The sequence below is a fragment of the Pelodiscus sinensis genome, chromosome 2 (genome assembly GCF_052426305.1).
Source record: "Pelodiscus sinensis isolate ZL-2025 chromosome 2, ASM5242630v1, whole genome shotgun sequence".
Classification (NCBI taxonomy): Eukaryota; Metazoa; Chordata; order Testudines; family Trionychidae; genus Pelodiscus; species Pelodiscus sinensis.
In genome coordinates, this window is record NC_143053.1 from 152,442,725 (window position 1) to 152,585,212 (window position 142,488).

A 142,488-nucleotide genomic window follows, 5' to 3' on the forward strand; every position below is an offset into this window, starting at 1 on the left:
CCCCCCCGCCCGGAAAGAGCAGCGCGGAGCGGGGAGACGCCCGGGGCCGCCTCCTGGGGCCGCTTTGCTCCAGCCCGGCGTGTTCCCCGGCGCGCGTCGAAAGCGTTTCTCTGTTTCCCGGCCAGGCTGCAGCGCCGCCCCCTGCTCCTTGGAAAGGCTCGCCTGAGAGCGCTTCGACGGGAGCTCCGGTGAGAGAGTGTGTAGGGGGTGGGGCGCGTGGGCGGTGTCCCCAATAGGCTGGGCAAGGTATCTGCTAGTCTCAGTGTCTGGGTATCTTCCTTCACTGGTGCCGGTTGCACAGACTGTCTGGCCAGGCTTTGAGCAGTTTGAACTGTGTGTAACGGGAGTGCTTTGTTACAGCTGAATGTACGAGGGGCCATAGATTGGGAGGCAAGGCTTTGAGCTGGGCCTGCTTCTTGCACCACCACCCTTACAGGAAAGGCAGAGGAAAAACTGAGGGAGCAGCCAATGGGGTTGCTTTTGAGAGCTCTGATGGAAGTTTGGGTAATTGAGGCAGTGCTGGGAAAGGGTTGGACGGTGGCTTGTGTCATGAACTGGCTGATGAATTCTCCAAAAGTCTGTATGTCTGGTGATGTTCCCTCACTGGGGATGGCTTCACACAGGCTTGAGCTGTGTGTTGAGCAGTTGGAATTGTCTCTAATGGGAGTGCTTTGTTACATGTGGATGGACAGGGGCAATAGATATGGAGGCAAGGCTGTGAGCTGGGCCTCCTTTTTAGAGCCACCATCCTTGTAGGAAAGGCAGACAGAGAGCAAATGCAAGGAGCAGCCAATTGAGGAGCTTGCCAAAGATCTGGTGGGAGTTTCGGTAAGTGTGGTCATTTTGGGGGCAAGGCGGTCTGTGTGTTTAGTTGGCTGCACTCAGTATCCACTAGTCTCTGTGTATGGTGATTTTATATCACTGGTGCCGGTTGCACAGACTGTCTAGACATGGTTTGAACAGTTGAATTGTGCCTAATGGGACTGCTTTGTTTCAGGTGGATGGACAAGGGGCAATAGAATTGGAGGCAAGGCTGTGAGCTGGGCCTCCTTTTTAGGGCCACCATCTTGGCAGAGAGAAAAGTGAAGGAGCATCCAACTGAGGAGTTTCCCAAAGATTTGATGGGAGCTTGGGTGAGTGTGGTCATTTGGGGGGCAAGACGGTCTGAGTCTTTAGTTGGCTGCACTCAGGATCCACTAGTCTCAGTGTCTGGTGATTTTATATCAGTGGTACCGGTTGCACAGACTGTCTAGACATGGTTTGAACAGTTGAATTGTGCCTAATGGGACTGCTTTGTTTCAGGTGGATGGACAAGGGGCAATAGAATTGGAGGCAAGGCTGTGAGCTGGGCCTCCTTTTTAGAACCACCATCTTTGCAGACAGAAAAGTGAAGGAGCAGCCAAGTGAGGAATTTCCCAAATATCTCATGGGAGCTTGGGTGAGTGTTGTCATTTTGAGGGCAAGGCGGTCTGTGTTTTTAGTTGGCTGCACTCAGGATCCCCTAGTCTCAGTATCTGGTGATTTTATGTCACTGGAGCCGGTTGCACAGACTGTGTGGACATGGTTTGAACAGTTGAATTTTGCTTAATGGGAGTGCTTTGTTACAGGTGTATCGACAAGTGGCAATAGATTTGGAGGCAAGGCTGTGAGCTGGGCCTCCTTTTTAGAGCCACCATCTTTGCAGAGAGAAAAGTGAAGGAGCAGCCAACTGAGTAGTTTCCCAAAGATCTGATGGGAGTTTGGGTGAGTGTGGCCTTTTAGGGGCCAAGGCGGTCTGTGTTTTTAGTTGGCTGCACTCAGTATCCACTAGTCTCAGTGTCTGGTGATTTTATGTCATGGGTGCCGGTTGCACAGACTGTCGGGACATGGTTTGAACAGTTGAATTGTGCCTAATGGGAGTGCTTTGTTTCAGGTGGATCGACAAGGGGCAATAGAATTGGAGGCAAGGCTGTGAGCTGGGCCTCCTTTTTAGAGCCGACAACTTTGCAGACAGAAAAGTGAAGGAGCAGCCAATTGAGGAGCTTGCCAAAGATCTGGTGGGAGTTTTGGTAAGTGTGGTCATTTCGGGGGCAAGGCGGTCTGTGTTTTTAGTTAGCTGCACTAAGTATCCACTAGTCACAGTGTTTGGTGATTTTATGTCACTGTTGCCGGTTGCACAGACTGTCGGGACATGGTTTGAACAGTTGAATTGTGCCTAATGGGACTGCTTTGTTACAGGTGTATCAACAATTGGCAATAGATTTGGAGGCAAGGCTGTGAGCTGGGCCTCCTTTTTAGAGCCACCATCCTTGTAGGAAAGACAGGCAGAGAGCAAACGGAAGGAGCAGCCAGCTGAGGAGCTTGCCTAAGAGCTGATGGGAGCTTGGGTGAGTGTGGTCATTTTGGGAGCAAGGCGGTCTGTGTTGTTAGTTGGCTGGACTAAGTATCCACTAGTCTCTGTGTCTGGTGATTTTTATGTCACTGGTGCCGGTTGCACAGCCTGTCTGGACATGCTTTGAGCAGTTGGAATTGAATGAACTGGGAGTGCTTTGTTACAGGTGGATCGACAAGTGGCAATAGATATGGAGGCAAGGCTGTGAGCTGGGCCTCCTTTTTAGAGCCAACATCTTTGCAGACAGAAAAGTGAAGGAGCAGCCGACTGAAGAATTTCCCAAAGATCTGATCGGAGCTTGGGTGAGTGTGGTCATTTTGGGGGCAAGACGGTCTGTCGTTAGTTGGCTGCACTTAGTATCCACTAGTCACAGTGTCTGGTGATTTTATGTCACTGGTGCCGGTTGCACAGACTGTCTGGACATGGTTTGAACAGTTGAATTGTGCCTAATGGGACTGCTTTGTTTCAGGTGGATGGACAAGGGGCAATAGAATTGGAGGCAAGGCTGTGAGCTGGGCCTCCTTTTTAGAGCCACCATCCTTGTAGGAAAGGCAGGCAGAGAGCAAACGCAAGGAGCAGCCAATTGAGGAGCTTGCCAAAGATCTGGTGGGAGTTTCGGTAAGTGTGGTCATTTCGGGGGCAAGGCGGTCTGTGTCGTTAGTTGGTTGCACTCAGTATCCACTAGTCTCAGTGTCTGGTGATTTTATGTCAGTGGTGCCGGTTGCACAGACTGTCGAGACGCGGTTTGAACAGTTGAATTGTGCCTAATGGGACTGCTTTGTTTCAGGTGGATGGACAAGGGGCAATAGAATTGGAGGCAAGGCTGTGAGCTGGGCCTCCTTTTTAGAACCACCATCCTTGTAGGAAAGGCAGGCAGAGAGCAAACGCAAGGAGCAGCCAATTGAGGAGCTTGCCAAAGATCTGGTGGGAGTTTCGGTAAGTGTGGTCATTTCGGGGGCAAGGTGGTCTGTGTCGTTAGTTGGCTGCACTCAGTATCCACTAGTCTCAGTGTCTGGTGATTTTATGTCACTGGTGCCGGTTGCACAGACTGTCGAGACGTGGTTTGAACAGTTGAATTGTGCCTAATGGGACTGCTTTGTTTCAGGTGGATGGACAAGGGGCAATAGAATTGGAGGCAAAGCTGTGAGCTGGGCCTCCTTTTTAGGGCCACCATCTTTGCAGAGAGAAAAGTGAAGGAGCAGCCAACTGAGTAGTTGCCCAAAGGTCTGATGGGAGCTTGGGTGAGTGTGGCCATTTGGGGGGCAAGGCGGTCTGTGTTTTTAGTTGGCTGCACTCAGTATCCACTAGTCTCAGTGTCTGGTGATTTTATGTCACTGGTGCCGGTTGCACAGACTGTGTGGACATGGTTTGAACAGTTGAATTTTGCCTAATGGGAGTGCTTTGTTACAGGTGTATCGACAAGTGGCAATAGATTTGGAGGCAAGGCTGTGAGCTGGGCCTCCTTTTTAGGGCCACCATCTTTGCAGAGAGAAAAGTGAAGGAGCATCCAACTGAGGAGTTTGCCAAAGATCTGATGGGAGCTTGGGTGAGTGTGGTCTTTTTGGGGGCAAGGCGGTCTGTGTCGTTAGTTAGCTGCACTAAGTATCCACTAGTCACAGTGTTTGGTGATTTTATGTCACTGGTGCCGGTTGCACAGACTGTCGAGACATGGTTTGAACAGTTGAATTGTGCCTAATGGGACTGCTTTGTTTCAGGTGGATGGACAAAGGGCAATAGAATTGGGGGCAAGGCTGTGAGCTGGGCCTCCTTTTTAGAACCACCATCCTTGTAGGAAAGGCAGGCAGAGAGCAAACGCAAGGAGCAGCCAATTGAGGAGCTTGCCAAAGATCTGGTGGGAGTTTCGGTAAGTGTGGTCATTTCGGGGGCAAGGTGGTCTGTGTCGTTAGTTGGCTGCACTCAGTATCCACTAGTCTCAGTGTCTGGTGATTTTATGTCACTGGTGCCGGTTGCACAGACTGTCGAGACGTGGTTTGAACAGTTGAATTGTGCCTAATGGGACTGCTTTGTTTCAGGTGGATGGACAAGGGGCAATAGAATTGGAGGCAAAGCTGTGAGCTGGGCCTCCTTTTTAGAGCCACCATCCTTGCCTGAGAGAAAGCTATAGGAGCAGTCAAGAGGGGTGCTTACCAAAGACCTGACTGGAGCTCAGGTACGTGTGGTGTTTGGGCGGGAGGGTTTGGGCTGTGGGTTGTCGTGAACTGTGTGGGTTAACTGGTCAGTAGTCTGTCTGGTCATTTTCTTTTACTGGTTCCCATTCCTGGACTATTTTCTCATATGTTGAGCCATTTGAATTGTGCCTAATGGGACTTCTTTGTTTCAGGTGGATGGACAAGGGGCAATAGATTTGGAGGCAAGGCTGTGAGCTGGGCCTCCTTTTTAGAGCCACCATCCTTGTAGGAAAGGCAGACAGAGAGCAAACACAAGGAGCAGCCAATTGAGGAGTTTGCCAAAGATCTGATGGGAGCTTGGGTGAGTGTGGCCATTTTGGGGGCAAGGCGGTCTGTGTCGTTAGTTGGCTGCACTCAGTATCCACTAGTCGCAGTGTCTGGTGATTTTATGTCACTGGTGCCGGTTGCACAGACTGTCGAGACGTGGTTTGAACAGTTGAATTGTGCCTAATGGGACTGCTTTGTTTCAGGTGGATGGACAAGGGGCAATAGAATTGGAGGCAAGGCTGTGAGCTGGGCCTCCTTTTTAGAGCCACCATCCTTGTAGGAAAGGCAGGCAGAGAGCAAATGCAAGGAGCAGCCAATTAAGGAGCTTGCCAAAGATCTGGTGGGAGTTTTGGTAAGTGTGGTCATTTCGGGGGCAAGGCGGTCTGTGTCGTTAGTTGGCTGCACTCAGTATCCACTAGTCGCAGTGTCTGGTGATTTTATGTCACTGGTGCCGGTTGCACAGACTGTCGAGACATGGTTTGAACAGTTGAATTGTGCCTAATGGGACTGCTTTGTTTCAGGTGGATGGACAAGGGCAATAGAATTGGAGGCAAGGCTGTGAGCTGGGCCTCCTTTTTAGAGCCACCATCTTTGCAGAGAGAAAAGTGAAGGAGCAGCCAACTGAATAGTTTCCCAAAGATCTGATGGGAGTTTGGGTGAGTGTGGCCTTTTAGGGGCCAAGGCTGTCTGTGTTTTTAGTTGGCTGCACTCAGTATCCACTAGTCTCAGTGTCTGGTGATTTTATGTCACGGGTGCCAGTTGCACAGACTGTCTGGACATGGTTTGAACAGTTGAATTGTGCCTAATGGGAGTGCTTTGTTTCAGGTGGATCGACAAGGGGCAATAGAATTGGAGGCAAGGCTGTGAGCTGGGCCTCCTTTTTAGAGCCACCATCCTTGTAGGAAAGGCAGGCAGAGAGCAAATGCAAGGAGCAGCCAATTAAGGAGCTTGCCAAAGATCTGGTGGGAGTTTTGGTAAGTGTGGTCATTTCGGGGGCAAGGCGGTCTGTGTCGTTAGTTAGCTGCACTCAGTATCCACTAGTCGCAGTGTCTGGTGATTTTATGTCACTGGTGCCGGTTGCACAGACTGTCGAGACATGGTTTGAACAGTTGAATTGTGCCTAATGGGACTGCTTTGTTTCAGGTGGATGGACAAGGGGCAATAGAATTGGAGGCAAGGCTGTGAGCTGGGCCTCCTTTTTAGGGCCACCATCTTTGCAGAGAGAAAAGTGAAGGAGCATCCAACTGAGGAGTTTGCCAAAGATCTGATGGGAGCTTGGGTGAGTGTGGTCATTTTGGGGACAAGGCGGTCTGTGTCGTTAGTTAGCTGCACTAAGTATCCACTAGTCACAGTGTTTGGTGATTTTATGTCACTGGTGCCGGTTGCACAGACTGTCGAGACATGGTTTGAACAGTTGAATTGTGCCTAATGGGACTGCTTTGTTTCAGGTGGATCGACAAGGGCAATAGAATTGGAGGCAAGGCTGTGAGCTGGGCCTCCTTTTTAGAGCCACCATCCTTGTAGGAGAGGCAGACAGAGAGCAAACACAAGGAGCAGCCAATTGAGGAGCTTGCCAAAGATCTGGTGGGAGTTTCGGTAAGTGTGGTCATTTTGGGGGCAAGGCGGTCTGTGTGTTTAGTTGGCTGCACTCAGTATCCACTAGTCTCTGTGTATGGTGATTTTATATCACTGGTGCCGGTTGCACAGACTGTCGAGACATGGTTTGAACAGTTGAATTGTGCCTAATGAGAGTGCTTTGTTTCAGGTGGATGGACAAGGGGCAATAGAATTGGAGGCAAGGCTGTGAGCTGGGCCTCCTTTTTAGAGCCACCATCCTTGCCTGAGAGAAAGCTATAGGAGCAGTCAAGAGGGGTGCTTACCAAAGACCTGACTGGAGCTCAGGTAAGTGTGGTGTTTGGGCGGGAGGGTTTGGGCTGTGGGTTGTTGTGAACTGTGTGGGTTAACTGGTCAGTAGTCTGTCTGGTCATTTTCTTTTACTGGTGCCCATTCCTGGACTATTTTCTCATATGTTGAGCCATTTGAATTGTGTATAATGGGAGTGCTTTGTTACAGTTGGGTGTACAAGGGATAGATTTTTGAGGCAAGGCTTTGAGCTGGGCCTCCTTCTTAGAGCCACCAGCCTTATGCCAACGGCAGAGCAAAAGCGGAGGGAACAGCCAACAGGGTTGTTTTCGAAAGATCTGATGGGAGCTTGAAGTAAGTATGGTGTTCGTGGGGCCTTTGTCGTTTGGTGGCTGGGCTAGGTATCCAAGAGTCTTAGTGTTTGGTGGTGATCCTTCACTGGTGCTGGTTGCACAGACTGTTTGGTGGTATGTTGAGTAGTATGAATTGTTTCTATTGGGAGTGGTTTGTTACAGGTGAGTCTGCAAGGGGCGATATAATTGGAGGAAAGGCTTTGAGATGGGCCTCCTTCTTAGATCCTCCATCCTTGCACCAAAGGCCAGCAGAGAGAAAACTGAATGAGCAGCCAAGTGAGGCACTTGCAAAATATCTGATGGGAGTTTGGGTAAGTGTGGCAATTTTGGGGGTGAGGGTGCTGTGTCGTAGTTGGTGGGCTAAGTATCCACGAATCTTCGTGTCAAGTGATTTTTCTTCGTTGGTGCTGGTTGCGCAGTCTGGCCATGCTTTGAGCAGTTTTATTGTGCCTAATGAGAGTGCTCTGTTACAGGTGGGTCTACAAGGGGTGAGATTTTTTTCAGGCAAGTCTTTGGGCTGGGCCTCCTTTTTAGAGCCACCAGTCTTACACCAAGAGCAGAGGAAAAACGGAGGAAGCAGCCAACAGGGTCACTTTGGAGAGATCTGCTGGGAGCTTGGGTAAGTGTGGTCTTTGTGGGGGCTTTGTCGCTTGGCTGGGCTAGGAATCCAAGACGCTTAGTGTCTGCTTATGTTCCTTCACTGGTGCTGGTTGCACAGACTGTTGGGCTGAGTTTTGAGCCGTTTGAATTGTGTGTAAAGGGCGATAAGATAGGACAAAGGGCCTTTAGCTGGGCTTCCTTCTGAAAGGGACCAGCCAAAGTATGGTCTCTAGAGCCCTTTTAAAAATATGGGCATTTCTGAGTGGTTACAGCTAAATTAATCCCCATGGTTTTGTATTTCTAGTCGGGAATTTTTTTCCTCCCGTCTGCAAACTTACATTCAATGACATGTTATCAATCCATTTGAGGGTTCTCCCTCTTATACCATGACAACCTACTTGACGGGAGAGCTTTTGATGAGGGATCTTGCCAAAGTCTTCCTGGAAATTGTTGTAGTCCAATAAAGAGGCTGGCTTCCCCCTTCTCCACAGGTCTGTTAACCCTTTCCCACTCAAAGAACTCTCCAGGAGGGCATGACTTGGCTTTACAGAAACTGTTCTCCTCTACCCCAACAAATTACATCTCGCACAATTTTGTGCTTGACCATGGTTCCAAGTAAATTACCCAGTAAATTACAATTGCTTCTTTTGCTTGGGGGTTCTCCTAGTATGGTTTTTACTATGGAGGACACATATAAGTTCGGCCTCTTTCAGTGCCTTTGAAAATCATCCGGGGTTATACTTCTCTCACTGTACCTTTTTGATTTCTGTTTAAGCAACTTACTCATTTCTGTGTAGTTCCCCTTTCCGAAATTAAGTGCTACAGAGAGGTTAGCGGGGTACCGTATTAGTTTAGATGGAGCCCATCCTTCCTGTATAGGCTCCCCCTTTCCCCAAAGCTCCCCCCTGCCTGATAAAGCTAAATCCCTCCTGTCAACACCACCGTCTCCTCCACGCATGGAGACTGAAGTGCTGCCTGCCTACCTGGTCCTGCGTGTGGAAGCGGAAGCCTGGGAAAGGTCCGAGAGGAGCGCTCGGGTAAGTGTGGCTCTTTTTGGGGAGGTGGTCGGGGCGGAGGGTTTGTTGAGGGGAGGTGGGATGAGTATCGAGTGTCTGTGTAGCCAGACAGGAAACCCCCTTGTAACATCCATCTTTGCTTGCCTGGAAGCATGCAGGCAACACAGAGCAGTAAAACAGCATAGTCTTTGAAAGCCTGGACAGGAGGCCCAGATATGCCAGCTCATAAGTGACCCTGGATGGCTGTAGACAGAGATAGGCCAATTGTTGACCTTGAGGCTGCGAAAACTGCCTTGGCTGGCACCTATATTGATATGAACACACAGCTGTCCGTGGGGGGAGGAATCTCTCGCCCAGTAAAGAATGTCCAGTACTCACAATTTAGTTCTCTCTCTTACAAGTGTAAATTAAGTTGAAACTCCTTTGTAAGAACTGGCGTCACAGACAGACCAGCACAATTTGGAATCTTAGATAAGAAAGAGGATACGGGCCCCTATGGGTATAAAGATGGGTCCAGCACCACATTTACTCTGAGTGTCAATCTACCATCTATCTGCAGGTCGGGTTAGGTGTTTGACCTCCCGAGGTTCCACGGAGATGCCCACCTCGTATTCGTCTTTCCTAGGAATTGAGGGACTGGCTCTGGCCTGATACGCTGGAGTAGAGAGGCACAGAAGGGGGTAAAAATTGTACCTGGATGTGGTCCTTTGTCTGTCTTAAGTGTACACGTAGACTTACAGCTCTCTAAAGATTAAGCTGTTACTTGGTACCATTATTTCTATTTTCTATCTTAATTTTCTTTGTAACCATTTTTAAGATCTATATTTGCTAGCAGTTAAGAAATAGAGCAATAGCCATTATAACCATATGATTTATAAGCTTCTTTAATAAACCTGTAACTGTTTAAGCATAAACCTGACTCCTTCAGTTGCTGTAACAGAACCAAGCACAATTTAAAAGAACTCCAGCCGGTCATAAGGGACAGGTATAGGGAGAGCTTGGGCATTTGGATCGTGTCGCTTCCAGAGGACAGATCCGTAGGGGCATCTCTCAGTCTTCCCTAGGCTGCCCGCTGCGAAGGGATCCTGTATCCTAGCAGTCAAAGTCTGAGATGTAATAAGCTCTCCCTGTAAACTCTGGGGCGTCTGTCGGCCTCTTGGCTGCCCTCCGCGAAGGGATCCCGATCCTAGCGGACAAAGACACGGACGTTAAACTCCTTGGGGCGCCCTTCAGCCTCCCAGGCTGCCCACTGTGATGGGACCTTGCGTCTCAGCAGTTAAAGACTTGGGTGTAACACACAAACACACACTGCCCTGACCATCGGCTGAGAGCATTGGCGTAGTCGGCAGGATTGTGTTATTGGTTCAAATACAGCAACGTGAAGCCAGTCACGATTGATGTGGATTTTAGCTATATAGAGAAAATGTTTGCCCTAACTGGTGCTAGTTGCAGGGAGTGAGACGTCATGTGTTTGGCAGTTGAGAGTGCTCTGTTGCAGGTGGGGACCTTGAGGGGAAATTGGGCTTGGAGGGAAGGCTTGAAGCCAGCAGCCGGAGGGAACTGAGTGAGCAGCCAAGAGGGGAGTTTCCCGTAGGAAGGTCCAAGTGGAGCTCAGGTAAGCGTGGCTTTTGGGGGCTTGCGTTAAGAACGGCCATAGTGGGTCAGACCAGATACCCATGTAGCCCAGTATCCTGTCTTCCAACAGTGGAGGATAATAGTTCCCTAGGGCTATCCTCTTCTTCTTCTTGGAGCAGGAGATGGCTACCCACAAATATTGCGTGGCATATTTAGGTTCATTTAAGGTGTTTACTTGACTCGATTCTGCATTTTCTTTCACGGATAGTGCTGCTCCCCCACCAGCACGACCTGTTGTGTCCTTCGCATCCCTGCCCGGGGTATGGCTGTGTCCCATTGATCGTCCTCATTCCACCAAGTTTCCGTGGTGCCTATTGTATCGCTATCCTTCTTTGATACAAGGCATCTGGTTCACCCGCTGAATATTTAGACGTCTAGCGTTTGTGTAGAAGCACTTGAAAAGTGTCCCTCCTGATCTGTCTGCCACTTGCAGAGGTGTTAGCCTCTGTTTTGTTTCTCATCTGCTCTTACCCATACCCTCTCATCTTCCATCCTGTCTTTCTTACTAGACCGTAGAGACTCTGCATGAATAGAGCCTCCCCTAAGAGATGTCTGTGTAGGATCCAAGTGCTCCTCCGCACCCGTGGGCTTTCCCTTAGCCCTTAGTTTCAAACCTGCTCTACGACCTTTTTAATGTGAAGTGCCGGCAGCGGGGTACCATTTTGGTTTAGGTGGAACCCATCCTTCCTGTATAGGCTCTCCCTTTCCCCAAGGCTCCTCTTCTCCCCCCCCCCCCCCCACTGTTCCTGATAAAGCTTAAATCCCTCCAGTCTACACCATGGTCTCGTCCACGCTTGGAGACTGAAGTGCTGCCTGCCTACCTGGTCCTGCGTGTGGAAGCGGAAGCCTGGGAAAGGTCCGAGAGGAGCGCTCGGGTAAGTGTGGCTCTTTTTGGGGAGGTGGTCGGGGCGGAGGGTTTGTTGAGGGGAGGTGGGATGAGTATCGAGTGTCTGTGTAGCCAGACAGGAAACCCCCTTGTAACATCCATCTTTGCTTGCCTGGAAGCATGCAGGCAACACAGAGCAGTAAAACAGCATAGTCTTTGAAAGCCTGGACAGGAGGCCCAGATATGCCAGCTCATAAGTGACCCTGGATGGCTGTAGACAGAGATAGGCCAATTGTTGACCTTGAGGCTGCGAAAACTGCCTTGGCTGGCACCTATATTGATATGAACACACAGCTGTCCGTGGGGGGAGGAATCTCTCGCCCAGTAAAGAATGTCCAGTACTCACAATTTAGTTCTCTCTCTTACAAGTGTAAATTAAGTTGAAACTCCTTTGTAAGAACTGGCGTCACAAAGACAGACCAGCACAATTTGGAATCTTAGATAAGAAAGAGGATACGGGCCCCTATGGGTATAAAGATGGGTCCAGCACCACATTTACTCTGAGTGTCAATCTACCATCTATCTGCAGGTCGGGTTAGGTGTTTGACCTCCCGAGGTTCCACGGAGATGCCCACCTCGTATTCGTCTTTCCTAGGAATTGAGGGACTGGCTCTGGCCTGATACGCTGGAGTAGAGAGGCACAGAAGGGGGTAAAAATTGTACCTGGATGTGGTCCTTTGTCTGTCTTAAGTGTACACGTAGACTTACAGCTCTCTAAAGATTAAGCTGTTACTTGGTACCATTATTTCTATTTTCTATCTTAATTTTCTTTGTAACCATTTTTAAGATCTATATTTGCTAGCAGTTAAGAAATAGAGCAATAGCCATTATAACCATATGATTTATAAGCTTCTTTAATAAACCTGTAACTGTTTAAGCTTAAACCTGACTCCTTCAGTTGCTGTAACAGAACCAAGCACAATTTAAAAGAACTCCAGCCGGTCATAAGGGACAGGTATAGGGAGAGCTTGGGCATTTGGATCGTGTCGCTTCCAGAGGACAGATCCGTAGGGGCATCTCTCAGTCTTCCCTAGGCTGCCCGCTGCGAAGGGATCCTGTATCCTAGCAGTCAAAGTCTGAGATGTAATAAGCTCTCCCTGTAAACTCTGGGGCGTCTGTCGGCCTCTTGGCTGCCCTCCGCGAAGGGATCCCGATCCTAGCGGACAAAGACACGGACGTTAAACTCCTTGGGGCGCCCTTCAGCCTCCCAGGCTGCCCACTGTGATGGGACCTTGTGTCTCAGCAGTTAAAGACTTGGGTGTAACACACAAACACACACTGCCCTGACCATCGGCTGAGAGCATTGGCGTAGTCGGCAGGATTGTGTTATTGGTTCAAATACAGCAACGTGAAGCCAGTCACGATTGATGTGGATTTTAGCTATATAGAGAAAATGTTTGCCCTAACTGGTGCTAGTTGCAGGGAGTGAGACGTCATGTGTTTGGCAGTTGAGAGTGCTCTGTTGCAGGTGGGGACCTTGAGGGGAGATAGGGCTTGGAGGGAAGGCTTGAAGCCAGCAGCCGGAGGGAACTGAGTGAGCAGCCAAGAGGGGAGTTTCCCGTAGGAAGGTCCAAGTGGAGCTCAGGTAAGCGTGGCTTTTGGGGGCTTGCGTTAAGAACGGCCATAGTGGGTCAGACCAGATACCCATGTAGCCCAGTATCCTGTCTTCCAACAGTGGAGGATAATAGTTCCCTAGGGCTATCCTCTTCTTCTTCTTGGAGCAGGAGATGGCTACCCACAAATATTGCGTGGCATATTTAGGTTCATTTAAGGTGTTTACTTGACTCGATTCTGCATTTTCTTTCACGGATAGTGCTTCTCCCCCACCAGCACGACCTGTTGTGTCCTTCGCATCCCTGCCCGGGGTATGGCTGTGTCCCATTGATCGTCCTCATTCCACCAAGTTTCCGTGGTGCCTATTGTATCGCTATCCTTCTTTGATACAAGGCATCTGGTTCACCCGCTGAATATTTAGACGTCTAGCGTTTGTGTAGAAGCACTTGAAAAGTGTCCCTCCTGATCTGTCTGCCACTTGCAGAGGTGTTAGCCTCTGTTTTGTTTCTCATCTGCTCTTACCCATACCCTCTCATCTTCCATCCTGTCTTTCTTACTAGACCGTAGAGACTCTGCATGAATAGAGCCTCCCCTAAGAGATGTCTGTGTAGGATCCAAGTGCTCCTCCGCACCCGTGGGCTTTCCCTTAGCCCTTAGTTTCAAACCTGCTCTACGACCTTTTTAATGTGAAGTGCCGGCAGCGGGGTACCATTTTGGTTTAGGTGGAACCCATCCTTCCTGTATAGGCTCTCCCTTTCCCCAAGGCTCCTCTTCTCCCCCCCCCCCCCCCCCCCCACTGTTCCTGATAAAGCTTAAATCCCTCCAGTCTACACCATGGTCTCGTCCACGCTTGGAGACTGAAGTGCTGCCTGCCTACCTGGTCCTGCGTGTGGAAGCGGAAGCCTGGGAAAGGTCCGAGAGGAGCGCTCGGGTAAGTGTGGCTCTTTTTGGGGAGGTGGTCGGGGCGGAGGGTTTGTTGAGGGGAGGTGGGATGAGTATCGAGTGTCTGTGTAGCCAGACAGGAAACCCCCTTGTAACATCCATCTTTGCTTGCCTGGAAGCATGCAGGCAACACAGAGCAGTAAAACAGCATAGTCTTTGAAAGCCTGGACAGGAGGCCCAGATATGCCAGCTCATAAGTGACCCTGGATGGCTGTAGACAGAGATAGGCCAATTGTTGACCTTGAGGCTGCGAAAACTGCCTTGGCTGGCACCTATATTGATATGAACACACAGCTGTCCGTGGGGGGAGGAATCTCTCGCCCAGTAAAGAATGTCCAGTACTCACAATTTAGTTCTCTCTCTTACAAGTGTAAATTAAGTTGAAACTCCTTTGTAAGAACTGGCGTCACAAAGACAGACCAGCACAATTTGGAATCTTAGATAAGAAAGAGGATACGGGCCCCTATGGGTATAAAGATGGGTCCAGCACCACATTTACTCTGAGTGTCAATCTACCATCTATCTGCAGGTCGGGTTAGGTGTTTGACCTCCCGAGGTTCCACGGAGATGCCCACCTCGTATTCGTCTTTCCTAGGAATTGAGGGACTGGCTCTGGCCTGATACGCTGGAGTAGAGAGGCACAGAAGGGGGTAAAAATTGTACCTGGATGTGGTCCTTTGTCTGTCTTAAGTGTACACGTAGACTTACAGCTCTCTAAAGATTAAGCTGTTACTTGGTACCATTATTTCTATTTTCTATCTTAATTTTCTTTGTAACCATTTTTAAGATCTATATTTGCTAGCAGTTAAGAAATAGAGCAATAGCCATTATAACCATATGATTTATAAGCTTCTTTAATAAACCTGTAACTGTTTAAGCTTAAACCTGACTCCTTCAGTTGCTGTAACAGAACCAAGCACAATTTAAAAGAACTCCAGCCGGTCATAAGGGACAGGTATAGGGAGAGCTTGGGCATTTGGATCGTGTCGCTTCCAGAGGACAGATCCGTAGGGGCATCTCTCAGTCTTCCCTAGGCTGCCCGCTGCGAAGGGATCCTGTATCCTAGCAGTCAAAGTCTGAGATGTAATAAGCTCTCCCTGTAAACTCTGGGGCGTCTGTCGGCCTCTTGGCTGCCCTCCGCGAAGGGATCCCGATCCTAGCGGACAAAGACACGGACGTTAAACTCCTTGGGGCGCCCTTCAGCCTCCCAGGCTGCCCACTGTGATGGGACCTTGTGTCTCAGCAGTTAAAGACTTGGGTGTAACACACAAACACACACTGCCCTGACCATCGGCTGAGAGCATTGGCGTAGTCGGCAGGATTGTGTTATTGGTTCAAATACAGCAACGTGAAGCCAGTCACGATTGATGTGGATTTTAGCTATATAGAGAAAATGTTTGCCCTAACTGGTGCTAGTTGCAGGGAGTGAGACGTCATGTGTTTGGCAGTTGAGAGTGCTCTGTTGCAGGTGGGGACCTTGAGGGGAGATAGGGCTTGGAGGGAAGGCTTGAAGCCAGCAGCCGGAGGGAACTGAGTGAGCAGCCAAGAGGGGAGTTTCCCGTAGGAAGGTCCAAGTGGAGCTCAGGTAAGCGTGGCTTTTGGGGGCTTGCGTTAAGAACGGCCATAGTGGGTCAGACCAGATACCCATGTAGCCCAGTATCCTGTCTTCCAACAGTGGAGGATAATAGTTCCCTAGGGCTATCCTCTTCTTCTTCTTGGAGCAGGAGATGGCTACCCACAAATATTGCGTGGCATATTTAGGTTCATTTAAGGTGTTTACTTGACTCGATTCTGCATTTTCTTTCACGGATAGTGCTTCTCCCCCACCAGCACGACCTGTTGTGTCCTTCGCATCCCTGCCCGGGGTATGGCTGTGTCCCATTGATCGTCCTCATTCCACCAAGTTTCCGTGGTGCCTATTGTATCGCTATCCTTCTTTGATACAAGGCATCTGGTTCACCCGCTGAATATTTAGACGTCTAGCGTTTGTGTAGAAGCACTTGAAAAGTGTCCCTCCTGATCTGTCTGCCACTTGCAGAGGTGTTAGCCTCTGTTTTGTTTCTCATCTGCTCTTACCCATACCCTCTCATCTTCCATCCTGTCTTTCTTACTAGACCGTAGAGACTCTGCATGAATAGAGCCTCCCCTAAGAGATGTCTGTGTAGGATCCAAGTGCTCCTCCGCACCCGTGGGCTTTCCCTTAGCCCTTAGTTTCAAACCTGCTCTACGACCTTTTTAATGTGAAGTGCCGGCAGCGGGGTACCATTTTGGTTTAGGTGGAACCCAGCCTTCCTGTATAGGCTCTCCCTTTCCCCAAGGCTCCTCTTCTCCCCCCCCCCCACTGTTCCTGATAAAGCTTAAATCCCTCCAGTCTACACCATGGTCTCGTCCACGCTTGGAGACTGAAGTGCTGCCTGCCTACCTGGTCCTGCGTGTGGAAGCGGAAGCGTTTCAGAGTTAGCCTGGGAAAGGTCCGAGAGGAGCTCTCGGGTAAGTGTGGCTCTTTTTGGGGAGGTGGTCGGGGCGGAGGGTTTGTTGAGGGGAGGTGGGATGAGTATCGAGTGTCTGTCTGATTTCTCTAACTGGTGCCTGTTGCAGGGAGTGAGACACCATGTGTTTAGCAGTTGAGAGTGCTTGGTTGCAGGTGGGGACCTTGAGGGGGGGATTGGGCTCGGAGGGAAGGCTTGAAGCCGGCAGCCGGAGCGAACGGAGTGAGCAGCCAAGAGGGGAGTTTCCCTTGGGAAGGTCCAAGTGGAGCTCGGGTAAGCGTGGCTTTTGGGGGGTTGCGTTAAGAACGGCCATAGTGGGTCAGACCAGATGCCCGTGTAGCCCAGTATCCTGTCTTCCAACAGTGGCCGGTGCCAGCTGCCCCAGAGGGAGTGACCAGACGGGAACGAAGCGATCCCTCTCCTGTCGTCGGTTTCCAGAGGCTAGGGACGCCATAGATGGACCTGACCTTCATGAATGGATCTAGTTCCTTTTTTGGAGCCCTATTCAAGTCCTGGTCTTCTCAAGCTCCTGTGGCAAGGAGTTCCGCGGGTTGACTGCGCGCTGCGTGAAGGAACAACTTCCTTTTTTGTGTTCAACCTGCTACCTATTAATTTTATTTGGCGACCCCTCGTTCTTATGGGAAGAAGTAAATCACTTGTCCTTATTCACCTTTTCCGCCCCAGTCACGATTGTATAGACCTCTGTCGTCTCCCCCTCTTTTTCTAAGCTGTGAAAAGTCCCAGTCTTTTTAATCTCTCTTCACACGGGACCCGTTGCGAAGCCCTCGTCGTTTTGGTGGCCCTTCTCTGAACCTTTTTTCAATACCTGGTGTATCTGTTTGGAGATGAGGCACCGACGTCTGTACGCCGGATGCAAGGTGTGGGCGTACCGTGTCTTCAGAGAGGGGCGATAAGAGATTCTCGGTTGTCTTCTCTCTCTCTCTCCTTTTGAAAGGATTCCTCAGGTTGTGTGTGCTTTTTGACTGCTGCTTCGCATTGAGTGGATGAATGTTTTCAGAGAACTCCCCCAATGACTCCAAGAGCGAGTGCTCTGTCTCTCTCCTGAGTGGTTAGAGCTAAATTAGTCCCCATGGTTGTGTACTTGTACTCGGGGATTCTCTTTTCCTCATGTCCGTTCCTTTCCATTCAACGATGTGAACTTTCCTTTGCCACTTTGCTGCTCACTGACTTAGTTGTGTGTGATCTTTTTCAAGCTCTTTGCAGTCTGCTTGGTTCTTAGCTATCTTGAGCAGTTGAGCATCACCTGCAAATTTTGCCAGCTCACTGTTGACCCCTTTTCTCCAGACCTTTTATAAATAGGTTGAATTGGATCGGTCCCGGTGCGGACCCTTGGGGGGTGGGGAGGAAACGGGACACCTCTCTCCATTCTGAAAACTGACCATGGATTCCTTCCCTTTGTTTCCTGTCTGTTTTTAACCATGATCTTTGTGGGCACAGCCCACGAAAGCTCACGAGACCATCTACGTATTTGAGTAGTCTTTCAAGTGCTTCCGGACTATTGGTTGTTTTTAAGGTTTTCCTGGTACAGACTAACTCGGCTACCCCTCTGAATTTTTTTTTTCCCCCCCAGTTATCAATCCACGAGAGGATCTTCCCTCTTATCCTATGATAACATACTTGACGGGAGAGCCTTTGGCGAGGGACCTTGTCAAAGGCTTTCTGGAAATCCTTCTAGTACACTAAAGCGGCTGGCTTCCCCCTCTTGTCCGCATGTCTGTTGACCCCTCCCCCTGAAAGAACTCTCCAGCAAGGCATGACTTCCCTTTCCAGAAACCATGTTGATTTCCACTCGGCCCTCCCCCCAGAACAAATTCTGTTCATCTGACAATTTTATGCTTGAGCATGGGTCCAAGTAATTTGCCCGGTACCGACGTTAGACTTACCGTGTGTCATTGCCAGAATGCCCTCTAGAGCCCTTTTAAAACTAGGGGTGGGTCCCGTTGGCTGTCTTCCCAGTCATTAGGTACAGAAGCTTGATTTAAAGGCTAGGTTACCAACCCCAGTGAAGACTTGCGCAGTTTCACATTAGACTTCTTCTTCTTTGGGAACTCTTGGGTGAATGGCGTCTGGTCCCGCTGACTTGTTACCGTGAAGTTTGATCAGCTTGAGGTGTCACTAGAGGAGGTTTCGGAACAGTCAGGGACAATGGCTCAGATTTGTCAGCTCGAAAGATTTGCTCGGCTTTGGGAATCTCCCTCACTCTATCCTCAGCTGTGAAGACGAAAGCGAAGAATTCCTTTAGTTTCTCTGAGCACCTCATGGTCTCGGAGTGCTCCTTCAGCATTTGGATGGTCAAATGGCCCCGCTGGCTGGCTGGCTGTTTAGCAGGCTTCCTGCTTCTGATGTACTTAGCCAAATGTGTGAGTTGGTGTTTTTTTTTTTTTCCCAATTTCTTTCTTTGGCTGCTTGGCTAGCTGTTGTTCAAACTCCTTTTGGCTTTTCGTCTTCTATTTTTACACGTAATTGGACCATTTATGCTCCTTTCTGCTTTGCTCAGTAGGATTGAACTTGCACTTCTTTTTGGAACGATGCCTCTTTCTCTCGCTGCTGCTTTTTCTTGGTGGTTCTGCTAGAGTGGTTTTTAATGTGGCGGACGCATTTAAGTTGTTGGGCCCCTCTTCCAGCGTCTTTGAAAAGTGTCCGGGCAGCTTGCAGGGATTTTACTTTTGTCACCGTACCGGTTTGATTTCTGCTTAAGCAACTTCCTCATTTCTGTGTAGTTCCCCTTTCCGAAATTCAGTGCCACTGGGATGTCAAACTGGATGACATTATGGTCACCACTTGCAAGCAGTCGGTTTCTATTGAGCTCTCGGATCAGATCCTGTGCTCCACTTGGGACCAAGTCAAGAATTGCCTCTCCCCTTGTGGATTCCGGAACCAGGTAGCCCAAGGATCAATCTTTTTAAGGTATGAAGAAATGTTCTCTGTGCATCCCGTCCTGAGGTGAGGTGTAGCCAGTCAATATGGGGATAGCGGGGCATTTCAACTATTATTACTGAGGTTTTTATGGTGATAGCCTCGCTAATCTCCCTTAGCGTTTCGTAGTCACTGTCGCTGTCCTTATCAGGTGGAGGATAATAGTTCCCTAGGGCTATCCTCTTCTTCTTCTTGGAGCAGGAGATGGCTACCCACAAATATTGCGTGGCATATTTAGGTTCATTTAAGGTGTTTACTTGACTCGATTCTGCATTTTCTTTCACGGATAGTGCCGCTCCCCCACCAGCACGACCTGTTGTGTCCTTCGCATCCCTGCCCGGGGTATGGCTGTGTCCCATTGATCGTCCTCATTCCACCAAGTTTCCGTGGTGCCTATTGTATCGCTATCCTTCTTTGATACAAGGCATCTGGTTCACCCGCTGAATATTTAGACGTCTAGCGTTTGTGTAGAAGCACTTGAAAAGTGTCCCTCCTGATCTGTCTGCCACTTGCAGAGGTGTTAGCCTCTGTTTTGTTTCTCATCTGCTCTTACCCATACCCTCTCATCTTCCATCCTGTCTTTCTTACTAGACCGTAGAGACTCTGCATGAATAGAGCCTCCCCTAAGAGATGTCTGTGTAGGATCCAAGTGCTCCTCCGCACCCGTGGGCTTTCCCTTAGCCCTTAGTTTCAAACCTGCTCTACGACCTTTTTAATGTGAAGTGCCGGCAGCGGGGTACCATTTTGGTTTAGGTGGAACCCATCCTTCCTGTATAGGCTCTCCCTTTCCCCAAGGCTCCTCTTCTCCCCTCCCCCCCCCCCCCCACTGTTCCTGATAAAGCTTAAATCCCTCCAGTCTACACCATGGTCTCGTCCACGCTTGGAGACTGAAGTGCTGCCTGCCTACCTGGTCCTGCGTGTGGAAGCGGAAGCCTGGGAAAGGTCCGAGAGGAGCGCTCGGGTAAGTGTGGCTCTTTTTGGGGAGGTGGTCGGGGCGGAGGGTTTGTTGAGGGGAGGTGGGATGAGTATCGAGTGTCTGTGTAGCCAGACAGGAAACCCCCTTGTAACATCCATCTTTGCTTGCCTGGAAGCATGCAGGCAACACAGAGCAGTAAAACAGCATAGTCTTTGAAAGCCTGGACAGGAGGCCCAGATATGCCAGCTCATAAGTGACCCTGGATGGCTGTAGACAGAGATAGGCCAATTGTTGACCTTGAGGCTGCGAAAACTGCCTTGGCTGGCACCTATATTGATATGAACACACAGCTGTCCGTGGGGGGAGGAATCTCTCGCCCAGTAAAGAATGTCCAGTACTCACAATTTAGTTCTCTCTCTTACAAGTGTAAATTAAGTTGAAACTCCTTTGTAAGAACTGGCGTCACAAAGACAGACCAGCACAATTTGGAATCTTAGATAAGAAAGAGGATACGGGCCCCTATGGGTATAAAGATGGGTCCAGCACCACATTTACTCTGAGTGTCAATCTACCATCTATCTGCAGGTCGGGTTAGGTGTTTGACCTCCCGAGGTTCCACGGAGATGCCCACCTCGTATTCGTCTTTCCTAGGAATTGAGGGACTGGCTCTGGCCTGATACGCTGGAGTAGAGAGGCACAGAAGGGGGTAAAAATTGTACCTGGATGTGGTCCTTTGTCTGTCTTAAGTGTACACGTAGACTTACAGCTCTCTAAAGATTAAGCTGTTACTTGGTACCATTATTTCTATTTTCTATCTTAATTTTCTTTGTAACCATTTTTAAGATCTATATTTGCTAGCAGTTAAGAAATAGAGCAATAGCCATTATAACCATATGATTTATAAGCTTCTTTAATAAACCTGTAACTGTTTAAGCTTAAACCTGACTCCTTCAGTTGCTGTAACAGAACCAAGCACAATTTAAAAGAACTCCAGCCGGTCATAAGGGACAGGTATAGGGAGAGCTTGGGCATTTGGATCGTGTCGCTTCCAGAGGACAGATCCGTAGGGGCATCTCTCAGTCTTCCCTAGGCTGCCCGCTGCGAAGGGATCCTGTATCCTAGCAGTCAAAGTCTGAGATGTAATAAGCTCTCCCTGTAAACTCTGGGGCGTCTGTCGGCCTCTTGGCTGCCCTCCGCGAAGGGATCCCGATCCTAGCGGACAAAGACACGGACGTTAAACTCCTTGGGGCGCCCTTCAGCCTCCCAGGCTGCCCACTGTGATGGGACCTTGTGTCTCAGCAGTTAAAGACTTGGGTGTAACACACAAACACACACTGCCCTGACCATCGGCTGAGAGCATTGGCGTAGTCGGCAGGATTGTGTTATTGGTTCAAATACAGCAACGTGAAGCCAGTCACGATTGATGTGGATTTTAGCTATATAGAGAAAATGTTTGCCCTAACTGGTGCTAGTTGCAGGGAGTGAGACGTCATGTGTTTGGCAGTTGAGAGTGCTCTGTTGCAGGTGGGGACCTTGAGGGGAGATAGGGCTTGGAGGGAAGGCTTGAAGCCAGCAGCCGGAGGGAACTGAGTGAGCAGCCAAGAGGGGAGTTTCCCGTAGGAAGGTCCAAGTGGAGCTCAGGTAAGCGTGGCTTTTGGGGGCTTGCGTTAAGAACGGCCATAGTGGGTCAGACCAGATACCCATGTAGCCCAGTATCCTGTCTTCCAACAGTGGAGGATAATAGTTCCCTAGGGCTATCCTCTTCTTCTTCTTGGAGCAGGAGATGGCTACCCACAAATATTGCGTGGCATATTTAGGTTCATTTAAGGTGTTTACTTGACTCGATTCTGCATTTTCTTTCACGGATAGTGCCGCTCCCCCACCAGCACGACCTGTTGTGTCCTTCGCATCCCTGCCCGGGGTATGGCTGTGTCCCATTGATCGTCCTCATTCCACCAAGTTTCCGTGGTGCCTATTGTATCGCTATCCTTCTTTGATACAAGGCATCTGGTTCACCCGCTGAATATTTAGACGTCTAGCGTTTGTGTAGAAGCACTTGAAAAGTGTCCCTCCTGATCTGTCTGCCACTTGCAGAGGTGTTAGCCTCTGTTTTGTTTCTCATCTGCTCTTACCCATACCCTCTCATCTTCCATCCTGTCTTTCTTACTAGACCGTAGAGACTCTGCATGAATAGAGCCTCCCCTAAGAGATGTCTGTGTAGGATCCAAGTGCTCCTCCGCACCCGTGGGCTTTCCCTTAGCCCTTAGTTTCAAACCTGCTCTACGACCTTTTTAATGTGAAGTGCCGGCAGCGGGGTACCATTTTGGTTTAGGTGGAACCCAGCCTTCCTGTATAGGCTCTCCCTTTCCCCAAGGCTCCTCTTCTCCCCCCCCCCCACTGTTCCTGATAAAGCTTAAATCCCTCCAGTCTACACCATGGTCTCGTCCACGCTTGGAGACTGAAGTGCTGCCTGCCTACCTGGTCCTGCGTGTGGAAGCGGAAGCGTTTCAGAGTTAGCCTGGGAAAGGTCCGAGAGGAGCTCTCGGGTAAGTGTGGCTCTTTTTGGGGAGGTGGTCGGGGCGGAGGGTTTGTTGAGGGGAGGTGGGATGAGTATCGAGTGTCTGTCTGATTTCTCTAACTGGTGCCTGTTGCAGGGAGTGAGACACCATGTGTTTGGCAGTTGAGAGTGCTTGGTTGCAGGTGGGGACCTTGAGGGGGGGATTGGGCTCGGAGGGAAGGCTTGAAGCCGGCAGCCGGAGCGAACGGAGTGAGCAGCCAAGAGGGGAGTTTCCCTTGGGAAGGTCCAAGTGGAGCTCGGGTAAGCGTGGCTTTTGGGGGGTTGCGTTAAGAACGGCCATAGTGGGTCAGACCAGATGCCCGTGTAGCCCAGTATCCTGTCTTCCAACAGTGGCCGGTGCCAGCTGCCCCAGAGGGAGTGACCAGACGGGAACGAAGCGATCCCTCTCCTGTCGTCGGTTTCCATAGATGGACCTGACCTTCATGAATGGATCTAGTTCCTTTTTTGGAGCCCTATTCAAGTCCTGGTCTTCTCAAGCTCCTGTGGCAAGGAGTTCCGCGGGTTGACTGCGCGCTGCGTGAAGGAACAACTTCCTTTTTTGTGTTCAACCTGCTACCTATTAATTTTATTTGGCGACCCCTCGTTCTTATGGGAAGAAGTAAATCACTTGTCCTTATTCACCTTTTCCGCCCCAGTCACGATTGTATAGACCTCTGTCGTCTCCCCCTCTTTTTCTAAGCTGTGAAAAGTCCCAGTCTTTTTAATCTCTCTTCACACGGGACCCGTTGCGAAGCCCTCGTCGTTTTGGTGGCCCTTCTCTGAACCTTTTTCAATACCTGGTGTATCTGTTTGGAGATGAGGCACCGACGTCTGTACGCCGGATGCAAGGTGTGGGCGTACCGTGTCTTCAGAGAGGGGCGATAAGAGATTCTCGGTTGTCTTCTCTCTCTCTCTCTCTCCTTTTGAAAGGATTCCTCAGGTTGTGTGTGCTTTTTGACTGCTGCTTCGCATTGAGTGGATGAATGTTTTCAGAGAACTCCCCCAATGACTCCAAGAGCGAGTGCTCTGTCTCTCTCCTGAGTGGTTAGAGCTAAATTAGTCCCCATGGTTGTGTACTTGTACTCGGGGATTCTCTTTTCCTCATGTCCGTTCCTTTCCATTCAACGATGTGAACTTTCCTTTGCCACTTTGCTGCTCACTGACTTAGTTGTGTGTGATCTTTTTCAAGCTCTTTGCAGTCTGCTTGGTTCTTAGCTATCTTGAGCAGTTGAGCATCACCTGCAAATTTTGCCAGCTCACTGTTGACCCCTTTTCTCCAGACCTTTTATAAATAGGTTGAATTGGATCGGTCCCGGTGCGGACCCTTGGGGGGTGGGGAGGAAACGGGACACCTCTCTCCATTCTGAAAACTGACCATGGATTCCTTCCCTTTGTTTCCTGTCTGATTTTAACCATGATCTTTGTGGGCACAGCCCACGAAAGCTCACGAGACCATCTACGTATTTGAGTAGTCTTTCAAGTGCTTCCGGACTATTGGTTGTTTTTAAGGTTTTCCTGGTACAGACTAACTCGGCTACCCCTCTGAATTTTTTTTTCCCCCCAGTTATCAATCCACGAGAGGATCTTCCCTCTTATCCTATGATAACATACTTGATGGGAGAGCCTTTGGCGAGGGACCTTGTCAAAGGCTTTCTGGAAATCCTTCTAGTACACTAAAGCGGCTGGCTTCCCCCTCTTGTCCGCATGTCTGTTGACCCCTCCCCCTGAAAGAACTCTCCAGCAAGGCATGACTTCCCTTTCCAGAAACCATGTTGATTTCCACTCGGCCCTCCCCCCAGAACAAATTCTGTTCATCTGACAATTTTATGCTTGAGCATGGGTCCAAGTAATTTGCCCGGTACCGACGTTAGACTTACCGTGTGTAATTGCCAGAATGCCCTCTAGAGCCCTTTTAAAACTAGGGGTGGGTCCCGTTGGCTGTCTTCCCAGTCATTAGGTACAGAAGCTTGATTTAAAGGCTAGGTTACCAACCCCAGTGAAGACTTGCGCAGTTTCACATTAGACTTCTTCTTCTTTGGGAACTCTTGGGTGAATGGCGTCTGGTCCCGCTGACTTGTTACCGTGAAGTTTGATCAGCTTGAGGTGTCACTAGAGGAGGTTTCGGAACAGTCAGGGACAATGGCTCAGATTTGTCAGCTCGAAAGACTTGCTCGGCTTTGGGAATCTCCCTCACTCTATCCTCAGCTGTGAAGACGAAAGCGAAGAATTCCTTTAGTTTCTCTGAGCACCTCATGGTCTCGGAGTGCTCCTTCAGCATTTGGATGGTCAAATGGCCCCGCTGGCTGGCTGGCTGTTTAGCAGGCTTCCTGCTTCTGATGTACTTAGCCAAATGTGTGAGTTGGTTTTTTTTTTTTTTTTTTTTTTCCCAATTTCTTTCTTTGGCTGCTTGGCTAGCTGTTGTTCAAACTCCTTTTGGCTTTTCGTCTTCTATTTTTACACGTAATTGGACCATTTATGCTCCTTTCTGCTTTGCTCAGTAGCATTGAACTTGCACTTCTTTTTGGAACGATGCCTCTTTCTCTCGCTGCTGCTTTTTCTTGGTGGTTCTGCTAGAGTGGTTTTTAATGTGGCGGACGCATTTAAGTTGTTGGGCCTCTCTTCCAGCGTCTTTGAAAAGTGTCCGGGCAGCTTGCAGGGATTTTACTTTTGTCACCGTACCGGTTTGATTTCTGCTTAAGCAACTTCCTCATTTCTGTGTAGTTCCCCTTTCCGAAATTCAGTGCCACTGGGATGTCAAACTGGATGACATTATGGTCACCACTTCCAAGCAGTCGGTTTCTATTGAGCTCTCGGATCAGATCCTGTGCTCCACTTGGGACCAAGTCAAGAATTGCCTCTCCCCTTGTGGATTCCGGAACCAGGTAGCCCAAGGATCAATCTTTTTAAGGTATGAAGAAATGTTCTCTGTGCATCCCGTCCTGAGGTGAGGTGTAGCCAGTCAATATGGGGATAGCGGGGCATTTCAACTATTATTACTGAGGTTTTTATGGTGATAGCCTCGCTAATCTCCCTTAGCGTTTCGTAGTCACTGTCGCTGTCCTTGTCAGGTGGAGGATAATAGTTCCCTAGGGCTATCCTCTTCTTCTTCTTGGAGCAGGAGATGGCTACCCACAAATATTGCGTGGCATATTTAGGTTCATTTAAGGTGTTTACTTGACTCGGTTCTGCATTTTCTTTCACGGATAGTGCCGCTCCCCCACCAGCACGACCTGTTGTGTCCTTCGCGTCCCTGCCCGGGGTATGGCTGTGTCCCATTGATCGTCCTCATTCCACTAAGTTTCCGTGGTGCCTATTGTATCGTTATCCTTCTTTGATACGAGGCAGTCTGGTTCACCCGCTGAATATTTAGACGTCTAGCGTTTGTGTAGAAGCACTTGAAAAGTGTCCCTCCTGATCTGTCTGCCACTTGCAGAGGTGTTAGCCTCTGTTTTGTTTCTCATCTGCTCTTACCCATACCCTCTCATCTTCCATCCTGTCTTTCTTACTAGACCGTAGAGACTCTGCATGAATAGAGCCTCCCCTAAGAGATGTCTGTGTAGGATCCAAGTGCTCCTCCGCACCCGTGGGCTTTCCCTTAGCCCTTAGTTTCAAACCTGCTCTACGACCTTTTTAATGTGAAGTGCCGGCAGCGGGGTACCATTTTGGTTTAGGTGGAACCCATCCTTCCTGTATAGGCTCTCCCTTTCCCCAAGGCTCCTCTTCTCCCCTCCCCCCCCCCCCCCCCACTGTTCCTGATAAAGCTTAAATCCCTCCAGTCTACACCATGGTCTCGTCCACGCTTGGAGACTGAAGTGCTGCCTGCCTACCTGGTCCTGCGTGTGGAAGCGGAAGCGTTTCAGAGTTAGCCTGGGAAAGGTCCGAGAGGAGCTCTCGGGTAAGTGTGGCTCTTTTTGGGGAGGTGGTCGGGGCGGAGGGTTTGTTGAGGGGAGGTGGGATGAGTATCGAGTGTCTGTCTGATTTCTCTAACTGGTGCCTGTTGCAGGGAGTGAGACACCATGTGTTTGGCAGTTGAGAGTGCTTGGTTGCAGGTGGGGACCTTGAGGGGGGGATTGGGCTCGGAGGGAAGGCTTGAAGCCGGCAGCCGGAGCGAACGGAGTGAGCAGCCAAGAGGGGAGTTTCCCTTGGGAAGGTCCAAGTGGAGCTCGGGTAAGCGTGGCTTTTGGGGGGTTGCGTTAAGAACGGCCATAGTGGGTCAGACCAGATGCCCGTGTAGCCCAGTATCCTGTCTTCCAACAGTGGCCGGTGCCAGCTGCCCCAGAGGGAGTGACCAGACGGGAACGAAGCGATCCCTCTCCTGTCGTCGGTTTCCAGAGGCTAGGGACGCCATAGATGGACCTGACCTTCATGAATGGATCTAGTTCCTTTTTTGGAGCCCTATTCAAGTCCTGGTCTTCTCAAGCTCCTGTGGCAAGGAGTTCCGCGGGTTGACTGCGCGCTGCGTGAAGGAACAACTTCCTTTTTTGTGTTCAACCTGCTACCTATTAATTTTATTTGGCGACCCCTCGTTCTTATGGGAAGAAGTAAATCACTTGTCCTTATTCACCTTTTCCGCCCCAGTCACGATTGTATAGACCTCTGTCGTCTCCCCCTCTTTTTCTAAGCTGTGAAAAGTCCCAGTCTTTTTAATCTCTCTTCACACGGGACCCGTTGCGAAGCCCTCGTCGTTTTGGTGGCCCTTCTCTGAACCTTTTTTCAATACCTGGTGTATCTGTTTGGAGATGAGGCACCGACGTCTGTACGCCGGATGCAAGGTGTGGGCGTACCGTGTCTTCAGAGAGGGGCGATAAGAGATTCTCGGTTGTCTTCTCTCTCTCTCTCCTTTTGAAAGGATTCCTCAGGTTGTGTGTGCTTTTTGACTGCTGCTTCGCATTGAGTGGATGAATGTTTTCAGAGAACTCCCCCAATGACTCCAAGAGCGAGTGCTCTGTCTCTCTCCTGAGTGGTTAGAGCTAAATTAGTCCCCATGGTTGTGTACTTGTACTCGGGGATTCTCTTTTCCTCATGTCCGTTCCTTTCCATTCAACGATGTGAACTTTCCTTTGCCACTTTGCTGCTCACTGACTTAGTTGTGTGTGATCTTTTTCAAGCTCTTTGCAGTCTGCTTGGTTCTTAGCTATCTTGAGCAGTTGAGCATCACCTGCAAATTTTGCCAGCTCACTGTTGACCCCTTTTCTCCAGACCTTTTATAAATAGGTTGAATTGGATCGGTCCCGGTGCGGACCCTTGGGGGGTGGGGAGGAAACGGGACACCTCTCTCCATTCTGAAAACTGACCATGGATTCCTTCCCTTTGTTTCCTGTCTGTTTTTAACCATGATCTTTGTGGGCACAGCCCACGAAAGCTCACGAGACCATCTACGTATTTGAGTAGTCTTTCAAGTGCTTCCGGACTATTGGTTGTTTTTAAGGTTTTCCTGGTACAGACTAACTCGGCTACCCCTCTGAATTTTTTTTTCCCCCCAGTTATCAATCCACGAGAGGATCTTCCCTCTTATCCTATGATAACATACTTGATGGGAGAGCCTTTGGCGAGGGACCTTGTCAAAGGCTTTCTGGAAATCCTTCTAGTACACTAAAGCGGCTGGCTTCCCCCTCTTGTCCGCATGTCTGTTGACCCCTCCCCCTGAAAGAACTCTCCAGCAAGGCATGACTTCCCTTTCCAGAAAACATGTTGATTTCCACTCGGCCCTCCCCCCAGAATAAATTCTGTTCATCTGACAATTTTATGCTTGAGCATGGGTCCAAGTAATTTGCCCGGTACCGACGTTAGACTTACCGTGTGTAATTGCCAGAATGCCCTCTAGAGCCCTTTTAAAACTAGGGGTGGGTCCCGTTGGCTGTCTTCCCAGTCATTAGGTACAGAAGCTTGATTTAAAGGCTAGGTTACCAACCCCAGTGAAGACTTGCGCAGTTTCACATTAGACTTCTTCTTCTTTGGGAACTCTTGGGTGAATGGCGTCTGGTCCCGCTGACTTGTTACCGTGAAGTTTGATCAGCTTGAGGTGTCACTAGAGGAGGTTTCGGAACAGTCAGGGACAATGGCTCAGATTTGTCAGCTCAAAAGATTTGCTCGGCTTTGGGAATCTCCCTCACTCTATCCTCAGCTGTGAAGACGAAAGCGAAGAATTACTTTAGTTTCTCTGAGCACCTCATAGTCTCGGAGTGCTCCTTCAGCATTTGGATGGTCAAATGGCCCCGCTGGCTGGCTGGCTGGCTGTTTAGCAGGCTTCCTGCTTCTGATGTACTTAGCCAAATGTGTGAGTTGGTTTTTTTTTTTTTTTTTTTTTCCCAATTTCTTTCTTTGGCTGCTTGGCTAGCTGTTGTTCAAACTCCTTTTGGCTTTTCGTCTTCTATTTTTACACGTAATTGGACCATTTATGCTCCTTTCTGCTTTGCTCAGTAGGATTGAACTTGCACTTCTTTTTGGAACGATGCCTCTTTCTCTCGCTGCTGCTTTTTCTTGGTGGTTCTGCTAGAGTGGTTTTTAATGTGGCGGACGCATTTAAGTTGTTGGGCCCCTCTTCCAGCGTCTTTGAAAAGTGTCCGGGCAGCTTGCAGGGATTTTACTTTTGTCACCGTACCGGTTTGATTTCTGCTTAAGCAACTTCCTCATTTCTGTGTAGTTCCCCTTTCCGAAATTCAGTGCCACTGGGATGTTAAACTGGATGACATTATGGTCACCACTTCCAAGCAGTCGGTTTCTATTGAGCTCTCGGATCAGATCCTGTGCTCCACTTGGGACCAAGTCAAGAATTGCCTCTCCCCTTGTGGATTCCGGAACCAGGTAGCCCAAGGATCAATCTTTTTAAGGTATGAAGAAATGTTCTCTGTGCATCCCGTCCTGAGGTGAGGTGTAGCCAGTCAATATGGGGATAGCGGGGCATTTCAACTATTATTACTGAGGTTTTTATGGTGATAGCCTCGCTAATCTCCCTTAGCGTTTCGTAGTCACTGTCGCTGTCCTTGTCAGGTGGAGGATAATAGTTCCCTAGGGCTATCCTCTTCTTCTTCTTGGAGCAGGAGATGGCTACCCACAAATATTGCGTGGCATATTTAGGTTCATTTAAGGTGTTTACTTGACTCGATTCTGCATTTTCTTTCACGGATAGTGCCGCTCCCCCACCAGCACGACCTGTTGTGTCCTTCGCCTCCCTGCCCGGGGTATGGCTGTGTCCCATTGATCGTCCTCATTCCACCAAGTTTCCGTGGTGCCTATTGTATCGCTATCCTTCTTTGATACGAGGCAGTCTGGTTCACCCGCTGAATATTTAGACGTCTAGCGTTTGTGTAGAAGCACTTGAAAAGTGTCCCTCCTGATCTGTCTGCCACTTGCAGAGGTGTTAGCCTCTGTTTTGTTTCTCATCTGCTCTTACCCATACCCTCTCATCTTCCATCCTGTCTTTCTTACTAGACCGTAGAGACTCTGCATGAATAGAGCCTCCCCTAAGAGATGTCTGTGTAGGATCCAAGTGCTCCTCCGCACCCGTGGGCTTTCCCTTAGCCCTTAGTTTCAAACCTGCTCTACGACCTTTTTAATGTGAAGTGCCGGCAGCGGGGTACCATTTTGGTTTAGGTGGAACCCATCCTTCCTGTATAGGCTCTCCCTTTCCCCAAGGCTCCTCTTCTCTCCGCCCCCCCCCCCCACTGTTCCTGATAAAGCTTAAATCCCTCCAGTCTACACCATGGTCTCGTCCACGCTTGGAGACTGAAGTGCTGCCTGCCTACCTGGTCCTGCGTGTGGAAGCGGAAGCGTTTCAGAGTTAGCCTGGGAAAGGTCCGAGAGGAGCTCTCGGGTAAGTGTGGCTCTTTTTGGGGAGGTGGTCGGGGCGGAGGGTTTGTTGAGGGGAGGTGGGATGAGTATCGAGTGTCTGTCTGATTTCTCTAACTGGTGCCTGTTGCAGGGAGTGAGACACCATGTGTTTGGCAGTTGAGAGTGCTTGGTTGCAGGTGGGGACCTTGAGGGGGGGATTGGGCTCGGAGGGAAGGCTTGAAGCCGGCAGCCGGAGCGAACGGAGTGAGCAGCCAAGAGGGGAGTTTCCCTTGGGAAGGTCCAAGTGGAGCTCGGGTAAGCGTGGCTTTTGGGGGGTTGCGTTATGAACGGCCATAGTGGGTCAGACCAGATGCCCGTGTAGCCCAGTATCCTGTCTTCCAACAGTGGCCGGTGCCAGCTGCCCCAGAGGGAGTGACCAGACGGGAACGAAGCGATCCCTCTCCTGTCGTCGGTTTCCAGAGGCTAGGGACGCCATAGATGGACCTGACCTTCATGAATGGATCTAGTTCCTTTTTTGGAGCCCTATTCAAGTCCTGGTCTTCTCAAGCTCCTGTGGCAAGGGGTTCCGCGGGTTGACTGCGCGCTGCGTGAAGGAACAACTTCCTTTTTTGTGTTCAACCTGCTACCTATTAATTTTATTTGGCGACCCCTCGTTCTTATGGGAAGAAGTAAATCACTTGTCCTTATTCACCTTTTCCGCCCCAGTCACGATTGTATAGACCTCTGTCGTCTCCCCCTCTTTTTCTAAGCTGTGAAAAGTCCCAGTCTTTTTAATCTCTCTTCACACGGGACCCGTTGCGAAGCCCTCGTCGTTTTGGTGGCCCTTCTCTGAACCTTTTTCAATACCTGGTGTATCTGTTTGGAGATGAGGCACCGACGTCTGTACGCCGGATGCAAGGTGTGGGCGTACCGTGTCTTCAGAGAGGGGCGATAAGAGATTCTCGGTTGTCTTTTCTCCCTCTCCCTCTCTCTCTTTTTGAAAGGATTCCTCAGGTTGTGTGTGCTTTTTGACTGCTGCTTCGCATTGAGTGGATGAATGTTTTCAGAGAACTCCCCCAATGACTCCAAGAGCGAGTGCTCTGTCTCTCTCCTGAGTGGTTAGAGCTAAATTAGTCCCCATGGTTGTGTACTTGTACTCGGGGATTCTCTTTTCCTCATGTCCGTTCCTTTCCATTCAACGATGTGAACTTTCCTTTGCCACTTTGCTGCTCACTGACTTAGTTGTGTGTGATCTTTTTCAAGCTCTTTGCAGTCTGCTTGGTTCTTAGCTATCTTGAGCAGTTGAGCATCACCTGCAAATTTTGCCAGCTCACTGTTGACCCCTTTTCTCCAGACCTTTTATAAATAGGTTGAATTGGATCGGTCCCGGTGCGGAACCTTGGGGGGTGGGGAGGAAACGGGACACCTCTCTCCATTCTGAAAACTGACCATGGATTCCTTCCCTTTGTTTCCTGTCTGATTTTAACCATGATCTTTGTGGGCACAGCCCACGAAAGCTCACAAGACCATCTACGTATTTGAGTAGTCTTTCAAGTGCTTCCGGACTATTGGTTGTTTTTAAGGTTTTCCTGGTACAGACTAACTCGGCTACCCCTCTGAATTTTTTTTTCCCCCCAGTTATCAATCCACGAGAGGATCTTCCCTCTTATCCTATGATAACATACTTGATGGGAGAGCCTTTGGCGAGGGACCTTGTCAAAGGCTTTCTGGAAATCCTTCTAGTACACTAAAGCGGCTGGCTTCCCCCTCTTGTCCGCATGTCTGTTGACCCCTCCCCCTGAAAGAACTCTCCAGCAAGGCATGACTTCCCTTTCCAGAAACCATGTTGATTTCCACTCGGCCCTCCCCCCAGAACAAATTCTGTTCATCTGACAATTTTATGCTTGAGCATGGGTCCAAGTAATTTGCCCGGTACCGACGTTAGACTTACCGTGTGTAATTGCCAGAATGCCCTCTAGAGCCCTTTTAAAACTAGGGGTGGGTCCCGTTGGCTGTCTTCCCAGTCATTAGGTACAGAAGCTTGATTTAAAGGCTAGGTTACCAACCCCAGTGAAGACTTGCGCAGTTTCACATTAGACTTCTTCTTCTTTGGGAACTCTTGGGTGAATGGCGTCTGGTCCCGCTGACTTGTTACCGTGAAGTTTGATCAGCTTGAGGTGTCACTAGAGGAGGTTTCGGAACAGTCAGGGACAATGGCTCAGATTTGTCAGCTCAAAAGATTTGCTCGGCTTTGGGAATCTCCCTCACTCTATCCTCAGCTGTGAAGACGAAAGCGAAGAATTCCTTTAGTTTCTCTGAGCACCTCATGGTCTCGGAGTGCTCCTTCAGCATTTGGATGGTCAAATGGCCCCGCTGGCTGGCTGTTTAGCAGGCTTCCTGCTTCTGATGTACTTAGCCAAATGTGTGAGTTGGTTTTTTTTTTTTTTTTTTTTTTTTTTTTTCCCAATTTCTTTCTTTGGCTGCTTGGCTAGCTGTTGTTCAAACTCCTTTTGGCTTTTCGTCTTCTATTTTTACACGTAATTGGACCATTTATGCTCCTTTCTGCTTTGCTCAGTAGGATTGAACTTGCACTTCTTTTTGGAACGATGCCTCTTTCTCTCGCTGCTGCTTTTTCTTGGTGGTTCTGCTAGAGTGGTTTTTAATGTGGCGGACGCATTTAAGTTGTTGGGCCCCTCTTCCAGCGTCTTTGAAAAGTGTCCGGGCAGCTTGCAGGGATTTTACTTTTGTCACCGTACCGGTTTGATTTCTGCTTAAGCAACTTCCTCATTTCTGTGTAGTTCCCCTTTCCGAAATTCAGTGCCACTGGGATGTTAAACTGGATGACATTATGGTCACCACTTCCAAGCAGTCGGTTTCTATTGAGCTCTCGGATCAGATCCTGTGCTCCACTTGGGACCAAGTCAAGAATTGCCTCTCCCCTTGTGGATTCCGGAACCAGGTAGCCCAAGGATCAATCTTTTTAAGGTATGAAGAAATGTTCTCTGTGCATCCCGTCCTGAGGTGAGGTGTAGCCAGTCAATATGGGGATAGCGGGGCATTTCAACTATTATTACTGAGGTTTTTATGGTGATAGCCTCGCTAATCTCCCTTAGCGTTTCGTAGTCACTGTCGCTGTCCTTGTCAGGTGGAGGATAATAGTTCCCTAGGGCTATCCTCTTCTTCTTCTTGGAGCAGGAGATGGCTACCCACAAATATTGCGTGGCATATTTAGGTTCATTTAAGGTGTTTACTTGACTCGATTCTGCATTTTCTTTCACGGATAGTGCCGCTCCCCCACCAGCACGGCCTGTTGTGTCCTTCGCATCCCTGCCCGGGGTATGGCTGTGTCCCATTGATCGTCCTCATTCCACCAAGTTTCCGTGGTGCCTATTGTATCGCTATCCTTCTTTGATACGAGGCAGTCTGGTTCACCCGCTGAATATTTAGACGTCTAGCGTTTGTGTAGAAGCACTTGAAAAGTGTCCCTCCTGATCTGTCTGCCACTTGCAGAGGTGTTAGCCTCTGTTTTGTTTCTCATCTGCTCTTACCCATACCCTCTCATCTTCCATCCTGTCTTTCTTACTAGACCGTAGAGACTCTGCATGAATAGAGCCTCCCCTAAGAGATGTCTGTGTAGGATCCAAGTGCTCCTCCGCACCCGTGGGCTTTCCCTTAGCCCTTAGTTTCAAACCTGCTCTACGACCTTTTTAATGTGAAGTGCCGGCAGCGGGGTACCATTTTGGTTTAGGTGGAACCCATCCTTCCTGTATAGGCTCTCCCTTTCCCCAAGGCTCCTCTTCTCCTCCCCCCCCCCCAACTGTTCCTGATAAAGCTTAAATCCCTCCAGTCTACACCATGGTCTCGTCCACGCTTGGAGACTGAAGTGCTGCCTGCCTACCTGGTCCTGCGTGTGGAAGCGGAAGCGTTTCAGAGTTAGCCTGGGAAAGGTCCGAGAGGAGCTCTCGGGTAAGTGTGGCTCTTTTTGGGGAGGTGGTCGGGGCGGAGGGTTTGTTGAGGGGAGGTGGGATGAGTATCGAGTGTCTGTCTGATTTCTCTAACTGGTGCCTGTTGCAGGGAGTGAGACACCATGTGTTTGGCAGTTGAGAGTGCTTGGTTGCAGGTGGGGACCTTGAGGGGGGGATTGGGCTCGGAGGGAAGGCTTGAAGCCGGCAGCCGGAGCGAACGGAGTGAGCAGCCAAGAGGGGAGTTTCCCTTGGGAAGGTCCAAGTGGAGCTCGGGTAAGCGTGGCTTTTGGGGGGTTGCGTTAAGAACGGCCATAGTGGGTCAGACCAGATGCCCGTGTAGCCCAGTATCCTGTCTTCCAACAGTGGCCGGTGCCAGCTGCCCCAGAGGGAGTGACCAGACGGGAACGAAGCGATCCCTCTCCTGTCGTCGGTTTCCAGAGGCTAGGGACGCCATAGATGGACCTGACCTTCATGAATGGATCTAGTTCCTTTTTTGGAGCCCTATTCAAGTCCTGGTCTTCTCAAGCTCCTGTGGCAAGGGGTTCCGCGGGTTGACTGCGCGCTGCGTGAAGGAACAACTTCCTTTTTTGTGTTCAACCTGCTACCTATTAATTTTATTTGGCGACCCCTCGTTCTTATGGGAAGAAGTAAATCACTTGTCCTTATTCACCTTTTCCGCCCCAGTCACGATTGTATAGACCTCTGTCGTCTCCCCCTCTTTTTCTAAGCTGTGAAAAGTCCCAGTCTTTTTAATCTCTCTTCACACGGGACCCGTTGCGAAGCCCTCGTCGTTTTGGTGGCCCTTCTCTGAACCTTTTTCAATACCTGGTGTATCTGTTTGGAGATGAGGCACCGACGTCTGTACGCCGGATGCAAGGTGTGGGCGTACCGTGTCTTCAGAGAGGGGCGATAAGAGATTCTCGGTTGTCTTCTCTCTCTCTCTCCTTTTGAAAGGATTCCTCAGGTTGTGTGTGCTTTTTGACTGCTGCTTCGCATTGAGTGGATGAATGTTTTCAGAGAACTCCCCCAATGACTCCAAGAGCGAGTGCTCTGTCTCTCTCCTGAGTGGTTAGAGCTAAATTAGTCCCCATGGTTGTGTACTTGTACTCGGGGATTCTCTTTTCCTCATGTCCGTTCCTTTCCATTCAACGATGTGAACTTTCCTTTGCCACTTTGCTGCTCACTGACTTAGTTGTGTGTGATCTTTTTCAAGCTCTTTGCAGTCTGCTTGGTTCTTAGCTATCTTGAGCAGTTGAGCATCACCTGCAAATTTTGTCAGCTCACTGTTGACCCCTTTTCTCCAGACCTTTTATAAATAGGTTGAATTGGATCGGTCCCGGTGCGGAACCTTGGGGGGTGGGGAGGAAACGGGACACCTCTCTCCATTCTGAAAACTTACCATGGATTCCTTCCCTTTGTTTCCTGTCTGATTTTAACCGTGATCTTTGTGGGCACAGCCCACGAAAGCTCACGAGACCATCTACGTATTTGAGTAGTCTTTCAAGTGCTTCCGGACTATTGGTTGTTTTTAAGGTTTTCCTGGTACAGACTAACTCGGCTACCCCTCTGAATTTTTTTTCCCCCCCAGTTATCAATCCACGAGAGGATCTTCCCTCTTATCCTATGATAACATACTTGATGGGAGAGCCTTTGGCGAGGGACCTTGTCAAAGGCTTTCTGGAAATCCTTCTAGTACACTAAAGCGGCTGGCTTCCCCCTCTTGTCCGCATGTCTGTTGACCCCTCCCCCTGAAAGAACTCTCCAGCAAGGCATGACTTCCCTTTCCAGAAACCATGTTGATTTCCACTTGGCGCTCCCCCCAGAACAAATTCTGTTCATCTGACAATTTTATGCTTGAGCATGGGTCCAAGTAATTTGCCCGGTACCGACGTTAGACTTACCGTGTGTAATTGCCAGAATGCCCTCTAGAGCCCTTTTAAAACTAGGGGTGGGTCCCGTTGGCTGTCTTCCCAGTCATTAGGTACAGAAGCTTGATTTAAAGGCTAGGTTACCAACCCCAGTGAAGACTTGCGCAGTTTCACATTAGACTTCTTCTTCTTTGGGAACTCTTGGGTGAATGGCGTCTGGTCCCGCTGACTTGTTACCGTGAAGTTTGATCAGCTTGAGGTGTCACTAGAGGAGGTTTCGGAACAGTCAGGGACAATGGCTCAGATTTGTCAGCTCAAAAGATTTGCTCGGCTTTGGGAATCTCCCTCACTCTATCCTCAGCTGTGAAGACGAAAGCGAAGAATTCCTTTAGTTTCTCTGAGCACCTCATGGTCTCGGAGTGCTCCTTCAGCATTTGGATGGTCAAATGGCCCCGCTGGCTGGCTGGCTGTTTAGCAGGCTTCCTGCTTCTGATGTACTTAGCCAAATGTGTGAGTTGGTTTTTTTTTTTTTTTTCCCAATTTCTTTCTTTGGCTGCTTGGCTAGCTGTTGTTCAAACTCCTTTTGGCTTTTCGTCTTCTATTTTTACACGTAATTGGACCATTTATGCTCCTTTCTGCTTTGCTCAGTAGGATTGAACTTGCACTTCTTTTTGGAACGATGCCTCTTTCTCTCGCTGCTGCTTTTTCTTGGTGGTTCTGCTAGAGTGGTTTTTAATGTGGCGGACGCATTTAAGTTGTTGGGCCCCTCTTCCAGCGTCTTTGAAAAGTGTCCGGGCAGCTTGCAGGGATTTTACTTTTGTCACCGTACCGGTTTGATTTCTGCTTAAGCAACTTCCTCATTTCTGTGTAGTTCCCCTTTCCGAAATTCAGTGCCACTGGGATGTTAAACTGGATGACATTATGGTCACCACTTCCAAGCAGTCGGTTTCTATTGAGCTCTCGGATCAGATCCTGTGCTCCACTTGGGACCAAGTCAAGAATTGCCTCTCCCCTTGTGGATTCCGGAACCAGGTAGCCCAAGGATCAATCTTTTTAAGGTATGAAGAAATGTTCTCTGTGCATCCCGTCCTGAGGTGAGGTGTAGCCAGTCAATATGGGGATAGCGGGGCATTTCAACTATTATTACTGAGGTTTTTATGGTGATAGCCTCGCTAATCTCCCTTAGCGTTTCGTAGTCACTGTCGCTGTCCTTGTCAGGTGGAGGATAATAGTTCCCTAGGGCTATCCTCTTCTTCTTCTTGGAGCAGGAGATGGCTACCCACAAATATTGCGTGGCATATTTAGGTTCATTTAAGGTGTTTACTTGACTCGATTCTGCATTTTCTTTCACGGATAGTGCCGCTCCCCCACCAGCACGACCTGTTGTGTCCTTCGCATCCCTGCCCGGGGTATGGCTGTGTCCCATTGATCGTCCTCATTCCACCAAGTTTCCGTGGTGCCTATTGTATCGTTATCCTTCTTTGATACGAGGCAGTCTGGTTCACCCGCTGAATATTTAGACGTCTAGCGTTTGTGTAGAAGCACTTGAAAAGTGTCCCTCCTGATCTGTCTGCCACTTGCAGAGGTGTTAGCCTCTGTTTTGTTTCTCATCTGCTCTTACCCATACCCTCTCATCTTCCATCCTGTCTTTCTTACTAGACCGTAGAGACTCTGCATGAATAGAGCCTCCCCTAAGAGATGTCTGTGTAGGATCCAAGTGCTCCTCCGCACCCGTGGGCTTTCCCTTAGCCCTTAGTTTCAAACCTGCTCTACGACCTTTTTAATGTGAAGTGCCGGCAGCGGGGTACCATTTTGGTTTAGGTGGAACCCATCCTTCCTGTATAGGCTCTCCCTTTCCCCAAGGCTCCTCTTCTCCCCCCCCCCCCCCCAACTGTTCCTGATAAAGCTTAAATCCCTCCAGTCTACACCATGGTCTCGTCCACGCTTGGAGACTGAAGTGCTGCCTGCCTACCTGGTCCTGCGTGTGGAAGCGGAAGCGTTTCAGAGTTAGCCTGGGAAAGGTCCGAGAGGAGCTCTCGGGTAAGTGTGGCTCTTTTTGGGGAGGTGGTCGGGGCGGAGGGTTTGTTGAGGGGAGGTGGGATGAGTATCGAGTGTCTGTCTGATTTCTCTAACTGGTGCCTGTTGCAGGGAGTGAGACACCATGTGTTTGGCAGTTGAGAGTGCTTGGTTGCAGGTGGGGACCTTGAGGGGGGGATTGGGCTCGGAGGGAAGGCTTGAAGCCGGCAGCCGGAGCGAACGGAGTGAGCAGCCAAGAGGGGAGTTTCCCTTGGGAAGGTCCAAGTGGAGCTCGGGTAAGCGTGGCTTTTGGGGGGTTGCGTTAAGAACGGCCATAGTGGGTCAGACCAGATGCCCGTGTAGCCCAGTATCCTGTCTTCCAACAGTGGCCGGTGCCAGCTGCCCCAGAGGGAGTGACCAGACGGGAACGAAGCGATCCCTCTCCTGTCGTCGGTTTCCAGAGGCTAGGGATTCCATAGATGGACCTGACCTTCATGAATGGATCTAGTTCCTTTTTTGGAGCCCTATTCAAGTCCTGGTCTTCTCAAGCTCCTGTGGCAAGGAGTTCCGCGGGTTGACTGCGCGCTGCGTGAAGGAACAACTTCCTTTTTTGTGTTCAACCTGCTACCTATTAATTTTATTTGGCGACCCCTCGTTCTTATGGGAAGAAGTAAATCACTTGTCCTTATTCACCTTTTCCGCCCCAGTCACGATTGTATAGACCTCTGTCGTCTCCCCCTCTTTTTCTAAGCTGTGAAAAGTCCCAGTCTTTTTAATCTCTCTTCACACGGGACCCGTTGCGAAGCCCTCGTCGTTTTGGTGGCCCTTCTCTGAACCTTTTTCAATACCTGGTGTATCTGTTTGGAGATGAGGCACCGACGTCTGTACGCCGGATGCAAGGTGTGGGCGTACCGTGTCTTCAGAGAGGGGCGATAAGAGATTCTCGGTTGTCTTCTCTCTCTCTCTCTCCTTTTGAAAGGATTCCTCAGGTTGTGTGTGCTTTTTGACTGCTGCTTCGCATTGAGTGGATGAATGTTTTCAGAGAACTCCCCCAATGACTCCAAGAGCGAGTGCTCTGTCTCTCTCCTGAGTGGTTAGAGCTAAATTAGTCCCCATGGTTGTGTACTTGTACTCGGGGATTCTCTTTTCCTCATGTCCGTTCCTTTCCATTCAACGATGTGAACTTTCCTTTGCCACTTTGCTGCTCACTGACTTAGTTGTGTGTGATCTTTTTCAAGCTCTTTGCAGTCTGCTTGGTTCTTAGCTATCTTGAGCAGTTGAGCATCACCTGCAAATTTTGTCAGCTCACTGTTGACCCCTTTTCTCCAGACCTTTTATAAATAGGTTGAATTGGATCGGTCCCGGTGCGGAACCTTGGGGGGTGGGGAGGAAACGGGACACCTCTCTCCATTCTGAAAACTGACCATGGATTCCTTCCCTTTGTTTCCTGTCTGATTTTAACCGTGATCTTTGTGGGCACAGCCCACGAAAGCTCACGAGACCATCTACGTATTTGAGTAGTCTTTCAAGTGCTTCCGGACTATTGGTTGTTTTTAAGGTTTTCCTGGTACAGACTAACTCGGCTACCCCTCTGAATTTTTTTTCCCCCCCAGTTATCAATCCACGAGAGGATCTTCCCTCTTATCCTATGATAACATACTTGATGGGAGAGCCTTTGGCGAGGGACCTTGTCAAAGGCTTTCTGGAAATCCTTCTAGTACACTAAAGCGGCTGGCTTCCCCCTCTTGTCCGCATGTCTGTTGACCCCTCCCCCTGAAAGAACTCTCCAGCAAGGCATGACTTCCCTTTCCAGAAACCATGTTGATTTCCACTTGGCGCTCCCCCCAGAACAAATTCTGTTCATCTGACAATTTTATGCTTGAGCATGGGTCCAAGTAATTTGCCCGGTACCGACGTTAGACTTACCGTGTGTAATTGCCAGAATGCCCTCTAGAGCCCTTTTAAAACTAGGGGTGGGTCCCGTTGGCTGTCTTCCCAGTCATTAGGTACAGAAGCTTGATTTAAAGGCTAGGTTACCAACCCCAGTGAAGACTTGCGCAGTTTCACATTAGACTTCTTCTTCTTTGGGAACTCTTGGGTGAATGGCGTCTGGTCCCGCTGACTTGTTACCGTGAAGTTTGATCAGCTTGAGGTGTCACTAGAGGAGGTTTCGGAACAGTCAGGGACAATGGCTCAGATTTGTCAGCTCAAAAGATTTGCTCAGCTTTGGGAATCTCCCTCACTCTATCCTCAGCTGTGAAGACGAAAGCGAAGAATTCCTTTAGTTTCTCTGAGCACCTCATGGTCTCGGAGTGCTCCTTCAGCATTTGGATGGTCAAATGGCCCCGCTGGCTGGCTGGCTGTTTAGCAGGCTTCCTGCTTCTGATGTACTTAGCCAAATGTGTGAGTTGGTTTTTTTTTTTTTTTTTTTTTTTTTTCCCAATTTCTTTCTTTGGCTGCTTGGCTAGCTGTTGTTCAAACTCCTTTTGGCTTTTCGTCTTCTATTTTTACACGTAATTGGACCATTTATGCTCCTTTCTGCTTTGCTCAGTAGGATTGAACTTGCACTTCTTTTTGGAACGATGCCTCTTTCTCTCGCTGCTGCTTTTTCTTGGTGGTTCTGCTAGAGTGGTTTTTAATGTGGCGGACGCATTTAAGTTGTTGGGCCCCTCTTCCAGCGTCTTTGAAAAGTGTCCGGGCAGCTTGCAGGGATTTTACTTTTGTCACCGTACCGGTTTGATTTCTGCTTAAGCAACTTCCTCATTTCTGTGTAGTTCCCCTTTCCGAAATTCAGTGCCACTGGGATGTCAAACTGGATGACATTATGGTCACCACTTCCAAGCAGTCGGTTTCTATTGAGCTCTCGGATCAGATCCTGTGCTCCACTTGGGACCAAGTCAAGAATTGCCTCTCCCCTTGTGGATTCCGGAACCAGGTAGCCCAAGGATCAATCTTTTTAAGGTATGAAGAAATGTTCTCTGTGCATCCCGTCCTGAGGTGAGGTGTAGCCAGTCAATATGGGGATAGCGGGGCATTTCAACTATTATTACTGAGGTTTTTATGGTGATAGCCTCGCTAATCTCCCTTAGCGTTTCGTAGTCACTGTCGCTGTCCTTGTCAGGTGGAGGATAATAGTTCCCTAGGGCTATCCTCTTCTTCTTCTTGGAGCAGGAGATGGCTACCCACAAATATTGCGTGGCATATTTAGGTTCATTTAAGGTGTTTACTTGACTCGATTCTGCATTTTCTTTCACGGATAGTGCCGCTCCCCCACCAGCACGACCTGTTGTGTCCTTCGCATCCCTGCCCGGGGTATGGCTGTGTCCCATTGATCGTCCTCATTCCACCAAGTTTCCGTGGTGCCTATTGTATCCTTATCCTTCTTTGATACGAGGCAGTCTGGTTCACCCGCTGAATATTTAGACGTCTAGCGTTTGTGTAGAAGCACTTGAAAAGTGTCCCTCCTGATCTGTCTGCCACTTGCAGAGGTGTTAGCCTCTGTTTTGTTTCTCATCTGCTCTTACCCATACCCTCTCATCTTCCATCCTGTCTTTCTTACTAGACCGTAGAGACTCTGCATGAATAGAGCCTCCCCTAAGAGATGTCTGTGTAGGATCCAAGTGCTCCTCCGCACCCGTGGGCTTTCCCTTAGCCCTTAGTTTCAAACCTGCTCTACGACCTTTTTAATGTGAAGTGCCGGCAGCGGGGTACCATTTTGGTTTAGGTGGAACCCATCCTTCCTGTATAGGCTCTCCCTTTCCCCAAGGCTCCTCTTCTCTCCCCCCCCCCCCCCCCCACTGTTCCTGATAAAGCTTAAATCCCTCCAGTCTACACCATGGTCTCGTCCACGCTTGGAGACTGAAGTGCTGCCTGCCTACCTGGTCCTGCGTGTGGAAGCGGAAGCGTTTCAGAGTTAGCCTGGGAAAGGTCCGAGAGGAGCTCTCGGGTAAGTGTGGCTCTTTTTGGGGAGGTGGTCGGGGCGGAGGGTTTGTTGAGGGGAGGTGGGATGAGTATCGAGTGTCTGTCTGATTTCTCTAACTGGTGCCTGTTGCAGGGAGTGAGACACCATGTGTTTGGCAGTTGAGAGTGCTTGGTTGCAGGTGGGGACCTTGAGGGGGGGATTGGGCTCGGAGGGAAGGCTTGAAGCCGGCAGCCGGAGCGAACGGAGTGAGCAGCCAAGAGGGGAGTTTCCCTTGGGAAGGTTCAAGTGGAGCTCGGGTAAGCGTGGCTTTTGGGGGGTTGCGTTAAGAACGGCCATAGTGGGTCAGACCAGATGCCCGTGTAGCCCAGTATCCTGTCTTCCAACAGTGGCCGGTGCCAGCTGCCCCAGAGGGAGTGACCAGACGGGAACGAAGCGATCCCTCTCCTGTCGTCGGTTTCCAGAGGCTAGGGACGCCATAGATGGACCTGACCTTCATGAATGGATCTAGTTCCTTTTTTGGAGCCCTATTCAAGTCCTGGTCTTCTCAAGCTCCTGTGGCAAGGGGTTCCGCGGGTTGACTGCGCGCTGCGTGAAGGAACAACTTCCTTTTTTGTGTTCAACCTGCTACCTATTAATTTTATTTGGCGACCCCTCGTTCTTATGGGAAGAAGTAAATCACTTGTCCTTATTCACCTTTTCCGCCCCAGTCACGATTGTATAGACCTCTGTCGTCTCCCCCTCTTTTTCTAAGCTGTGAAAAGTCCCAGTCTTTTTAATCTCTCTTCACACGGGACCCGTTGCGAAGCCCTCGTCGTTTTGGTGGCCCTTCTCTGAACCTTTTTCAATACCTGGTGTATCTGTTTGGAGATGAGGCACCGACGTCTGTACGCCGGATGCAAGGTGTGGGCGTACCGTGTCTTCAGAGAGGGGCGATAAGAGATTCTCGGTTGTCTTCTCTCTCTCTCTCTCTCTCTCTCCTTTTGAAAGGATTCCTCAGGTTGTGTGTGCTTTTTGACTGCTGCTTCGCATTGAGTGGATGAATGTTTTCAGAGAACTCCCCCAATGACTCCAAGAGCGAGTGCTCTGTCTCTCTCCTGAGTGGTTAGAGCTAAATTAGTCCCCATGGTTGTGTACTTGTACTCGGGGATTCTCTTTTCCTCATGTCCGTTCCTTTCCATTCAACGATGTGAACTTTCCTTTGCCACTTTGCTGCTCACTGACTTAGTTGTGTGTGATCTTTTTCAAGCTCTTTGCAGTCTGCTTGGTTCTTAGCTATCTTGAGCAGTTGAGCATCACCTGCAAATTTTGTCAGCTCACTGTTGACCCCTTTTCTCCAGACCTTTTATAAATAGGTTGAATTGGATCGGTCCCGGTGCGGAACCTTGGGGGGTGGGGAGGAAACGGGACACCTCTCTCCATTCTGAAAACTGACCATGGATTCCTTCCCTTTGTTTCCTGTCTGATTTTAACCGTGATCTTTGTGGGCACAGCCCACGAAAGCTCACGAGACCATCTACGTATTTGAGTAGTCTTTCAAGTGCTTCCGGACTATTGGTTGTTTTTAAGGTTTTCCTGGTACAGACTAACTCGGCTACCCCTCTGAATTTTTTTTCCCCCCCAGTTATCAATCCACGAGAGGATCTTCCCTCTTATCCTATGATAACATACTTGATGGGAGAGCCTTTGGCGAGGGACCTTGTCAAAGGCTTTCTGGAAATCCTTCTAGTACACTAAAGCGGCTGGCTTCCCCCTCTTGTCCGCATGTCTGTTGACCCCTCCCCCTGAAAGAACTCTCCAGCAAGGCATGACTTCCCTTTCCAGAAACCATGTTGATTTCCACTCGGCGCTCCCCCCAGAACAAATTCTGTTCATCTGACAATTTTATGCTTGAGCATGGGTCCAAGTAATTTGCCCGGTACCGACGTTAGACTTACCGTGTGTAATTGCCAGAATGCCCTCTAGAGCCCTTTTAAAACTAGGGGTGGGTCCCGTTGGCTGTCTTCCCAGTCATTAGGTACAGAAGCTTGATTTAAAGGCTAGGTTACCAACCCCAGTGAAGACTTGCGCAGTTTCACATTAGACTTCTTCTTCTTTGGGAACTCTTGGGTGAATGGCGTCTGGTCCCGCTGACTTGTTACCGTGAAGTTTGATCAGCTTGAGGTGTCACTAGAGGAGGTTTCGGAACAGTCAGGGACAATGGCTCAGATTTGTCAGCTCAAAAGATTTGCTCTGCTTTGGGAATCTCCCTCACTCTATCCTCAGCTGTGAAGACGAAAGCGAAGAATTCCTTTAGTTTCTCTGAGCACCTCATGGTCTCGGAGTGCTCCTTCAGCATTTGGATGGTCAAATGGCCCCGCTGGCTGGCTGGCTGTTTAGCAGGCTTCCTGCTTCTGATGTACTTAGCCAAATGTGTGAGTTGGTTTTTTTTTTTTTTTTTTTTTTTTTTTCCCAATTTCTTTCTTTGGCTGCTTGGCTAGCTGTTGTTCAAACTCCTTTTGGCTTTTCGTCTTCTATTTTTACACGTAATTGGACCATTTATGCTCCTTTCTGCTTTGCTCAGTAGGATTGAACTTGCACTTCTTTTTGGAACGATGCCTCTTTCTCTCGCTGCTGCTTTTTCTTGGTGGTTCTGCTAGAGTGGTTTTTAATGTGGCGGACGCATTTAAGTTGTTGGGCCCCTCTTCCAGCGTCTTTGAAAAGTGTCCGGGCAGCTTGCAGGGATTTTACTTTTGTCACGGTACCGGTTTGATTTCTGCTTAAGCAACTTCCTCATTTCTGTGTAGTTCCCCTTTCCGAAATTCAGTGCCACTGGGATGTCAAACTGGATGACATTATGGTCACCACTTCCAAGCAGTCGGTTTCTATTGAGCTCTCGGATCAGATCCTGTGCTCCACTTGGGACCAAGTCAAGAATTGCCTCTCCCCTTGTGGATTCCGGAACCAGGTAGCCCAAGGATCAATCTTTTTAAGGTATGAAGAAATGTTCTCTGTGCATCCCGTCCTGAGGTGAGGTGTAGCCAGTCAATATGGGGATAGCGGGGCATTTCAACTATTATTACTGAGGTTTTTATGGTGATAGCCTCGCTAATCTCCCTTAGCGTTTCGTAGTCACTGTCGCTGTCCTTGTCAGGTGGAGGATAATAGTTCCCTAGGGCTATCCTCTTCTTCTTCTTGGAGCAGGAGATGGCTACCCACAAATATTGCGTGGCATATTTAGGTTCATTTAAGGTGTTTACTTGACTCGATTCTGCATTTTCTTTCACGGATAGTGCCGCTCCCCCACCAGCACGACCTGTTGTGTCCTTCGCATCCCTGCCCGGGGTATGGCTGTGTCCCATTGATCGTCCTCATTCCACCAAGTTTCCGTGGTGCCTATTGTATCGTTATCCTTCTTTGCTACGAGGCAGTCTGGTTCACCCGCTGAATATTTAGACGTCTAGCGTTTGTGTAGAAGCACTTGAAAAGTGTCCCTCCTGATCTGTCTGCCACTTGCAGAGGTGTTAGCCTCTGTTTTGTTTCTCATCTGCTCTTACCCATACCCTCTCATCTTCCATCCTGTCTTTCTTACTAGACCGTAGAGACTCTGCATGAATAGAGCCTCCCCTAAGAGATGTCTGTGTAGGATCCAAGTGCTCCTCCGCACCCGTGGGCTTTCCCTTAGCCCTTAGGATGTACGGTTGGTGTATTGTGGGAGAAGAGGAAGAAAAGCATCCATTACAGCATGTCCCTGGAGAGGGATTGTTCATTGGGGAAGGAGAGGATTTGAGCCCAGGATTTGGAGTTTTAGTCCTTTAGCCCTGCCTGCCATTGAGCATGGCCCTTCTGCTTGATCAGTGATTTTCAGATAGTTATGTATAAGATGTGTGCTGGGTATCAAAAGTAAAGGAGCATTTCATAACTTTAGTAGATTTTTCATGCAAATATATGTAACTCAACAATATTAAATTAAATATTCATTTGATATCTCTCCTCCCTTAGCATGCAAGAAGTATTGTGCACAAATGAAATTACGTAATGTGTGCTATTCATTTTACACTGCTTTGTCAGCAGTGTATGTCCTGTAACAATGTTAAGCTTGGATGAATCCTGTTTTATAAATCTGATTTATTTCTTGGAAGGAAAAGGAAGAAAACATCCTTTTTTGTGAACTCTCTAATTTATCCATTCTCATCAGGAACATGGTAGACTACAGGAGTAATCTGTAAGCCTTTAAATATTTCTAACAGTTTTGAGTTGAGTAAGAAAATGTTGAGTTTCTTTAATCTTTGATTTTTACTACAAGGCATACTTGCTCTTTGGGTAAAGATCCTCCACCTAGTGTTCAAGTAAATAAAAGCCTATTGTACACTAATGAAACATCGTAATTGATGCTTTAAGTCTTAGATCTAGAAACTCAAAGCTACACTTCCCACAGTAACTATAATACAATATAAGTAAGTAATGATTAATAGGGCACAGTTCCTGTTCTGGAAGCTTAACTTTAAATCTCATAACTTTAAATCTCATCCCCCAATCACAAAATACATGTCTCAAACAGCACATTACAGATGACCATTTCTGTTTCATTTTAAGAAAAACAGATTACACATTCAAAATAAGTGCATTGAGTTTATTTCCATGAGAGAGGCTCCACAACGAAGAAAAACAAGAGATCACAAAAGCTAAATACTGTAACAAATAGGGCTGGTTTAGATTTTATTTTGGCATTAGTTTTGTATCGTCGCTTCAAATGTTTTGAGAGGCACGGAAGAGAACCAGTGTGCACTTTGCTCAATGGCCAGCATATCCCTATTATATCAGTGACAAATGCCATCATTAATATGACAGTAGCTTTCTCAATGAGAATACTTATGTTTACATATATCATTAAGATCTGGCAGACATACATTATTACATGATTTACATAGCTAACCATTATTAGTAGGAACGAATAGCAGGTGGAACTGTTGCGCAGTCTTCTTCATTTAAAGTTTTGTCAATTACAGGTCTGTATTTTAAAGTAACCTAAAGATACAAAAGACAGTATTAACTAAAGCAAACAAGAGCAAGAAATCACAAATTATGTCATAGAAAATACTGGCAACTACTGCTCCATCACAATATTCAGAACTAGAAAATTGACAAAAAAAAACTTGCAAAAAGCAACATTAAGTCAAAAGCATCTCAAATGGGAAAAAAAACCCACCTCTTTCCAGATCTAAGTAAGATTTATTTCTAAGTTCCTTCTTGCTTCCCTACCAGTAACATCTTGGAGCATTTGAAGGCACAGTCTGTATTCAAGGGAATAAAATGCCTCATGTCACTCAACAAATCACCCTTCTGGCACTTAAGGAGGTTAATCACCTGGAAGGGGAGGTGATCCTGAGTACTTCGTATTAGAGCTGTACTGTAGATCACCTTGCAGGGGGAGTGTGCATATAGGGAGGGGGTTGTAAGAGCAGAGATTTTTAAAGCTGTAAATTATTTATACTAAGCATCACCACACACATCTGTGTAATAAGAATTATGAACTAGCCTGTTGTAAGATGAAAAACTATTCCAGTTCCCAGCCAAGTACAAAATCAATTTTCTACAAAGCAATTCAGGAATGGCTCTCATCTTGCACATTTAGTTCTTATACTCCTAAATTATACTACTGTACAGTAGACTTCCACTAATCTGGCACCTTTGGGACCCAGGTGGTGCTGTATTACCAGATATGTCCGAGTACCTGGAGGTACTATAAAGGAGCATACTCCCAACCCAATCCCCCTTCTCTCACCTCCCCTCCCCTCCCCTCTACCAGAGCCAAACTCCTCCCCTCCCTGCTGTAACCCAGTCTCTCTTCTGCCCCAACCTTATGTCTGGGTTCCAAGGCAGCTCCCTATGCTCAGCAGCCAACTGCTAGCAAATGCAGGCTGGACGCTATGTGCACTGGGGACTGTGAGCGGAATGGCGCATGATGGGAGTGTGCATGCGGTTTATAGTGGCCCGGCCGTGAGAGCGGCTGACTGAAGCACTTCCGCGTTCCAGTTACTGCCTGACTATTGGGAGTACCAGACAACTGGACACCAGACTATTGGAGTTTTACTGTATTTAACTAAATGAGGTACTTCATAAAGAAATTTCAACTAACTTCCATTACATTAATGCAATTTCCACTTGAAAAACAGGATGGGACAAAAGCCCCCCCCCCCCCAACCCCAGAATCAACATACCGTCCCAGTCTTGGCATCCATAAAAGAAAGGGTGTGTTTTCTCCAATGCTCTTCAAAGGGTCTTTTCTGTTGCCCTTGTATTGGCTTGGAAAAGTCATATTCATCTACCCTTACCTAAGCAGTAAAAAGAAAGTATTATGCAGTAGATCACAAACTGCATTTTCCAAATGAATTTAACTACCAACAAGATTAGGTCACTTCTAATTATACTGCTGTAATACCAAATTAATGCTGTAATACCAGATTAAGTTTTGTTCTACATTTTATGTTAATTCCTGTTTTTATTTCAAAATTAGTGCAGAATTTCAGCAAGTTAAGTAGGATTGTAACTGTGTGGAAATTCTAGAGTGCATTATCTTCATATAATGCGTACACTGTTTTCAATCTTTTTATTGCTAGCCAGTGACCATATCATAGCTATTCTTTTTATCAATATTTTAAAAGTAAGATTCAGTGGGACTGATTAGAAGCTGTGTTTATTGCATCAATACCCAGCTGATTCTGGTTACTGAGATACTGATCAATGGGTGTGAAAGGGTCATTTAGATTTACTTAAACCATTGAGGCCACAAATCAGTTTACAAGCTTGAAGTCAATATCAGGAACACTTTTTCAAGCATCTTAAATCAATTTTAGAGTTTTAGGAATAAGCAATGCAAACTGAAACCTCAAGTATATGTGATTTAAAACCAAGATATGTTTGCCAAGAAAAGTTGTCCCATATGTATGAAAACCCTATTTATGAAACATGTTTAAAGTACACAAGCACCTTGTAGTCCTCTCTGGCATGAGCACCACGAGATTCTTTGCGAGCCTCAGCACCATAAATAGTTTGCATAGCACAAATCATCAAATTTTGCAGTTCCAAGGTCTCCACTAAGTCAGTATTCCACACCATACCTAGCAAGACATTACACTACATTGAAGTATGTTTAGCAACAAGTGTAAGTACTTCTCATCAATCTCTTTTGTTTGCTGGTACTGTACTTAGAAGACAGTACTGTAGTCACAACACATGTTTTCCTACGCAAAAAGTGCATCTCCATCATAGCATGCAGACATCTCTCGCCAGTCTTGCATCTTTCATAAGCTGACAATCAATTTTCCCTCTTTTCCATCCATGTGCAGAATAAACTGTGTGCGCACTGAGGCATGTGCAAGTGTGCGCCCCTAGCAGAAAGAGAAAACCAAGCTTTCTGCTGATCACTGGCTGTTGCTGGAATCTCTCCTAAGCAGCCACACAAGTGCACGGTTTACAGGCAACATGTCTGATAATACTGATTAACTGTGCAAAAGTAGCATATTTTGGTTTTGAGGCATGTGCCTGCCACTACTAGAGACAATTGTGAAATCAAACTTAATTATCTGAGTCAAAAATAATTATTAAAGACTAAATGTGCCCAAAATGAGATTGAATCTTGCATGTAATGCATCAAAACACAATTTTGTCCTCATACTCAAGCAGCGTTTGTTTCAGCTTACAAAACTTGGCTCCAAATTTAAATGAGGTCACTTAAAAAAAAATCTTTGGAGCTAGCTGGGCAAAAAAGTTTTTCCAGCAGAATTTTACTGGTATCCAGTGGATACAGGCTACGTTTTTAAGAAACTGTATAATCCAATTGCAGGGATCACCAATACGCTGATATCATGTCATTCATCCATAAGATCTTAAATTGTATGACAGGCTTTTCCTCAACTTGGTGTCTAACAATCACTACAGCCTGTAACACAGCCTCTTTTAGAATGTTCAGTTCAAAGCCCATCTCTACAAGTAGCTACAAAAAGAAAAGTTGCGGAAAGGAAAAAAATAATTTACCGATTATTTAAGAAACTCTTGAGTTGTATCCTATTTTTAAAGGAAAAGGTGTACACCCTCCTTAGAGAGCTTAGTAAAGCTGGATTTGTGTATCTTTTTTCCCCAAATAAACATATACCAGAACATTGTTAAGAATAGATTAACCTTTACACATTATACTATTTTCAGGATTTGTTTATAATAAATTAAGACTAATATCCTTCTGCATATTTGAGGTGAACACACACAAGTTTTCTGGGAAGGAATAATATTTTCCTTATATTGAAAAGTGTTAGGTTTTTTTCTAGTTTGTGTAAGTTAACTAACATTTACACGTCTGATTTTTTCTAATCTACATTTGCATTCTATAAAACATTCAAACAGAACCTCTTTAAAATGTTTCCATGCAAATTCACAAATGTCAAGACAACTGCAACAATAGTTTTGAAACTGCAGCTCAAGTCAGTTGATTTTTATATTAACTCTTCATTGTAACTGAAAATACCTTTGAAATGTAGAGATTTACACACAGTGCGCCCCCACACTGAGTAAACACACGTACACCCACAGGTAACAAAATGAACACACAAGCTACTGTAGAATTGTACCTCTGTCAAATGTCTTCAGGTCATCCAAATCACGATAAATGTGGCCAAGTTTCTCACAGCCTTCCTGTAGTACAGAACCTGTTCGGAACACTGCAGCATGGCTTTGCATTGTCTACAAGACACCAAAATGTTTTAAAAAATAGTATACTTCCAAAACCTGTAAGAAGTTTCAAGGAAGGCATTAGAATGTCTTTTGTAATCTCAGTTTCTACAGAATTAAGCTTTCTTTTATAATTTCCCGTCATTGTGGTTGCAAACCCATTCTGTATGTGAAATAATGCAACGATTCCATTCTGAATAGGAAATCTGAAAAAGTTCTAAGGGCCAAACAATCCCCCACATATTTATGCAGGGATCGTCGAATTGAGGACATAAATGCGTGGTTGCGCAGGTGGTGTCGCAGAGAGGGATTTGGTTTCTTCGATCATGGGACTCTGTTCCGGGCACAAGGATTGCTAGGAAGAGATGGGATCCATCTAACCAAGAGAGGAAGGAGCATCTTCACGGGCAGGCTTACAATCCTAGTGACGAAGGCTTTAAACTAGGTTCGGCGGGGGACGGTGACCAAAACCCTGAGGGGAATGGGAAAGTCGGATACGGGGAAGAAATGCAGAGAGGAACTAGCAAGAAAGGAGGACCCCTGTTTCAAATGGAGAAGATAGGGTGATCAACTGGTTACCTGAGGTTTTTGTACACTAATGTGAGAAGTCTGGGCAACAAACAGGAGGAACTGGCCCAATCCAAGAAATATGATTTAATTGGGATAACAGAGACTTGGTGGAATGACTCGCATGACTGGAGCACTGTCATGGAAGGGTATAGACTGTTCAGGAAGAACAGGCAGGGGAGAAAAGGAGGGAGGAGTTGCACTATATGTAAGAGAGCACTACGATTGCTCTGAACTCCAGTATAAAGAGGGAAAAAAACCTGTTGAGAGTCTATGGGTTAAGTTTAAAGGCACAAACAACAGCAGTGATGTTGTGGTTGGTGTCTGCTACAGGCCACAGAATCAGGTAGATGAAGCTTTCTTTGGACAACCGAGAGAAGCTTCCAGATCGCAGGCCCTGGTTCTCGTGGGGGACTTTAATCACCCTGACATCTGTTGGGAAACCAATATGGCAGTACACAGGCAATCCAGGAAGTTTTTGGACAATGTTGGGGATAACTTCTTGACAAGTGCTGAAGGATACAACAGGGGCCGTGCGCAGCTTGATCTTCTGCTCACAAACAGGGAGGAACTAATAGGGGAAGTGTGGAGGTGGGTGACAACCTGGGAAGCAGTGATCATGAGATGGTAGATTTCAGGATCCTGACCAAAGGAAGAAAAGAGTAGTAAAATATACACCTTGGACTTCAAAAAAGCAGACTTTGACTCTCTCAGAGATCTGATGGGCAGAATCCCCTGGAATGCTAACATGAAGGGGAAAGGAGTCCAGGACAGCTGGCAGTATTTTAAAGAAGCCTTATTGAAGGCACTGAAAGAAACCATCCTGACGCGTAGCAAGAGAGGCAAACATGGTAGGAGACCGGATTGGCTTACGGGGGAAATCCTTGGTGAACTTAAGCACAAAAAGGAAGCTTACAAAAAGTGGAAACTTGGACAAATGACCAGAGAGGGGTTTAAATGTATAGCTCGAGGATGCCGGGGGTTATCAGGAAGGCGACAATGGAATTACGACTGGCTAAGGATGTGAAGGATAACAAGAAAGGTTTCTACAGGCATGTTAACAAGAAGGTGGTGATCAGAGAGGGTGTGCAGCCCCTACTAGATGAAGGAGGTAACCTAGTGAAAGATGACGTGGGGAAAGCTGAAGTACTCAATGCTTTCTTTGCTTCCGTATTCACGGACAAGGTGGGCTCCCAGACTACTACGCTAAGTGACGCAAGATAGGATGAAGATGGACAGCCCTTGGTAGGTAAAGAACAGGTTAGGAACTATTTAAAAAAGCTAAACGTACACAAATCCATGGGTCTGGACTTAATGCATCCGAGAGTACTGAGGGAGTTGGCAAATGTCATTGAGGAGCCTTTGGCCATTATCTTTGAAAATTCGTGGAGATCAGGAGAAATCCCGTATGATTGGAAAAGGGCAAATGTAGTGCCCATCTTCAGAAAGGGGAAGAAGGACGATCCAGGAAACTATAGCCCGGTCAGTCTTACCTCGGTTTCTGGAAAAATCATGGAAGGGATCCTTAAGGAATCCATTTTGAGGCACTTAAAAGAGAGGAAAGTGAATAGGAATAGTCAGCATGGATTCACAAAGGGCAAGTCGTGCCTGACTCATCTGATTAGGTTCTATGATGAGGTAACTGGCTCTGTGGGCCTGGGAAAGTCAGTGGATGTGATATACCTTGATTTTAGCAAGGCTTTTGATATGGTCTCCCACAATATTCTTGCCAGCAAGTTAAGGGAATGTGGTTTGGATAAATAGACGGTAAGATGGATAGAAAGATGGCTAGAAGGCCAGGCCCAGCGGGTAGTGATCAAGGGTTCGATGTCAGGATGGCGGTCGGTTTCTAGCGGAGTGCCCCAAGGTTCGGTTCTAGGACCGGTTTTGTTCAATATCTTTATTAATGACCTGGATGAGGGGATGGATTGCACCCTCAGCAAGTTTGCGGATGACACTAAGCTAGGGGGAGAGGTAGATATGCTTGAGGGCAGAGATAGGGTCCAGAGTGACTTAGACAAATTGGAGGATTGGGCCACAAGAAATTTCATGAGGTTCAACAAGGACAAGGGCAGAGTCCTGCACTTGGGACGGAAGAATCCCAAGCATAGTTACAAGCTGGGGCCCAACCAGTTAAGTAGTAGTTCTGCAGAAAAGGACCCGGGGGTTACAGTGGATGAGAAGCTGGATATGAGTCAACAGTGTGCCCTTGTAGCCAAGAAGGCTAATGGCATATTAGGTTGCATTAAGAGGAGCATTGCCAGCAGATCCAGAGATGTCATTATTCCCCTTTATTCGGCTCTGGTGAGGCCACATCTGGAGTAGTGTGTCCAGTTCTGGGCCCCCCACTACAAAAAGGATGTGGACACACTGGAGAGGGTCCAGCGGAGGGCAACCAAAATGATTAGGGGGCTGGAGCATATGACTTATGAGGAGAGGCTGAGGGAGTTGGGTCTGTTTAGTCTGCAGAAGCGAAGAGTGAGGGGGGATTTGATAGCCTTCAACTTCCTGAAGGGAGGTTCCAAAGAGGATGGAGAGAGGCTGTTCTCAGTAGTGACAGATGGCAGAACAAGGAGCAATGGTTTCAAGTCGAGGTGGAAGAGGTCCAGGTTGGATATTAGGAAAAACTATTTCATTAGGAGGGTAGTGAAGCACTGGAATGGGTTACCTAGGGAAGTAGTGGAGTCTCCATCCCTAGAGGTGTTTAAGTCTCGGCTTGACAAAGCCCTGGCTGGGTTGATTTAGTTGGGATTGGTCCTGCCTAGAGCAGGGGGCTGGACTTGATGACCTTCTGAGGTCTCTTCCAGCTCTATGATTCTATGAGTAGGGCCTGGACCAGTAGGAAAGTAGAACCACACAGCACCACTCTACTCCCAGCTCTGCTCCAAACCTTTCCGAAGCCTCTGCCCCCAACTGAAGTCTGGCTCCAGACCTGGCCCTCAGCCCCCTTATCCATGTCTGCATTTTCCCCTGGTCTCATGTCTCTATTCTCAGTTCTGGGAAGAAAAGGGAGGGGGGCACAAGCCCGAAAAGCTTGGGGGACTACTGTCCTAAAATGTAAAAGCTACCAGGATTCCACAATGTAATAGGGAAGACTATAAAGGAGTTTAACTAGGAAGAGCAGAACTGAATGACAGAAAGCTCCAATTATTCTAAGATTGTGGGTAGGGTTTGGGTAAAATACCAAGACTTTATACACAAAACTGGATCCCTGAACAGCATATACTGATTCTAGGTGCAAAAGTCACCTGTTTTGCTATAACCCCTGACTGGAATCAAATAAAGCTTGATGCATTTGCAATCTCCAATTATTAATTTGTGATGTTCAGAATTTTCAAGAGGTCCTGACTAAATCAATGAAAGTTTCTGAATCACAGTGAACTCAACTTACAAAAAGAACTGTTGTATTTCGAGTATAAGTCAATTCTGTGCTGAGTGAGGTTCAGAAGCACTTTAAAATGACTCATTAAAGTTATGACTATAGCCTAAATTATTTCTAAAAGGGCTTAAACTCACTTGGCCCACATTTTTGTTTGTAACTGGATACCCTCTCTACAAGTTCAACATGGAATGATCTCTAGGCTGTTAGTTAAGGTGGATTAAAGTTCTTGGAAGTTTAGCTTCATGTTGTGTTCAGCATCAATTCTCTAGATTTTGCTATAATTAATAAGAAAATTAAATGAAGGCATTGCATGAAATTAAAAAAGGGGGTATTCAACACAGGTAAGAAGGATTTTTTTTTTAATACAACATATAATTATATTGTGGAACTCACTATTACAGCACATTGTAATAGTGAGCAAAATTCCGAAAGGGAAAGGACATATGTATGGATAACAAGAATATCCACTTATAAAAACATTTGGAAGAGATTAAATCTTACGCTTCAGGTTTTAATCCAATCTTTAGTAGAGATCATGGCAAGGCCTAATGTAGGTAGAAATTACATCACATGTTTACTGCAAGGTTCTTGTATCTTCCTCTAAATGATAAAATATGGTTGGAAGTGAATACAGGACTAACTGGACCACAAGTCACATCTAGTATTAGCTCCCGTGTTCCTAAAACTGTTGAAGTGGCTGTCTTACTACATTTCACTTCATGCATGAAGTGTAGTTATAGCCATGTTAGCCTCAGGATACTAGAGAGATGAGGTTGGCAATGCAATATTTTTCTTGGTCTAATCAAAGATATTACCTCATTCACCTTGTTTATATTTCACTTTTACAGCTAGGTGTTTCCTTCAGGAAGTAATCTTGGCTACCAATCAGATCCATATATAATGATTTGCAAACTAATCACTTAAGTCTTGTCTAAACACTTATAAAAACATAGTTATAGATTTGGCTTCTGGAAAACAGATTAAAGGCCACATTTTCACTTGCCGTGCTAGAGACCGATAATCTGGCATATGGTTTAGCAAGCCTAGTTAAAACCCATAAATCAAATGCTGAGGGCAGCTCCAGTCAGCAATGCCCTCAGTCCCAGTCATGAGAAGGGAAGCTGATGGGAACATTTACTCCTGTCGTCTTCCTTCTGTGAAGATGGCACCAAGCACATCTTAAGGTAAGCCAACTCCAGCTATGTATTTTACATAGCTGGAATTGTGTACCTTAACCCAACCCTCCTCTCTAGTCCTTATATATGCACAACATCTCAGAATTTGTGCGCGCTATGATTTATCAGATGCTGAGCTTAAAGCATAGACCAAAGAGCAAGAACAGAGCATTTTCATTGGTGAGTATGAAAATATTTCATTGGGAAAGGTGCATCTGATCAGATCAGACAAAAAGTAGATCAAAAGAGGATGACTGTTTCAAATAGACAGGAATAGAATTCCCTATAATCTGAGCCCTTGGACAGCTGCCCAAGTCAGATTAAAATGCCGCTCAGTTCATTAGTAGAGCGCCCACAGCTCTGATTCTATTGAAGGTGCACATCTGCTCATGCCTCAATGCACATTTTTTTCCCATCTAGGTATAGAGTAAATTGAGGGAACATTGGAGATTTCAAGCGGCATTTCTTTTTCCTAATTTAAAGGACAAGGGTGATCTTTTGGGCAGGTGATTCAAGCAGAAAGATCTTTGTGTAGAAAAAAGGCTGATATTGATAAACTTCAGTTTTCCAAAGCCTGAGCTTCATTTTACTAAATATCAACTTAGCTTTCATAAATATCCACAGTATATCTTAAATATCAACCTCAACTCAAGATATTATGCTCCAGTCACTGGTACTGAGGTCCTTACCTTCTGCATATTAAGTCTCAATTCTGATGTTCTTATGTTTCCATTGGCAAATCGTAGTTTGTCAAGATTTGCAACAGATTCTTCTCCAGCATTTGGTTTAATTGAGGGAACTGATTCTCCTATGAAGGGTAAATATCTTCATTTTTCTTATTCAATTATTTCAATAAGATCAAGATTTAACGATCCTCAGGCTTTCACAATCTTACAAAGCAATAATTATTTTAAGTGTTTTTTCTTCATTTTAATACATCAAAGTAAAAGTCTATGAATAAACAATAGAACCTGGAAAGTGATAAAATACACTTTTATGAAGCAAGACACATGTACTTTTTCTTGTATTATGTGGGATGCTTATATGAAAACATGAGTTCAGGATTCATCAATTCTCTGTGTTTATTCTCCACCGGAACTTGTTAGAAGCATGTTTAGTGGCTAGAGAGAGTATAAAATGAGATCACCCATGTTCCATTCCTGTCTGCCACTAACTTCATGTGACTTCAGTCAAGTTCCAGCCTAACAGTACTATGCTTGAGTTTCCTCACCCGGAAAGTGCAGCTACTACTTACCTGCTTCATGGGGATGGGTATATTCAGTTCATTTATGTTTACAGAGAACTCTGGGATTAAAGGAACCAGAGTGCAATATATTAACTATGCTGTCGAACATACATTTTTGTATGTTTTGCATCACAGGCGGTAAGTCAGGATGCATAATTGAACCAAAACATTTCAGAACAGACTTTCCACACTACCATTAAGTATACAATGTTTTACAGCTTGAAAATGGTTTAAATGTTAGTGTTAATTCTACTGTAATTCTGAAAATATATTTAACTTAAATAAAAGTGTAAATAGAATGTTAAGATAGTTAAGCTCAGAAGTAAGACAACAGTAAAAATTCCAGCCTTTACTCACACTATCCTTGATAACACTTCACACTGTGTCAAAGAAGACCTCATCAATACAGCCGCTCCCCGAGTTACGAACAAGTTATGGACCAACACTTGGTCCGTAACTCGAAGTGTTCGTAACTCGGATCCCATAGAGTTACATAGAGACCGCGCAGTTCGTAAGTGCGGATTGCTGTTCATAACTCGGATCCGCATTTACGACTACTTTGGTCATAAGTGGAGGTGGTCGTAACTCAGGAAGTGGCTGTAACCAAAGAGGAAACCAAGTTTTATCAATACTATGGAAGTATGCTATCCTATGCCAAATATCTATCCATTTACATTCTGTATTAGGTCCCAAGGGGGATCTACAGTTGATAATCCCAGGGTGTAGAACAGGCCTGGGCAAAGTACGGCCCGCGGGCCGCATCCGGCCCACCAAGCTACTGGATCCGGCCCACAGAGACAGGACCTCCTGCTTGCCCCGCGTGCCATGCAGAAAAGTAGTTGCAGGGCTCTGTTTCTGTTTTGAAACTGGAGAGCAGCGGAGCAGTTTTAGGATCTGCCCCGCCCCCAGCACATTCCCATTGGCCGGTTTCTAGCAGAAATCAGCCAATGCAACTTGCATGTTAGAATAACAGGCAGCTAAGAAGAACCATGCCCCCTCTCCTGGGCTCAGACAGTCATGAAGCACATGGCCAGTCAAGCAGGCTGGGAAACATTTTAAGCTCTGTAGGCAGGCAGGCAGGCAGGCTAGTTTGGCAGCTAACAAGTAAGTCTCTTGGCCACAGCCTGCTTCTGGCACCCCAGCCCTTTCCTGCCCCAACTCTCTGCCCCCCCCAACATACCCAAACCCTCTGTCCCCCTCTCACACCCATACCCCCTCCCAGACCTGGCACCCCAATCTCCTACCACCCTAGGTCACATCCCAAACCCCTGCATTCCAGTCTCCTGCCCTAGGTCACAACTGCCTGCTTCATCCCAATTCCCTCCCAGACTCCAGTCTCCCTCCTGCACCCCAGTCCCTTACCCAAAGCTCCCTTTTGCACCCAACCTCCATTCCAAAACCCATGTCTCCATGAATATCATGGAAGAGTGCAATCCTTGACCACTTTTCAAAATCTTGGAGTGGCCCCCTGTGACGGCACGTTGGGGGTTCCCCGTCTCCTGCACCCCGAAATGGCACAAACAGACAGTACCAGCCAGTGGAATTGAGGGTGGTTTATTGCTCCTCCAGCACAGCGCAGCACAGATGTAATCTGGTTACAGGAACTGGGCTAGGAGGCCTCAGGCCCCCTTGAGATGGGGGAGACTGGGCCCCTAAACTCCAGCTCCTCTCCCTAGGCTGTCTCATCCATCCTCCCAGACAGCCACCAGCCAACTAACCCACTTCCAGCCCTGCCCCCCAGCCAGGGCCGCATTCACCTTCCTTTGTTCCTCTCCATGGGGGGTGTCTGGCCACTGGTTCAACCAGTTTGTCCTTACCTCTGCCTAGTGAGGTTTTCCCTGCTGGGTCTTGCTCCAGACAACAGAGGTCACCACAGCCCAGCAAGTACCCCCACTACGTCACACCCCCCATCAAAAGTTATTGGCCACCGCTGCTGTAGAAGTTAATGTAGGCTACAGGACACACACAAGCATATTTGGGCACAAACTGATCTGTAGCACTTAAATGATGTGTGTAGACTCAAACTCATACTGAGGGAACAAGAGTGGTACAGCCCAACTGAAGTGGTAAATAAGGATGGAGTGTCACATCTACTCCATATACAGAGAAAATGCAGTGATTATCGTTGTTGACAAGAAAGATGTGGGGAAAAGATCTCAAGCCTATACCTAGTAGACAGACTCACAGTTCTCAGAGAAATATGTATATTTGTACTGAAGAATTATCAATGGGGAGGATGAGTGGCAAAAGTTAAGGTCAGCGCTGGTCATGGGAACAGGAATCTCTGATTTAATTTAGATATAAGAGATCTGTTTTTTGGTTGAAAATGTAAAGTGTTCTATTATGATTTAAGTTATCTCAACCTTAATGCTTAGAGTTTCATGACTATATATTGTTCCCAATTTCAGAAAGGCATAGGAAGTGAGCCTATCATACAATATTTAAATCCCGTTTCTTCTCCCTGGCTAATATTAATAAAGCCTCTCTAATAAAAGAGTTAATCCAACTAAGATTCCTAGTTTGAGAGTACATTCCTTCTATATCTTGGCCCACATACCTAGTGGGACAGGGCTGAAGAGAGGTAAGTGGATGTTGTTTTAGATACAGATTTTATTTATACATGTAAACTAACCAGAAATGAGGGGCATTATGCTAACCTTTTTAAATAAACTAAAATAAAGTGTTCTTCTGATCCATAAAAATCAGAAGTTATTAAAATCAAAACCCACGGTAACCGTTTTAGAATGAGCTCATGTTTTTATATAAAAGTAGAACAACAGAAGTTACAGTGGAAAGATCTAAGTATTAAGTCATTCTGTAAACTGCTTTCTAAAGTATCAGATATGTTGCCATCTGACATGCACCTAAAGGAATTAATTTTATGTTAAAATTTTAAAATGTAACATGTTATACGTGCAAGGCTGCAGCAAATGTCATCATCTCAGACTTGTTTCAAGTAAGAACAAATAGTATAAGGTGAGTTTGCACTGTATCTTCCATCTTAAAATGTAGTACACTCCAAGACCTTGTTTCTTAAAACTCATGATAGCATCAGTAGTATTAAATTGTTCTGGTATGGAAGAAAATCCTCTCAATCACATCGTCCAATTGCTTTGTCAGAATTATATTGCCCTACAATTAGATACAATATAGGGACGTATGAGACTAGCCGACTATCCGATAAGCAGAAGTTTGTGTGACGAGTCACTTCCCACCCCCCCACTTTGCTGCCTCTATCAGAGAGAGACAGCAATGGGGGGGAAGAGGGGGAGGGAGGAGAGAAGCCGGAGCTGGTGTGGGGGAGATCCGGCTTAAAAGCCAGTTCCCCCCAGCACCATCTCTGCGGAGGGCAGGGTAGGTAGAGTCACAGCAGGGAATGGCATGAGTGGGGACTGAAGCAGCCTCTGCTCACGCTGCTTCTGCTGCAATTCTGCTATTGAAATGTACAAGAGCCCCATTTCTAAAGGAAGCCCTGAATTCCCTGCACGGCTTCCACTTTTGAACTGTAGCAAGAGTTCAGAAGGACTCTTGCTACAGTTCAAAGGCGGAGGCGCTCTTGTAGAGTAATTGAATAGTTGATGGAAATCCCATCAACAATTTGATTAGTTTATTAATCTAAATTTAACATCCCTAATGCAGTATGGTGAATTCTTGACGTTAGTAACACTGCACATTATGTACAGCAACAATAGAAAATTGCAATAGCTTTATATTTTCAATAGTCTAGCTATTAACCCTATAATTACTTGCTAAGATGTAAAGATATAAAGTAATAGAATGCCTTTTAGAGGATGGGAATTGATAACAATTTGTTCTGACAATATTTAAGGAGTTAAACTTGAACAGTCTTACCAGGCTTGCATAATTCTGCAATAGTAAGGGCACAAGCACGACCGAAGACCACCAAGTCCAAGAGAGAGTTTGCTCCAAGTCGATTAGCACCATGAACAGATGCAGAAGCTGCTTCACCACAAGCATACAAGCCTGGAACAACTTGATCTTTGCCATTCACATGTGTAATTACCTGTAATTTCAAAAGAAATTCACTCAACAGGTTTGCAAAACCATCTGTAAAATAAGGATCACTAGCAGATGAGGCCCGTTTTTGTCTGGGCAAAATCTTATTGCCTAAATTAACATAGGAAAGTTCAAGAAATTAAATATACGTAATAGAAAATTTTATTCATGTACTTGCAAGAGGTAAAAGAGTTTTGAAATCCTGCAAAATTCAACTTCAAAGATTCATTTTATTGATTTACCATATATAGTAAATTTGAAATCAGAAACCTGTAAAGCTTTCATTACTCTTTCTGTAATTAATTTGAATTATTTTGTGATTTGCAACAGTAAAACTTTTCTTTGCACTAAAATTACAGTAGAATAGGTGACTCAATGTTAATTTTGTTAGCAAATATTTTGATGAACTCTACTCATAATAGCCAGGACTTTTTTCTGATGGAAAACAAAATAATTATTTAAATCTTTCACTCAGCATATTCTGGTGTAAAAAGTAGTGCATTCAGCAAATTTAAGTGGCAGGATTTTATGAAAAATTTGGTATCTGTAGGAAAGCATGAAGTATGACTATTTGGCACTAATAAATCCAGAAACTCACTCTTCAAAATATGTAACAGATTTGTAGTACAGCATCAAAGTTTCATTGTATTTGAATATCAGTTATTTATCTTGAAAGCACAAAGTCAGTTCAAATAGTAAGCAACCAATTTAAAGGTGGGAAAGGGAACACCATGAAAATAATTTATTAACTGAAAATATCACATTCTTTTATGCAATTTAATTATCAGGGCTTGACAAACGGGGCGAAATCTACTAGCCAGCTCCGTGCTGCGGATGCGCAAGACCCGCATTGTGCATGCGCACGCCGCTGGTGAACGGGGTGACCGGATGAAATCTACTCACCATGGGCGAGTAGAAACAGTGATTTGTCGAGCCTTGTTAATTATGATGTTTTACCGGCATCAATGTGAGACAAAGCAGCATGGCTCACCAAAATATTTTTGTAGTAAAATTCAGAGCAGAGTGGGAAGAAAATTGGACTCTATAATGCCAGACCATGTTGACAAGGCAGAATTTTATATTTATTTTAAAAACTGATCTAAATAAACTAATCCAAGAAATCAGACTGGTAAATTCTCAGATTCGCTCAGCCTGACACAGGGACTGGTTGCCATTAAAATTGGTATTTACACAGCAGTGAACTTAAGTTACCAATTTTAGTGCAGAGAATGCAGTAATGGAGCTAATAATCCATATCACCTAAACCTTTAATGATTTATAGTTCAAGCCCATCTATACAGCCATTTTTAACTATACAGTATTACCCTCGTCTGAATAAACTTTCACATGGACAGTTTAAAGAACGCCTGTATACTTAATGCATATTGAAAAGACTACATTTCATATTTTGCATATTGTCTCTGGAGTTCCATCCCTATGCAAACATCCCAAGAATGCTGTGACAACTTGTTTACAAGACAAAGTTATAACTTTTTCAAGTTATCTTAATATTATATCATTTAACATACTTGTACATATAAATTTAGTAGCAAGCTCACTTCAGACTAATTTTATAAGGAACCCAATATTTCATTTCTACTAGAGAAAACAAGATTTCACGATACTGATCTATGATAGTTACCTGCCCTTTGTAGTTAGTAGGAATACCTCCCATATTGTAATGCACAGTAGGAAGAACAGGAATAGGTTCTTTTGTGACATCCACACCAGCAAATATCATAGCTGTTTCTGAAATTCCAGGGAGGCGCATTGCTAGCTGTTGTGGTGGTAAATGGTGCAACTGCAAATATACATGATCTTTCTCAGGGCCACAACCCCTAATGTGAAAGGAAATAGGAGTGAAAGGTTGGAATACTGCTCTCCACAGAATTTCCCCTATATAAAAGCACTCATTTCTAAAGTATCTTGACCATATTATCTAGACACTATATATAAAGACTTCAATTTTATCCAGTCATCTGCATGGTAACATGAACCACAAAAAACACCAGAAAAACAGAATTTAAGTCATTTTATTTCTGCTTTGAATAATCATTTGGGAGTTCAAAACAGATATTCACAACCAAATGTGTGTGTGTGTGTGTGTGCGCGCGCACGCGCTTACAGATGCATCCTATTTAGAAAACTGATGCATCTGGAAGCAGAGAAGAGCATCAATAACTGACCTCCTTCCCCAACCTTAGTACACGTAAAATGTTCCCCATTCTACTGTCTTTCCTACCATAATTATGAAATTCCTGTATTTTAAATGAATTTCTAAAACAACTTTAATATGAAGTCTCCTAGTGTCCTGCAAAGATGTTGATGTTACAGCAATTTACAATTTGTAGATTACAGTTATCAGACCATTTAGAAATTATCTAGTGAATCATCAGGTGAATGTTAAGAACATCTGTGGTATCTTTTGACTTCAGAAAAATATCAAACAGGTATGGGCCAGATTTTCAAGAGCACAGCAGCTCTTGCTGTCTCCAATGAGAGCTGATGCGTTCTGAGTGTTTTTGAAAATCTGGCTTAAAGCTTTAATTTTACTAAAACAAAAAAGACTAGAGAACTTTTCTGATTACCCTTTTAAAAGGGATCAAGATTTTTGCCTAAAATATATGTAAAATCTTCAGCCTTCTACCAGTTTAACATGGCTGCTCGAGATGATCAAAAATCTTCCATGAACTATTGCAACTCCCTATCTGCTTTTACCAAATACAAAAACTTATGTCACTGAAAAATTAAACAAACCTTCCTTCGCGGATTTCAATCGTCATAGAACGAGACACAACATCTCTGGAAGCAAGGTCCTTTGCAACAGGCGCATATCTCTCCATAAATCTTTCACCTTCACTGTTAATAAGAATACCTCCTTCACCACGACAACCTTCTGTAATAAGACAGCCAGCACCATAGATGCCTGCAAAGCAAGAAGCAGCAATGTTATGAAATACTTACAAGATAATTTTGTAATCAAGTTATTGTAAAAACAAAAGTATTTAATTTAAAAGATACGGAGGATTCCATAAGACAAAAGTGACACAGATCTCTGGCAAAAGGTCCCCTGTTCTTTGCAAACTGCTCTCACTTCAGACCGACAAAAATATCTTATAGGATGTTTATCTATAAAACAGTAAAATGTAAGGGTACGTCTAGACTACATGGCTCCGTCGACAAAACCATGTAAACTAGTTTACCCGGCATAGTCAATGAAGCAGGGATTTAAGTAATCCTCGCTTCATTAAAATAAAAATGGCCACTGCGCTGTGCCAACGATCAGGTGATCTGGCACAGCGCAGCAGCGTTTCACGAGGCATACTAGAGCAGTCAACAATGGCTTCCCTTGTCGACCATGCCGCATCTAGACTACCGCGCTGTGCCGGATGAGCTGATCGTCAGCACAGCATGGTGGCCATTTTTATTTTAATGAAGCTGGGATTATTTCAATCCCCACTTCATTGACTATGCTGGGTAAACTAGTTTACATGGCTCCGTCCACAGAGGCATGTAGTCTAGATGTACCCTAAGGTATCTACAGAAATGTTTGACTTGTTAAGACTCAATACTTGTGAGATGTATACAAAAGTAATATTTACTGAAAATGTATTTATTCTGAAAGTATGCTTTATGGACTTGGAGTAAAAATTAGTCATGGGGTATTGTGTCTTAGTGATGACCTGTTCAAGCAAGGTAAATACAGGGCTGACATAGCCTAGAGAAGAATGCTTATGTGTTTGAAAGGCTGAAGGTGTCAGAAACCTGACACCCAGCACAATAAAAGACAGTCCCTTTTCCCAGAAGCGGGGAATAATAAAGTCACTCACAGTACTGGCTACCACGAGAACTGTTACACCTCTGAATATTAGAAAGTTAATATTTTAAATTGCTTTCTATTATATTCCACCCTTGGACTGATTTTATGACAGTCTGCAATTCCACATAATTGCTGCTCTACTCCTTACAGCTAAAAGGAAGGAGGAGGAGTGCAACAGATATGCTTCTGTGGCTCCCTGGATCACCCAGGGAGTAAAGACTTAGCTCAGTATTATCTTCTCTTCCCTCAAATTTAGCAAGACCCTCTTCATTCCTCTGGGTGATCCTGGGAAGTGACAGTGTTGACTGATTTACAAAATTTAAAGGAATACTGGTTTTGGTAATTCAAAAGCTTAATTAACATTCTTTGACCAAAAAAAATATTAATGTTATACATGTGTATATATATTATATGTACCACCACACAATGAAATAGTCAGAAAATTGTAGTTATAACACCTTTGACAGTTAAGAAATTCAAAGATCAAGTAACCATATCTCATTCACTTTTCAATGTGGACCATTAGCCTTCATTACCCCTACGTTAAATACAGGTTCTTTACTACAAATAACAAGGATAATCCGAAAGACACACTGTACTTCACTTTAACACCAACACCTAGTTTCTTAGCTTCCATAAACATTTTTATAATTACAATATAAGAAGCAGTCCAACAGATTTCCACCTACCCTAAAAATGAACAATTGCTGGAAGACGTCATGATATTTCAATACATCTTCCCCTTCCCACTCTCACTACAATTCAGATATCTAGCCAATTTACTTGGTAATTATGTCCCCACACCTTCTGAAATCACACAAACTGCACAACAATAAACTTATGACAGGCCTGGCAGGATGCAATTTAAATTGATAGTTGTCCATAAAGGTGGGCTTCTCCTAATAGAAATTAATGGAAAATAAATAGATGACAGTCTCAAACACATCCTCCCTCTCACATAGCACCCACAGGAATTCATGTTGTAGGCCCTGCAATCATATAGGCAATTTTTACAGTCCTGATGTTATGATTCCACTTGCTAACTGCTAGGAGCACAGAGGCTGCTTTCAGACAGAATCCACTAAGCAGCTGGGTTGGACTTCCCTATGGCTGTGGGTTAGTCATCATGGCCCTCACCAACTGCTTCTGCTCTCTCTGCCATCACCAGAGTTTTCTCCATACCTTGCACCTGCAAGGATCCAGTCAGTGTTTTCTCTAAGCTGCCTGGCAGCAGAGCTTCACAGGTGATTAATTAGTCAGTCAGCTCCATGCAAGGAGCCCTGGGAAGCTGTGCCACCACACAGCTTAGAGCAGCAGTTTCCAACCTTTTTAAGCCCAAGATCACTTTTTGAATGTAAATGCAACCCAGGATATAGCTCAAACCCAAATACCCTTGCTCTTCCTCCTTCATGCCTCTCCTCTCCGAGGTCCTGCCCCTGCTCACTCCATCCTCCCTCCCTTTCACCAGGTAGGGGCAGATGGGTTTGGGCACAGGCTCTGGTCTTGGACTAAGGGATTTGGAGCGTCAGGGGCTTTGAGCGGAGCCTTGACCACAGAGTTGGGGGTGCAGGAAAGGGTTCAGGTTACAGAATGTGTAAGAGTTTGAGTCCAGGGGGCTCAGGACTAGGACAGGAGTTTAGGGTGCAGAAGGGGGTTCATACCTCTTGTGGCTCCTGGGTGGTGGTGCAGTGGGGCTAAGGTAGGCTCACCCCTGCCCTGCCCCACTCTCAAAAGCAGCTAGCAAACTCCCTACAGCCCAAGCCCTATTGTGCCCCCCATCCGTTCTGTGGGGATAGAATACATGGTGGGAAGGGGCACCCTGACATCAGTGCCCCTCCTCTGCACTACAAGCAGGAGGCTCTGGGTGGGAGGGCGGAGGGGAGAGCTCCAAGGGCAGAGGGCAGGAGCAGCATGGCAGTGGGGGGAGTGCAGCTCAAGTGCTGTGCTTGATAGCCTCTTAGCCAGCCAGTCACGATCACCTGTCAGAGGCTCTAAGATCTATCAGTAGAGCTCAATCTACTGGTTGGTGACCATGGGCTTAGAGGGAACACTGGTCAAAGCCTGCTCACTCACTGGAGGGCACTGGGACTGTCAAAGGAAGAACCTTTCAGCAGCTGTGTGGCCTTCTCTACAACTGGGGGTTCATCACTCTCCTTAACATCCCTGGCCAAGGATCTCTCTTCCCCAGACCAGGACCAGAGTCTCCTACAACTTCTGTCTGGGTGCGTCTAACCCCTTGGCCATGGAGAGAGCCCCCTGCAGCCCTGCTCTAATCCCAAAATTCCCTTTAATTTCCCACAACTGTGAAAATAATGTATATTAATACTTAAAACTTCCTCCAGAATACTTGATGAATGAAATGGACGTAACATGGAAAATACAAAGGCAAACGTGCAGGGGCCTGAACTATGAAAACCCTGACTTCAGTTATTAGGATGTCTTTAAAGTTCAAAAATACAGTATTGATTAATTTGTTTCTTAATTCTGGGAAGCATTAGTGTCAAGAAATCAGTTGATAATTCCTAAAGAAATAAGATGAAAGTGTACAATCTAAAATTTAAAACATGAAAGGAAGAATTCATTTGTTATTTTAAAGAAAGACTCAAATGGAGGCAATAAATTACAATTCTGAAAGGTGAATATAAATTGATGTATAAAATTATTACTATGGGGCTGCGCCCCATGCTCACCAATCCCCCTTCTTGTGGGGGTTAGGCAAACCCAACTCTCCCCACAGCCACCGGGGAGGTTGGGCTGTGGCTCCGCCAACCCAGGCCCCTTCTCTTCTCCCTTCCCTCTGATGGTGCAGGCCCCTGCCCCCCGCGAGCCTGGACCCCTTTTCCATCCCTCTCCCCTCCCCCCCCCCGCCAAGCTAGCCTGGGCCCTTTCTCCCTCCCCCCACTCCCCAGCCAGCCCAGGCCCCTTCTCTCCCCCATGCCTCCCCCCCACCTCGCCTCTCCCAGCTGCGGTGTGTGCCAGGCTCAGGTCTAACCCTGGTGGCCAGGGAGGCACAGGTAGTGCTGTGCACACACAGTGCTTTGGGGCACTGCAGCCAGCTGAAGTGGGAAAAGCAGCAGCGTGAGGGCCACTGTCCCGACCTCTTCCCCATGAAGTCCTGCCTGTGCTGCTCACTGCCCTATCCCTACCCACAGAGCCCAGGGTTGCCATCCACCCACCGAGAGCAGAAGGGAAAGAGCCTACAGGCCAGTGTGATGGCTCCCCGGATGGCTCGGGTGCTTTGTCAGCTGCGGCAAGTGCAGCTGCTGGAGAGGGGGTCAGTCTCCATGGGGGTAGATGGATTCCAGGAAGTCGGGCACCACGCTCCAGCTCCCCAAGAGCCTGGTGGCAGAGGAGCCTTACTCTTAGTACTTGTCACCAGGCTGCTGTCCCAAGCACTGCACAAACACTCCCACCCCCGTCTATCACAGCTGCAATGTGGGGTCTGCCAGCCACTGTGCCATGTTTCTTGACACTGAAAAACCTATGGGGTGGGATAGAGGAAGGTGAGTAGGTGCTTGGTTTAAAGAAACAATTGCAAGTGGTGAGAGGAAGCAGCGAGGTCAAGCTTCAGCTGGGGGGGAAGGAGGAGGCAGGATGCAGAGTGACGTGATAACATCACCCTGTTGTCCCGCAGGAAAAAACTTTACTATATAGAGAGAGATTTGTTACAGTATTTGAAGCCCAAAATTAACGGAATGCAAGTACCAAAAGTACGTAAGTACATTTCTATGCAATTGTAAAAGTTTCTCCCACTTTACTTCATAAGACTCCTGAATTGAGGGATCTATATTTCTCCTACCACAATTGCAGATATCAAAAACATCTAAACAATTTCAATGAATGGAAATTCTTTGCTCCATTTAGTTGCTTACAATGTTAACTTTTGCATGAGAATCTGTAGCCTGAAAAGAGGTGGTAAGGGTAAGTGGTAAAGCTTTTAAGCTGTTTAATACACCACAGATCTTAATAATGTAAAACTGTGAGGCTTAATATTTCAGAGATGTTCTTTCTGAATATTTTAAGTTCCTGGAAAACAAAGGTTGCCTTCCTAGACTTGTAATCAAGTGGTTCTCAACCAGGGACAAACATACCCTAGGGGAGAACATAGGGACCTTCCTGGGTACTGTACATCAACTCATCTAAATTTTTCTCTAGATTTAACAATCATCTACACAAAAAGCACTATCAAAGATAGAACTAACTAAAATTTCATACAATTATCTATTCATACTTCTCTATATACTGAAAAGTACAATATTTATATTCCAATAGCTTTATATGGTAAAAGTCAGAAAGTATACAATTTGAGTAATAGTGTGCAGTGACACTTATATTTTTACATCTGATTTTGTAAACTAATTGTTTTCAAGTGAAATGTAACGTGGGTGTATGCACACCAAATCAGACTCCTGAAAGGGATACAGTAGTCTGGAAAGGTTGAGAGCCAATGTTATATTGTACCTGTAGGATGGAACTGTACAAATTCTAGGTCCTGGCAAGGAAGGCCAGCTCGTGTGACCAGAGCTGTGCCATCACCTGTGCTGGTATGAGCAGATGTGCAACTGAAGAAGGTGCGGCCATATCCACTAGAGAAAACATTTCAAAAATTAAAATTTGTCTGCAATAGTTTCCTTAAGAAATCAGTAGAGAAGCAGTCAGATATCATTAGGATATTCAGCTTATTCACTGCACTTTGTGCAATGCAGATTTATAATTCAACTAAAGCAGAGGATAATTTCAACACAGCATTCAGTCAGCCACTGTAATCATTTATCACACAATTAAGATATTCACACATTTAAATTGAATCAACGGTGAACAAAACTGATAGATTATCTGCTATGTAACTTGACCACAGAGAGCATCATCTAGCGCAGGGTTTCCCAAACTATGGGTCGCCTTTACATTTCAAAAGGGTCCCCAGGTGGCTCTTAAGGAACCATTCACACATTTTTTGAATTGCCCTGTGCCACCAAATCTTCCTGAATTGTCAAAATGGGTGCCCATCTGGAAAAGGTTGGGAACTGCTGATCTAGCTCAATTAGTATCTGAGAAATAACTTGAGACCAGCAGGTGGCAGAGCAATAGCACTACCCTTTCTTCACAATTTCTAACCAGAGTTCTTTTCATAAACTGTCAATAGAATCCACTGGACACGGGTGGAGGGAATCGGGGTACAGGAAAGGATGCAGAAATTTGAGTTGTGAGCTAGGGCAGGAGGGGACTGATCTGGGGCAGGGGACTGGGGCGCCAGATCTGGGAGGTAATATGGATATAGGAGGGGGGCAGAGGGTTGGGGAAGGGAGGGATTGGGGTGCCAGAGGTAGGCTCTGTCAGGAGACTTACCAGCCAGCAGCAGTTCCCGAATCATCCTCCCTGCCTGCTCCGCCCCTGCACAGGCCGCAGCCATGTGCTCTGGAGCACCTTGTGCTTCATGGCTGCCTACTATTTAAATGGGCAGCTCCCATTGGCCAGTTTCTGGCTAGAAACCAGTCAATGGCATTGTGCTGGGGGTAGAAGCAACTCCTGAAGCTTCTCCCCTCCCCTCCGGACTCACAGTTTTTAAAGAAAAACTGCCCCACAGCTGCATTTCTGAGCGGTTTGTGTGGGTGAGGCGAGGCAAGCAGGAAGCCTGCCTGGCACTCCTCGCAGCGTTCATGGGCCGGAGCCAGTGGCTTGGCGAAACGGATCCAGCCCATGGGCCATATTCTGCCCAGGCCTGCAGTAGGCCCTACATATATGTTTTCCTGCCATAGCCAGTTTACATCTAGCATTTTAAGTAAAAGAAGAAAGTACAATGTAACTAAAATATTTAAAGATTATCCTTCACTTCACAGACTACATTAACTGCCTCCACAGACTCTAGCTTCATAACTTAAAGCCTTTTAAATTACTCAACCTTAAAATTCAAACTTCAATCAATGCAGTATATTAAAGCATGGAACTAAAACTAATTAGAGTAATTAAATTGCATGTATTCTGTTTTTTTACCCAAAAGATAAAAAGTGATTTAACTAGAGCAGGGTTTCCCAACCTATGGGTCGGGACCCAAATATGGGTCGCCATTACATTTCAAAAGGATCGCCAAGTGTCTCCCCCAGGTAGTTCTGCCCTCCCTACTCACCCCGTTTTTGAATTGCCTTGGGTCACCAAGTCTTCCTGAATTGTCAAAATGGGTCCCCATCTAGAAAAGGTTGGGAACCACTGAACTACAGGCAGTATTATTCTCATTTAACAGATAGGGAAATGAAGAAATATGAAGTAATACGTATTGTGCTAGGTCACAGTGTTCCAATAGCATAATTTGAACTCGAACCCTTGCCTACAACCGTATTTTTCTCCTCTAGCTTCTAGATTATGCTACCTCACATTATAAAACATTTTTCCATTACATTACCCAGTGGCAATAACAGTGTTCTTTGCTCTTAAACGATGTATCGATCCATCTTCTATGCAAAGTGCAATGACCCCACAACATTCACCATTTTCCATCAGGAGATCCAAGGCAAAATACTCAACAAAGTAGCTGGTATCATATCGTAGAGACTAGAAAAGAAAACATTTGTAACAGTTAAGGAATGTGCAAAAGTTAAAGCCACCCCACTTTTTCAATGTCTCATTAAAGGGCTTAGTTAACATAAGAATAAAATCAGACACTGTTTTCATGGAAACTATTTTCCAGATAAGCCTGTATGCAGAAAGTCTGCGGCTCTTTTAGGATGATTGTATTCTAGAATATAAAAAACTTTTAGATTGAAGAGGTCACATTTAATTACCAAACCATTTAAAGGAATACAGTCTCACATCAAACTTGTCTGAAAATGTTTAACCTATCAACATGAAGTTAGGTGAGAAAAAAAAATACATTTTTCATTCTACTTTGTGTGTTTGACAATACCTAGTATATGGTGAATCTCTCTTTTTAGGTGATCTGTTTCTATCCCATACACTACTAGCATGTTATCCCTCAATTTACCAAGGGGAAACTTCACTTTACACTTCAAGCACTATAAGGGGGTGTTAATGGTGTGTGTTTTAATGGGACTGAGGAATGGACTGGCTTTTGAGATTTTGCATTTCAAATGCCACTTTGAGGATACAGAGTGCCAGCAATAAGTGGATCCCTGGCGCTCCCTTCATTTCTGAAAGAACCAGATAGCAAATTGAAGCAGGTTTCTGATCTCTCTTCACCTTCCCTCACCCACCCCCATACTATTTCTCTGTATTATGGTTCCACATACAGACTTCATTCAAGATTGAGAGGAACAATTAGCTAAGGCTCAGTAAACAATGCATGAAGTACATGGGCTGTTAAATTAGGTCTAGAAGCCATTTACTAGTTCTTAATGGTATGCTGGGTATTTGTTCTTTTTTATGGCCTTGCACAGCAGCGTGGTGGTAGCATTTTTTCATTGTCAGAATCACGCTTACTGTAACTGCCCATTTTTCTTGCTGTGATCGTGGAGGCTAGTTTTACTTGATACTTCCTTGTTGGGGTGTCCTGCCACTCTACTTGACCCATGAAAAGATCAAGATGAACTCTGATTTAAAAAAAAACAAAAAACCCCACCAACCAACAAATGGTCTGGCAGCAGTTTATAGACTAACAAAACATGTAAATGGTATCATGAGCTTTCGTGGGCAAAGCCCACTTCTTCGGATGACCGGAGTTATGAGTTTGGGATGTGAACACTCGAAATAAATAGGAGCAGGGAAGGGGGGAGGAGGAATAAGGGAGGGGCTGGGAGACAGATCAGTAAGTATCTGGAGAATGGATACTTAAACATAAGCAGATAAAAATCAAAGTCAGTCCTTCCTGACATAGGAATCGATCTATCAACCGTGATTTTTATCTGCTTAGGTTTAAGTACCCATTCTCCAGATACTTACTGAAACACACACACACACACACACACACACACACACACACACACACACACACACACACACACACACACACACACACACACACACACACACACACACACACACTCTCTCTCTCCCTCTCCTCCTCCCTCCGAGTGTTCACATCCCAAACACATAACTCCAGTCATCTGAAGAAGTGGGCTGTGCCCACGAAAGCTCATGATACCATCTACATGTTTTGTTAGTGTATCAAGTGTTACCAGACCATTATTTGTTTTTTTTTCTGTAACAGACTAACTCTGCTACCCTCTGAAGCTCTCCTTCTGAGTTGCCAGGGTAGGAGAGAGTGAGTGCGTGAGTGTGTGAGAGAGCAGCAGTAGGCGAGTGTATCATGACAGCAGCAAAAGGAAGAAACAGTAGCTTTCTCTGGACACAACACCGGTATACAATTTTTTAGACGCCATCTGCTTCAGAGATAAAATGTGCTATTTATTATGTTTTTTGATGTGCTGAATTCAAATATGACAATTAAAACAACTGATTGGCTAGTGTTTCAAAGATATTTAAGTTTTTACATTTTACGTCTATGTATATTGTGTAGATAGAGTTTTAATCATAAATTGTAAACCTAGGTCTTTTCATGTGTTTATGGTTGCTTTACATGATAATATTTCACCTGTCCGGTTTATGTAACACTTTAAAAATCAGCAAAAGGGTTATATAAATAAAAATTATGAAACAAAAGGCAAAAAACTACTATGTACATAGTTTAAGCCTATTCAGTGTCTACTCGGAACTTCTTGGATTGTCTCGTATTATTAAATGGAGCATCTCAACAGTTTTGGAACAGTACACATTTGCACATACTTATAGATAGTTAAAACGTCTCTAGTAGCCGTGTCAGTCTGTACCTTGTACATTGTTATTAATACTTTTTACTGTGTTGAAGTATAGAGTAACATTGCACTTCTCTAGTTCTCATTTATATAATCAGAAGTCTTATTTGCAGAAAACTTTTCACAAAATCACTGTAAAAATGTACATTTTAGTTACATAACAGGACTAAGCACACTTGTTGAATCTGTACTGTTTATTCTCACCACTCACGTTCTTTTCAGTAATTTTCTCAGGAATGCAAGACACGTGTGCTCACCTCTCACAAGAATCACACTGCACCTTTAATAGTACATGAGAAAACTAAATTAAAAAGTCACAATTATACAGATAATTTTGATAAAATGGTACAATTTACAAAATAATATTCCTTCAGAATATAATCCCCGCTGAAGATGACTATGAGCATTAGTGGAAATACTTGCTAATGTAAACTTTCTAACCGTCAGAGTGGTTAAGCACTGGAATAAATCGCTTAGGGAAACTGGGGAATCTCCATCACTGGAGATATTTAAGAACAGGTTAGATATACCTCTGTAAGGGATGAGCTAGATGGTGCTTGGTCCTGCCGTGAATGCAGGGGCCTGGACTTGACAGCCTCTTGAGGTCCCTTCCAATTTTAGTATTTTATGAGTCTATGAAATTTATTACAAAAAACATGATCCTTAAACAATTATTAAATTGGCACAATATGCAACTGGTTACATTTTTGGCCACCAACTTTGTGCTTGCACTGCTTGTGTTTTTCTCATTAGACTCCAGCCCGAATACAAAATTGGTATCCACATCTAAATCTGCAAAAATGAACTGCATATATCCGCATCCGTGGATGTGGATACCCACAGATACAAATCAGATATCTGTGGATTTGTAGGGCTCAATTTCTCGTAGCTTTTTCTTTCTTACCATCCTTCCAGCTGTACTTTTTTTACTGCAAGTCACAGAATTGCAATATAAACAATAGTCCTTTACTCTCTGGAAAAAACAATGAAAGATGGACAAAGCATGGTTACATTGTAAATTGTAAATAGAATTCTTGACTTATTCAGTAGCATTAATTCCATTAAAAATTAACTGTTTTGCAAACTTTTCCTTTGAGTGTGTGTGTGGGGGGAGGGGAGTGCTCATGGGTCAAAGTATATTTGGAGCCCCAGCCTATATTTCTATCCATTTTGGTTTATGGATGGTGGATATAATGGTATCCAAAGAGATTTCCCTGCTGAATCTATAGCACCCATTCACTCCCACCACATTTTTAACAGTACTTCCAGATATTATTCATGCAGAATCACCACTATAGAACTAAATCTGTTATAATATGTTAGAGTCCCACTAAGAATGTGGCACAGTTACTGTAACCTGATTCTTTTATTTAAAAAAATTGTATTTTTCTTCTGACTGCATTTAGCGTCTTTTGTGTAGTCTGCACTCTGCTGATGTCTTTAAACTATAAATATGTTTCTGCAAACTAATTACACTTCCACTTAGAAAAAAATTAACTCATGTATCACTATTAACAATGATGAACATTATAAAAATAGTTGACTTCTGGCACTGAATACCTTGAGGATTAGTGGTCCACAGTTGAACCCATCCGTTTATCTGTTGTGTTCTACCATTTTTGTTTTCCAATTCCCTGTTGGTGTTTCGCTTCTTTGAAAGAGGAAAGACCTGAAATTTGAAGGATGTACAGTAGCCAACTGTATAACAGTGCTTTCTTTTTTGTTGCAGTTTCTCAACATGTTTTGTAACTCTTTCTTTTTCTACCTTGAAACAATCAAATTAACACATCTATTCACTTGGTTTCATATAATCGTATCAGTGCTGCTACTAACTTCCTATGACTCATACTATGTGCTAGTGTTTTCTGCCCACTTTCAATGAAGAAGTTGGCCATGATCAGATTTCACAAGTTGACTCAATGTCCATTATGAAGCACAGTCTTCCTCAGTGTCACTAGTTTTTAAAACAGCTTGCACAATAACTATACATGTGAACAGGACCGGCTTTCGGAAGTGCGGGGCCTGATGCACGGGGGCGGCACCGCACATGCACCGTGCGGCCGGGGCGGGAGCCACACATGCGCCGCATGCCTGGGAGTGGGGCCCTCTTAGGCGTGGGGCCCCACACATAGGCACGGGGCCCGATTCCGGGGAATCGGCCTGAAGCCGGCCCTGCATGTGAACTATGAAACTAAGTGTCTAGAAAGATCCCTTCCAATTCCTCAGGAATTGTCTTTCATGCTTTATTTCATTGCCCAGGGGATCAATTATTACCAGCTCTATAAGTGACCATTTATCCACATGGTATTTGGAATATGATGATTTAACAGCTTTCTAATTATTTTTGTAAACATCAAACACATCTTATCAATTGTAAAAATACAGCAATGCAGACTATATTTACATTGCTGATAAAATTATAGCAAGGGTGAGCAATAATTTTTGGTGGGGGGCCATTCCAAGATTTTGGAAAGTGGTGTGGAAGAAAACATTGTCCTCACTCTGAGTTTGTAGCAACAAGTAGCCAGAGGCAGTTTTATTACGAGCTGCAGCAAGGGAAAAACTGGTTCGGACAGGGGAGAAGCCCCCCCCCTCCGAGGCAGATCTTCGAATACAAGCAATTATGAAGCAGTTTATATACTGTCTATTAGATATAATACCAATAACAATTAGTCTCCTTCCCATTACAAACACCAATGGCTAACAGTTATTTAGTTCCACCCAGATGCTCCTTATCTCAAGGTCCCTGCCAGAGTCAGCATTCGTCCTTATCTCCGTATGGAGGCGAGAGGCAAAGGCAGCGTCTAATTACAGATCTCGCGTTGTCAGGCCACAGACTTAGCCTGACTCTTGCTCTCTTGTTAACAAGACCAAGATGGCTGCACACAAATTCCCTTATTCCCTTTTCCTGCCTCCACAGTGGTCAAGGGCCACACTTTTCTGTGGAGGGGGTGCCAGGACTAGGATGGAGGTTGGATGCAGAAGAGTGCATGGACTATGGGACTCGGGCGCAGGAGACAGTGTGAGGTCTGGAGTTTGGGTGAAGAAGGGGGTTGTGATCTGGGTCATGAGATTGGGGTGTAGGATCTGGGAGGGTATTTGGGTGTACTTGAATTGATTTTATTCGCTTTTAGTCTGTGAAACCCTGTTTCTTTAAGTCATTAAGTAAAGGTGAGTTAATTCTAATTTAATCAATTAGATTGTTATTTATAATTGTTGTTTTGGAGTTAGGTCCAGATTATTACTGGAATAATTTTATTCCTGGAGACTCCTACGGCATACCATTAAGTGTCTAGAGGGCCAGCCAGGTGGAGGCACCGCCATTGTATGTTCCTTTAGGAGCAAGGGACTGCAGCAAGGGGGTAGATAGGGAATCCCAAACTAAACAACATTGCCACTGGGGTACTCAGGATATCTTTTTATGTTAAAACTATCAGGCACCTAGGCACACAGGTGAGCGTGGCATGCTGCCGCATAACCCAGGGAGGAAAAAGCAGGTTACACAGGGGTCAGGAAGGAGTCCAGAGAATCCCAGCCTGCCAACTATAGATTCCCCATTCCTGCTTTAGCGGGACCTCCTCATACAATTAGGCAGATTCAGTATATTGGATATTGGGGAGGGGCTAGTGGGGAGGTTTTTCATTACTTTTGCATGGCTGGATATTATACCCTCAAGAATGCAGCACTATAAAGGACAATCCAGGAAACTACAGACCTGTCAGCCTTACCTCAGTCCCTGGATAAATCATGGAGGGGATCCTCAAGGAATCCATTTTGAAGCACTTGGAAGAGGAGAAAATGATCAGGAATAGTCATTAAGGGCAAGTCATGCCTGACCAATCTGATTAGATTCTATGATGAGGTAACTGGCTCTGTTGACATTGGGAAGTCACTTTAGCAAAGCTTTTGATATGGTCTCCCACAGTATTCTTGCCAGCAAGTTAAGGAAGTATGGATTGGATAAATGGACTATAAGGTGGATAGAAAGCTGGCTAGACTGTCGGGCTCAACTGGTAGTGATCAATGGCGCAATGTCTGGCTGGTGTTCGGTTTCAAGCGGAGTGCCTCAAGGATCGGTTCTAGGGCCGGTTTTGTTCAACATCTTTATTAATGACCTGGATGAGGGGATGGATTGCACCATCAGCAAGTTTGCAGATAACATTCAGCTAGATACTTTAGAGGATAGGGATAGGGTCCAGAGTGACCTAGAGAAATTGGAGGACTAGGCCAAAAGAAATCTGATGAGGTTCAACAAGGACAAGTGCAGAATCCTGCACATGGGACGGAAGAATCTCAAGCATTGTTACAGGCTAAGTAGCAGTAGCAGTTCAGCAGAAAAGGATCTGGGGATTACAGTGGGTGAGAAGCTGCATATGAGTCAACAGTGTGCCCTTGTAGCCAAGAGGGCTAATTACATATTAGGTTGCATTCAGAGGAGCTTTTCCAGTTGATCTAGAGAAGTTATTATTCCCCTTTGTTTAGCACTGGTGAGGCCACATCTGTGTCCAGTTCTGGGCTCCCCACTATAGAAAGGATGTGGACACATTGGAGAGGGTCCAGCGGAGAGCAACCAAAATTATTAGGGGGCTGGAGCACATAACTTATGAGGAGAAGCTGAGGGATTTGGGCTTATTTAGTCTGCAGAAGAGAAGATATGATAGCAGTCTCAACTTTCTGAAGGGAGGTTCCAAAGAGGATGGAGAGAGGCTGTTCTCGGTGACCGATGGCAGAACAAGGAGCAATGGTCTCAAGTTACAGTGGGAGAGGTTTAGGTTGGATATTAAGAAAAACGATGTCACTAGGAGGGCAGTGAAGCACTGGAATGGGTTACCTAAGGAGGTGCCAGAATCTCATCCCTAGAGGTTTTTAAGTCCCAGCTTCACAATGGGTGGGATGATTTAGTTAGGGTTGGTCCTGCTTTGGGTAGGGTGTAGGATTCGATGACCTCCTGAGGTCTCCTCCAGCCCTAGGATTCTATAATTCTATGATAACAATAACAATAAAAGGTAGCAAGTGCTATAAGAGAAACACAGAGGCTACGTCTACACCGTAGCCTTCTTGTGGAAAAGCTTATGCAAATGAAACACGGAGTGGAATATCGCTCCCCTAAGAGATGTCTCTGTCTGATCCATGTGCTCCTCTGAACCCATCAGCTTTCCCCTAGCCCTTAGTTTAAAAATTGGTCCACGACCTTTTTTATGTTATGTGCCAGCAGTCGGGTTCCATGTTGATTTAGATAGAGCACATCATTCCAGTATAGGATCCCCCTTTCTCCAAAGTTCCCGCCATTCCTGATAGAGCTAAATCCTTCCTTTCTACACCATGGTCTCATCATGCATAGAGACTCTGCAGTGCAGCCTTCATACTTGGCCCTGTGAGTGGAACTGGAAGCATTTCAGAGATAGCCTGGGAAACATCCGATAGGAGCTCTCAGGTAAGTGTGGCTTTTTTGGCGTGACGGGGTGGCATGGAAGGTGTGTTGGAGACAAGGAGCTGTGCTGTGGGCTGGTGGGATGAGTATCCTAGTGTCTGTCTCAGTGGTGCTAGTTGCAGGGAGTGTGTGACCATGTGTTTGGCAGTTGAAAGTGCTTTGTTGCAGATGGGGGGGCCTAGAGAGGCTGATTGGGTTGGAGGCCAGGCTTGGAGACAGCAACCTTCTACCAGAGGCAGCCAGAGCAAACTAAATGAGCAGCCAACACACAAGTTTGCTTAGAGGCAGCCCCACAGAGGTTGTACTTTTTCTTGGTTTTTGTTTTTTCTTTCTTCTCTTCAGGCTTCAGGGGGCAATAAAAACATAGGAGCCTCTCAGAAGGAAGGTAGAATAAATAAAGATAAGCTGTTGGGAGTTGCACAGCATGTGCTATGTTTGTCTTCCTCCCGGAAGATTGAAGAAATTTCATCTGGATAGAAGACAGCATTTAATACTGCATACACTACATGCTGAAAAACCATTGAGGGGAGCCCAGAACAGAGAAGAAAATTGGCAGCATATGACTTCCAGGAGACGACAACTCCAGAATCCTGATAGAAGCAAGTAACCGCTCTTAGGGTCTCTTCACACGTATTACTGTGGGAAATGCTTTGGCAGAGACCTCCAAAGGAAGGCATCAGGAGGAGACCCCATTGACCAGAAGGCATGGATTGCCTAGGCTCGAGGGTTCCACCACCACCAGTCCCAAGAGGAGGAGAGGGGTGGTGGTGGTTGTCGTGGTCTCCCTCTTAAGAGGGATGGAGTCATCCCTCTGCTGTCCAGATCATAAATCTCAAAGTGTGCTGCTTACCTGGAGAATTCAGGATGTGACGGAGTCTTCCGAGACTGATCAAACTTTTGGATCACTACCCCTTCCTACTTCTCTATGGGGGAATCTAACGATACTGCCAAGAATGACCTTGAGTGGGTCACTGCAGATTATGCAGTGATGGGAAGAAGGATCAAGGAGTTTGAGGTGCAGGTGGTGGTCTTGTCAATCCTCTCTATTGAAGGAAATGGTCCAGGCAGGCATCTTTGAATTTTGGAAGTAAATGCTTGCTTGTGGAGGTGGTCTTCAGAGAGGGCTTTTGTTTTTCGACCATGGGATGCTGTTCTGGGCTCATTGATTGCTAGGAAAAGATGAGATTCATCTAATGAAGAGAGGGAAGAGAATCTTTGCAGGCAGATTACTTGCCCGTTGAGTCTTTAGGTTAAGCTTAGAGGCAAGAACAACAGAAGTGATGTTGTACTTGTTGTCTGCTATAGATCACCAGATCAGGTCGATGAGGTGACGAGGCTTTCTTCAGACAACTAAGAACCTTCCAGATCACAGGCTCTGGTTCTCACGGGGGACATCTGCTGGGAGACCAATACAGCAATATACAGACGATCCAGGAAGTGTTTGGAGAATGTTGGGGTACTTCCTGGTACAAGTGCTGAAGGATCCAACAAGGGGCTATATACAGCTTCAGCTGCTGCTCACAAACAGAGGAATTAGTAGGGGAAGTAGACATGGATGTCAGCCTAGGAAGCAGTGATCATGAGATGATCGACTTCAGGATTCTGACAAAAGGAAGAAAGAAGGGCAGCAAAATACACACCTTGGACTTCAGAAAAGCAGACTGATTCCATCAGAAATTATGGCCAAGATCCCCTGGGATGCTAATATGAAGGGGAAAAGAGTCCAGGAGTGCTGGCAGTATTTTAAAGAAGCCTTATTGAAGGCCCAGGAACAAACCATCCCGATGTGCAGTAAGAAAAGCAACTCTGGTTGGCCATCAGCTTGGCTTAGCAGTGAAATCCTTGGTGAGCTCAAACATAAAAAGGAAACTTACAAGAAGTGGCAACTTGAACAGATGTCTAGGAAGGAGTATAAATATATTGCTGGAGTATTGTTTGGAGAGGGAGTTCTCCAGGTAAAAGAGGAGTAAAAACGGGACCCTTGTGGTAAGTGGCTGTCTGGAGTGTGTGTTTGTGTGTGAGGGAGTTATTTACTGTGTGCTGAGCTTGTGTTTGTCTGTTTGGTTGGTTTGTTTGAAGGAGATTCTAAAAGGTTTGAAATCTAGAAGCCTCTGTTAATTGGCTGAGCCTCAGTCAGGGGGAGGGACTACCAGAGCTATATAAGCCTGTGACTCAGCGACCAAGGAGCTTGCGAACAGGAACAGCTAACAGGGAGTTTGGAGAGGGAGGTTAGAGGGCACTAGTGACTTATGACCTTCTTTAAAACATAACTCGTATAATAATCTATATTCCAGAGGTTTAAAAAGAATCCCAGTTTATACTTAAACTTATTCATTAGAAAAATGGAGACAGAAGCCCAGCAGCAGAGTGGGGGCTATCCTGTTTATTGCATCAAGTATAACATGTATGATTACCTGCCCTGTGGGTGGGTGGCATATGTGTGCACCCGTTGCAAGGAGCTCCTGACCCTCAGAGACCGAGTTTGGGTTTTGGAGGCCAGCGTGGCTGAACTGGAGGAGCTAAGGGAGGTAGAGAGCTATGTTGATGGGACTTTCCGGGACACTGTAGTACTGTCCCACCTCCAGTCTGAGAGCCCCAGTGCTCTTAAGGAGGATGAAAGTCTCAAGGGAACAGAGCATTCAATGGGAGCAGAGGGAAACCATCCCGTAGTTGGGACCTTCCTCCCAGAGGATGTTGCAGTATCCTCTCGCACTGAGGATACCTCTAAGGGGGAGGGAATGCCAGTTATGAAGAGGCAGGTGTTAGTAGTGGGCGAGTCGATCATTAGAAACATAGATAGTTGGGTTTGTGATGACCAGGAGAACCATGTGGTCACTTGCCTGCCTGGTGCGAAGGTTGCGGATCTCTCGAGGCATCTAGATAGACTTATGTGTAGTACTGGGGAGGAGCCAGTAGTCGTGGTACATGTAGGTACCAATGACGTAGGGAAGGGTAGGAGAGATGTCCTGGAGGCCAAATTTAGGCTGCTAGGAAAGAGACTGAAATTCAGGGCCTCTATGGTGGCATTCTCGGAAATGCTTCCAGTTCCACGCGCAGGGCCAGGTAGGCAGACAGAGCTTCAGAGTCTCAATGCGTGGATGAGATGATGGTGTAGGGAAGAGGGGTTTGGATTTATTAGGAACTGGGGACACTTTTGGGAGAGGGGGAGCCTATACAGGAAGGATGGGCTCCACCTAAACCAGGGTGGAACCAGACTGCTGGCACTAAACATTAAAAAGGCTGTAGAGCAGTTTTTAAACTAAGAGATGGGGGAAAGCCGATTGGTGCAGAGATGCACGTAAATCGGAGGGAGACTTCTCTTAGAGGAGAATCCATTGATAGAGATTCTCTAAACTGTAGTCAGAAAGAGAGGAGGGGAGAGGGCAAATCATGGGCCAGAGCAGACAAACAACTGCATACAAAGGAATCCAATGCATCAGGGAAGGGCAGACAAATAAGCAGTGGCAAATTTTTAAAGTGCTTCTACACAAATGCTAGGAGTCTGACTAATAAGATGGGTGAACTAGAGTACCTCGTATTAAATGAGGAGCTTGACATAAGAGGCATCACTGAAACCTAGTGGAATGAGGAAAATCTGTGGGACACAATCATACCAGGATATAAAATATATCGAAAGGACAGAGTAGGCTGGGTGGGTGGCGGAGTGGCACTGTATGTGAAAGAATGTAGAATCAAATGAAATAAAAATATTAAGTGAATCAACATGTTCAATAGAATCGCTATGGATAGTAATTCCATGCTCCAATAATAAGAAATTAGCAGTAGGGATATGTTACCGACCACCTGACCAGGACAGCGATACTGACATTGAAATGCTGAGGGAGATTAGAGAGGCTACCAAAATAAAGAACTCTATAATAATGGGGGATTTTAATTACCCCCCATATTGACTGGATACATGTCAACTCAGGAAGAGAAGTGGAGATAAAATTTCTCAATGGCTTAAATGACTGCTTCTTAGAGCAGTTGGTGCAGGAACCCACAAGGGGAGAGGCAATTCTCGATTTAGTCCTGAGTGGAGCGCAGGATCAGGTCCAGGAAATAACCATTACAGGACCGCTTGGGAATAGTGACCATAATATAACAACATTCAACATTCCTGTGGTGGGAAGAACACCTCAGCAGTCCAGCACCCTGGCATTTAATTTCAAAAAGGGGAATTACACAAAAATGAGGAGGTTAGTTAAACAGAAATTAAAAGGTACAGTGGCTGGAGCCAAATCCCTGAAAGCTGCATGGAAACTTTTTAAAGTCACCATAATAGAGGCCCAACTTAAATGTATACCCCAAATTAAAAAACATAGCAAGAGACCTAAAAAAGAGTCACCGTAGCTTAACCACCATTTAAAAGAAGCAGCGAGGGACAAAAAGGTATCTTTTAAGAAGTGGAAGTCCAATCCTAGTGAGATAAATAGAAAGGAACATAAACACTGTCAAATCAAGTGTAAAGATCTAATAAGAAAAGCAAAAAAAGATTGAGGAATAGCTAGCCAAAAACTTAAAAAGAAATAACAAAATGTTTTTAAGTACATTAGAAGCAGGAAGCCTGCTAAAAAAAACTCTGTGGGTCCCCTAGATAATCGAGCTATAAAAGGAGCGATCAAGGACGATAAAGCCATTGCAGAGAAACTAAATTATCTCTTTGCTTCAGTCTTCACGGCTGAGGACGTTGGAGAGATTCCCAAATCTGCACCGTCCTTTGTGGGTAATGAATCTGCGGAACTGTCCCGGATTGAAGTGTCATTAGAGGAGGTTTTGGAACAAATAGAAAAACTTAATGTTAACAAATCTCCAGGACCAGATGGCATTCATCTAAGGGTTCTAAAAGAACTCAAATGGGAAATTGCTGAACTATTATCTGTGGTTTGTAACCTATCCCTTAAATCGGCTTCCGTACCTAATGACTGGAAGGTAGCCAACATGACACCAATATTTAAAAAGGGCTCCAGAGACGATCCTGGCAATTACAGACCGGTAAGTCTAACTTCAGTACCGGGCAAATTAGTTGAAACAATAGTAAAGAATAAAATTGTGAAGCATGTAGAAGAACATAATTTGTTGGACAAAAGTCAACATGGTTTTTGTAAAGCAGGGGTTCCCAAACTTTTTGATGCGGGGACCAGTAAATCCATTCACGAACTTTTGGAGGCCCGGTAACATTCATTTGCATATTTGCATATTCATTAATCAAATGATGAATATTCAAATAAATTGTTTCTGGTCCTCCCAAAACCCCCAGTGCCAGCTTTAGCAAAGCTTTTGATATGGTCACCCACAATATTCTTGCCAGAGAGTTAAGGAATATGGATTGGATAAATGGACAGTAAGACAGACAGAAAGCTGGTTAGACCAGGGTTTCCCAAACTTTTTACTTTAGTTGGAACCCTTTTTTTTTAAATACTGCTTTTTGCAGCCCAAAAATATAAACACATAAAAAACAAACTGAGAAAATACCAGACATAATACATGTCTGGTATTTTCTCTTTAGGTAAGTTGTATTACTACTAGATGTATCAGTTTGTAGTTTCAAACTGCCTGGCTGGTAAATGTGCTCAGGCTCCATAAGTGTGTCTACCAGCCAGACAATTCGCAACTACTCAAGGGAGGTTGTGTGTGTGTGGGGGGGGGGGGGGGGGGACAATAGAAACCCCGGGCCGGACTAAGTCATGTTTTGCGAGGGGGAAGGAGGGAACAGGGACAGCGTCCCAAGATCTACATATGGCCGGGTCAGTCCCACTCCCCTCAGGCCGATTCATTCCTCCCTCCTGCTCCCCCCGCTGTGCCTCTGGCCAGCCCCACTCCCCCAACCCATTCCCGGGCAGCCAGGTACCCCCCTTCTCCTCCCAATCTCCCTTGGCCAGCCCCGCTGTCTGCATCCAGCCCTCTATCCAGCAGCTGCTTCTTCTCTTCCCCCCTCCCCACATCTTCCCTGGCCAGCTCCCTGCCCCCAACCTTGCACCCCCTGGCAGCCCTGCTTCCACCAGCCCCCCAATCTCCCCAGCCTGCCCCGATTCCCCCGTCCAGTGCTGCTTCTAGTGGCCAGCTCTCCCCTCCTCCTCACCCCAGAATCCCCTTAGCCCTGCACCCTCCTGGTGCCTCCCCCTTTGCCCTCTCTTTCCCTGATACCCATCCCCTCAGCACTCTCTGCCACATCCCCTCCTGCCCCTCTGTGCCCTCACACCTGACTTGCTCCATCCCCACCTCTCACATGCCCACCCCTTCTTTCAAGCCTTCTCCCACCACCTCCTCCTCCAGCCCCCAATGCCCTTCTCCTCTCCTCTCCTCTCCCAACATCACCCTGTCCCCCCGCCCACTAACACCTCCCCTCCTGCCCTTTCCCTCGTTGTCTGCACTTGGCCCCCTGGCATTTGTCTCTCTTTCCTGCACCCTGTTCCTTGGTGCCTTCCCCTCCCCCTGCCCAAGCCCCTTCTCCTTCCACTCCTCCCCCTCCACGCAAGCCCGCCTCCACTGCCGCTGCTGCCTCCACCCAAGCCTGTTCCCTACCTTCTGCCTCCCACATTGTGGGGCCGGAGGCTGCCGGAGTCAGCGTGGCCCCGCCACATGCCTCCGAAGACTTTTAAAATCCCAGGCCGTGACTTCGCGTCACGCCCGGGCGTCCTCCCCACCCACGTGCAACGCCGCACATGGGCAGCAGCAGGCGGTGAGGAGGAGCCACGCATGGCAGGGATACTCTGGGGGTGGGGTGGGAGGACGAGCGGGGGAACCCGCGCCAGGCAGAGCCGGGGGAGAGACCTAGCTCCTCATATCGGTGGAACAGGACCCCCAGCTCTGTAACTCGCCGGCACTTCCGGGTTCAGGAGCGTGGGGCTCGAATAGCCCTAAGGCCGGCCCTTCCGGCAACCACGAGCCATGCTGAGGCCCATTGTTTGGGAAACTCTGTTGTAAAGGGAAATCCTGTCTTACTAATCTATTAGGGTACGTCTAGACTACATGCCTCTGGCGACAGACGCATGTAGATTAGGGTACCGGACATAGTAAAATGAAGCGGCAATTTAAATAATCGCCGCTTCATTTAAATTTACATGGCTGCCGCGCTGAGCCGACAAACAGCTGATCAGCTGTTTGTCGGCTCAGCACCATAGTCTGGATGCTCCCCTGCCGACATCAAAGGTATTTGTCGACCACCCAGGTATGCCTCATCCCAGGAGGCATACCTGGGTGGTCGACAAATACCTTTGATGTCGGCAGGGGAGCGTCCAGACTGTCACGCTGAGCCGACAAACAGCTGATCAGCTGTTTGTCAGCTCAGCGCGGCAGCCATGTAAATTTAAATGAAGCGGCGATTATTTAAATCGCCGCTTCATTTTACTATGTCCGGTACCCTAATCTACATGCGTCTGTCGCCAGAGGCATGTAGTCTAGACGTACCCTTAGAGTTCTTTGAAGGGGTTAACAAACATGCGGACAAGGGGGATCCAGTAGATATAGTATACTTAGATTTTCAGAAAGCCTTTGACAAGGTCCCTCACCAAAGACTCTTGTGTAAATTACATGGCCATGGGATAAGAAGGAAGGTCTTTTCTTGGATTGAGAACTGGTTAAAAGACAAGAAACAAAGGGTAGGAATAAATGGTGAATTTTCAGAACGGAGAGGGGTAACTAGTGGTGTCCCCCAAAGGTCAGTTCTGGGACCAATCCTTTTCAACTTATTCATAAGTGATCTGGAGAAAGGGGTAAGCAGTGAAGTGGTAAAGTTTGCAGATGATACCAAACCGTTTAGGATAGTCAAGACAGAAGCAGACTGTGCGGGACTCCAAGAAGATCTCACCAAACTGAGTGATTGGGCAACAAAATGGCAAATGAAATTTAATGTGGATAAGTGTAAAGTAATGCACATCAGGAAAAATAACCCCAACTATACGTACAGTATGATGGGGGCTAATTTGGCTACGACAAATCAGGAAAGAGATCTTGGAGTTATCGTGGACAGTTCTCTGAAAACTTCCACACAGTGTGCAGCAGCGGTCAAAAAGGCAAACAGGATACAAGGAATTATTAAGAAAGGGATAGAAAATAAGACCCATAATATCTTACTGCCCCTGTATAAAACTATGGTACGCCCACATCTGTGTACAGATGTGGTCTCCTCACCACAAAAAAGATATTTTGGCCTTGGAAAGGGTTCAGAAAAGGGCAATTAAAATGATTAGGGGTTTGGAACAGAGAGGTTCAAGAGATTGAGGCTTTTCAGTTTAGAAAAGAGGAGACTGAGGGGGAATATGATAGAGGTATATAAAATCATGAGTGGTGTGGAGAGGGCCGATAAAGAAAAGTTATTTATTAGTTCCCAAAATAGAAAAACTAGAGGACACCAAATGAAATTAATGAGTAACAGGTTTAAAACTAATAAAAGAAAGTTCTTCTCCACACAGCGTGTAGTCAACTTGTGGAACTCCTTGCAAGAGGAGGCTGTGAAGGCTAGGACTATAATAGAGTTTAAAGAGAAGCTAGATAATTTCATGGACATTAGCTCCATAAAAGGCTATTAGCCAGGGGATAAAATGGTGTCCTTGGCCTCTGTCTGTCAGAGGCTGGAGAGGGATGGCAGGAGACAAATCGCTTGATCATTGTCTTCGGTCCACCCTCTCTGGGGCACCTGGTGTTGGCCACTGTCAGCAGACAGGATACTGGGCTAGATGGACCTTTGGTCTGACCCAGTACGGCCATTCTTATACAGGGGGTGTAATTAGGACAGCCAAAGCTCAATTGGAATTGCAGCTGGCTAGGGATGTGAAGGGTAATGAGAGGGGGGAGGACAATCCAGGGAATTACAGACCAGTCAGCCTCACCTCAGTCCCGGGAAAAATAATGGAGAGGGTCCTGAAGAATCCATTTTGAAGCACTTGGAAGAGAAAGAACCAATCAGGACTAGTTGACATGGATACACCAAGGAGGGCAAGTCATGCCTAACCAAAATGATTAGCTTCTATGATGAGGTAACTTGCTGTCTGGACACGGGGAGGTCGGTGGCTGAGAGACTTTGCTTTTAGCAAAACTTTTGATACAGTCTAGCACAGGATCCGCGGCAGCCAGTTAAGGAAGTATGGATTGGATAAATGGACTACAAGGTGGCTGGAAAGCTGCCTAGATTGTCAGGCCCAACAGCTAGCGATCAACAGCTTGATGTCTGGTTCGCCGTCAGTTTCAAGTGGCGTGCCTCAGGGATCAGTGCTAAGGTCATTTTTTCCCCATCACCTTTATTAATGATGTGGATGAGGGGATGGGTTGCACCCTCAGCAAGTTTGCAGATGACACTAAGCCAAGGGGAGAGGTAGATATGCTGGAGGGCAGGGATAGGGTCCAGATTGACCTAGGCAAATTAGAGGTTTGGGTCATGAGAAATCTGAGGTTCAACAAGAATAAGTGCAGAGTCCTCCATGTGGGATGGAAGAATCCTAAGCACTGTTCCAGGCTGGAGACCGACTGTCTAAGCAGTAGTTGCCCAGAAAAGGACCGGGGGATTACAGTGGAAGAGAAGGGAGATGAGAGTCAACAGCATGCCCTTGTAGCTGAGAAGGCTAATGGCATATTAGGCTGCATTAGGAGGAGCATTTCCAGCAGCTCTACAGAAGTTGTTGTTCTCCTTTGTTCGGTACTGGTGAGGCCACATATGGAGTATTGCATCCAGTTCGGGGGCCCTCCCTACTACAGAAAGGATGTGGATGCATTGGAAAGTGTCTAGCGGAGGGCAACAAAAATGATTAGGGGGTTAATATGTAACTGCTGAATTTTTCAGCGGTTGCACATTTATATGTCAGGGGGAAGGAGGAGGCTCTACAGGAGCAGGTTTGTGCAGGGAACCACCCCACCGTTCTGCTGCCTCTGATACAGAGGCTGGGGGGCGGGGTGGCTTGCATAAAACTGTGAAGGTTAACTGTACACTATCAGAGCCCTAGTTTACGATGCACATTTTAAAATGTCCTCCCAGAATATCCCCCTGGTCAAACGAGATGACAGTTGAGAGTAACTGCTGCAACCACTTGCCAATATTTAGTACTAAAACACCTGACGCATTTAATCAGGTTACAAGGACCATTTTGCCTGCATTGTTTTTCCAAAACACTTTCCTAATCAATATTACATGAAGAATAAAAAAGTTATCAAAGCGATGTAATGATGGAAAATATTAGGCTTCTTATTCATCAGTAGGCATCCGAGTTCTTCTGCATATAGAAATGATTAGGCAAAATTTTAAAACCTAGCATGAAAACCAGTTGCAGAACTTCTCTCTACAGTTAAAGCCAAACTGTGTGTTCTGGTTGATATTTTCTACGTTCTGCTTATAAACGCCATCTATCTGTTTGCATAGTCTATATGCAACAATTAGAGAGAAGTACATTTTTTCCTTCCCCAAGAAATGGAAGCAACAGTGTTCACTTTTTGTTTGTTACCAGGGTCTATTCTGTTAATTGTAAGGCTTTGAAGTTATTTACGCAAACCTAATTCATAAATACCACAGTAACTTCTTATTCCTGCAAAGAAGCAGCAACCTAATTTACCTCTTCATTGGAATAGTCGTAAATAGTAAGTGGCTTAATGCAATCATGCACAAACCTGCCACAATACATGTTTAGAGAAGACATTAAAAGTAGTAAAGGAATGCAATGCTTGGTGTGATGACATTCACTAAGTCTTTTAAGGATTGATACCCAATCCCACAAAATGTGTTGGCTAAATGGAAACACGATTAGCTAGGTTTTTTGCCTCCGTCCCCCAAAAAGCACTGCAGCCCTCTCTGAGAAGATGTTTGTGTAATGTGTTTTGTAAACACTACCGTAGACCACAGCTACCTTCTCCATCTTATTTTTCCCATAAAATAATTAAGATGTAGAACTGGATAGCAGAGAATTGGTCCTGTAAGGATAATTTTTAATATGGAGATATGCCATCATCTCGTAGAACTGGAAGGGACTTTGAGAGGTCATCGAGTCCAGTCCCCTGCCCTCACAGCAGGGCCAAGTACCACCCCTGACAGATTTGCCCCAGATCCCAAAATGGCCCTCTCCAGGATTGAGCTCACAATCCTGTGGTTTAGCAGGCCAAGGCTCAGGCAGCTGAGCTATCCCTCCCCCCCAATCACTAGATAAATATAACTTATTTCCTTTCTGTGCTTCTAATGTTAACATTTCCAAATTGAAGAGGTACTATTTCTTTCAAACTTCTTTGGTGTTTAAGAAAAAATAATACTTTCAAAATAATCACCTGCACTATACAGAAATGGCTTATTTTGTTTAACGTGTGAATCTGTCTCCGGTTAAATTGGGCAACCAATACTAATGGTACAGTGTCATAGGCGGTTCTGTTATGCTGAAAAAATAGCAGTGTCATGAATGCAGGAGAAAAGGAAGCAATAGAAAAATTCTTGATCACAGCTTGTATTGTAGAACGAGAGTGAGAAGGAAATCAGCTTAATTTTCAGTCTCTGCCCACAATTTTTGCCACTAATCCGGTACCTCAAATTAATGCAGCACAAGGTGAATCACATGGATTTAAAAATTAAGTATTTTAGGGTGGGTCTAGACTACGGGATTTTTTTTTTTTAAAGTGGCCTTTCTTCCCCTCCATCTAGACAGCTGCCGTGTTCTTTCGAAAGTAAATCAAAAGACTGTGGCAGGTTTTTTGACCGCGGAAGACCTCGTTTTATGAGGAATAACACCTTTCGAAAAAAGGCGCTATGTAATGTAAACTGTGCTTTTTCAAAAGACAGCATCCAGACTGCCTGAGTGCTCTCTTTTGAAAAAGCGGTTTGCTTTTTTGAAAGTACTGGTTATAGTCTAGATACTTTAGAAAAAGAGCATCTTTCGAAAAAGGCTTGCAGTCTAGACGTAATGTGAAAGCTAAAAGATGCCTTTAAGGCACTAGAGAACCAGTACTTAATTCTTGGTCACTGCAACAGATCAGTCAGGATGATCAGTGCCACAAAGCAGGCTTTAAAGCCAGAAAGGATGGCCATGATCTTTTAGTCTACTCTGACATGCACACTTCAGAATCTTGCTCTCCCATTCCGCAACAGACCCATATCTCAGAAGGAATAGATCCCCTCAATTCTTTGGTGGCAATTCTTTCATTACCACATATGTACTGATCGATCTCTCATTGAACACGATTGCTTTCATAAAAACAAATTTACAAAATGCTTGCAAAGTAACCTTATTTTAAATTATGTAATTGCGGTAATATTAATGTGTTAAAGATGCAGTAAGATGAAGGCTACTTACGATGTTATGCTAACGTAGGCAGATGGTATTGCAAACACACAATTTGGTGCAATAACGACAGAGGTATCATGTGTCAGAACTCACAGTCCAAGCAGAGACTTCCCTGAGTTTGCCCCACCAGCTCCCCAAATACAATCTGCAAGAGAAATCAACTGTCTTGTTTTCTGCAATCCTTCACTGTTGGTTCCTCATAATAAAGCTATATACGTTAAGTCAGATCTGTGACCGTTGGAGTGCTTTTATTTATAGAAGTCTTGCTTTTAATGCATTGAATATTTAATTGACAATCTCATGCACTAAGTTTACTTTTACATGATCGTTTTAAAATAGAAGGTTTAAAGTTAGTTTAGCTTAGTTAATAATTTCTTACGTGTTTAGTCAATTGAGTAAAGAGCAAAGCAAAAGGAACCAGTCCTGGACAACAATTGGTTCAAATGCTTAAAAAAATAAATAAAAAATGCAACATTGAACAAGCCAAGCTTTGCGAGGAAACTATGCTTGAAATATGATAAAGAGAACTCTCCTAACAGCTTGGTTCTAACAGACAGGGGAGGGTTGTTGTCAGGGGGTACGCCCCTGACGGGGGCTGCTGAACCCCTTATACTGACCCGCGTCTCATTCCGGGCCCATACCGCACCCCAAAGTCTCCAAAAGTTCAGGCCCCTCTATCAGGGGATATACAGTATCAATGTCCCAACACAAAGTCCCGGCCCCTCTATCAGGGGATATACGGTATCAATGTCCCAACACAAAGTCCCGGCCCCTCTATCAGGGGATGTACGGTATCAAGGCCTAGTCCCTCTGAGGAGCCTCTCCCGGCCTCAGGTCTGGTTATCCGGGGGGGGGGGCTGCGTGGTAGGGGGACCCGGGCCCTCCCTCTCCACCGGGCCCCAGCCCAGGGCCCTTTAGGCAGGGTCTGTGGCTCCTGCCGGCTCGGCGGGGAATCCGGCCGATACAGGCCGAGCCAAATTTTGTATCCCCTGCCCTGGGCTGCTTCCTACCGCGCCCTGGTTCCCCCGGGGCCCCTTGTCCTCCGAGGCAGGACCTGCTGGGGTTGTGGGCAGGTTCCGGTCTCCTGGAGTCGGGGTCTGCTTCTTCGGTGTCTGGGTCCAGCACTGGCAGCAGCTCTAGTCCCAGCGGCTGCACAAACACTGGCCTGGCTTGGTCTCCTCCTTCCCCCCGCTGTCTTCCTGCTTGCTGGGCTCCCTCTGCCTTTATACCTGGCCTCTGCTGGGAGCATGCCCAGCAGGGCCGGAAGGGCGGGGCCCTCTCAGCCAGCTGGGCCTGGGCTACTCCCAGCCCTGCAGTGCGGGGCCTGTTCGCCCCGTCACAGTTGTGTTATGGTGCATTTATAGTAATCTCCAAAATGCTAAAATTTTAAAATATGAGCCTGTGGAAAGAGAGAAGACCCATTGCAGCTAGATTTGACATCCATAAAATCAAAGGAAAAGGCCCCCTTTGGTCTTAGCCCCAAGGATGAGGGAAGACCAAGAAAAGCACAACCCCAGCTTGCCCAAATTTAGATCGTAGCAGAAGAAAGCAATTGGCAATGCAATCACTTGTTATACTGTGTAAATAACCCATGTTTGCCAAAGATAGTTGTCATTCCCATCTGATTACATTGATGCCCCTCAGGATGAGAGGTATTTGCAGGATGGGCTTTTTGAGAGTGTGCCGAACACTTACGTTTGCTACCGTGTCCGTGTAGCAACCATAACACGGTTTCCAAATATTTCTGAAAGTTTTGGAACAACATTTGACCTATAACCCCTGACTGAGTTACTGAAGTCTTCAAATCCTGTTTTAAAGTTACAGGCCATTCACCATTTACTCATATAACCGTGCAAGTGACCCATGCCCAATGCTGCAGAAGAAGGTGAACCCCCCGAGACACTGCTAATTTGGCCCAAGGGAAAATTCCTTCCCAGTCCTAAATATGGTGGTCAGCTGGACCCCGAACGTGCCAGCAAGATCCAAACATCCAGACAATGTCTACACTACATTGATGTATTGGAAAAAGGTATGCCGCGTAGCGTAGATGTAGCTTCAGACTCCTAGGTAAAAAGACATTGTAGTAACTCCGAGAGCTCCACGACTAGAGTCTCATCACTGGCCACGGTGGGTATTTGCTGTTAACGGTTGCAGCGTGACTACGTGCCACTGTAAACAGTCCCCTCATACCACCCTCTCCGTACAATTATTAAGCACAGTCTTAAAGCCGGTAAGGTTTTAGGTCCTCCGTGCTTTTCGCTGAGGAGTTAATCCAGAAATTCTCGCCTCTGATTGTTAGAAACCTTTGTCTAATTTCAAGCCTAAATGTATCGATGGCCAGTTTGTCTGCATTTTTTCTTGTGTCCACACTGGTGCTTAACTTATAATGCCTCTCCCTCCCTGGTATTTATCCCTCTGCTGTATTTAAGGAGTGCGAGCGCATCTCCCCTCAGCTGTTGTTTGATTAGGCTCAACGAGCCAAGCTCATTTAGCCTCTCTTGCCTAAGGAAGGTTTTCCATTCCTCTGATCATCCTAGCGGCTCTTCACTGCACCTGTCCCTGTTTGCACTAATCTCTCTTTAATCCGGGAAACCGGAATTGCACACGCTAATCCAGTTGAGAGCTCCCCAATGTCGTGTATAATGACATTAATGCTTCACTAGGGCTATTGGAAATACCTTGCCTGATGCATCCTAGCATTCCATTGGCCTTTTTCACAGCTGCCTCATGCTGGCAGCTTGTGGTCATCTCGTAACAAACCAGTTTCCTTCTCTGTTGCTTCCAACTGACAAGTCCCCAACTTAGAGCCAAAAAAATCTTTGTTACCAACTGCACTGCTAAATTTTATTCCATTCCAGTTTTGGAGATCATCCAGATTTTATTGCATGATATTGCCAATATGGCGGAGGACCAGACTACCTCTCTGCAAATTTTATGAGGCTATTTCCACTTGTTGTGCCAGGAGCATGAATACAAATCTTAAAGAAGATTGGTTCCAATACCCATCCTTAAGGAATTTCACTAATAACTTCACTCCAGCCTGACAGTTCACCATTCATTATAACCCAGCAGTTCTTTATCCAGCTTTCAAGTCTCATTAATTCCCGTCTATCAAATGCCTTACTGAAATCCAGGTAGATCAGATGTACTGGATTGCTTGCATGTAAAAAAGTCAATTTCCTCAGACCGATCAGGTTGGTCTGGCGTAATCCACCTTTTGTGAAACCATGGTGTATTTTCTCTGTTAGCTTTTAACCTCTGTGTTCTTAACGACTCTTTCAAAATTTGTTCCAAGAGCCTGCATACAATGGAGGTTAAATTAGACATGCTATAGTTTCTTAGATCATAATTTTTTGTTTTAGAAAGAATAAACAGGCACAGGTTGACTCGCTCATATCTGGGACACGCTAGTCTGGCACGACTATGGCTATTGCTAGATCAGAGAGCCCCGGGTTCAGAAAGTCAGGTCCCCGGGGCCGGTCGAGACTTAGCATCCCTGGCAACCCAAGAGTAGCAGCTCTTTTATTACTGGTTTTAAGTTCCTTTGCAAGCTCCAGCTCTGCCTGGCTTTTGGCAGTCCATTCTTCCGCTACACTTTCTAACCAAGAGGTTGGTTTTCGTGCTGGTACGTCTCTCTTCCACTGCTCTCAGGCGTTCTGCTTTCTCTTAATAACATGCTTGATTGACACCTCGCTCATTCAACTTGGTCTGCAACTTTGATTTAAATGCCAAACCTCTTCCACATTCGGATCCTCAAGTTCTTCACTCCAGTCCACATCTACTACTAATTCCTCATATGTTTTCAAGTTTGTCTTTTTGAAATCAAGAACCTTAGTTGCACACTTACTTTTATGTATCCATCCATTTAATTTAAAATAAATTAGCTCACGATCACTTGAACCAAGGTTTTCCCCTACAACCAACCTTTCTGTGAGGTCTCGCTAAACCCTCGATATCAAATTTAAAATTGCATCACCTCTTGTTGGAACGGTGAGTTTATGGTGAAGAACTGTCAGCTATCACACATCCAGGAAAACTTGAGTCCTGCCATTATTAGGAGCACTTACCCTCCAATTTTTATCTTGGAAATTACAGTCTCCTATCATTACTTGAGTGCCAGCAGTATCTAGTTCAATAAAAACATTAGAGATCTTTATCCATATCCAAATCTGATCCCGGTGGCAATCAGCTGCAGCAGACTCTCTATACCCACTTGCAGGATCTGGTGCTTCGATGTTGAGCTTAGGCACTGTCTTGAAAAGCCACACCATCCTCTGAGGGGTGCAACGTCCGTGCAATTCAGATAGTTACTTTAGAGTACACAGGCTGCCCTTGTCCTGGGGAACAACTGACTCTCCACTAGGACCAAATTGGGCCCCAAGCTCTTCAAGGTGTATTACCTCCTGACTCACCTTACACATCCAGGACTTTCTATCTACTGGATTTTGCATAGCTCGTGGCGTGCCACACCTTCACTCCCTCCTGTCCCCACTAGAAGGGAGAGACGCTTGGTAGTTCAAGGCTCATCTGGTTTCTGATTGCATACAGTGTGAAGTTAAGATGCGGCCACTAAAGGAATCGGGACTGGTCTCTGTGCCAAAATCTGTTTACACAGAAGCCAAGCCAAATATTGCCATTTTGGCAATAACGTTACTCTCTCACTAGTCCAAAACCAGGAGAAAATTCCTTATCCGGCAGGGATGTAAGATCCCATTACCAACCGGTAAGGTTAGGGATGTTCAGGTGTACTTCTGTACACAGTTAACTAATAAGTAGGGAGGGAACAGAGGAGGGAGGAGCTGGTGCACATGGAGAGGCAGCAGCACGGAGAGTGGGGTGGGGGAAGGCAAGAGCCAATGTACGTGGGAAGCCAGAGCCGCCCGCCGCTCCTATCGCCTGCGCTGCTGTCAGGAGCCAGTACGTGCGGGGAGCTGGCTTTTAAGGTGGCTCCTGCGTGTGCCGTTTTCTGCAGAGCCACCTGCCCCCTATGCTGCTGCCTCTTTCCATGCTCACGCCTGCCCCCTGCGTGTAAATATATTTTAACATCTCTAGTTACGGGTGATTGTTTCCTGGGTAACCGCTTACCATTTAACATCCCTATGTCCAGCATTGCTATCAGCAGTTAAATCAGAAGCGGCGTGGAAGACCAAACTGTCACTGTCTACTCAGGCTCTAAAAGTCTTGGAGACTGTAGGAAAAACCCATCGTAGCACCAACTCCTTAGCTGGCATCAGGTTTGTGTCTATTTTCCATTGCCAGTACCTTTGTAATGTTACTGCAAGTCCATGCAGATGCCCGCCAGGTTAAAATAAAGCAGACCTTTCCACAGGTGGGACACAGTCAACCCTTTTCTCCTTAAACAACGAGAAGTTGTGTGGCACCTTATAGACTGACATGGCTACCCCTCTCATACCTTTTCTCCTTCGTAATATGAACCAGGACTTGGGGATCTTGATAGATGATCAGCTAAATACGAGGTCCACGTGAAATGCTGTGACCCAAAGGGTCGATGCAATCCTTGAAAGTATACACAAAGGAATATCTAGAAGGATGGGGAAGACTGCATTATCTTTATTTGGTACTGGTGTGACACCCACCGGAATAGTATTTTCAGTTCTGATATCCCACCCTTCAGGAAGGATTTTGATAAATTGGAGAGGATTCAGAAAAGAGCAGGAGAATGACTGCAACATGTGTTGGAGTGAAAGGCTCAAGGAGCTCAGTCCTTCGGCTTAACCAAAAGAAGGCTCAGGGGTCACTTGATCAGTTCATAAGTATCCCCATGAGACACAAAGAGAGGGCTCTTCAATCTAGCAAATGTATGACAAGATCAGAAAGCTGGAAGCTGATGCTAGACAATTGAAGCTAGAAAGCACAGGGTATTCGTTTTTAGAACGGTACGGTAATAACCATTGGAACAACTTACTACTGGCCCCAGTGAATTCTTTTGCATTACTGACAGCTAAGCTTTCTCTCCTTCCTCCCCCCCCCCCCCCCACCTCCCTCCGCACTTCCAAATTTTTCTAATTCTAACAGGAATTAATTCAGGGGGTCATACTAGACGATCCCTGTGGTCTCTCCCGACTTTATAATCTATGAATGTTCTCATTCAATAGGTTCTCAAGTAGCATTTAAAATTACATTTTATGCAAGGAGTAACGGAACCAGAGAAGGTTGACGTGCTCCACATCCGACACATCTTACCGCCTTCCCATACTAGAGAATTGCGAACAGGTGTTTTAAGTAAATGTTACTTAGCCTTTTTCTGTAAAATAAAAATTCCACACCAAATACCACTGAATTTGGATAAAACAAATGATGGAGGAAAATAGTCAACTATTTCAGTTTTCAAAGTGTGAGTATTTTTAAAAACCCTCATACTGTCTTTTCAAACTACAAGCTAATGTAAAATGTTTCCTTGCCTATTTATATTCAAATTTCCTTGTGTGTTTCTCCTTCGTGCAAACCTTGCTGCTCCAAAATTCACTATGTATAAACTACTCTTTTCAATCAGAAGAGTTAAAAGCTTCATATATAACAACACCTTAAATGGTTTAATTTACTTTATCCTACTGAGACGCATAATAGTAAAGACCACAAAAAGCAGAAGTGAAGCAGTCCGGACCAGCAGAAGTCAGGACTGCTTAGTCCCGGCTCGCACTGGGTCTGGGATCTATCCCCGGTGTGGCGCTGCCTTTTAAATGTAATTTAAAATGCAGAGCCACAGCGTTCGTGGACCGGGCGCAAAGCGGAACTGAGCTGGGCTTGTTCAGCGCCGGCGTAGCATCACAAACAGCTGCCTTTCAGAATGTCATACCTAGGCTGTAGTGTACATGCTCCGTAAGAGCTTCTGTTCTTTGCTGCTGTCCTCACTCTGTCCGTACGTGGCTTCAGAGGCTGCTCCCGACTCTTTCCCATCATTGAAAAGAGACTCGGGGGTGCATCGCAGCAGGGGGAGGGGGCAGGGTGTAAGCAGGGGGCAGAAATGTACCAGCCTAGGGGCTTCAATTAACTTTCTGGTGGGGCAGAAAGGGGGCTGGAAAGAAAAATTGGGCAGGGAGGGGAGTGTGATTGGAGCTGGGGCGAGCCCTTCTACCGGAGTTTTGTTCCCACACAAGGAAGGACAACGGGGGTAACTGTTACCCAGAGAGTGAGCCCCCTGCCAAGGGTGCAGATCTAGGAGAGGGGCAGAGAGGGGTTTTTATTTCCCTTTTCAGAGAGACACGTGCCTGAGCGCAGGGCAGCTTCCCGTCTGCTCTTAAAAGTACAGCTGCCCTAATATCTTGTCTTTCCCTGCCAGCCCCTGCAGTCCCTCCCTCTCTGCACTGACTGCTACAGTCCATGGGGCAAAATGCTGCAAGCATCCCATCCCACATGCAGCTGTGAGGGAGCATGTAACACATTCTGAGGATTTAAAAGTCTCTCATCAGTTAATACGTGAAGTCTCATAACTGTTCAAATATTTGTCTTATCTCTTGCTGTGATTCCCTGAATTGCATTCCTGTCCTTCTACCCCACTTTAACGGTAGCTTTGCTCCTTTACAAATGTTATTTCTTTTACTCTTATTACAGGGCTGCGTCCTCTGCGTGCTACGCTTACCAACCAAATCCCCTGTGGTCTGGAGGGGTGAATGAGCGGGCTGGGATTGTGGGGTCTCGGCTTGGGAAGTTGGGGCCACTTACTTGCTTTCACTTGGCTCCCAGCACCGTAGCTCAGTCCCCGTCTACCACTGCTTTTAAAATCCATCTAATTTATTTTGCATTAATCGCTTCAACAAATTGAGCCCCTTAATTTTCATGCCACTCTATAAGTTGAGAGTTTGCCCTCACCTGCACTGCTGGCTGCGTTCCTTTCTGGTCACCCTACTCCAAAAAGATGTAGCGGACATGAAGAAATTTCCAATCAAAACAGTGGCAATGATTAGAGACCCTGCAAGGTTCTGTGTGAAGAGAGATATTACACATAGCAATGAATAAGTGGTTACGCACTGGGGTCTCGGACAGTGTAGGGGACCCAGCCCCAGCAGCTCTTCCCTGGTGATGCAGCCCCCGCCTGCTCCCGGGCTGTGAAGTGGGAGCCAGGGCTGGAGCAGCCCATGCCCGGAGGGCTCGGCGCCAAGGCTGCCTGCAATGGCAGCGGCATGTGGACGCTGATGAGATGATGATGTCATTCTGTAGTCCAGCATGAGAATTCTTTTATATATATAGTGAGAGATTACTCTGAACACGTCATTATATATCTCTACTAGCATTACCCGTCCAGGGCTTACCTCGAAATAAGCTACGCAAATTGAGCTACTTCAATTGTGTAGCTTATTTCGAAATTGGGAGTGTCTACCCAGCACTTATTCTGAAACAGAGCATTCTTCCTCTGACTGCTCTTACTCCTCGTACAATGAGGGTTATAAGAGTCAGAGTAAGAAGTTCTCCAGCTTGGCAATATTTTGACGCTCTTTTGAAATAACTGCTTACTGTGTAGATGCGGACTAAATTCTTTTGAAATAATGTGGCTGTGTCAACGTACTCTCCCTGAATAGCCGGCTGGTTATGGAGCGGTGGGACGCCCAGCAGTGACACCAAAACTTCCGAATGCAGAAGGCCACCTTTATGGAGCTGTGTGCCTGGCTCACCCCTGCCTTCTGAGAACAGGACCCCCAGATGTGACCTGCCATCCCCCTGGAGAAGCAGGTTGCCATCACTGTCTGGAAGCTTGCCACCCCAGATAGTTACCGGTCCATGGGCATCCAGTTTGGCGTGGGAAAGTCCACCGTCAGGGCCCTCCTCATGGAGGTAAGGCACTCTTGAGCTGCTGTTTCTGCAGGGTGGGGGAGTTCTGGAAAGGGGGACCCTAAGGAAAGCGGGATGGAGGGGCGGGGGTGGGCTGAGGGTTGGGAGAAGCCCTGTTCCTGGGAGGTTGTGCCGTCCTGCTTTCACTCAGCCCTCCTGGGATGGCGGCCTCATGGGGGGTGACTCCTGGGGTGTTTGGGGGGGAGAGCGAAGGGGAGTAGGCACCTCCCAAGAGCTCAGGCACTCCCTTTCATTCTCTGTTTTGTATATTTCTTTGTCTCCTTATGCACGTGGTGAGGGCCATCAACTCTGTCCTGCTGCACAGGGTCATCCGCCTGGGAGACCTGGACCCTATTGTCACCGGATTTGCTACCCTGGGCTTTCCAATTGCGTGGGAGCCATTGATGTAATGTAACCCATATTCCAATCCACGCACCTCATCATCGAACCACCCAGTACATCAACCAAAAGGACAAGTTCTGGATGGTGCTGCAGGCCCTGGTCGACCGCTGTGAACAGTTCACGGACATTTTCGTCGAGTGGTTGGGCAGGGTGCACGAAGCCCGCATTTTCCGAAACTCCAGCCTCTACTACAAACTGGAGGCTGGCACTTTTTTCCCTCGGCGTGACCTTCGCATCGGAGACGTGCAGATGCTACTGTGCATCGTGGGGGACAAGGCCTACCCCCTCAAGCCGTGGTTCATGAAGCCCTGCACCAGCCACCTGAACCCCAGCAGGACCAATTAAATGCCCTCCTCAGCCAAGCCCGCATGGAGGTGGTATGCGCCTTCGGGCGCCTAAAGGTGTAGCTCCGGTGCCTCCTGACCCGCCTCGATGTGGGGGAGCACAATATCTCTGAGGTGGTCTCGGCCTGCTGTGGCCTCCACAACATCAAGGAGAGAAAGGGGGAGGCCTTCCTAGTGGGGTAGAGGGCAGAAGCTGGCCGGGAAGGAAGGGCCTTCGAGTAGCCACACACAGCTGCAATCCGCCAGGCCCATCAGGTGGGGGTGCGCATCCGGGATGTCCTGAGGGAGAGTTTTTCTCAAGGACCCCAGTAACTCTCCCCAGGGCCTCCCCACTAGGGGCCTGTGCCTTGCCCCCCTCTGCCTTTCTCACCACAATCCCTCCCTTTCCCATTCCCTATACTGTCAATAAAGACACCGATTTTGAGTTGAAAAACAAAACCTTTGTATTTTTTCATAATAAAAGTAATTGGGAAGTGTAGAGGAGGGGGGCAGGCTGAGAACCTGGAGAGGGAGGGTGGAGGGGGACTGAAAACCTGGATGGGCAAGAGGGACTGAGAACCTGGATGGGGGAGAATGGAGGGGAACTGAGAACCTGGCTGTTCCCCACTCTGGCATGATGATTGCAGAAGTGGGGCCCTGCAAAAGCACCCCAAAACCTTGTCTTTACAGGCTTTGGTACAAAAGACTTCCCCCCAGACTCCTGATACCCGGACTTTGGGGAATATCCGCTGCCACCACTCAAGTATTCCAAGGAACCAGGGAAAAGATCACTTGGGAAACCTCCTCCCTAAAACCTCAGGGGTTCCTGAAGCTCTTTCCCCCAAAGAGCTTGAAAAAAGAAAAAAGAAACTAGCTACAGTCTGTGGTAGCTGACTCCTAGTCAAACAGACAGAGTGACCTCTCAGGACACAAAAATGAACCAATACTGATTAATAAGAAAAAGAAAACAAACTTTTATTATCAAAACAAAACTACCATTGCAAGCATAGTTGAGATGGCTAGATGGTAAGGGCCACTAATTGATATACTCAGAGAAAATTCCGTGAGTTAGAACGCTTGATTGCGAAAGAGAGAAAAAACACTGTTAACAGCTCAGACATCAATTCCAAATTCCCAAACCATAAAACCTGATGGGCTAATTAAACTTTGCCCTACTTACATATGGTGAGACTCAGACAAAGGAGGGAAAAGATAAAAGTTCCTTTGTTTCAGTTTGAAATCCCTACCTGCATTACTATTGGCTGATACCTGGCTAGGGACAGGAGACATAGTTAACCCCTTAGCCACCAGGCTGCTGGTCAGCCCTCCTGGTTATGACAGGGAGGGGGGCTCAGGCCTGGGAGCGGCGCATGGTGCAGCTAGAAGTGCAGCCTCAGGTCCAGGGACCTCGGCGGTGGGTGGGGTCTGGGACAACAAAGGTAGACAGGAGGGGGGCATAGAGAGGGGTCAGGTATGGTACGGGGGGGGGCGCGAGCAGAGACAGGATTTCATGGATGGTGGCATCATTTCATGGATGGTGGAACACATGTTTTTGCCCTACCGCACAATCTGATCCCACATGCAGGTCTGCCACTGGGCGTCATCCCGGACCCTCTGTGCCAGGGTTTGCTGCATGTCACAGAGGATGGCCACGTGCTGTCTCGTGAGGTCCTCGTGGACCCTCCTGCACTTGCGGCTGCCCTGGTGTCGGGCGGCTGCCTCGAATGGCATTGCTCGTCCCTCAGAGACACTTGGTCTGGCTGTGGAGAATAAAGAGGGAGAGGTGGTAATTAATCTAAGCAGACACTGTCCCTGAGGCCCTGCCCTCCTCTGTGATCAGCAATCAACAGTCTTTGGGCCGGAGGATGGGGATGTCCTGGGAGCAAGGCCATGTGTGGCCTGCACAGCAGGCCCTGCCTCACAGGGGCCTCGAGGTGTATGGGGACCATGCTTCCACCCTCCACCCCATCCAACAAACAAGCAGACAAGGGAAGTGTCTGGCCACACTGGGATCCCATGGGTGGGAGAGGGCCCTGGAGCAGCCTGCCCCTCCATGGGGCTCACACGCACACCTGCGCCTGGCTGCGCTGCCTCACACATGCAGGCAGGCATACCCGTGTACGGCACTCCTTGGACTGTGTGGGGTCTTGCGTGCGCCCTTGTGCCCAGCCTCCTTCCAGCGGTGGCTGGTGGTGGGAGGGCGTGGGTCAGACATGTGAGTGGCCTCCCCAGAGCCCATGAGCAGGAGTCCAGGGGTGCTCTGGGGCTGCCTCACGAGACCACGTTGTGCAGACCGGCACAGCACGTGCTTTCACGTGCATGGACTGCAGCACAATGTCCAGGTCGAGCAGGCCGAGCGACAATCACAGCTCAACCCTGTGGGGTCCTGCCCTGGAGCGAGAGCTTTGCTCACGGGCTCTGGCGTAGCCCTGGCAGAGCTCTTTTACTTTGCTCCGTACCTGTTCCAAAGTTTGGGGGAAGGGGTGGCCCCATGCAGCCAGATCCTCAGCCATCCGGCCGTACATGTCTGCATTGCGCACCCGGGAGCGGAGGTTTTTAGGGTAGTTTTGCAGGCCCCCACTTCTGCATGCCAGAGTGGGGAGTTAGCCTTGACAGTGTATAACCGGTGCTCACAACGACTAGGAGGGAGAGGGAAAGAGCAGTTACCCCAGGGCCCAGTGATTTAAAAGAGCCCAAACCCTGTAAATCACTGCTAGAACACTGGGTGGCATGGGAAGGGCAGTGCTGAAGAGAAGAGGATGTGAGAGGCCTCTCTAGACCAGTGGCAGGCCACAGGCAGCCAAATAGGACACAGTGAACCCCCCATCTATCAGCATTAGCGCCCCTGGACCAGGGGATGTGAAAGGCCCCTCTGAACCAGTGGCAGGCACACAGGCAGCGAAGTCTAACGCAGTGAAGCCCCATCTATCACCTTTAGCTCCCTCTGGACCCGGGATGTGAAAGGCCCCTGTGGACCACTGGCAGGTGCAAAGGCAGCAAAGTGTAACATAGTGCACCCCCATCTATCAGGATTAGCTCCCTCTGTAGCCATAAAAGGATGGGTAGCGAAAACTGAGCAAAGTCAAAACTGACATACTAGTATGTCAGTAACCGCTACTGGGAGCTGATCTGGAGAGCAGCTGCTTGTGACGTTACAAGGGCCTCTTGCTCCAGCCTCTTTCTCCAGACCAGCTATGGCCACTGTACCACACAGCACCAGCTGCGCTGGGCAACACCGCCACTTGTACACTTTGCCTTCCAAAAACCCTTGGCTGCACACACCAGTAGCCCCCTCCTTCTTCTCGACCACTTGCTCTGTGGGGAAGGCCTTTGAGGGGCTGCTCAGCTCCTCCCACGCTCCCTCTTCCCAGCCTTTCCCTCGCCCACAGCCTCATCAACACCTTCATCCTCTTCTCACAACCCTTGCTTTCTGCCCTTCTCCTTCCTCACATCCCACGCTCCTCAAACTCACGCCGTCACAAACTCAGGCACGGGAGCCCACGGTGTTCCAAGCGCTTCCTTAGGGTCGCATCTTCTCAGGCCCGCACATCCTTCCTTTCCATGCCCGCAGGACACACGTTCCAAACACAGAGCTTTCCAGGAGCCAAAGAGCTGCTCATGGACTTTGGCACCCAGGAAGAAGTCTTCTTGCTCTCCTTCCCATGGAGCTACTCCAGGGTATGTCTACACTACAAAGTTAATTCGAACTAACGGACATTAGTTCGAATTAACTTTGATAGGCGCTACACACGCTCGGAGCGCTTAGTTCGAACTAGGTAAACCTCATTCTACGAGGACTAAGCCTAGTTCAAACTTACTAGTTCGAATTAAGGGGTGTGTAGCCCCTTAATTTGAACTAGTGGGAGGCTAGCCCTCCCCAGCTTTCCCTGGTGGCCACTCTGGCCAACACCAAGGAAACTCTACTGCCCCCCTCCCGGCCCCGGACCCCTTAAAGGGGCACGGGCTGGCTACGATGCCCGTGCCAGGTGCAAGCCTGCCAGCACCCAGCCAGCAGACCCTGCACCTGGCACGGCTCGAGCCAGCCACCCGATGCCCCCCAGCCCTCCCCCTCTTCCCGGGACCAGGCTGGCGGCTCCCGGGAGCTTGCCCGGGACCGCAAGAGGCGGGCACCCTCCTGGTCTAGTGCGGACATCGTGGACCTCGTCCACGACCTCGGCACTAGGCACAGGAAAGTGGCCGTCTAGGGCAGAAGAGCTGCCAGCCTGGCCACCCAGGAGCTGGTGTGCATGAAAATCAAGGTGGTCCACTGAGACCCCCCGACCCTGAGCCCTGAGCTTACAATGGCCGTACTGGGTCAGACCAAAGGTCCATCTAGCCCGGTGGCCTGTCTGCCGACAGTGGCCAACCCTAGGGATCCTGGAGGGGATGGACCGAAGACAGTGACCAAGCCATTTGTCTCGTGCCATCCCTCTCCAGCCTTCCACAAACTTTGGACAGGGACACCACTCCTACCCCCTGGCTAATACCACTCCATAGACCCAACCTCCATGACTTGATCTCACTTCTCTTTAAACTCTGTTCTAGTTCTAGCCTTCACAGCCTCCTGCAGCAAGGAGTTCCACAGGTTGACTCTTTGCTTTGTGAAGAACAACTTTCTCTTACTAGTTTGAAGCCTGCTACCCATTCCTTTCATTTGGTGTCCTCTAGTCCTTCTATTATGGGAACTAATGAACAACTTTTCTTGATGCACCCTCTCCACCCCACTCATGCTTTTATAGACCTCTATCATATCTCCCCTCCATCTCCTCTTTTCTAAGCTGAAAAGTCCCAGTCTGTTTAGCCTCTCTTCATATGGGACCTGTTCCAAACCCCTCATCATTGTAGTTGCCCTCCCCTCTCCCACCCTCTCTCTTCCCCTCTCCCACCTCCTTTTCCCAGTCTCCCCCAGTTTTGTTCAATAAAGAGAGATTCTATTTTTGAACACAATTGTCCTTTATTTTGTACATCAGGAAGGGGGGCTAGGGAGGGGTAAGTGGAAGGAGGTGAGGGAGGAATGGGGTACGAGCCCCCAACGGGGAGGACTGGGCTGGCTCTGCGGGCTTCTGGGGGTGGAAGCTCTCCTGCAGCCCCCCAATTGCCCCCTCTCTCCAGATGGCAGCCTGTGGCAAGTGCAGCCGGGCTGATAGCCGAGTGCTGTGATGTGCCCAGTGTGGGTACTCCGGGCAATCCAAGCCAGGACTGCTTTGCAAGCGGGGCACCCCTGAGAATTGTCTGTCCGGGGTGGGGGGTCGGGTCCCTTTAAGCACAGCCCTCGGCTAGCCTGAGACAGCAGCTCCACGCTCTAAGTCCTCATCTGATGCCCTGCTGGCACTGCTTCTGGCCATCCTTAGCCCTGGTTCAGGGTCCACTCTGTGTGGACATGCTAGTTCGAATTAGCAAAACGCTAATTCAAACTAGTTTTTTAGTCTGGATGAGTTAGTTCGAATTAGCTTAGTTCAAATTAAGTAATTCGAACTAAGTTAGTTCGAATTAGCGCTGTAGTGTAGACATACCCCCCACTCGCTGTCCCTTCCCAAGCCAAAGTCAGGGCCACCTGCCGGCTCTCTGTGCACATGGGTGCAATTAGGCTGAGCCAGGGCCTGCTGCTCTGAAGATCCCTCGCTAAAAAGCCATGCCGTGACTCCGACTCGAGCCGAGGTTGCTGCGGCGGCAGCACAGAGTACTAACCGCTATACAATCACGGCCGAGCCATGGGCCCCCGCGGCAGCTGAACGGGAAAGGCTCAGCTCTGCGCTCGCACAAAGGCCGCTTTCCTCACCTAGGGCTGCAGCTTCTCACGCACCCCTCCTCTCCGCACCCACTGGAGTAACTGAATTTTAGCCCAGGGGGTTTCCCTGAGTATCCTTATCAATTGATTGCTCTTTCCATCTAGACACTTTCCTATGCTTGCAACTGTAGTTTTGCTTTGATAATAAAAGCTTGTGTCTTTTTTTCTAAATAACCGGGATTGGTGGATGGCTGTGTCCTTAGGACTCAGCGCCCAGTTATAAGGGCAGAGTCCATTGTTGTCTGTGTTGTCCTTCCGTGTTTCCCAACTCCAAGCAAAAGGGAGGTTGGGGCAGGGAGAGAGTTTTACCTTTGGGAGGAGATTTCCCAAGTGATCTCTTCCCTGGTGTTCTTGGAATTACTTGGGTGGGGGCAGCGGATTCCCCAAAATCTGGGTATTAGGATTTTGGGGTGAAGTTTTTGTACCAGAGCCTGTAGAAGCCAGGTTGTCGGAGTGCTCTTGCGGGCCCCCACTTCTGCATTCGTCGTGCCAGAGCGGGGAACAGCCTGACACGTCCCAAGCCCCAGCCAGGGCCAGCTGCTGGCTCTCTGTGCACATGGGCGCAATCCGGCTGAGCCAGGTACTGCCACTCCGAAGATCCCTCACTAAAACCCTCCCGTTGTGACTGGCAGTCAAAGCGACGTTGCTGCAGCCACACACAGCACAGAGTACTATCCGCTGTACGATCACCGACGTGCCTTTACCATGGGCAAGCCAGAGCCACTGGCTTTGCAGGGTCATTATCTCTCTGCAGGTAAAAATCACCTTGTGGGGGCAGGAGTGCTGGTTCCTGTATGGGAATAGAGGGGCCAGGCACCCTGCTGGCCAGGCAGGTGGCATTTCTTTCTCTCCATGCAAAAAGCTGGCGGTAACAGCCCTTTCCCATCAGGGAGTTGCAGCCCAGTCTCCGGCGCCAGGGATACTCAGCACGATATGAACAGAGAAGGCAGGCATTATAGCACTGAGGTGACCGGAGACTTTATGGAGGGTGCTTTTGGTCCCATGCGCTTTGCGCTTGTCCCCTCCCCAGAGGGGAAGGAAAAGAGAAATCCCTCCTCCCCTCGTGGGGTTAGCGCCAGCGAGCAAAGGGAGCCGCGTCCTCGGCGCGATTAGCACCTTAACCGAGCAGCCGGCGCACGCTGGTTTCAGAGCTTTGAAGTCAGGCGAGCAAGCGCTTTCCCTGCTTCCCTGCCGCGGGACACGGCGCGAGCGGCTCTGCTACTTGCGGGGCATTTCCGGCGGCATTTTCAAACCCCGGCAGAGCACGTGCGCGCAGACAGCCCCTCCCGCACTCGGGCCGACGGGAGCCCGCGGCGACAGGCAGGGAGCGCGCCCGGCGCGCGGCTCCAGCACGGGACATGCAGCGCAGGCGATGGAAAGGGGCCAGCTGGGGACCCCGCCTGGGGGGCGGAGCGGGCGGGGGCGGGGCTACTATTTGAAGGCACGAGGGGGGCGGGCGCAGCCTGGGGGAGGGGCGCCTGCCGGCGGGGAGCAGTGGGCGGGGCGGGGCGGGGCAGCAGCCAGGGGCGCTGAGCGGGGCGGGGCTGCCGCAGGGGACAGTAGCGCGGGGAGCTACCGGCCGCAGCACGAGTCCCACAGATATTGGTGCGCGTGCCGCCTCCTCGCCGCCTTAACCCCGGGGGCCCCGCGCCATGGCCCCGCCCACACTCCTCCCAAGGCCTTCGGAAGCGCAGCGGCGTCCCCTTACTGCGCAGGCGCCAACTTTCCCGCCAAAAAAGGGCGAAACCAAAAACGTAATAGGGCGGAGCCTGCCCCCCCCCCCACCACGTGGTCAGGAGATGGTATCGCCCAGGGCTGAGCATATAAAAAGGCGAGTACTGGCCACGCCCCTTTCACTCCTGGACGCACACGCCGCCTTGCTGCCCGTCTCGCCGGTAGGGGAAAGGTTTGTCTCCGCGGACGCGCCTTGGCTGCTCCGAGCCGGGTAACCGCTGCGCTCGGCTCCCCCCCGCCCGGAAAGAGCAGCGCGGAGCGGGGAGACGCCCGGGGCCGCCTCCTGGGGCCGCTTTGCTCCAGCCCGGCGTGTTCCCCGGCGCGCGTCGAAAGCGTTTCTCTGTTTCCCGGCCAGGCTGCAGCGCCGCCGCCCCCTGCTCCTGGGAAAGGCTCGCCTGAGAGCGCTTCGACGGGAGCTCCGGTGAGAGAGTGTAGGGGGTGGGGCGCGTGGGCGGTGTCCCCAATAGGCTGGGCAGTGTATCTGCTAGTCTCAGTGTCTGGGTATCTTCCTTCACTGGTGCCGGTTGCACAGACTGTCTGGCCAGGCTTTGAGCAGTTTGAACTGTGTGTAACGGGAGTGCTTTGTTACAGCTGAATGTACGAGGGGCCATAGATTGGGAGGCAAGGCTTTGAGCTGGGCCTGCTTCTTGCACCACCACCCTTACAGGAAAGGCAGAGGAAAAACTGAGGGAGCAGCCAATGGGGTTGCTTTTGAGAGCTCTGATGGAAGTTTGGGTAATTGAGGCAGTGCTGGGAAAGGGTTGGACGGTGGCTTGTGTCATGAACTGGCTGATGAATTCTCCAAAAGTCTGTGTGTCAGGTGATGTTCCCTCACTGGGGATGGCTTCACACAGGCTTGAGCTGTGTGTTGAGCAGTTGGAATTGTCTCTAATGGGAGTGCTTTGTTACATGTGGATGGACAGGGGCAATAGATTTGGAGGCAAAGCTGTGAGCTGGGCCTCCTTTTTAGAGCCACCATCTTTGCAGACAGAAAAGTGAAGGAGCAGCCAAGAGAGGAATTTCCCAAATATCTCATGGGAGCTTGGGTGAGTGTGGTCATTTTGAGGGCAAGGCGGTCTGTGTTTTTAGTTGGCTGCACTCAGGATCCACTAGTCTCAGTGTCTGGTGATTTTATATCAGTGGTACCGGTTGCACAGACTGTCTAGACATGGTTTGAACAGTTGAATTGTGCCTAATGGGAGTGCTTTGTTACAGGTGTATCAACAAGTGGCAATAGAATTGGAGGCAAGGCTGTGAGCTGGGCCTCCTTTTTAGAGCCACCATCCTTGTAGGAAAGGCAGGCAGAGAGCAAACGCAAGGAGCAGCCAATTAAGGAGCTTGCCAAAGATCTGGTGGGAGTTTTGGTAAGTGTGGTCATTTCGGGGGCAAGGCGGTCTGTGTTTTTAGTTAGCCGCACTAAGTATCCACTAGTCACAGTGTTTGGTGATTTTATGTCACTGGTGCCGGTTGCACAGACTGTCGGGACATGGTTTGAACAGTTGAATTGTGCCTAATGGGACTGCTTTGTTACAGGTGTATCAACAAGTGGCAATAGATTTGGAGGCAAGGCTGTGAGCTGGGCCTCCTTTTTAGAGCCACCATCCTTGTAGGAAAGGCAGGCAGAGAGCAAACGCAAGGAGCAGCCAATTAAGGAGCTTGCCAAAGATCTGGTGGGAGTTTTGGTAAGTGTGGTCATTTCGGGGGCAAGGCGGTCTGTGTTTTTAGTTAGCTGCACTAAGTATCCACTAGTCACAGTGTTTGGTGATTTTATGTCACTGGTGCCGGTTGCACAGACTGTCGAGACATGGTTTGAACAGTTGAATTGTGCCTAATGGGACTGCTTTGTTACAGGTGTATCAACAAGTGGCAATAGATTTGGAGGCAAGGCTGTGAGCTGGGCCTCCTTTTTAGAGCCACCATCCTTGTAGGAAAGACAGGCAGAGAGCAAACGGAAGGAGCAGCCAGCTGAGGAGCTTGCCAAAGATCTGATGGGAGCTTGGGTGAGTGTGGTCATTTCGGGGGCAAGGCGGTCTGTGTTGTTAGTTGGCTGCACTCAGTATCCACTAGTCTCAGTGTCTGGTGATTTTATGTCACTGGTGCCGGTTGCACAGACTGTCTGGACATGGTTTGAACAGTTGAATTGTGCCTAATGGGAGTGCTTTGTTACAGGTGTATCAACAAGTGGCAATAGATTTGGAGGCAAGGCTGTGAGCTGGGCCTCCTTTTTAGAGCCACCATCTTTGCAGAGAGAAAAGTGAAGGAGCAGCCAACTGAGTAGTTTCCCAAAGATCTGATGGGAGTTTGGGTGAGTGTGGCCTTTTAGGGGCCAAGGCTGTCTGTGTTTTTAGTTGGCTGCACTCAGTATCCACTAGTCTCAGTGTCTGGTGATTTTATGTCACGGGTGCCAGTTGCACAGACTGTCGGGACATGGTTTGAACAGTTGAATTGTGCCTAATGGGAGTGCTTTGTTTCAGGTGGATCGACAAGGGGCAATAGAATTGGAGGCAAGGCTGTGAGCTGGGCCTCCTTTTTAGAGCCGACATCTTTGCAGACAGAAAAGTGAAGGAGCAGCCAATTGAGGAGTTTGCCAAAGATCTGGTGGGAGTTTTGGTAAGTGTGGTCATTTCGGGGGCAAGGCGGTCTGTGTCGTTAGTTGGCTGGACTAAGTATCCACTAGTCTCTGTGTCTGGTGATTTTATGTCACTGGTGCCGGTTGCACAGACTGTCTGGACATGGTTTGAACAGTTGAATTGTGCCTAATGGGACTGCTTTGTTTCAGGTGGATGGACAAGGGGCAATAGAATTGGAGGCAAGGCTGTGAGCTGGGCCTCCTTTTTAGAGCCACCATCCTTGTAGGAAAGGCAGGCAGAGAGCAAACGCAAGGAGCAGCCAATTAAGGAGTTTGCCAAAGATCTTGTGGGAGTTTTGGTAAGTGTGGTCATTTTGGGGGCAAGGCGGTCTGTGTGTTTAGTTGGCTGCACTCAGTATCCACCAGCCTCAGTGTCTGGTGATTTTATGTCACTGGTGCCGGTTGCACAGACTGTCTGGACATGGTTTGAACAGTTGAATTGTGCCTAATGGGACTGCATTGTTTCAGGTGGATGGACAAGGGGCAATAGAACTAGAGGCAAAGCTGTGAGCTGGGCCTCCTTTTTAGAACCACCATCTTTGCAGACAGAAAAGTGAAGGAGCAGCCAAGTGAGGAATTTCCCAAATATCTCATGGGAGCTTGGGTGAGTGTGGTCATTTTGAGGGCAAGGCGGTCTGTGTTTTTAGTTGGCTGCACTCAGGATCCCCTAGTCTCAGTATCTGGTGATTTTATGTCACTGGAGCCGGTTGCACAGACTGTGGACATGGTTTGAACAGTTGAATTTTGTCTAATGGGAGTGCTTTGTTTCAGGTGGATCGACAAGGGGCAATAGAATTGGAGGCAAGGCTGTGAGCTGGGCCTCCTTTTTAGAGCCGACATCTTTGCAGACAGAAAAGTGAAGGAGCAGCCAATTGAGGAGCTTGCCAAAGATCTGGTGGGAGTTTTGGTAAGTGTGGTCATTTCGGGGGCAAGGCGGTCTGTGTTTTTAGTTAGCTGCACTAAGTATCCACTAGTCACAGTGTTTGGTGATTTTATGTCACTGTTGCCGGTTGCACAGACTGTCGGGACATGGTTTGAACAGTTGGAATTGAATGAACTGGGACTGCTTTGTTACAGGTGTATCAACAAGTGGCAATAGATTTGGAGGCAAGGCTGTGAGCTGGGCTTCCTTTTTAGAGCCACCATCCTTGTAGGAAAGACAGGCAGAGAGCAAACGGAAGGAGCAGCCAGCTGAGGAGCTTGCCAAAGAGCTGATGGGAGCTTGGGTGAGTGTGGTCATTTTGGGAGCAAGGCGGTCTGTGTTGTTAGTTGGCTGGACTAAGTATCCACTAGTCTCTGTGTCTGGTGATTTTTATGTCACTGGTGCCGGTTGCACAGCCTGTCTGGACATGCTTTGAGCAGTTGGAATTGAATGAACTGGGAGTGCTTTGTTACAGGTGGATCGACAAGTGGCAATAGATATGGAGGCAAGGCTGTGAGCTGGGCCTCCTTTTTAGAGCCAACATCTTTGCAGACAGAAAAGTGAAGGAGCAGCCGACTGAAGAATTTCCCAAAGATCTGATCGGAGCTTGGGTGAGTGTGGTCATTTTGGGGGCAAGGCGGTCTGTCGTTAGTTGGCTGCACTCAGTATCCACTAGTCACAGTGTCTGGTGATTTTATGTCACTGGTGCCGGTTGCACAGACTGTCTGGACATGGTTTGAACAGTTGAATTGTGCCTAATGGGACTGCTTTGTTTCAGGTGGATGGACAAGGGGCAATAGAATTGGAGGCAAGGCTGTGAGCTGGGCCTCCTTTTTAGAGCCACCATCCTTGTAGGAAAGGCAGGCAGAGAGCAAACGCAAGGAGCAGCCAATTGAGGAGCTTGCCAAAGATCTGGTGGGAGTTTCGGTAAGTGTGGTCATTTCGGGGGCAAGGTGGTCTGTGTCGTTAGTTGGCTGCACTCAGTATCCACTAGTCTCAGTGTCTGGTGATTTTATGTCACTGGTGCCGGTTGCACAGACTGTCGAGACGTGGTTTGAACAGTTGAATTGTGCCTAATGGGACTGCTTTGTTTCAGGTGGATGGACAAGGGGCAATAGAATTGGAGGCAAGGCTGTGAGCTGGGCCTCCTTTTTAGGGCCACCATCTTTGCAGAGAGAAAAGTGAAGGAGCAGCCAACTGAGTAGTTTCCCAAAGGTCTGATGGGAGCTTGGGTGAGTGTGGCCATTTGGGGGGCAAGGCGGTCTGTGTTTTTAGTTGGCTGCACTCAGTATCCACTAGTCTCAGTGTCTGGTGATTTTATGTCACTGGTGCCGGTTGCACAGACTGTGTGGACATGGTTTGAACAGTTGAATTTTGCCTAATGGGAGTGCTTTGTTACAGGTGTATCAACAAGTGGCAATAGATTTGGAGGCAAGGCTGTGAGCTGGGCCTCCTTTTTAGGGCCACCATCTTTGCAGAGAGAAAAGTGAAGGAGCATCCAACTGAGGAGTTTGCCAAAGATCTGATGGGAGCTTGGGTGAGTGTGGTCTTTTTGGGGGCAAGGCGGTCTGTGTCGTTAGTTAGCTGCACTAAGTATCCACTAGTCAGTGTTTGGTGATTTTATGTCACTGGTGCCGGTTGCACAGACTGTCGAGATATGGTTTGAACAGTTGAATTGTGCCTAATGGGACTGCTTTGTTTCAGGTGGATGGACAAAGGGCAATAGAATTGGGGGCAAGGCTGTGAGCTGGGCCTCCTTTTTAGAGCCACCATCCTTGTAGGAAAGGCAGACAGAGAGCAAACACAAGGAGCAGCCAATTGAGGAGCTTGCCAAAGATCTGGTGGGAGTTTCGGTAAGTGTGGTCATTTTGGGGGCAAGGCGGTCTGTGTGTTTAGTTGGCTGCACTCAGTATCCACTAGTCTCTGTGTATGGTGATTTTATGTCACTGGTGCCGGTTGCACAGACTGTCGAGACATGGTTTGAACAGTTGAATTGTGCCTAATGGGACTGCTTTGTTACAGGTGTATCGACAAGTGGCAATAGAATTGGAGGCAAGGCTGTGAGCTGGGCCTCCTTTTTAGGGCCACCATCTTTGCAGAGAGAAAAGTGAAGGAGCATCCAACTGAGGAGTTTGCCAAAGATCTGATGGGAGCTTGGGTGAGTGTGGTCATTTTGGGGGCAAGGCGGTCTGTGTCGTTAGTTAGCTGCACTAAGTATCCACTAGTCACAGTGTTTGGTGATTTTATGTCACTGGTGCCGGTTGCACAGACTGTCGAGACATGGTTTGAACAGTTGAATTGTGCCTAATGGGACTGTTTTGTTTCAGGTGGATGGACAAGGGGCAATAGAATTGGAGGCAAGGCTGTGAGCTGGGCCTCCTTTTTAGAGCCACCATCCTTGTAGGAAAGGCAGACAGAGAGCAAACACAAGGAGCAGCCAATTGAGGAGCTTGCCAAAGATCTGGTGGGAGTTTCGGTAAGTGTGGTCATTTTGGGGGCAAGGCGGTCTGTGTTTAGTTGGCTGCACTCAGTATCCACTAGTCTCTGTGTATGGTGATTTTATGTCACTGGTGCCGGTTGCACAGACTGTCGAGACATGGTTTGAACAGTTGAATTGTGCCTAATGAGAGTGCTTTGTTTCAGGTGGATGGACAAGGGGCAATAGAATTGGAGGCAAGGCTGTGAGCTGGGCCTCCTTTTTAGAGCCACCATCCTTGCCTGAGAGAAAGCTATAGGAGCAGTCAAGAGGGGTGCTTACCAAAGACCTGACTGGAGCTCAGGTAAGTGTGGTGTTTGGGCGGGAGGGTTTGGGCTGTGGGTTGTCGTGAACTGTGTGGGTTAACTGGTCAGTAGTCTGTCTGGTCATTTTCTTTTACTGGTTCCCATTCCTGGACTATTTTCTCATATGTTGAGCCATTTGAATTGTGTATAATGGGAGTGCTTTGTTACAGTTGGGTGTACAAGGGATAGATTTTTGAGGCAAGGCTTTGAGCTGGGCCTCCTTTTTAGAGCCACCAGTCTTATGCCAACGGCAGAGCAAAATCGGAGGGAACAGCCAACAGGGTTGTTTTCGAAAGATCTGATGGGAGCTTGAAGTAAGTATGGTGTTCGTGGGGCCTTTGTCGTTTGGTGGCTGGGCTAGGTATCCAAGTGTCTTAGTGTTTGGTGGTGATCCTTCACTGGTGCTGGTTGCACAGACTGTTTGGTGGTATGTTGAGTAGTATGAATTGTTTCTATTGGGAGTGGTTTGTTACAGGTGAGTCTGCAAGGGGCGATATAATTGGAGGAAAGGCTTTGAGATGGGCCTCCTTCTTAGATCCTCCATCCTTGCACCAAAGGCCAGCAGAGAGAAAACTGAATGAGCAGCCAAGTGAGGCACTTGCAAAATATCTGATGGGAGTTTGGGTAAGTGTGGCAATTTTGGGGGTGAGGGTGCTGTGTCGTAGTTGGTGGGCTAAGTATCCACGAATCTTCGTGTCAAGTGATTTTTTCTTCGTTGGTGCTGGTTGTGCAGTCTGGCCATGCTTTGAGCAGTTTTATTGTGCCTAATGAGAGTGCTCTGTTACAGGTGGGTCTACAAGGGGTGAGATTTTTTTCAGGCAAGTCTTTGGGCTGGGCCTCCTTTTTAGAGCCACCAGTCTTACACCAAGAGCAGAGGAAAAACGGAGGAAGCAGCCAACAGGGTCACTTTGGAGAGATCTGCTGGGAGCTTGGGTAAGTGTGGTCTTTGTGGGGGCTTTGTCGCTTGGCTGGGCTAGGAATCCAAGACGCTTAGTGTCTGCTTATGTTCCTTCACTGGTGCTGGTTGCACAGACTGTTGGGCTGAGTTTTGAGCCGTTTGAATTGTGTGTAAAGGGCGATAAGATAGGACAAAGGGCCTTTAGCTGGGCTTCCTTCTGAAAGGGACCAGCCAAAGTATGGTCTCTAGAGCCCTTTTAAAAATATGGGCATTTCTGAGTGGTTACAGCTAAATTAATCCCCATGGTTTTGTATTTCTAGTCGGGAATTTTTTTCCTCCCGTCTGCAAACTTACATTCAATGACATGTTATCAATCCATTTGAGGGTCCTCCCTCTTATACCATGACAACCTACTTGACGGGAGAGCTTTTGATGAGGGATCTTGCCAAAGTCTTCCTGGAAATTGTTGTAGTCCAATAAAGAGGCTGGCTTCCCCCTTCTCCACAGGTCTGTTAACCCTTTCCCACTCGAACTCTCCAGGAGGGCATGACTTGGCTTTACAGAAACTGTTCTCCCCTGCCCCCAACAAATTACATCTCGCACAATTTTGTGCTTGACCATGGTTCCAAGTAAATTGCCCAGTAAATTACAATTGCTTCTTTTGCTTGGGGGTTCTCCTAGTATGGTTTTTACTATGGAGGACACATACAAGTTCGGCCTCTCTTTCAGTGCCTTTGAAAATCATCCGGGGTTATACTTCTCTCACTGTACCTTTTTGATTTCTGTTTAAGCAACTTACTCATTTCTGTGTAGTTCCCCTTTCCGAAATTAAGTGCTACAGAGAGGTTAGCGGGGTACCGTTTTAGTTTAGATGGAGCCCATCCTTCCTGTATAGGCTCCCCCTTTCCCCAAAGCTCCCCCCTGCCTGATAAAGCTAAATCCCTCCTGTCAACACCACCGTCTCCTCCACTCATGGAGACTGAAGTGCTGCCTGCCTACCTGGTCCTGCGTGTGGAAGCGGAAGCCTGGGAAAGGTCCGAGAGGAGCGCTCGGGTAAGTGTGGCTCTTTTTGGGGAGGTGGTCGGGGCGGAGGGTTTGTTGAGGGGAGGTGGGATGAGTATCGAGTGTCTGTGTAGCCAGACAGGAAACCCCCTTGTAACATCCATCTTTGCTTGCCTGGAAGCATGCAGGCAACACAGAGCAGTAAAACAGCATAGTCTTTGAAAGCCTGGACAGGAGGCCCAGATATGCCAGCTCATAAGTGACCCTGGATGGCTGTAGACAGAGATAGGCCAATTGTTGACCTTGAGGCTGCGAAAACTGCCTTGGCTGGCACCTATATTGATATGAACACACAGCTGTCCGTGGGGGGAGGAATCTCTCGCCCAGTAAAGAATGTCCAGTACTCACAATTTAGTTCTCTCTCTGACAAGTGTAAATTAAGTTGAAACTCCTTTGTAAGAACTGGCATCACAAAGACAGACCAGCACAATTTGGAATCTTAGATAAGAAAGAGGATACGGGCCCCTATGGGTATAAAGATGGGTCCAGCACCACATTTACTCTGAGTGTCAATCTACCATCTATCTGCAGGTCGGGTTAGGTGTTTGACCTCCCGAGGTTCCACGGAGATGCCCACCTCGTATTCGTCTTTCCTAGGAATTGAGGGACTGGCTCTGGCCTGATACGCTGGAGTAGAGAGGCACAGAAGGGGGTAAAAATTGTACCTGGATGTGGTCCTTTGTCTGTCTTAAGTGTACACGTAGACTTACAGCTCTCTAAAGATTAAGCTGTTACTTGGTACCATTATTTCTATTTTCTATCTTAATTTTCTTTGTAACCATTTTTAAGATCTATATTTGCTAGCAGTTAAGAAATAGAGCAATAGCCATTATAACCATATGATTTATAAGCTTCTTTAATAAACCTGTAACTGTTTAAGCTTAAACCTGACTCCTTCAGTTGCTGTAACAGAACCAAGCACAATTTAAAAGAACTCCAGCCGGTCATAAGGGACAGGTATAGGGAGAGCTTGGGCATTTGGATCGTGTCGCTTCCAGAGGACAGATCCGTAGGGGCATCTCTCAGTCTTCCCTAGGCTGCCCGCTGCGAAGGGATCCTGTATCCTAGCAGTCAAAGTCTGAGATGTAATAAGCTCTCCCTGTAAACTCTGGGGCGTCTGTCGGCCTCTTGGCTGCCCTCCGCGAAGGGATCCCGATCCTAGCGGACAAAGACACGGACGTTAAACTCCTTGGGGCGCCCTTCAGCCTCCCAGGCTGCCCACTGTGATGGGACCTTGTGTCTCAGCAGTTAAAGACTTGGGTGTAACACACAAACACACACTGCCCTGACCATCGGCTGAGAGCATTGGCGTAGTCGGCAGGATTGTGTTATTGGTTCAAATACAGCAACGTGAAGCCAGTCACGATTGATGTGGATTTTAGCTATATAGAGAAAATGTTTGCCCTAACTGGTGCTAGTTGCAGGGAGTGAGACGTCATGTGTTTGGCAGTTGAGAGTGCTCTGTTGCAGGTGGGGACCTTGAGGGGAGATTGGGCTTGGAGGGAAGGCTTGAAGCCAGCAGCCGGAGGGAACTGAGTGAGCAGCCAAGAGGGGAGTTTCCCGTAGGAAGGTCCAAGTGGAGCTCAGGTAAGCGTGGCTTTTGGGGGGTTGCGTTAAGAACGGCCATAGTGGGTCAGACCAGATGCCCGTGTAGCCCAGTATCCTGTCTTCCAACAGTGGCCGGTGCCAGCTGCCCCAGAGGGAGTGACCAGACGGGAACGAAGCGATCCCTCTCCTGTCGTCGGTTTCCAGAGGCTAGGGACGCCATAGATGGACCTGACCTTCATGAATGGATCTAGTTCCTTTTTTGGAGCCCTATTCAAGTCCTGGTCTTCTCAAGCTCCTGTGGCAAGGAGTTCCGCGGGTTGACTGCGCACTGCGTGAAGGAACAACTTCCTTTTTTGTGTTCAACCTGCTACCTATTAATTTTATTTGGCGACCCCTCGTTCTTATGGGAAGAAGTAAATCACTTGTCCTTATTCACCTTTTCCGCCCCAGTCACGATTGTATAGACCTCTGTCGTCTCCCCCTCTTTTTCTAAGCTGTGAAAAGTCCCAGTCTTTTTAATCTCTCTTCACACGGGACCCGTTGCGAAGCCCTCGTCGTTTTGGTGGCCCTTCTCTGAACCTTTTTCAATACCTGGTGTATCTGTTTGGAGATGAGGCACCGACGTCTGTACGCCGGATGCAAGGTGTGGGCGTACCGTGTCTTCAGAGAGGGGCGATAAGAGATTCTCGGTTGTCTTCTCTCTCTCTCTCTCTCTCTCTCTCTCTCTCTCTCCTTTTGAAAGGATTCCTCAGGTTGTGTGTGCTTTTTGACTGCTGCTTCGCATTGAGTGGATGAATGTTTTCAGAGAACTCCCCCAATGACTCCAAGAGCGAGTGCTCTGTCTCTCTCCTGAGTGGTTAGAGCTAAATTAGTCCCCATGGTTGTGTACTTGTACTCGGGGATTCTCTTTTCCTCATGTCCGTTCCTTTCCATTCAACGATGTGAACTTTCCTTTGCCACTTTGCTGCTCACTGACTTAGTTGTGTGTGATCTTTTTCAAGCTCTTTGCAGTCTGCTTGGTTCTTAGCTATCTTGAGCAGTTGAGCATCACCTGCAAATTTTGCCAGCTCACTGTTGACCCCTTTTCTCCAGACCTTTTATAAATAGGTTGAATTGGATCGGTCCCGGTGCGGACCCTTGGGGGGTGGGGAGGAAACGGGACACCTCTCTTCATTCTGAAAACTGACCATGGATTCCTTCCCTTTGTTTCCTGTCTGTTTTTAACCATGATCTTTGTGGGCACAGCCCACGAAAGCTCACGAGACCATCTACGTATTTGAGTAGTCTTTCAAGTGCTTCCGGACTATTGGTTGTTTTTAAGGTTTTCCTGGTACAGACTAATTCGGCTACCCCTCTGAATTTTTTTTTTCCCCCCCAGTTATCAATCCACGAGAGGATCTTCCCTCTTATCCTATGATAACATACTTGACGGGAGAGCCTTTGGCGAGGGACCTTGTCAAAGGCTTTCTGGAAATCCTTCTAGTACACTAAAGCGGCTGGCTTCCCCCTCTTGTCCGCATGTCTGTTGACCCCTCCCCCTGAAAGAACTCTCCAGCAAGGCATGACTTCCCTTTCCAGAAACCATGTTGATTTCCACTCGGCCCTCCCCCCAGAACAAATTCTGTTCATCTGACAATTTTATGCTTGAGCATGGGTCCAAGTAATTTGCCCGGTACCGACGTTAGACTTACCGTGTGTAATTGCCAGAATGCCCTCTAGAGCCCTTTTAAAACTAGGGGTGGGTCCCGTTGGCTGTCTTCCCAGTCATTAGGTACAGAAGCTTGATTTAAAGGCTAGGTTACCAACCCCAGTGAAGACTTGCGCAGTTTCACATTAGACTTCTTCTTCTTTGGGAACTCTTGGGTGAATGGCGTCTGGTCCCGCTGACTTGTTACCGTGAAGTTTGATCAGCTTGAGGTGTCACTAGAGGAGGTTTCGGAACAGTCAGGGACAATGGCTCAGATTTGTCAGCTCAAAAGATTTGCTCGGCTTTGGGAATCTCCCTCACTCTATCCTCAGCTGTGAAGACGAAAGCGAAGAATTCCTTTAGTTTCTCTGAGCACCTCATGGTCTCGGAGTGCTCCTTCAGCATTTGGATGGTCAAATGGCCCCGCTGGCTGGCTGGCTGTTTAGCAGGCTTCCTGCTTCTGATGTACTTAGCCAAATGTGTGAGTTGGTGTTTTTTTTTTTTTTTTTTTCCAATTTCTTTCTTTGGCTGCTTGGCTAGCTGTTGTTCAAACTCCTTTTGGCTTTTCGTCTTCTATTTTTACACGTAATTGGACCATTTATGCTCCTTTCTGCTTTGCTCAGTAGGATTGAACTTGCACTTCTTTTTGGAACGATGCCTCTTTCTCTCGCTGCTGCTTTTTCTTGGTGGTTCTGCTAGAGTGGTTTTTAATGTGGCGGACGCATTTAAGTTGTTGGGCCCCTCTTCCAGCGTCTTTGAAAAGTGTCCGGGCAGCTTGCAGGGATTTGACTTTTGTCACCGTACCGGTTTGATTTCTGCTTAAGCAACTTCCTCATTTCTGTGTAGTTCCCCTTTCCGAAATTCAGTGCCACTGGGATGTTAAACTGGATGACATTATGGTCACCACTTCCAAGGAGTCGGTTTCTATTGAGCTCTCGGATCAGATCCTGTGCTCCACTTAGGACCAAGTCAAGAATTGCCTCTCCCCTTGTGGATTCCGGAACCTGGTAGCCCAAGGATCAATCTTTTTAAGGTATGAAGAAATGTTCTCTGTGCATCCCGTCCTGAGGTGAGGTGTAGCCAGTCAATATGGGGATAGCGGGGCATTTCAACTATTATTACTGAGGTTTTTATGGTGCTAGCCTCGCTAATCTCCCTTAGCGTTTCGTAGTCACTGTCGCTGTCCTTGTCAGGTGGAGGATAATAGTTCCCTAGGGCTATCCTCTTCTTCTTCTTGGAGCAGGAGATGGCTACCCACAAATATTGCGTGGCATATTTAGGTTCATTTAAGGTGTTTACTTGACTCGATTCTGCATTTTCTTTCACGGATAGTGCCGCTCCCCCACCAGCACGACCTGTTGTGTCCTTCGCATCCCTGCCCGGGGTATGGCTGTGTCCCATTGATCGTCCTCATTCCACCAAGTTTCCGTGGTGCCTATTGTATCGCTATCCTTCTTTGATACGAGGCAGTCTGGTTCACCCGCTGAATATTTAGACGTCTAGCGTTTGTGTAGAAGCACTTGAAAAGTGTCCCTCCTGATCTGTCTGCCACTTGCAGAGGTGTTAGCCTCTGTTTTGTTTCTCATCTGCTCTTACCCATACCCTCTCATCTTCCATCCTGTCTTTCTTACTAGACCGTAGAGACTCTGCATGAATAGAGCCTCCCCTAAGAGATGTCTGTGTAGGATCCAAGTGCTCCTCCGCACCCGTGGGCTTTCCCTTAGCCCTTAGTTTCAAACCTGCTCTACGACCTTTTTAATGTGAAGTGCCGGCAGCGGGGTACCATTTTGGTTTAGGTGGAACCCATCCTTCCTGTATAGGCTCTCCCTTTCCCCAAGGCTCCTCTTCTCCCCCCCCTCCCCCAATGTTCCTGATAAAGCTTAAATCCCTCCAGTCTACACCATGGTCTCGTCCACGCTTGGAGACTGAAGTGCTGCCTGCCTACCTGGTCCTGCGTGTGGAAGCGGAAGCGTTTCAGAGTTAGCCTGGGAAAGGTCCGAGAGGAGCTCTCGGGTAAGTGTGGCTCTTTTTGGGGAGGTGGTCGGGGCGGAGGGTTTGTTGAGGGGAGGTGGGATGAGTATCGAGTGTCTGTCTGATTTCTCTAACTGGTGCCTGTTGCAGGGAGTGAGACACCATGTGTTTGGCAGTTGAGGGTGCTTGGTTGCAGGTGGGGACCTTGAGGGGGGGATTGGGCTCGGAGGGAAGGCTTGAAGCCGGCAGCCGGAGCGAACGGAGTGAGCAGCCAAGAGGGGAGTTTCCCTTGGGAAGGTCCAAGTGGAGCTCGGGTAAGCGTGGCTTTTGGGGGGTTGCGTTAAGAACGGCCATAGTGGGTCAGACCAGATGCCCGTGTAGCCCAGTATCCTGTCTTCCAACAGTGGCCGGTGCCAGCTGCCCCAGAGGGAGTGACCAGACGGGAACGAAGCGATCCCTCTCCTGTCGTCGGTTTCCAGAGGCTAGGGACGCCATAGATGGACCTGACCTTCATGAATGGATCTAGTTCCTTTTTTGGAGCCCTATTCAAGTCCTGGTCTTCTCAAGCTCCTGTGGCAAGGGGTTCCGCGGGTTGACTGCGCGCTGCGTGAAGGAACAACTTCCTTTTTTGTGTTCAACCTGCTACCTATTAATTTTATTTGGCGACCCCTCGTTCTTATGGGAAGAAGTAAATCACTTGTCCTTATTCACCTTTTCCGCCCCAGTCACGATTGTATAGACCTCTGTCGTCTCCCCCTCTTTTTCTAAGCTGTGAAAAGTCCCAGTCTTTTTAATCTCTCTTCACACGGGACCCGTTGCGAAGCCCTCGTCGTTTTGGTGGCCCTTCTCTGAACCTTTTTTCAATACCTGGTGTATCTGTTTGGAGATGAGGCACCGACGTCTGTACGCCGGATGCAAGGTGTGGGCGTACCGTGTCTTCAGAGAGGGGCGATAAGAGATTCTCGGTTGTCTTTTCTCCCTCTCCTTCTCCCTCTCTCTCCTTTTGAAAGGATTCCTCAGGTTGTGTGTGCTTTTTGACTGCTGTTTCGCATTGAGTGGATGAATGTTTTCAGAGAACTCCCCCAATGACTCCAAGAGCGAGTGCTCTGTCTCTCTCCTGAGTGGTTAGAGCTAAATTAGTCCCCATGGTTGTGTACTTGTACTCGGGGATTCTCTTTTCCTCATGTCCGTTCCTTTCCATTCAACGATGTGAACTTTCCTTTGCCACTTTGCTGCTCACTGACTTAGTTGTGTGTGATCTTTTTCAAGCTCTTTGCAGTCTGCTTGGTTCTTAGCTATCTTGAGCAGTTGAGCATCACCTGCAAATTTTGCCAGCTCACTGTTGACCCCTTTTCTCCAGACCTTTTATAAATAGGTTGAATTGGATCGGTCCCGGTGCGGACCCTTGGGGGGTGGGGAGGAAACGGGACACCTCTCTCCATTCTGAAAACTGACCATGGATTCCTTCCCTTTGTTTCCTGTCTGTTTTTAACCATGATCTTTGTGGGCACAGCCCACGAAAGCTCACGAGACCATCTACGTATTTGAGTAGTCTTTCAAGTGCTTCCGGACTATTGGTTGTTTTTAAGGTTTTCCTGGTACAGACTAACTCGGCTACCCCTCTGAATTTTTTTTTTCCCCCCCAGTTATCAATCCACGAGAGGATCTTCCCTCTTATCCTATGATAACATACTTGACGGGAGAGCCTTTGGCGAGGGACCTTGTCAAAGGCTTTCTGGAAATCCTTCTAGTACACTAAAGCGGCTGGCTTCCCCCTCTTGTCCGCATGTCTGTTGACCCCTCCCCCTGAAAGAACTCTCCAGCAAGGCATGACTTCCCTTTCCAGAAACCATGTTGATTTCCACTCGGCCCTCCCCCCAGAACAAATTCTGTTCATCTGACAATTTTATGCTTGAGCATGGGTCCAAGTAATTTGCCCGGTACCGACGTTAGACTTACCGTGTGTAATTGCCAGAATGCCCTCTAGAGCCCTTTTAAAACTAGGGGTGGTCCCGTTGGCTGTCTTCCCAGTCATTAGGTACAGAAGCTTGATTTAAAGGCTAGGTTACCAACCCCAGTGAAGACTTGCGCAGTTTCACATTAGACTTCTTCTTCTTTGGGAACTCTTGGGTGAATGGCGTCTGGTCCCGCTGACTTGTTACCGTGAAGTTTGATCAGCTTGAGGTGTCACTAGAGGAGGTTTCGGAACAGTCAGGGACAATGGCTCAGATTTGTCAGCTCGAAAGATTTGCTCGGCTTTGGGAATCTCCCTCACTCTATCCTCAGCTGTGAAGACGAAAGCGAAGAATTCCTTTAGTTTCTCTGAGCACCTCATGGTCTCGGAGTGCTCCTTCAGCATTTGGATGGTCAAATGGCCCCGCTGGCTGGCTGGCTGTTTAGCAGGCTTCCTGCTTCTGATGTACTTAGCCAAATGTGTGAGTTGGTTTTTTTTTTTTTTTTTTTCCAATTTCTTTCTTTGGCTGCTTGGCTAGCTGTTGTTCAAACTCCTTTTGGCTTTTCGTCTTCTATTTTTACACGTAATTGGACCATTTATGCTCCTTTCTGCTTTGCTCAGTAGGATTGAACTTGCACTTCTTTTTGGAACGATGCCTCTTTCTCTCGCTGCTGCTTTTTCTTGGTGGTTCTGCTAGAGTGGTTTTTAATGTGGCGGACGCATTTAAGTTGTTGGGCCCCTCTTCCAGCGTCTTTGAAAAGTGTCCGGGCAGCTTGCAGGGATTTGACTTTTGTCACCGTACCGGTTTGATTTCTGCTTAAGCAACTTCCTCATTTCTGTGTAGTTCCCCTTTCCGAAATTCAGTGCCACTGGGATGTCAAACTGGATGACATTATGGTCACCACTTCCAAGCAGTCGGTTTCTATTGAGCTCTCGGATCAGATCCTGTGCTCCACTTGGGACCAAGTCAAGAATTGCCTCTCCCCTTGTGGATTCCGGAACCAGGTAGCCCAAGGATCAATCTTTTTAAGGTATGAAGAAATGTTCTCTGTGCATCCCGTCCTGAGGTGAGGTGTAGCCAGTCAATATGGGGATAGCGGGGCATTTCAACTATTATTACTGAGGTTTTTATGGTGATAGCCTCGCTAATCTCCCTTAGCGTTTCGTAGTCACTGTCGCTGTCCTTGTCAGGTGGAGGATAATAGTTCCCTAGGGCTATCCTCTTCTTCTTCTTGGAGCAGGAGATGGCTACCCACAAATATTGCGTGGCATATTTAGGTTCATTTAAGGTGTTTACTTGACTCGATTCTGCATTTTCTTTCACGGATAGTGCCGCTCCCCCACCAGCACGACCTGTTGTGTCCTTCGCATCCCTGCCCGGGGTATGGCTGTGTCCCATTGATCGTCCTCATTCCACCAAGTTTCCGTGGTGCCTATTGTATCGCTATCCTTCTTTGATACGAGGCAGTCTGGTTCACCCGCTGAATATTTAGACGTCTAGCGTTTGTGTAGAAGCACTTGAAAAGTGTCCCTCCTGATCTGTCTGCCACTTGCAGAGGTGTTAGCCTCTGTTTTGTTTCTCATCTGCTCTTACCCATACCCTCTCATCTTCCATCCTGTCTTTCTTACTAGACCGTAGAGACTCTGCATGAATAGAGCCTCCCCTAAGAGATGTCTGTGTAGGATCCAAGTGCTCCTCCGCACCCGTGGGCTTTCCCTTAGCCCTTAGTTTCAAACCTGCTCTACGACCTTTTTAATGTGAAGTGCCGGCAGCGGGGTACCATTTTGGTTTAGGTGGAACCCATCCTTCCTGTATAGGCTCTCCCTTTCCCCAAGGCTCCTCTTCTCCCCCCCCTCCCCCACTGTTCCTGATAAAGCTTAAATCCCTCCAGTCTACACCATGGTCTCGTCCACGCTTGGAGACTGAAGTGCTGCCTGCCTACCTGGTCCTGCGTGTGGAAGCGGAAGCGTTTCAGAGTTAGCCTGGGAAAGGTCCGAGAGGAGCTCTCGGGTAAGTGTGGCTCTTTTTGGGGAGGTGGTCGGGGCGGAGGGTTTGTTGAGGGGAGGTGGGATGAGTATCGAGTGTCTGTCTGATTTCTCTAACTGGTGCCTGTTGCAGGGAGTGAGACACCATGTGTTTGGCAGTTGAGGGTGCTTGGTTGCAGGTGGGGACCTTGAGGGGGGGATTGGGCTCGGAGGGAAGGCTTGAAGCCGGCAGCCGGAGCGAACGGAGTGAGCAGCCAAGAGGGGAGTTTCCCTTGGGAAGGTCCAAGTGGAGCTCGGGTAAGCGTGGCTTTTGGGGGGTTGCGTTAAGAACGGCCATAGTGGGTCAGACCAGATGCCCGTGTAGCCCAGTATCCTGTCTTCCAACAGTGGCCGGTGCCAGCTGCCCCAGAGGGAGTGACCAGACGGGAACGAAGCGATCCCTCTCCTGTCGTCGGTTTCCAGAGGCTAGGGACGCCATAGATGGACCTGACCTTCATGAATGGATCTAGTTCCTTTTTTGGAGCCCTATTCAAGTCCTGGTCTTCTCAAGCTCCTGTGGCAAGGAGTTCCGCGGGTTGACTGCGCGCTGCGTGAAGGAACAACTTCCTTTTTTGTGTTCAACCTGCTACCTATTAATTTTATTTGGCGACCCCTCGTTCTTATGGGAAGAAGTAAATCACTTGTCCTTATTCACCTTTTCCGCCCCAGTCACGATTGTATAGACCTCTGTCGTCTCCCCCTCTTTTTCTAAGCTGTGAAAAGTCCCAGTCTTTTTAATCTCTCTTCACACGGGACCCGTTGCGAAGCCCTCGTCGTTTTGGTGGCCCTTCTCTGAACCTTTTTTCAATACCTGGTGTATCTGTTTGGAGATGAGGCACCGACGTCTGTACGCCGGATGCAAGGTGTGGGCGTACCGTGTCTTCAGAGAGGGGCGATAAGAGATTCTCGGTTGTCTTTTCTCCCTCTCCCTCTCCTTCTCCCTCTCTCTCCTTTTGAAAGGATTCCTCAGGTTGTGTGTGCTTTTTGACTGCTGTTTCGCATTGAGTGGATGAATGTTTTCAGAGAACTCCCCCAATGACTCCAAGAGCGAGTGCTCTGTCTCTCTCCTGAGTGGTTAGAGCTAAATTAGTCCCCATGGTTGTGTACTTGTACTCGGGGATTCTCTTTTCCTCATGTCCGTTCCTTTCCATTCAACGATGTGAACTTTCCTTTGCCACTTTGCTGCTCACTGACTTAGTTGTGTGTGATCTTTTTCAAGCTCTTTGCAGTCTGCTTGGTTCTTAGCTATCTTGAGCAGTTGAGCATCACCTGCAAATTTTGCCAGCTCACTGTTGACCCCTTTTCTCCAGACCTTTTATAAATAGGTTGAATTGGATCGGTCCCGGTGCGGACCCTTGGGGGGTGGGGAGGAAACGGGACACCTCTCTCCATTCTGAAAACTGACCATGGATTCCTTCCCTTTGTTTCCTGTCTGTTTTTAACCATGATCTTTGTGGGCACAGCCCACGAAAGCTCACGAGACCATCTACGTATTTGAGTAGTCTTTCAAGTGCTTCCGGACTATTGGTTGTTTTTAAGGTTTTCCTGGTACAGACTAACTCGGCTACCCCTCTGAATTTTTTTTTTCCCCCCCAGTTATCAATCCACGAGAGGATCTTCCCTCTTATCCTATGATAACATACTTGACGGGAGAGCCTTTGGCGAGGGACCTTGTCAAAGGCTTTCTGGAAATCCTTCTAGTACACTAAAGCGGCTGGCTTCCCCCTCTTGTCCGCATGTCTGTTGACCCCTCCCCCTGAAAGAACTCTCCAGCAAGGCATGACTTCCCTTTCCAGAAACCATGTTGATTTCCACTCGGCCCTCCCCCCAGAACAAATTCTGTTCATCTGACAATTTTATGCTTGAGCATGGGTCCAAGTAATTTGCCCGGTACCGACGTTAGACTTACCGTGTGTAATTGCCAGAATGCCCTCTAGAGCCCTTTTAAAACTAGGGGTGGTCCCGTTGGCTGTCTTCCCAGTCATTAGGTACAGAAGCTTGATTTAAAGGCTAGGTTACCAACCCCAGTGAAGACTTGCGCAGTTTCACATTAGACTTCTTCTTCTTTGGGAACTCTTGGGTGAATGGCGTCTGGTCCCGCTGACTTGTTACCGTGAAGTTTGATCAGCTTGAGGTGTCACTAGAGGAGGTTTCGGAACAGTCAGGGACAATGGCTCAGATTTGTCAGCTCGAAAGATTTGCTCGGCTTTGGGAATCTCCCTCACTCTATCCTCAGCTGTGAAGACGAAAGCGAAGAATTCCTTTAGTTTCTCTGAGCACCTCATGGTCTCGGAGTGCTCCTTCAGCATTTGGATGGTCAAATGGCCCCGCTGGCTGGCTGGCTGTTTAGCAGGCTTCCTGCTTCTGATGTACTTAGCCAAATGTGTGAGTTGGTGTTTTTTTTTTTTTTTTTTCCCCAATTTCTTTCTTTGGCTGCTTGGCTAGCTGTTGTTCAAACTCCTTTTGGCTTTTCGTCTTCTATTTTTACACGTAATTGGACCATTTATGCTCCTTTCTGCTTTGCTCAGTAGGATTGAACTTGCACTTCTTTTTGGAACGATGCCTCTTTCTCTCGCTGCTGCTTTTTCTTGGTGGTTCTGCTAGAGTGGTTTTTAATGTGGCGGACGCATTTAAGTTGTTGGGCCCCTCTTCCAGCGTCTTTGAAAAGTGTCCGGGCAGCTTGCAGGGATTTTACTTTTGTCACCGTACCGGTTTGATTTCTGCTTAAGCAACTTCCTCATTTCTGTGTAGTTCCCCTTTCCGAAATTCAGTGCCACTGGGATGTCAAACTGGATGACATTATGGTCACCACTTCCAAGCAGTCGGTTTCTATTGAGCTCTCGGATCAGATCCTGTGCTCCACTTGGGACCAAGTCAAGAATTGCCTCTCCCCTTGTGGATTCCGGAACCAGGTAGCCCAAGGATCAATCTTTTTAAGGTATGAAGAAATGTTCTCTGTGCATCCCGTCCTGAGGTGAGGTGTAGCCAGTCAATATGGGGATAGCGGGGCATTTCAACTATTATTACTGAGGTTTTTATGGTGATAGCCTCGCTAATCTCCCTTAGCGTTTCGTAGTCACTGTCGCTGTCCTTGTCAGGTGGAGGATAATAGTTCCCTAGGGCTATCCTCTTCTTCTTCTTGGAGCAGGAGATGGCTACCCACAAATATTGCGTGGCATATTTAGGTTCATTTAAGGTGTTTACTTGACTCGATTCTGCATTTTCTTTCACGGATAGTGCCGCTCCCCCACCAGCACGACCTGTTGTGTCCTTCGCATCCCTGCCCGGGGTATGGCTGTGTCCCATTGATCGTCCTCATTCCACCAAGTTTCCGTGGTGCCTATTGTATCGCTATCCTTCTTTGATACGAGGCAGTCTGGTTCACCCGCTGAATATTTAGACGTCTAGCGTTTGTGTAGAAGCACTTGAAAAGTGTCCCTCCTGATCTGTCTGCCACTTGCAGAGGTGTTAGCCTCTGTTTTGTTTCTCATCTGCTCTTACCCATACCCTCTCATCTTCCATCCTGTCTTTCTTACTAGACCGTAGAGACTCTGCATGAATAGAGCCTCCCCTAAGAGATGTCTGTGTAGGATCCAAGTGCTCCTCCGCACCCGTGGGCTTTCCCTTAGCCCTTAGTTTCAAACCTGCTCTACGACCTTTTTAATGTGAAGTGCCGGCAGCGGGGTACCATTTTGGTTTAGGTGGAACCCATCCTTCCTGTATAGGCTCTCCCTTTCCCCAAGGCTCCTCTTCTCCCCCCCCCCCTCCACTGTTCCTGATAAAGCTTAAATCCCTCCAGTCTACACCATGGTCTCGTCCACGCTTGGAGACTGAAGTGCTGCCTGCCTACCTGGTCCTGCGTGTGGAAGCGGAAGCGTTTCAGAGTTAGCCTGGGAAAGGTCCGAGAGGAGCTCTCGGGTAAGTGTGGCTCTTTTTGGGGAGGTGGTCGGGGCGGAGGGTTTGTTGAGGGGAGGTGGGATGAGTATCGAGTGTCTGTCTGATTTCTCTAACTGGTGCCTGTTGCAGGGAGTGAGACACCATGTGTTTGGCAGTTGAGGGTGCTTGGTTGCAGGTGGGGACCTTGAGGGGGGGATTGGGCTCGGAGGGAAGGCTTGAAGCCGGCAGCCGGAGCGAACGGAGTGAGCAGCCAAGAGGGGAGTTTCCCTTGGGAAGGTCCAAGTGGAGCTCGGGTAAGCGTGGCTTTTGGGGGGTTGCGTTAAGAACGGCCATAGTGGGTCAGACCAGATGCCCGTGTAGCCCAGTATCCTGTCTTCCAACAGTGGCCGGTGCCAGCTGCCCCAGAGGGAGTGACCAGACGGGAACGAAGCGATCCCTCTCCTGTCGTCGGTTTCCAGAGGCTAGGGACGCCATAGATGGACCTGACCTTCATGAATGGATCTAGTTCCTTTTTTGGAGCCCTATTCAAGTCCTGGTCTTCTCAAGCTCCTGTGGCAAGGAGTTCCGCGGGTTGACTGCGCGCTGCGTGAAGGAACAACTTCCTTTTTTGTGTTCAACCTGCTACCTATTAATTTTATTTGGCGACCCCTCGTTCTTATGGGAAGAAGTAAATCACTTGTCCTTATTCACCTTTTCCGCCCCAGTCACGATTGTATAGACCTCTGTCGTCTCCCCCTCTTTTTCTAAGCTGTGAAAAGTCCCAGTCTTTTTAATCTCTCTTCACACGGGACCCGTTGCGAAGCCCTCGTCGTTTTGGTGGCCCTTCTCTGAACCTTTTTTCAATACCTGGTGTATCTGTTTGGAGATGAGGCACCGACGTCTGTACGCCGGATGCAAGGTGTGGGCGTACCGTGTCTTCAGAGAGGGGCGATAAGAGATTCTCGGTTGTCTTCTCTCTCTCTCTCTCTCTCTCTCCTTTTGAAAGGATTCCTCAGGTTGTGTGTGCTTTTTGACTGCTGCTTCGCATTGAGTGGATGAATGTTTTCAGAGAACTCCCCCAATGACTCCAAGAGCGAGTGCTCTGTCTCTCTCCTGAGTGGTTAGAGCTAAATTAGTCCCCATGGTTGTGTACTTGTACTCGGGGATTCTCTTTTCCTCATGTCCGTTCCTTTCCATTCAACGATGTGAACTTTCCTTTGCCACTTTGCTGCTCACTGACTTAGTTGTGTGTGATCTTTTTCAAGCTCTTTGCAGTCTGCTTGGTTCTTAGCTATCTTGAGCAGTTGAGCATCACCTGCAAATTTTGCCAGCTCACTGTTGACCCCTTTTCTCCAGACCTTTTATAAATAGGTTGAATTGGATCGGTCCCGGTGCGGACCCTTGGGGGGTGGGGAGGAAACGGGACACCTCTCTCCATTCTGAAAACTGACCATGGATTCCTTCCCTTTGTTTCCTGTCTGTTTTTAACCATGATCTTTGTGGGCACAGCCCACGAAAGCTCACGAGACCATCTACGTATTTGAGTAGTCTTTCAAGTGCTTCCGGACTATTGGTTGTTTTTAAGGTTTTCCTGGTACAGACTAACTCGGCTACCCCTCTGAATTTTTTTTTCCCCCCCAGTTATCAATCCACGAGAGGATCTTCCCTCTTATCCTATGATAACATACTTGACGGGAGAGCCTTTGGCGAGGGACCTTGTCAAAGGCTTTCTGGAAATCCTTCTAGTACACTAAAGCGGCTGGCTTCCCCCTCTTGTCCGCATGTCTGTTGACCCCTCCCCCTGAAAGAACTCTCCAGCAAGGCATGACTTCCCTTTCCAGAAACCATGTTGATTTCCACTCGGCCCTCCCCCCAGAACAAATTCTGTTCATCTGACAATTTTATGCTTGAGCATGGGTCCAAGTAATTTGCCCGGTACCGACGTTAGACTTACCGTGTGTAATTGCCAGAATGCCCTCTAGAGCCCTTTTAAAACTAGGGGTGGTCCCGTTGGCTGTCTTCCCAGTCATTAGGTACAGAAGCTTGATTTAAAGGCTAGGTTACCAACCCCAGTGAAGACTTGCGCAGTTTCACATTAGACTTCTTCTTCTTTGGGAACTCTTGGGTGAATGGCGTCTGGTCCCGCTGACTTGTTACCGTGAAGTTTGATCAGCTTGAGGTGTCACTAGAGGAGGTTTCGGAACAGTCAGGGACAATGGCTCAGATTTGTCAGCTCGAAAGATTTGCTCGGCTTTGGGAATCTCCCTCACTCTATCCTCAGCTGTGAAGACGAAAGCGAAGAATTCCTTTAGTTTCTCTGAGCACCTCATGGTCTCGGAGTGCTCCTTCAGCATTTGGATGGTCAAATGGCCCCGCTGGCTGGCTGGCTGTTTAGCAGGCTTCCTGCTTCTGATGTACTTAGCCAAATGTGTGAGTTATTTTTTTTTTTTTTTTTTTTCCCCAATTTCTTTCTTTGGCTGCTTGGCTAGCTGTTGTTCAAACTCCTTTTGGCTTTTCGTCTTCTATTTTTACACGTAATTGGACCATTTATGCTCCTTTCTGCTTTGCTCAGTAGGATTGAACTTGCACTTCTTTTTGGAACGATGCCTCTTTCTCTCGCTGCTGCTTTTTCTTGGTGGTTCTGCTAGAGTGGTTTTTAATGTGGCGGACGCATTTAAGTTGTTGGGCCCCTCTTCCAGCGTCTTTGAAAAGTGTCCGGGCAGCTTGCAGGGATTTTACTTTTGTCACCGTACCGGTTTGATTTCTGCTTAAGCAACTTCCTCATTTCTGTGTAGTTCCCCTTTCCGAAATTCAGTGCCACTGGGATGTCAAACTGGATGACATTATGGTCACCACTTCCAAGCAGTCGGTTTCTATTGAGCTCTCGGATCAGATCCTGTGCTCCACTTGGGACCAAGTCAAGAATTGCCTCTCCCCTTGTGGATTCCGGAACCAGGTAGCCCAAGGATCAATCTTTTTAAGGTATGAAGAAATGTTCTCTGTGCATCCCGTCCTGAGGTGAGGTGTAGCCAGTCAATATGGGGATAGCGGGGCATTTCAACTATTATTACTGAGGTTTTTATGGTGATAGCCTCGCTAATCTCCCTTAGCGTTTCGTAGTCACTGTCGCTGTCCTTGTCAGGTGGAGGATAATAGTTCCCTAGGGCTATCCTCTTCTTCTTCTTGGAGCAGGAGATGGCTACCCACAAATATTGCGTGGCATATTTAGGTTCATTTAAGGTGTTTACTTGACTCGATTCTGCATTTTCTTTCACGGATAGTGCCGCTCCCCCACCAGCACGACCTGTTGTGTCCTTCGCATCCCTGCCCGGGGTATGGCTGTGTCCCATTGATCGTCCTCATTCCACCAAGTTTCCGTGGTGCCTATTGTATCGCTATCCTTCTTTGATACGAGGCAGTCTGGTTCACCCGCTGAATATTTAGACGTCTAGCGTTTGTGTAGAAGCACTTGAAAAGTGTCCCTCCTGATCTGTCTGCCACTTGCAGAGGTGTTAGCCTCTGTTTTGTTTCTCATCTGCTCTTACCCATACCCTCTCATCTTCCATCCTGTCTTTCTTACTAGACCGTAGAGACTCTGCATGAATAGAGCCTCCCCTAAGAGATGTCTGTGTAGGATCCAAGTGCTCCTCCGCACCCGTGGGCTTTCCCTTAGCCCTTAGTTTCAAACCTGCTCTACGACCTTTTTAATGTGAAGTGCCGGCAGCGGGGTACCATTTTGGTTTAGGTGGAACCCATCCTTCCTGTATAGGCTCTCCCTTTCCCCAAGGCTCCTCTTCCCCCCCCCCTCCCCCAATGTTCCTGATAAAGCTTAAATCCCTCCAGTCTACACCATGGTCTCGTCCACGCTTGGAGACTGAAGTGCTGCCTGCCTACCTGGTCCTGCGTGTGGAAGCGGAAGCGTTTCAGAGTTAGCCTGGGAAAGGTCCGAGAGGAGCTCTCGGGTAAGTGTGGCTCTTTTTGGGGAGGCGGTCGGGGCGGAGGGTTTGTTGAGGGGAGGTGGGATGAGTATCGAGTGTCTGTCTGATTTCTCTAACTGGTGCCTGTTGCAGGGAGTGAGACACCATGTGTTTGGCAGTTGAGGGTGCTTGGTTGCAGGTGGGGACCTTGAGGGGGGGATTGGGCTCGGAGGGAAGGCTTGAAGCCGGCAGCCGGAGCGAACGGAGTGAGCAGCCAAGAGGGGAGTTTCCCTTGGGAAGGTCCAAGTGGAGCTCGGGTAAGCGTGGCTTTTGGGGGGTTGCGTTAAGAACGGCCATAGTGGGTCAGACCAGATGCCCGTGTAGCCCAGTATCCTGTCTTCCAACAGTGGCCGGTGCCAGCTGCCCCAGAGGGAGTGACCAGACGGGAACGAAGCGATCCCTCTCCTGTCGTCGGTTTCCAGAGGCTAGGGACGCCATAGATGGACCTGACCTTCATGAATGGATCTAGTTCCTTTTTTGGAGCCCTATTCAAGTCCTGGTCTTCTCAAGCTCCTGTGGCAAGGAGTTCCGCGGGTTGACTGCGCGCTGCGTGAAGGAACAACTTCCTTTTTTGTGTTCAACCTGCTACCTATTAATTTTATTTGGCGACCCCTCGTTCTTATGGGAAGAAGTAAATCACTTGTCCTTATTCACCTTTTCCGCCCCAGTCACGATTGTATAGACCTCTGTCGTCTCCCCCTCTTTTTCTAAGCTGTGAAAAGTCCCAGTCTTTTTAATCTCTCTTCACACGGGACCCGTTGCGAAGCCCTCGTCGTTTTGGTGGCCCTTCTCTGAACCTTTTTTCAATACCTGGTGTATCTGTTTGGAGATGAGGCACCGACGTCTGTACGCCGGATGCAAGGTGTGGGCGTACCGTGTCTTCAGAGAGGGGCGATAAGAGATTCTCGGTTGTCTTTTCTCCCTCTCCCTCTCCTTCTCCCTCTCTCTCCTTTTGAAAGGATTCCTCAGGTTGTGTGTGCTTTTTGACTGCTGTTTCGCATTGAGTGGATGAATGTTTTCAGAGAACTCCCCCAATGACTCCAAGAGCGAGTGCTCTGTCTCTCTCCTGAGTGGTTAGAGCTAAATTAGTCCCCATGGTTGTGTACTTGTACTCGGGGATTCTCTTTTCCTCATGTCCGTTCCTTTCCATTCAACGATGTGAACTTTCCTTTGCCACTTTGCTGCTCACTGACTTAGTTGTGTGTGATCTTTTTCAAGCTCTTTGCAGTCTGCTTGGTTCTTAGCTATCTTGAGCAGTTGAGCATCACCTGCAAATTTTGCCAGCTCACTGTTGACCCCTTTTCTCCAGACCTTTTATAAATAGGTTGAATTGGATCGGTCCCGGTGCGGACCCTTGGGGGGTGGGGAGGAAACGGGACACCTCTCTCCATTCTGAAAACTGACCATGGATTCCTTCCCTTTGTTTCCTGTCTGTTTTTAACCATGATCTTTGTGGGCACAGCCCACGAAAGCTCACGAGACCATCTACGTATTTGAGTAGTCTTTCAAGTGCTTCCGGACTATTGGTTGTTTTTAAGGTTTTCCTGGTACAGACTAACTCGGCTACCCCTCTGAATTTTTTTTTTCCCCCCCAGTTATCAATCCACGAGAGGATCTTCCCTCTTATCCTATGATAACATACTTGACGGGAGAGCCTTTGGCGAGGGACCTTGTCAAAGGCTTTCTGGAAATCCTTCTAGTACACTAAAGCGGCTGGCTTCCCCCTCTTGTCCGCATGTCTGTTGACCCCTCCCCCTGAAAGAACTCTCCAGCAAGGCATGACTTCCCTTTCCAGAAACCATGTTGATTTCCACTCGGCCCTCCCCCCAGAACAAATTCTGTTCATCTGACAATTTTATGCTTGAGCATGGGTCCAAGTAATTTGCCCGGTACCGACGTTAGACTTACCGTGTGTAATTGCCAGAATGCCCTCTAGAGCCCTTTTAAAACTAGGGGTGGTCCCGTTGGCTGTCTTCCCAGTCATTAGGTACAGAAGCTTGATTTAAAGGCTAGGTTACCAACCCCAGTGAAGACTTGCGCAGTTTCACATTAGACTTCTTCTTCTTTGGGAACTCTTGGGTGAATGGCGTCTGGTCCCGCTGACTTGTTACCGTGAAGTTTGATCAGCTTGAGGTGTCACTAGAGGAGGTTTCGGAACAGTCAGGGACAATGGCTCAGATTTGTCAGCTCGAAAGATTTGCTCGGCTTTGGGAATCTCCCTCACTCTATCCTCAGCTGTGAAGACGAAAGCGAAGAATTCCTTTAGTTTCTCTGAGCACCTCATGGTCTCGGAGTGCTCCTTCAGCATTTGGATGGTCAAATGGCCCCGCTGGCTGGCTGGCTGTTTAGCAGGCTTCCTGCTTCTGATGTACTTAGCCAAATGTGTGAGTTGGTGTTTTTTTTTTTTTTTTTTCCCCAATTTCTTTCTTTGGCTGCTTGGCTAGCTGTTGTTCAAACTCCTTTTGGCTTTTCGTCTTCTATTTTTACACGTAATTGGACCATTTATGCTCCTTTCTGCTTTGCTCAGTAGGATTGAACTTGCACTTCTTTTTGGAACGATGCCTCTTTCTCTCGCTGCTGCTTTTTCTTGGTGGTTCTGCTAGAGTGGTTTTTAATGTGGCGGACGCATTTAAGTTGTTGGGCCCCTCTTCCAGCGTCTTTGAAAAGTGTCCGGGCAGCTTGCAGGGATTTGACTTTTGTCACCGTACCGGTTTGATTTCTGCTTAAGCAACTTCCTCATTTCTGTGTAGTTCCCCTTTCCGAAATTCAGTGCCACTGGGATGTCAAACTGGATGACATTATGGTCACCACTTCCAAGCAGTCGGTTTCTATTGAGCTCTCGGATCAGATCCTGTGCTCCACTTGGGACCAAGTCAAGAATTGCCTCTCCCCTTGTGGATTCCGGAACCAGGTAGCCCAAGGATCAATCTTTTTAAGGTATGAAGAAATGTTCTCTGTGCATCCCGTCCTGAGGTGAGGTGTAGCCAGTCAATATGGGGATAGCGGGGCATTTCAACTATTATTACTGAGGTTTTTATGGTGATAGCCTCGCTAATCTCCCTTAGCGTTTCGTAGTCACTGTCGCTGTCCTTGTCAGGTGGAGGATAATAGTTCCCTAGGGCTATCCTCTTCTTCTTCTTGGAGCAGGAGATGGCTACCCACAAATATTGCGTGGCATATTTAGGTTCATTTAAGGTGTTTACTTGACTCGATTCTGCATTTTCTTTCACGGATAGTGCCGCTCCCCCACCAGCACGACCTGTTGTGTCCTTCGCATCCCTGCCCGGGGTATGGCTGTGTCCCATTGATCGTCCTCATTCCACCAAGTTTCCGTGGTGCCTATTGTATCGCTATCCTTCTTTGATACGAGGCAGTCTGGTTCACCCGCTGAATATTTAGACGTCTAGCGTTTGTGTAGAAGCACTTGAAAAGTGTCCCTCCTGATCTGTCTGCCACTTGCAGAGGTGTTAGCCTCTGTTTTGTTTCTCATCTGCTCTTACCCATACCCTCTCATCTTCCATCCTGTCTTTCTTACTAGACCGTAGAGACTCTGCATGAATAGAGCCTCCCCTAAGAGATGTCTGTGTAGGATCCAAGTGCTCCTCCGCACCCGTGGGCTTTCCCTTAGCCCTTAGTTTCAAACCTGCTCTACGACCTTTTTAATGTGAAGTGCCGGCAGCGGGGTACCATTTTGGTTTAGGTGGAACCCATCCTTCCTGTATAGGCTCTCCCTTTCCCCAAGGCTCCTCTTCTCGCGCCCCCCCCCCCCCCCCCCACTGTTCCTGATAAAGCTTAAATCCCTCCAGTCTACACCATGGTCTCGTCCACGCTTGGAGACTGAAGTGCTGCCTGCCTACCTGGTCCTGCGTGTGGAAGCGGAAGCGTTTCAGAGTTAGCCTGGGAAAGGTCCGAGAGGAGCTCTCGGGTAAGTGTGGCTCTTTTTGGGGAGGTGGTCGGGGCGGAGGGTTTGTTGAGGGGAGGTGGGATGAGTATCGAGTGTCTGTCTGATTTCTCTAACTGGTGCCTGTTGCAGGGAGTGAGACACCATGTGTTTGGCAGTTGAGGGTGCTTGGTTGCAGGTGGGGACCTTGAGGGGGGGATTGGGCTCGGAGGGAAGGCTTGAAGCCGGCAGCCGGAGCGAACGGAGTGAGCAGCCAAGAGGGGAGTTTCCCTTGGGAAGGTCCAAGTGGAGCTCGGGTAAGCGTGGCTTTTGGGGGGTTGCGTTAAGAACGGCCATAGTGGGTCAGACCAGATGCCCGTGTAGCCCAGTATCCTGTCTTCCAACAGTGGCCGGTGCCAGCTGCCCCAGAGGGAGTGACCAGACGGGAACGAAGCGATCCCTCTCCTGTCGTCGGTTTCCAGAGGCTAGGGACGCCATAGATGGACCTGACCTTCATGAATGGATCTAGTTCCTTTTTTGGAGCCCTATTCAAGTCCTGGTCTTCTCAAGCTCCTGTGGCAAGGAGTTCCGCGGGTTGACTGCGCGCTGCGTGAAGGAACAACTTCCTTTTTTGTGTTCAACCTGCTACCTATTAATTTTATTTGGCGACCCCTCGTTCTTATGGGAAGAAGTAAATCACTTGTCCTTATTCACCTTTTCCGCCCCAGTCACGATTGTATAGACCTCTGTCGTCTCCCCCTCTTTTTCTAAGCTGTGAAAAGTCCCAGTCTTTTTAATCTCTCTTCACACGGGACCCGTTGCGAAGCCCTCGTCGTTTTGGTGGCCCTTCTCTGAACCTTTTTTCAATACCTGGTGTATCTGTTTGGAGATGAGGCACCGACGTCTGTACGCCGGATGCAAGGTGTGGGCGTACCGTGTCTTCAGAGAGGGGCGATAAGAGATTCTCGGTTGTCTTCTCTCTCTCTCTCTCTCTCTCTCCTTTTGAAAGGATTCCTCAGGTTGTGTGTGCTTTTTGACTGCTGCTTCGCATTGAGTGGATGAATGTTTTCAGAGAACTCCCCCAATGACTCCAAGAGCGAGTGCTCTGTCTCTCTCCTGAGTGGTTAGAGCTAAATTAGTCCCCATGGTTGTGTACTTGTACTCGGGGATTCTCTTTTCCTCATGTCCGTTCCTTTCCATTCAACGATGTGAACTTTCCTTTGCCACTTTGCTGCTCACTGACTTAGTTGTGTGTGATCTTTTTCAAGCTCTTTGCAGTCTGCTTGGTTCTTAGCTATCTTGAGCAGTTGAGCATCACCTGCAAATTTTGCCAGCTCACTGTTGACCCCTTTTCTCCAGACCTTTTATAAATAGGTTGAATTGGATCGGTCCCGGTGCGGACCCTTGGGGGGTGGGGAGGAAACGGGACACCTCTCTCCATTCTGAAAACTGACCATGGATTCCTTCCCTTTGTTTCCTGTCTGTTTTTAACCATGATCTTTGTGGGCACAGCCCACGAAAGCTCACGAGACCATCTACGTATTTGAGTAGTCTTTCAAGTGCTTCCGGACTATTGGTTGTTTTTAAGGTTTTCCTGGTACAGACTAACTCGGCTACCCCTCTGAATTTTTTTTTTCCCCCCCAGTTATCAATCCACGAGAGGATCTTCCCTCTTATCCTATGATAACATACTTGACGGGAGAGCCTTTGGCGAGGGACCTTGTCAAAGGCTTTCTGGAAATCCTTCTAGTACACTAAAGCGGCTGGCTTCCCCCTCTTGTCCGCATGTCTGTTGACCCCTCCCCCTGAAAGAACTCTCCAGCAAGGCATGACTTCCCTTTCCAGAAACCATGTTGATTTCCACTCGGCCCTCCCCCCAGAACAAATTCTGTTCATCTGACAATTTTATGCTTGAGCATGGGTCCAAGTAATTTGCCCGGTACCGACGTTAGACTTACCGTGTGTAATTGCCAGAATGCCCTCTAGAGCCCTTTTAAAACTAGGGGTGGTCCCGTTGGCTGTCTTCCCAGTCATTAGGTACAGAAGCTTGATTTAAAGGCTAGGTTACCAACCCCAGTGAAGACTTGCGCAGTTTCACATTAGACTTCTTCTTCTTTGGGAACTCTTGGGTGAATGGCGTCTGGTCCCGCTGACTTGTTACCGTGAAGTTTGATCAGCTTGAGGTGTCACTAGAGGAGGTTTCGGAACAGTCAGGGACAATGGCTCAGATTTGTCAGCTCGAAAGATTTGCTCGGCTTTGGGAATCTCCCTCACTCTATCCTCAGCTGTGAAGACGAAAGCGAAGAATTCCTTTAGTTTCTCTGAGCACCTCATGGTCTCGGAGTGCTCCTTCAGCATTTGGATGGTCAAATGGCCCCGCTGGCTGTTTAGCAGGCTTCCTGCTTCTGATGTACTTAGCCAAATGTGTGAGTTGGTTTTTTTTTTTTTTTTTTTTTTTTTCCCCAATTTCTTTCTTTGGCTGCTTGGCTAGCTGTTGTTCAAACTCCTTTTGGCTTTTCGTCTTCTATTTTTACACGTAATTGGACCATTTATGCTCCTTTCTGCTTTGCTCAGTAGGATTGAACTTGCACTTCTTTTTGGAACGATGCCTCTTTCTCTCGCTGCTGCTTTTTCTTGGTGGTTCTGCTAGAGTGGTTTTTAATGTGGCGGACGCATTTAAGTTGTTGGGCCCCTCTTCCAGCGTCTTTGAAAAGTGTCCGGGCAGCTTGCAGGGATTTGACTTTTGTCACCGTACCGGTTTGATTTCTGCTTAAGCAACTTCCTCATTTCTGTGTAGTTCCCCTTTCCGAAATTCAGTGCCACTGGGATGTCAAACTGGATGACATTATGGTCACCACTTCCAAGCAGTCGGTTTCTATTGAGCTCTCGGATCAGATCCTGTGCTCCACTTGGGACCAAGTCAAGAATTGCCTCTCCCCTTGTGGATTCCGGAACCAGGTAGCCCAAGGATCAATCTTTTTAAGGTATGAAGAAATGTTCTCTGTGCATCCCGTCCTGAGGTGAGGTGTAGCCAGTCAATATGGGGATAGCGGGGCATTTCAACTATTATTACTGAGGTTTTTATGGTGATAGCCTCGCTAATCTCCCTTAGCGTTTCGTAGTCACTGTCGCTGTCCTTGTCAGGTGGAGGATAATAGTTCCCTAGGGCTATCCTCTTCTTCTTCTTGGAGCAGGAGATGGCTACCCACAAATATTGCGTGGCATATTTAGGTTCATTTAAGGTGTTTACTTGACTCGATTCTGCATTTTCTTTCACGGATAGTGCCGCTCCCCCACCAGCACGACCTGTTGTGTCCTTCGCATCCCTGCCCGGGGTATGGCTGTGTCCCATTGATCGTCCTCATTCCACCAAGTTTCCGTGGTGCCTATTGTATCGCTATCCTTCTTTGATACGAGGCAGTCTGGTTCACCCGCTGAATATTTAGACGTCTAGCGTTTGTGTAGAAGCACTTGAAAAGTGTCCCTCCTGATCTGTCTGCCACTTGCAGAGGTGTTAGCCTCTGTTTTGTTTCTCATCTGCTCTTACCCATACCCTCTCATCTTCCATCCTGTCTTTCTTACTAGACCGTAGAGACTCTGCATGAATAGAGCCTCCCCTAAGAGATGTCTGTGTAGGATCCAAGTGCTCCTCCGCACCCGTGGGCTTTCCCTTAGCCCTTAGTTTCAAACCTGCTCTACGACCTTTTTAATGTGAAGTGCCGGCAGCGGGGTACCATTTTGGTTTAGGTGGAACCCATCCTTCCTGTATAGGCTCTCCCTTTCCCCAAGGCTCCTCTTCTCCCCCCCCCCCCCCCCCCCCCCACTGTTCCTGATAAAGCTTAAATCCCTCCAGTCTACACCATGGTCTCGTCCACGCTTGGAGACTGAAGTGCTGCCTGCCTACCTGGTCCTGAGTGTGGAAGCGGAAGCGTTTCAGAGTTAGCCTGGGAAAGGTCCGAGAGGAGCTCTCGGGTAAGTGTGGCTCTTTTTGGGGAGGCGGTCGGGGCGGAGGGTTTGTTGAGGGGAGGTGGGATGAGTATCGAGTGTCTGTCTGATTTCTCTAACTGGTGCCTGTTGCAGGGAGTGAGACACCATGTGTTTGGCAGTTGAGGGTGCTTGGTTGCAGGTGGGGACCTTGAGGGGGGGATTGGGCTCGGAGGGAAGGCTTGAAGCCGGCAGCCGGAGCGAACGGAGTGAGCAGCCAAGAGGGGAGTTTCCCTTGGGAAGGTCCAAGTGGAGCTCGGGTAAGCGTGGCTTTTGGGGGGTTGCGTTAAGAACGGCCATAGTGGGTCAGACCAGATGCCCGTGTAGCCCAGTATCCTGTCTTCCAACAGTGGCCGGTGCCAGCTGCCCCAGAGGGAGTGACCAGACGGGAACGAAGCGATCCCTCTCCTGTCGTCGGTTTCCAGAGGCTAGGGACGCCATAGATGGACCTGACCTTCATGAATGGATCTAGTTCCTTTTTTGGAGCCCTATTCAAGTCCTGGTCTTCTCAAGCTCCTGTGGCAAGGAGTTCCGCGGGTTGACTGCGCGCTGCGTGAAGGAACAACTTCCTTTTTTGTGTTCAACCTGCTACCTATTAATTTTATTTGGCGACCCCTCGTTCTTATGGGAAGAAGTAAATCACTTGTCCTTATTCACCTTTTCCGCCCCAGTCACGATTGTATAGACCTCTGTCGTCTCCCCCTCTTTTTCTAAGCTGTGAAAAGTCCCAGTCTTTTTAATCTCTCTTCACACGGGACCCGTTGCGAAGCCCTCGTCGTTTTGGTGGCCCTTC

General features: G+C 47.6%; 1 protein-coding gene and 1 long non-coding RNA gene across 2 annotated transcripts; both read right to left on the reverse strand.

Annotated features, from left to right (window-relative positions):
- Positions 1 to 46,711: 46,711 nt before the first annotated feature.
- On the reverse strand, positions 46,712 to 71,585 carry LOC142826880 (succinate dehydrogenase [ubiquinone] flavoprotein subunit, mitochondrial-like). Its single transcript, XM_075919829.2, has 10 exons — positions 71,421 to 71,585; positions 69,485 to 69,609; positions 63,961 to 64,129; positions 62,846 to 63,041; positions 61,039 to 61,210; positions 56,630 to 56,748; positions 50,717 to 50,828; positions 49,083 to 49,213; positions 48,314 to 48,427; positions 46,712 to 47,120 (listed from the first exon to the last, which is right to left on the reverse strand). The coding sequence occupies exons 1-10, from the start codon at positions 71,513 to 71,515 to the stop codon at positions 47,034 to 47,036; spliced, it is 1,320 nt and encodes a 439-aa protein (XP_075775944.2). The 5' UTR covers positions 71,516 to 71,585; the 3' UTR covers positions 46,712 to 47,033.
- A 3,739-nt stretch (positions 71,586 to 75,324) lies between these two features.
- LOC142826794 (uncharacterized) lies at positions 75,325 to 93,512 on the reverse strand. The gene is made up of 3 exons (XR_016348633.1): positions 92,522 to 93,512; positions 91,477 to 91,612; positions 75,325 to 75,454 (listed from the first exon to the last, which is right to left on the reverse strand). It is a non-coding gene; the product is annotated as an uncharacterized LOC142826794 (long non-coding RNA).
- Between the last annotated feature and the right edge of the window lie 48,976 nt (positions 93,513 to 142,488).

What these genes read in the sequence shown, in the direction of transcription:
- LOC142826880 (XM_075919829.2), bottom strand. Translation starts at nt 71,515, where the DNA reads ATGGAAAATGGTGAATGTTGTGGGGTCATTGCACTTTGCATAGAAGAT. An exon ending in CTACTAACTACAAAGGGCAG is followed by an intron (nt 61,211 to 62,845) that starts GTAACTATCATA and finishes TTGAAATTACAG; the next exon opens with GTAATTACACATGTGAATGG. An exon ending in TGAGACTTAATATGCAGAAG is followed by an intron (nt 50,829 to 56,629) that starts GTAAGGACCTCA and finishes GGTGTCTTGTAG; the next exon opens with ACAATGCAAAGCCATGCTGC.